The sequence below is a fragment of the Cyprinus carpio genome, chromosome A13 (genome assembly GCF_018340385.1).
Source record: "Cyprinus carpio isolate SPL01 chromosome A13, ASM1834038v1, whole genome shotgun sequence".
In the NCBI taxonomy this organism is placed as follows: domain Eukaryota; kingdom Metazoa; phylum Chordata; class Actinopteri; order Cypriniformes; family Cyprinidae; genus Cyprinus; species Cyprinus carpio.
In genome coordinates, this window is record NC_056584.1 from 20,549,348 (window position 1) to 20,663,846 (window position 114,499).

Below are 114,499 nucleotides of genomic sequence, written 5' to 3' on the forward strand. Positions count from 1 at the left end.
CGAGATAACCCTTCTGCTTTGGACAAAAGAACCCTCCCATAAAGGGAAAGGTCTCTTTGGAGCCAAAGATTAAAGATGTTTTTGGTTTTTTTTGACCCGAAAATAAAAATTTGACCAGCTGCCAAACTTCTAAATTTAAATAAAAACAAATAATACTACCATCGATTGAAGAATCATCACTTTTATAGAGCGTCATTATCTCACACTTGGACATATTCAGTTTCAATCCAGAAGCACATGAAAACTGCTCAATTACATTTACAGCCTTTGTTAATTGACTCTTATCTTTCAAAAAAAGAGTCGTGTCATCAGCCAACTGGGAGATTTTAATTTCTCTAAAAAAGATGGATATACCTTCCAAGCTTTTTTCATTGATAATACTTAATGATAAAAGTTCTGTAACTAAAATAAACAAAAAAGGGGAGATTGGACAGCCCTGTCTGACACCGCGGTTAATGAAAAATCTCTTAGAAGTATTAAAGTTAATTAAGACAGAGCTGCTAATATCTTTATAAAACATTTCAATAATATTAACAAAAAAGTCACCAAAACCAAAATGTAAAAAATCATAATACAAAAAAACTACAAAAATACCTATATTATTAAAAAAATGATTATCTGAAAAGAATTACAGCTTTAGAGTGTATAAAATCTGTATAGTCCAAAAGATCTAAAATAAGTCTTATATTGTTACAGATATGCCTATCTTTTAAAAAACCTGATTGTGTCTCTGCGATCAACTGATTAAGTTTTACCTTTAGTCTATTAGCAAAAACCAAGGCTAAAATTTTATAATCAATAGTTAGGAGTGTAATTGGACGCCAATTATCTATTAAAAGAGTGTCCTTGTCCGGTTTGGGAACAAGCTGAGACTCATTTTAACAATCAGGAGTCATGTAAACATGACGTCACGTGCGTCTTTTCTGGTCAGTCATCATGGAAACAAGGCGTTTGGACCAGAGTGAAAACAAACGACATATCACTGTACTGTATACCACCAGTATGTGTGAAATCACTAACTGTGGCTTTTTAAATGAATTGTTATTCATTCCTAGATTTATATCTGTTATTTTTCATTTGTGTCTGACTATCAAACTAGACAATAAAAGAAAGAGTTTCTTTTGCTGTATTTATTATATATTATGTAAGATGTTTTTTTTTAGTTTGTCACACATAGATTAACATAAAGGGGATAACGTTTTTAACCCTTAGTACAGGAGTCACAATAAGTGTTTTGTTTTGTTTTAGACATATAGTAAAGGTAATGGTTCAATTAAAGGACTGTTAAAAGTAAAGCTGTTAATTAACAAACTATTAATAAACCTACCATATGTTGTAGGCATAAAAGTTATAAATTAGGAGATTAGCTATCATTTTGACAAATGGCTTGAAACAATACACTGTATATTCACACAAAACCATACCCGCACTGCTGCTGTAGCCCACCTTTTGTCCTGTATTTTATAGTGACAGTTGGCAACCTTATATATATGCCTCAGGAGACTTCAATATGGCATTAATGGCAAAAAAGTGCTAGCTCCCCATTAATCAGAAGTAAAAAGGTTGGCAAAAAAAATGCATCTCAAAATTCATCAGACTGATGCTTTAAAATATGTAATTTTCAAAATGTTCTTACAGGGGAGCATGCCCCCGGACCCCCCTAGAGGGCTAATATCCTTCTCACCTTTTTTACCCCTGACCCGTTTTCATACCTGAAAGGTCTCCAAAAAAAGAAAAAAAAATCTGGATTCTGGAGTTAGTTGAACCAATGTTAAAATGATAAAGTTATTTTACAATAGACATATATTTTGTTTTTGTGTGAAAAAAGGGAGGGTGGTGGCAGCGGAGCTCATTGGGTGCTCAGCACCCCTAAAGCTCTGACCCTAGAATCGCCTCTGATTCATGAGGAATGGTTTAAGAAAAATTTTGGTATTTAAAACAACAATGCAATACAAATATTATGTAAAAGATTATTGTTTTATTACTCACAATAATCAAATATCTCAAGACTGGCAAAAGTGCAACAAATTTATTATTGCAATAAGAAATTTTTTTTTTTATTTAAATAACTTAAACTAAGGACACAGAAGCATTTTCTCAAAATACTGCATGACAGATGGCTGCATTATGGCAAGAAATGCTACTGAACTCTGAACAACCACCCACATGCAGCACTAACAGGTGTGGTTTATGCTGCATGATTTGGGGAAAATAATCTAATTGTGATTTTTCTGGTTAAAAATGCAATTTGTGATTTAAAAAGTGATTTTAAAAAAAAACAATATAATAACTAGATAAAAAAAATAATGATAATAACAATACTAATTTTATTTTACAGAAAATTATTTATTTTTCTTCACTGGAGAAAAACTATTATCATATGTTTACTTCAAATTTATTTAGAGAGAAGTATTATTTTTCCTATTTATGCCCAAAACAGGACTGAGTGCGCATTACCAAAGCCACTAGAAGGCAAGCCTGCAACCTTAAGCCTAAAGAGTGTACCGGCTAATGCTAACACTTCGGCAGTATGTGGGAAAGTCCAGAGACCAGAGGCCGTTTTGTTTGAATGGATGTCAATGGAGGAGAGACTTCACTATACTGAATAAACAGTTTTTTTTTGTTTTGTTTGAGGAAACAGCTCGGCTAATCTTCAACATGTTTTACACTTAACAATACTTTTGGATGAACTATTTTTAGAGTTTACACTAAAAAAAATGCAGTTTTATAAGAGAAGTCACTGAAATTTTATGACAGGTGGGATACAGCTTACAGCACATCCCATTTATTCCTATGGTATCCATAAACGGCGATTGAGTGTCGCACAACTCTGACTGAAAGTCAGTGACATCAAGTCCATAATTAAGTTAATCAAAACACACAATATCCAAATAGAAATTTAGTCTTTGCAACTTTACAGATCTTCTTTATGCACCAAGAGCTTGTAACACCCCACATCTCTGATCACTCCCTGCGTTCCACTCAAGCGGCAGCCTTCTGGTCTCTCTCATGAAACCAACACAGAAGTGACTTAAACTGCAATTCATCAACTGGCCGCTGGAGACTGCATGGTTTCAGCAACCAGTCACCTCACCTCAGCTCCACCCACACCCATTTTTATTATCCGAGAGTGACACACCCACTTTGGGCCTCAAAAATTAAGGGTGTATGGGGTCAAAAAAACTCTTTTTGTGTCATGTTAACAAGATGATGCAAAAAGAGGCATATGATCAAGGAGGTGTATGATCAAGGAGGCACCTTCATCACACATTTTGTAAGTTGGTACGTTGGTTAGAAGTTGTTCTAAATTATGCCATACAACTTATACGCCAAATATGCATAAATACGCCAAACAGCTTTCCTGTGCAAAGGATCATGGGGGCCTGAAGTGTCCATCATTTGTACCCTTCGAAATCCTTCATCCCGAAGGGCCCTTTGAAGTGGCCAGTTTTGAGCACTTTGGTTTGGAGCAACCTTCGGAGGGCGATATATCCCGTTTGGAACGCACCGACTGTTACCAAAGAGTATAGACCAATTTCGGTGTTTGCAAACAGTAATGAAGTTTTTTTGTGGGCGGAATCTATCTGGTGGCAGAAAATGATGGTTTGAAGCCATGGAATAAAAGAATAAAAAAGGTTATTTTGAGTTTATATTTCAAAATTCTGACTTTTGGAAGTATGTCTTCCAAAAAAAAAAAAAAAAAAAAAACATTATCCCCATCTTGGGGCATTTTGAGCCACTTGACCACCTTTGAATTTTGAGAAATCATATTTATTCACACATATGTCATGGATTGTCTTAATATATAATAATATCAGATAATATTACACAAGCGTTCACCTCTGTAACTATAAGAATAACTCAGTATTGGCTGGATAATACGAACTTTTTGTGAGGCTTCATAAAGATCACTTAAGGATAATCCTAATTCTCCTCTATGCCCCGCCTTTCTGAAACGCATCGATTTTTACAAAGCTCATTGGTTTGAAAAGCGAGGTGCACTGTGATTGGCCAACTATCCAGTGTGTTGTGATTGGCCGACAAATGTTACACCCCTCATCATCAGAACACCAGCTGTAGCAACTAGACATTAAAACCCATTATAAATGAGGCATTCGTTGCATCCAGGGGGACATATTTACTGATTATAATGACTTATTCTGTCTTTTTACGCGTTGCGTTGCATCGCGCCATGTAAATATAACACCATGTCTGCATTTGTGATTGGAGAAACGACAAACAACAAGCGCTACTCTACACTGCTCAAAACTGCCATTTGAATCATCAGTGGCAAATTCTTTAAATATAAAAACGTACTTACAGTCTGTGAGTCAGAACAGTCGGCATTGTAGTCTGCTCTTCCAGGATCAGGAAACAGTCCTCCATAAAATGTGTTACACATGTCTGAATATTTGGGTTGAACTGTTCTGGAAAAGTGTTGTAAATACAACTTAACCAATGATTTCTTGTCGCGTCCTCTTTTAGAAGACCAAACAAAGTAGTTTAGCGCAGGCCGGCTTGAGTGAGCGGCGGCGGGCTAGAGAGCAGCAACCGACCCCGGGCTGGACTCCGTCCTTATACACGGTGAAAGCCGATCCGGAGATCCACAGCACGAAGTTGATGTATTTCCTCAGCGACCAGCATGGATCAGCTCTAGGCATGACAAAGCGGATATCTATTGCTTCTATTGTTCTCATTTGTAAGTCGCTTTGGATAAAAGCGTCTGCTAAATGATTAAATGTAAATATCATCGTCTATTGGAAGACCAAATAAAGTAGTTCCGCTTTCACAATGAAACACAGCGCTTTCACGATATGGCGTTGCAGCAACAATAATACTACAGCGAGAATAAAAGTTATGCCTTCTTTCTCTGCGTGAACATTTGGGCGGCGTTATGCAAATCTTCCCACACAGTTCTACACTGTAAAATCTAATAAGTTGGGCTTACTTAAAAAAAGCATGCACTACACTGTAAAATCTAATAAGTTGGGCTTACTTAAAAAAAGCATGCAAACCGATTGCCTTGAAAAAACGAAAATAGGTGAAATAGGAATAGTATATTGTACTGACAAATGCTTAGTTAGTATAGTTAACTTACACAAGAGTTCTAGTAACTAAAAAAGAACTGTAGGGGGTACTTGAACCTTTCATTTAGGTTTACTCATGACTTCGTATAGCTACTCACTGACTCCCAGAATGCATTGCGCAGAATAAATTACTTTGTTTTAAAGTTGTTGTTTTTATTTGCCAATTTTATTTGCTGTCTTGTGTCAGTAGTAGCACCACAAAAAGAGCAAATAAAATGGCTATTGTTACAATTAATGAAAATAAGTTACATTTAATTGTTACCATCCTTGTGATTCACGTGATGAATGTTTAAGTCTGTGTGTGACTTCCAGCATAGTACCACACCCTATTATGGATTATATAAAAAGCATTTCAAGATATTTATGAAAAATAAAATCTCAAAAAGGTCATTATTAAACACACACAAAAAAAATGCTTTAATAAAAAATAGGTCATTTTATAAAAGCAACCTATTTATTACTTTTCATTGAAATCAAATAACTCTGATTTTCATGATGCATTTCTCCAGTAATAGAGAGAAAATTATAGTAACATAAATAAAGTTTCAAGTGCCCAACCAGAGGGAATGCTAATCACTATAATGGTGAGCTAAAAAAAAAGAAAAACGGCAATTAGCAACATATTAGTGCACTGCTGCCTCTCACTGGGTTTATTAATGTCATTGGTTCCTTTGTGACTACTTGAATATTTTAAGTGTCACTCAAAACAGTAAGTAAATGTTTTATTTGCCTTGAAAGTAGCTGAAACTTAATAAAACCTAGTAAGTATAACAAACACTTAAGTAAAGATAACTAATTAAATCTAAGTAAGGTAAACTGTTTGATTTTACAGTGTAAGAACCTCTCTTTGGATTTGACTTTACAGACTTTTAAACCTAGTAGTAACAACTAATAAAGTATTGGCAACTTTACAGATCTTCTTTATGCACCAACAGCTTATGTAACACCCAAAGAGAAAGAGAAATTCTATGACTAAATCGCATTATATGACCCCTTTAAAGGGGACGACCTCATGCCTCGCATTAGAAAAAATTACTTATTTTTTGAAAAACAAACTTCATGTATTCTGGTCCATCTGGAAAGTGTTCTATGACTTTTTGTAGAATCTAGATGGTAACTCTTTTGTGGAATTGATGGACATTGAGAGTACATAGACAAGTATGTTATTGTTGTATGTTTTATAAATTTATTTTTGTTTGCTTGTTTTTTATTTATTATTATTATTATTATTTTTGTTGTTGTTAAGGGTATTGAGTTATCTTTTATTAATTTATGTATTATTATTACTTTTTTCCTTTATTCAGTTATAATGAAAATTGGAACTATTGTTTTAACCGGTGTGACATTTGACAAATAAAAATTGTTGTTAAAAAAAAAGAAAAAAAATGTAATCGCTTGACAGCCCCATTTAAAACATAAAAAAATTAGTCACAATTCAATTTATTCAATTAATTAAATACCCTACAAGCCTGTTAAACGCTAATCCCACCCAGCAGCTGATTTCATTGGTCAGCTCAGTCACACAGTCACCAGTCCAGAAAAGTTCAGACTGTCACAAAGTCACAAACAGTAGGCCCTATTTTATATCAGATTGTTCTACCCATTATACCAGGCCTATATAGAAAATACTTTTTATTGTAACTTACTGTAAAATAGTATAGTCTTAAAATAGTCTTGACTTAGTATCTGACCTTTCGAATAGGCCCAGCCTTAGAAAAAAATATGACATGCACTATGTAAAAAGGCCATCTGTTATACTGGACCATAATTCATAACAGTGATACAGAAAAACGTCTAAATTGATTGATTTTAAATAACCATTATTCACAGGCACCTGACTGCTACTAGGTTTCATTGGCCTGGCTGTTGCCCCCACCTATGCACTAATAATAAATAATAATAAAGTATTTTATAGTGTGAACTATCCTGGGTGACACTTTATTGTCACAATCAATGCATAATTTAATTGGTGAGAACTGTGCAACCCAGTAAACCCCATAAACTAAGGTCTAAAACGTCTTCCTGTGGTACAAACAGTAGATGGTGCTCGTAATGCCAATCATTGGTTAAATTCTCAAGGAATGCATTAACTAATAATATACTGTATACCTTGCAGTACAAATCACTTCAGACAAAAATGAAAACACGTCCCCCTTTATTATGTCCTTCAGTTTCAGTGTTACTAATTATGTACATAAATGAATATCTTATCCCCATTTCCCAGGGTGGGGAAATAACATGGCAGGTGAATGGTAGGTCTACACTGGTCTAACTGTTGTTTGACGTCCATACTGTTAGCTGAATATGTAATGCATATGACAACCACATTTGCAATACTGACCTGGGTGTTAAAGATTAATCTACTACCATCCTGATATAACAGTTCTTAAGATCCATGTAATTGTAAAGCAGTCAGTGTTCTTTATTTTGAATTAAGTATAATGTTTATGTTGCAGCGTTTGATAAAAAAATCTTTCAAAAAAAAAACCTTCAGATCAACCAGATCAGAAGTCACCATGAAGCTACTTTAGTAACTTTGTTTTACACTTTTTACTTTCATCACATGATGAAACACAATGAATAAAGTTTTTAATATTTGTAGAGAATCTGTTTTGACACAATATGTAAATAAGACATTTCTCCTTAATAAGAGATTATAATCAGAGACAGAGATTGCTGAAATCAAAGGAACAATAAAAATGTAAGCATAGTGCATGAGAAAAATTTCATATATTAAAAACATTCATTTTCTTTTATTTGTCCAGTCTGTAGACTATAATGTACATGAACTGTGTAAATTAATGGAACTTGTGTAAAAATAAAAACAACTAAACCAAAAGTACTGATTACACGGAGATGAACTCTCTTGTTTATGCGGTTTCATGACTTCTGACCACCTTCTTGGCCCTACCTGCTCACTCACAATGTTGAGAAAACAGCTTTTGTTTCATTCATCAGCTCCATCCTTCTGTTTCATTTACACTTGCTCATATTCCTTCTCCACATTTCTATATATAGATACTTGGGGCGGGGAATGTCATTACCATCACCTTTACGGAGTTGGTGTTTTAGTAAAAACAGGCTTAGTTACACACTGCAAATGGAAAACATAATAGTCACAACCCCCACCCCAAAATCAGTGGACTATTCTCCCATCTGTTCTCCCTCCTTTTGTTTACCTTCTTTACATTCTTTATACTTACATTCTTTACCCTCATTTCCTTTCGTACTGCTCTCATATTCAGGCATTCATTGATAACTGTAAAAATCCACCATAGAGATTGATTGGTCAATTCTGTGTTTGATAAACTTACAAACTTCTCTTTTGGTGCATTCCTGCTATGTTTCCAGCATGGCTTCGGTTTAAGAGTGAGGACACATAAATAAAATAAGAACATTTATAATTTCCAAATACCAGTGACCTGCATTCCCATGATGAATGAGAATCAGTTACACTAAACCAGTGTACAAAAAGTGCAATATGCCTATCTGTACATAAAGACTTTTTTGGTATATTTCAAAATTGCTTAAGCAGTTTGGGCCTATGATCTAAAGCCTGGTTTATCTGCTAAATAAAGAAAAAACTCAAGGTTTATTAAATCATTTGTGCACATATTCATTAACTTCTTTTCTCAGAGTTCTCTGTACTTCCTGTCCGGCAGATTGTACAGTTTCTGTTTACACATGCTCAGTCTTTGCTACAGATTCGGCCTCTGCAGAGTTCTGAGCAACTCTCTCAACCTTAGTGTTGGGTTTCTTAGCAATAGGTGGAGGAACTTTGTTAGCCATCTTGTGCGAGTCATTAGACTTGGCTAAATCGGAGACAGATGCTAACTCTGCCACCAGAGTTTTCTTCAGGTCACCCTGAACCTCTAAGGATGACGGTGTCTCTATTACGACCTTCTTTGGGCTTTTGGAGAAGATGAAGCTGGCTGTAGATGCAGGGGAGTTTGGTACAGTGGTGCCACTAGTCATGACTGGGGGAGAGGAGCACAGACCAAAGCGCTTGGCTTGGTTGTCTTTTGAAGACATAGTGGCAGCCTTTAGACGAATGGCATCCTGGAGACGCATGGAGGGGTTAGCTGGTGAAGAGACTATGGGAGGTGTGGAAGAGATAATGGGCATTGCTGTTTGGGGTTTTGGCTGCTCATCTTCTAGTTTTGAGTGCATTTCAACGGTGCTTAATTGCTTCTCTGAATTATGTGGGGTCTTGTTGGGTTCTTGTGCCTGATGTTGAGCCTTTGGCTCACTGATTGAATGGTCCTTTGTTTCAGTTGTGCTTGGCAGGGTTGCTGGGTCAGGCACTAAAGGTTGAATTTGTTCCATGAGGCTTTGCGGTTTGAGTTCTATTTCAGCACAGCATTGTTTATTAGCTGCTTCATCAGCAGCATCATTATTACTACTTTCCTCCGTTGGACAACAAGCAGATGAATAATCTTTCTCATCAATTATTTTTTCTTTCTTTTTATTCAACAATGTTATTTGATTGAGTTTCTTGTTCAGATGATCCTTGCTGAGTACTTGATACAGTGGTTGTGTTTGTGTTGAGGGACAGAGCTTCAGTTTTTTGCTCTGTGTTGGAAAGAGCTTCCACATCAGGGGGCAGTGATGTCATAATCAAAGACCTTCTGATTGGCTTTGGAGGTGCCTCTTGATTGACACTTGATTTAGGTTTGGGTTGTGATGGTTTATCAGGATCTACAGCATGGCTCTTATTGGACTTAACTGACCTAAGACGAACCATCTGTAGGATAGACTGGGTGACCACAGGACCAGAGGTCTCCTCTTTGGCCGGAGAGGGACTGCTTGTCCGTTTCTCTGATTCTGTTGTCTCTAGTCTGTCCTCCATTTTTACATTACTAGGTAGTGGAGGAGGAGGAGGAACACTGACTTGTTGGGATCTTACATCAGTGAGCAGTGGAGGAGGTGGAGGAACGTTGATTTGTTGAGAAGTTTCAGATGATGTTACTAACACATTGTGTGTTGAAGGTTGGGATTCTTGTGAAGGGGATGGGATTTTCTGTGGTTCAGAAGATGGTCTTGGTGGAGGTGGAACTTCCTGAGGTGGTGGCAGTGGAATATCTGGAGGTAATTGAGGCATTGTCAGTAAAGACTGTGGCGAAAATGGTGGGGGTGGTGGAGGGAAGTCTGTATCATTTTGCACAGCGATAGGAGTTGCCAAAGCCGTACCTACTGGAGGCGCCGGAGGAGGAAACAGAGGAGGTGGAGGGATCCAAGTAGTTAAGTCCTTTATTGCTTTGACAGCTAGTGTAGGAGTTGAAGGAACAAAGTCTGGAGGGGGCGGAGGAGGTTTGGCTTGGCTGTTGTATGGTATTGGTGGGCAATGTTCTGGGGGAGGTGATGGAGATGGGGCAACATAAGCAAGTGGCGCTATGGATTCAATTTTCCCTTTTATCTCTACTGCCTGCAATAGAGATGTTGCATTTACTTTGTTAGCATTTGCCAAGGCTACATCTGGTTCATCTTCTATTTTAAGACCTCTCTTTTTGGCCCAGCGTGCATAGTTAATAGGTCCGGGTCCACACAGCAGTTCAAAAGTTTGCTGATTGTGAGCCCAGGTCTCAGGGGGAGGAGCTGGCGGAGCCAGTACTTTAGGATGGGTGGGAATCTCTAGCAGAGATCGGAGAGCCATTACAGCTGGGGAGGAACTGTTACTATTAATTAGACTTTTTGACAGAAGGGTGTTCTTAAGTTCAGCAAGCTTACTGGTGCCATTTGTGTATGAATGGGGTGCATCAATGGAAGACATTTGAAGGTTATTTCTGTCCTTTGATGTGATAGTTGTGGGTCCATTGGAGGGAGGTGTGCCTATCTTAGGGCTCAACTTGTGAGTGGAAGTCTTCGTTTTAGATACAGAAATTACAGCTGGGTATGGTGACTCATCTGGAGTGCTGACATCAGCAAAGTAAGTATTACTCTCAGATGTCTTCCAGGCCTGTTTCCCATTGTGTAAAGAGTATGACCTGCTGGGAGGAGCTGGAGGTTTGTTTCCCCGTTTAATCACCGATAGGTTACGTGTGAAAGCAGCAGCAGATCCTGTTTTTCTGCTATCCTCCTCCTCTGTAGAGCCCCCATTCACATGAGTAGTTTTAACATGGGAACCATCATTGTTCAGCTTGGCTGGTCTATCCGTGTTCTCAACCTGACTCCCTCTGCTGGCCACACGGGGAGTGCTACTGCTGGAGATGGTAGAAGAATCAGATACTAGCGTCTCTGACGATCCCGAGTGGCTCCACCCAGAGTAGTTTGAGCAGGTTGTGGAACAATGTGAAGAGGCTCTGGAGGAAGCACGTGTGGATGCTGGGCTGGCTGACACCAGACTGCTCTTGCTGACGGTTCGGACACTGCTGCGACTTTGGCTGCGACTAAGTTCCACAACATCCACAGATGATGGAAGAACAGCATTTGGAATGATTTTAGACATGTATGTGGCCTGAGGTGAGATGGACATCACCACACCGGCTGGGTTCTCTGTCCAAGGAACACCTAGAATGCCTGCTCCTGACTTTTCTGGATCTACAGAATGGTTCATGAGCCCTTGGAGAATGTCATCTTTGGGTTTTGTCAGTGCAGGCTGCTCTGCGTTGTTTTCCTTAACTGTGTACAGGTTCTGCACACCTTGTAGATGGGCTTGTACACTTTCTTGTTCAGAGCTGGAAGACACACCATCCACAGTGGAAATTATGGCGGGTATGATCATGTCTCCATTGGACAGCTGACCATCAAGAGGATTGGTGGTGATCCATGCTGCCCTGTCCAAACCTAGATATGAAATATGCAAAAATAAAATATACATAAACATAAGTTTTCCACTAAATGACTCCAGACATTCTCTGCAGTATAGAAGACTGCAGCAAAACATACCCAGTTCTCTCTGGATGTGTCGAGGAATTCCTACAACAGTTCTCACATGTCTCCTACGAGATTTTGTCTTCTCTGCAGTCTTATCTGGCTTCAGAGGTCTGAACGTTGAGGCTGGAGAAAGGAAACAGAAAACAATGTTGCTCTGACAATGCTTATGTGACATGAATGCTTAAATCACTTTATAGATGTATCTTTACTAGGCCAAGATGTTTTTTTGAAAAAATTATATGATACAATTATATGAATCAATTTATGTATAAAGTGTCACCTTGGCGTTTGAGTCCTGAGCGTGTTGATCGTGAGGAAATGGATGAGCGCATCGAAACAGAATCAGCAGCTGTGCTCTCAGACTCAAAGCCTCTCAGTTCACTGAAGGCCATGCTGTTTTCAGTCTGAGCTGTTACTGTTGACTAAAGCAAACAGCATGGTTAACCTTCCAAATTTATAATAATTTGTCCGCAATTTAAAAGTAGTCAGTGATATATTGCAGTTATAGAACTGCTTATGTGCACAATTTAAAAACCAGTCTGTCACTATGGTGGGAACAGAAGTAATCATTCATAACAGGAACTGAAGATTGATTGATGCATGGAGGAACACTTACAATCATACTTTGGTCATCAGGGTAATCAATCCCATTCCTATCATCTGGAAAATAAAACATCACCTCTTAACCAAATAAAATAAACTGCTGTATGTTGAAGAAATGCATGTGCTTGGTGCAGAGTAAAAGAAGAAGATTTGGAGTTTGACTTTTCTCACCCTCTTGCTGCTGCATTTTCAGGCCCTGCTGGGCCTCTGTGTGAAGGTCCAACAGATATTTAGGCCGATTACCCTCCACAAACACATTTTCTTTGAACTCCTGAACAGAAGTAGCACCCACAACTTCCTCTTTAGGGCCTGCAGAGATAATTACAAATAACTGCATTTAATATTTAATATATATTCAGTAACAACTATAGCTAATGCAAAATCATTTACCATGCTAAATATACAAAGACCATGCTCAAATTAACCATGTGTCCTGATTTCAACCAGCTGACTCACTCATTATTTTTCCAGTCATTTGGGTCTTCTGAAGCATTTTTTTAATGGTTTCATACTACAGTATTTCTATCCATAGCATCTCCTGATAAAAATGCTATGTTTGTGATTAACTGTACTACGATAACCACACAATTATTCACCAGGCAAAATACTGATAACAACCTTTGCAGAACAAACTTTTAAAAATGTTAAAAACAGAATACCTTTCACAAACCCATCATTCAGCCTTTACATGTACACGTGACTTTATATAACTGATAAAGATATATCAATGATAATTATCAATGATAATTGATTGACTTTTCAGTCAATTTATCCAAAATGTGACACCTAACAAAATCTGAACAGAAGAGAACAGTCATTTTGATTTAGCCAGAACACCATTTCTGCATTACAACAGGAGTGTAAAGTGATTACATCCTCCATGTGCTGGCACACTCTTTAGTAAAGACTAATTTAGAGTGAAAAGCTTCACTAACTAATAAACATTATTTAGAAAGCCTTAGCAAAGTTAACCAAGGGAATACAAAAGCTATATCAACAGTGTAACTGCAGAAAAAAGGTAATTATAGATTATGTACTGTTTATTAAGGTTCTAGGTTGTAGTAAACAGACTTTTCACTGAATATGAATATAAATATGAATCATGTGAATATGAAAGTAAAATGCTTGAAATAAAGTACCTCCATCATTTATGACACATTTACAGTGCTTTTGTCAAAGCACCACTAGATGGAGTAGGAGAACAAAGGAACGGTGAGGTCACAGGTATGCTTAAAGGGATAGTTCACCCAAAAATGAAAATGTGATGTTTATCTGCTTACCCCCAGGGCATCCAACATGTAGGTGACTTTGTATCTTCAATAGAACACAAACAAAGATTTTTAGCTCAAACCGTTGCAGTTTGTCAGTCATATAATGGAAGAGAATGGGAATCATGGCTTTGAGAGTCAGAAAACATACACAAACAAAACCAAATTAAACCGTGTGGCTCGTGACGATACACTGATGTGTAAAGACACAAAACAATCTGTCTGTGCAAGAAACTGAATTTATTTAATTTCTTTATATAATTTTTTACCTCTTATACACTGCAATGTCCAACATCCGGCATGTGACGCCTGTATGTGCTTAGATATACAAGTCGATTCCCACAGCCCTTAGAAACAGTCACTAATGAGGCATCTACTGTACGTATATATATATATACACACACACACGTCTACTATGCCAGAGCACGTACACGCATCACGTGCCGGATGTTGGACAATGCTGTGTATAAGAGGTAAAAAATGATATAAATACTGATTGTTTCGTGTCTTCACACATCAATGTATCGTCATGAGCCGCAGGGTTTAATTTGGTTTTATGTATGTTTTTTTTGACACTCAAAGCCGTGATTCCCATTCACTTCCATTATATGACTGACAGACTGCAACGGTTTGAGTTAAAAATCTTAATATGTGTTCTACTAAAGAAACAAAGTCACCCCTGGGGGTAAGCAGATAAACATCACATTTTCATTTTTGGGTGAACTATCCCTTTAAGGGGAAACTTGTTGCTAAACCTGGAGAACAAAAGACACATTTTCCTTTTCATAAACTGAGTAAAACAACAGGTAGCAATTATTTATCCTTGCAGAGAGTTGAGTAACAGTTCTACATTTGAGACATAGTCTGACACTTCACACTTTCCTATTTAATATTGCACTTAAATTATTAATTTCTTGTTGATCTCTGGTCAGCGAGGATTGCAGCAGGAATGCTAAAATCCAACCTCAGCCCATCTCAATCTCAATGCACCTCCAAACCAGGCCAGACATGCCCTACAGCACAGAAAGCCCCGCCCACTCATTTATCCCATGTGACTGGCCTTCCTCATCCAACTTCATTAATCACAGCAAGAGAAGACAACCAGTAAGAGCTACAATGATATTTACACGTTTTGCTCTTTACATTCACTACTTTTTTCAGATGGGAATTAATTCCTTCTAGAACTACAAAGTTAAAGAAGCAAAAAATGAAGAATGTACAAAACAAAAATGAAAGTGTGTTAGAAAGAGGATAGAACTTTTATCTGACCGTTGATATTTCTGAGCCTTGGTGGAGTACTTTGTTTGTCTCACTAGTGATATATGTGTGTTTTTAGATACAGACAGCCAAACCACAGATAAAATGTTCCTAGCAATGGTTTTAAACAATTAAAATAGTTGAACAACCACAGATGTCATCTTTTCAGCCCTGAGGAACATACCTAAAGCCAAGAGAGATGGGGTTCTCAAGCATGATGCAAATGCTTTATGTCCTCCTGCTTTTATAAAATGGCAGCAATACAATGAGATGAACGTTCAGTATTTATGACAGAAAACATATAAGCTCCAGTCCAGAAAGACAATTTTAAATCCACAGCAGTAAAAAAAAAAAAAAAAAAAAAAAATTATATATATAGACACCCAAAACATTTACATCACTGCCCATTTTTGCATGTCATTGCATTATTCATGCTGCAATAATATAGAATTGTGCAGTCTCGGATGTGCATTTATCAACATTTAAAATTTTTGAATATGGCTTATCAATTCAGAAATTAGAATGATTTGATTTATAAAACGCCATTAGTGAAACAAATCCTATTTAAAAGCTGTAATCTAATAGTAAATACTCCTTGTGGGTGTGCAAGTATGTATGTGTGCACAGTATTGTGCTGATGTCTAAAGGTTGTATAATCTGTACCATGACCTGATCATCTTTGAATGTATTCTCAGTAGTTCAGAGACTTTCTAAAAACTCTGATAACCTTCTGAGAAAGCCAAATAAAAGCAGCACAGAATGAAAGATTGGGCATGCCTGGACCTGCCGATGGCAGATGTCAGAACAGCTGCAAAGAGTCTCAAAAAGGGTAAAACTCACACAGACTCCCTGAGCAGCTTTACCTTTATCATCAAACTAAAACTAATGTTTTATGGTGGTTGTGGCTTTCTTTTGAAAGCAAAACCCCTTAAAAATAAAACAACAGAAAAACATCAGCTCATCTCAGATTAAAAAAAAAAAAAACTTGACTTTATCGCAACGAGAGACTTTATCCTGGCGCCTGATGCTGCTGTCCTTCAGAGTAGATTGAATAAAGGTTATAAAGTCGAATCAAAGGTAAAGAGACTAAGAAGCAAGAGAATGAAAGAGGAACACAATGTGCTAAAATGAATGCTAGAGATAAGCAATGTAAACACACAGCGTAGTTCTCATCACTGGCAGCCAGATCCCACAGGCAATGTGTGTCCTGCCAAGAGCTCAGGACTGCCCTGCCCTGACTGTGTTGAATTTGGGCAGTAGGCGGCAGCACACTGGGGTTGTTTTCATGTCATACAAAAAGATTGCTTTTGTTTTCATTGTATAAAGTCACCAGCTTTCTCACATCAATGTATGCATTGAGCTTTATATTTATAAATATAAATAAAAATATGCAAATGAAAGTGTTAAATATTCTATGATATCATGATTTTATGATTTAGCAAGAAAATGTAGCAATTTAATTATTATTAATTATTATATATTTATAAATTGTAGTTTAATTATAAATTATTATAATTATTATTTATTTTTTCATATTATTATATATAACATTATATACTATATATGATATATATTGTTTTAAATTACTATATTAATATTCATATTTGTTTTTATATTTTATTATGTTAACATTAATGCTTTATTATATATTTAGTGTGAAAATAATTATTTGGAAGAAATCTTCAGCAATTTAATAAAAAAAAAAATACGTATCTATATTGGCATCAATATCTTGTTCAATGTCTTTAAAAGTAAGAAAGGCTTAAAGAATTATTTAATAATTGTATTAATTTAATTCAGAAAAAGTGATTTCTGATTTACCACACTGAGTATTTTCTTTAATGAATGCTGTAAATTAAAAAAGGTTTCAGGAGTTGAAATCTAACATTCATTTACGTACATGAGATTGTTCAAAGACACAGAACTCAAACTTTAAAGACTATGAACTGCTTCAATAGGTTGTATTCATTCACTTACTTAACATCAATCCTGACAGACATCTTTTATCAAACAATGAGTGAGTGGTTACAGTATATTGCAAAAGACTGTGTTTATAAGTATGCTAAGTGCATTTTCTGCTGCGTTCAGTGTGACACCCAGCACAAACAGGCTCGGTGATGAAACTCTACTTGTAGAGCTGCTTCTGCTTAAAGGCATTATCCATCCACAATGCAAGTAAAGGTTAACTGAGGCAAACATCCCTCAGCTAAAGTCGATACAAAAGTCTTTGAAAAGTAAGTTGACTGATTACAGGTTTATTACACATGCACACAACCTGTGTTTTGATTGTGGATGATTTTCAGCAAGTGGTAAGGCCCCTGTCTGCCACACCTGTATCACATAACAGTAACGTAATATTTTCCATTTCATCAGTTAAACGCACCCAGAAGAGGTACAATCGCTGCATAAATCAATCAATAATAGATTACTGTCAGGACCATTCTGTTTGATTAAGATTACTGAAGAGGTCCTGAACATTATTTTGGTGGCAGGCTTTGCTCTAAAGCGTTCAGATTCTGAACTGTCCACAAGCAAACCTCACCGAGGCTTGAAACCCCCAAAGCCTAATGCAATTACCAGAATATTTTGTATGCAAGAGATGTAAAATTCCATTAAGAAGTGATACAGGTCTGTAAATTAGACTGGACAAGATTAGCTGATAGATGATTTCCGTGTACAAGACGCTCATGCTCAGATGCTCATGTCTGTATAAGGAGGAGTTGGGGATGGAGTAAGCATAAGTTTGTGCAACAGACTATGACGAGTGTGAAAACGGATTATGGAATTTATACATCTTATTTAATTGTAATGGGAGGAATTACAATCAGCTGACGCTGGCTGTCACGCTGTGTTCTGCCTGAACTATGTTTGAGCTCAATTCGTTACTCAAACTACATTTCAGTCAGGATCACACTTGTCTGTGTAACATACCAGCGCGTTTCTCTGCGACAGAACGAAAGCTGACAACGTGTTCTGTGCGACAGAACCAAAGGCTGATTTAGCGCATTTTCTATTCAATGAAACTGAAAGCTGATTTGACGTGTGACAGAACTCAAGCTGTTTTAGAACATTTCTGTGTGACAGAACTGATGCTGACTAAGCTCATACCTGTGCGACAGACTAAGGCAGGTGCAAGTAAGGATGAACTTGTTTATCTTATTTAATTACTGGGAAGAGTTTAAAATCAGCTGAGCATCAGCTGATGCTAGCTGTCACACCGTGTTCTGCCTGAACTACGTTTGAGCTCAATTCATCACTCGAGCTATATTTCTGGCTAACAAAGTTAAACATTTTGATAAAACTCCATCCTTCAGTTGGTATCATCGAAAACAAAGCCGCAGACATGCATTAGTCTACTGGGTGAGTTCTGTGTGCCCATGTATTCGATACTTTAATTTTGTGTAACTTTATTTATTTTTATTTTATGTTGGTTTTGCACAAACCTGGTTTTGATTGCTTAGTGCAAATTATAGTTTAATTCCCAATGGTCATAACTGCTGTGGGTCACTTGCACCATGCAAATTATTATTCTAATACTGAAATGTCTTTCTGAAAATTCACTTTTGCCTTAAATTAGGTTCTAACAAGTGCTAATGCAATGAAAACACACACAACTGAGGATAGATAACTGCTAGTCTATGATGCAATTATTACTGAAAAAAACTAATTGTAGACCAGTTTAAATTCAGACCAGGTGCAAAGGAAAAGGCAAGCTAAAAAAAACAACTTTGAAATCAACACTTTACAACCTACCGCTTGAAGGGGCTACACATGCATACCAAACTAAATATGGAAGGAATTGTTGAATATAAAAAAAACAATGAATTGTTTTTGGAAGAAAGAGAAATATTAAAAGTCACTCTGAATCAGTCTAGTTCTGGCACAGAGCTGGGTTCTGTTCACAAAAACAGAAAACTGAGAAACAGCCAAGCAGAGAACAAGTTTCCCAACTTTAAATCTGTTCATTGTGTCAGAATCTCCAGAGCAAAGCTCAGGAAGGTATGGAATTCTGCACAAACACGCCCACACCTAACAATAAACAAACGCACATATAAACTCTGTCTTCATGTCTCAAATGTTCACAGGGACAGTGTTCACAAAGGTGTTGAGGAATGACTGGCATTTCTCATGATGAGTTGAATAGGAAAGTCAGAAGAAAGGTCAGGATTGTGGGTAACCCTTGGCAAGCGCGTAACTTCCAACAGGAGATGTCAAAAAGCTGTGTGTGTGTGTGTGTGTGTGTGTGTGTGTGTCAATGGAACATTTTATAGGAAACGGGTTTAAGGTAACAGCTCTTTGTTCAGACTGAACTGGCAACATCCCACAGGAAGTTTTGACATTGCAAGGTCTGGGATACAGGATGCAAAACACAATATTACTGTATGTGTGTGTTCTCTGTAGCTGTGACGCTCTTATTAGTGGCAGTTGCTAAAGTAAGCATTACTATTCCAACTGCTCATATTTAAGGCACGGACAAGCCCCTAGCCCTAAAGAATAGGCTAAATGTTGCTGTAACTTGGGCTGGTTTTTGGGGCCCAAATGTTTTCAAAGCATAAAACATCCAAAGAAACACTTAAATACGATGTGTGGTTTCTTTCTTCAGGCACTAAAATGTAAAAATTATGCAGTTGTTAATTTAAGGAGCTACTGCTACCTGATCTGAACATTAAAATTACTTCTACTGTAGTCTGGTTGATTTAGTCAAATTTAATATATAATATTTAAACTTTGTGTATAACAGCCATTCAAGAGTATGGGGTCAGGAAGATAAAAAAAAAAAAATAAAAAAATAAATAGAAATTAATACTTTTATTCAGCAAGGACGGATTTAAAGATAAAATAAGTAAATACATTTATGATGTTACAAAAGGTTCTAAAACTTATTTTACATTTTATATAACTTTATATAAAATAAAATGTTATATGCTGAAAATTATGCTTTGCCATCACAGGATTAAATTACATATTCAAATATAATAAAACAGAAAACAGTTATTTAAACTTATATATTTCACAATATTACTGTTGTTACTTATTTTTAATCAAACAAATGCAGACTTTTTTCCAAAGACAAAAAAAGCACAGACTCCAAACTGTTGAAAAGTAGTGTATATTATAATAGTAATTATAAAATATTTATATTGCACGTTTTTATTATTGTAATCCAACAATTAACTAACTATTACTGAACGTAAAATCAAATACAGAATCATCCAGAATAAGACTGAACGTCAACTCCATTTCGGAAGGGAGCAGCATAGATAATCTTATCAAGTTTCAAAACACACTGTAAGATTTTGTGTTTTTAAAGTGACATTCTTAAAATCAACACAGAGGATCATTCACAAGAACCCAGACTGATCACATCACACACAAAAAAAAAAAGATAAAACACTACATAAACAGCATTTAAAAAAAAATCATAGATGCTCTAACACATGTAAAGCAAGCTCCAAAAGGTAAGAATATCGTCCCTACTTTTAGCAAAATTCTACAACAGCACTGCATGTGTCCTTTACGGAGAAGACAATCCCATTATCCCCAGCAATAAGCTCAGTAATGAAACGTATTTATAAATCTTTGAGTTATAAAAATACAAAGATAATCAGTTTTAGAGTATCATGCCATTAATTTAGCAACAGTCAACTGTGAGTCACATTCTCCAATGCATAATACTAATTGTGCCATGATGGTCTGCACACTGCCTATTTAATTTTAGCCTAATTTCAGGGTGAGTGTGAAGGGTTTAAATAATCCATCCTGCTGCTTTTTTGTACAGTCTTCGGCAGCACCACACCCTCAGTACAATCACATAAAAGCTGTTTATTTTTTGTGGTTATGCACCATATCGATCATTATTACATGGCTCTGTGGATTACTTGATTCTGATTGGTCAGTCGCGATATTCCGAGGTATGTTATCCCTTGGTAACAACCGGTAAAAACTAATACCACAGGCTCATCCGGGTAACTGCAGTCGGCGCTGTACTCTTGCTAGGAACATTTTCACTTCATGGAAGCTTAGTGTTTGGTTAGCTAATAAAAGATTAAAACGCAATTCAGTATATTATGTGTACAATTATTTAATTACGTCATCCTGGTTTCGCGGACTCACTTTCTCATTTCATACAAACGCAGCTGCTGCCATTTTGCAACGATTGTTTTGTACACTGTAATGGATTATAGGATAACTAACAAACTGGCAAGATTTTAAAACATTTTCATCTTAAATCAATATATTTTATCGCCTTAATTATTTATGGGGTGAAATGTTGTGTAATAAGTGGTTTGACGGCACCATTTCCCTTAAACGTCCATGTAAATCGAACTTGCTGCTTGCTCAGAACTGCTGTCTTCACGGAAGCTTTGTGTTCAAATATTTCAACTCAAATCAATATTTTGTGTCTAATTATTTACTTATGAGGCAAGCAGCCATGTAATAAACGGGATAATGTACATCCAGCCGGTTGTTATCCCAGAATAACCCCCTTCAGTGTGATACAAGACTGTATCAAGATCCTGATCACCCTGTAGGGGGTTATTCTGCGATAACAACAGGCTGGATGTACATTATCCCTTACTTAAAAGGATACTCCATCCCAAAATGACAATTTTGTCATTATTCACTTACCCCCATGTCGTTCCAAACCTATAAAATCTTTGTTCATCTTCAGAACATAATTTAAGATATTTTGGATGAAAACAGGGAGGCTTGAGACTGTCCCATAGACTGCCAAGAAAATAACATGAAAGTATGAAAAGCATCGTCAGAATAGTCCATCTGCCATCAGTGATTCAACCATAACGTTATGAAGCGACGAGAATACTTTTTGTACATGAAGAAAACAAAAATAACGACTTTATTCAACAATTCCTCTCCTCTGTGTCTCTCCAAATCAGAATCCAATCAATAAACACTTAAGACTCGTACACACAATGTGAGTACTTAAAGTGACCTCAAGCAGAGGCCAAATTTTATCTTTGTGGCGTGATGAAATTCCAGCCTGGAAAACTCATGACTTTGCAGCAAACATTTTCTAGACTTCTCTCAGTTCACATATACCAAATAATATACAGGTATTTGAGGGACATATCTCAAGAAGTTTAAGGGTCATTTGATATGTCAGCCTTTCCTTCTTGGGTCCAACAAACAAGGAATTAACAAAAATGAATAATTAGGAGTGAAATTAACTAGAAAAAATAATATTAAAAAAAAAATATTCTCAAAAAAAAATATAAAAAATATACTCATATATAATATTTAAAAATGCTCACTGCTGCGTTTAAAAAAAAACATTGCTGGAGAACGCTGAAAACCAGTTACCCAAACTAATGACTTCTTCTAGATTGTAAAGGGATTAATTTACTAATTACACTGTCTGAACTGAAATGACTGAATGTCTGTACACATTACCCACTACTGAAATAATTTCTAAACCATATACCCAATGTTTACTAGTTGGGCAATACAAAGACAGATAGCAAAATGTTAAATAACAAATACATTTTAAACACGAGTTAAATAAAACACTAACTGAATCTCCCACTTTCAGTACAGTAGTTAGGTTAGAGTTAGGTTAGATTGTATCAAACGCAACAAAATGGTTGAGAGATATTTTCCACCAGGGCATAACTTACATTTTACTGCAATATTCTTATTTGCAAATGTCAGAAATTCAAAGTAACAGAAGTATTTTCATATAGCATAACCGCTTGTCTTAACCACTACTGAGCATATCGATTAAAGCTAGCTAACCCAAAAAAAAAACAACTACTCAAACAAATGTTAAATGCAATGTAATTTGCTTTGGATAAAAGCATCTACTGAAAATGTATAGTTAGAATGCAATAAAAGTCACTCTGGATAAAAGAGTCTGTCAAATGCATAAATTTAAATGTTCATTTATAGATTCATGCTGATGTTGTTGCTTGCTTCCTACATTCATTTCCAACACACACCGGGCGCAGCATACCTTTCATTAGCCAAGCTGCACTGCCCCTTTCTTTCTTTAATTTCCCTGAGACTCATCTGCTTAAAGAACCAGTTTATGTTATATCTGATGTGAAACTAGTGGCTAACATAAAAACAAGTCTTTCAAGCAAGAAAAAAAGAGACACAGGCCCACCAGTAAACAAAAACCATTACATCAGTGAAGAACGATGGGACATCTGGAGTACATGTTATCAAAAGTATTACCTGTTGTAAGTGTAGATTTTGGTAGTTCTACAGGTGATCCAGCGGCGAGCAGGTCTCCACGAATCTCTGTAGTACGTCGGCGGGTTTTCCTGCGCTGGCTCTTCAACCACTTGAACGCACGGCTAAAGGATCCTGCCCTTCTCCTGCCCCGTTTGCCTCTGCCGCCCTGCCACTCCTCATTGAACACCTGCAGCATATCTGGGGGAATCAGATCCCCTACAGACTCACGGCCAGATGACATTGTGCAGCCTGCCACAAAAACAGAAATAATTCATATGAGTCATTGTTTTATAAAGCTTGTTTTTGTCAAGTTTGTAAATTCCCTAAATGGAATTGCTCACTAGTATTCATGCCCTTTAAAACAAATCAACGGTCATCTGTAGACGTCTTCACACATTTTTATAGATGTCATACGAAAGGCAATTATTTCATTCAGAAGCATGAACCGCTCAAATGCTGCATTTCTATGGGAAAAGCAAAAATTACAGAAAAGAAAAAAGGATAAGCTGATCTACAATTAAACAATCGACCTTTCTTCCAGTCTCGCAATGCTGGAAATTCAACTTTAGACCTCAGTAACGCAGAATGCAGTTCTGAGAAATTGACCTTTCGCTGGGAGTTTGATTGACAGGCTATCTGACCAATCATAACGCAAAATCTACCATTTTGACCAACAAACAAACCAGGCAGGAGAGTAGATTAACTTTGGTGGAAAATGGTGTGCACTGACATCATCTGTTGTTAAAACAAGAAACCTTATGATGTTCATTCATGTTTATTTCTTGTTATAACTAGTAAAGAGGAAGAGATAATTGGTTCACGTTGCCACTTGAACTGACGCGCTCGATCTGTCATGACACATTAAAGAGCCACAAAACAGTATTTATTGTTTGAATATCTTAAAAAATATGACGAAATTAGAAAGCTGAGACTTTGTTTCATACCAAAAGTAACCTGCTCTGTCTTGTCTGTCGGCACGTGGTAAGTTTCCTCTTTGTTCTGCGATGTATTTTTCACTGCGTGAGAACATGATGTGTGGTGTGAGAATGCCATTGCTTTTCGGACATAGCAACAGTAACTAAAGGGGGCGGGTCTTTGCGAAGGGTCAATTACCTGATCACTATTTTTCAGTTGGTTCAATCAAACTATCAACTTTTATTTTTATAAGAAAATTACAGATTGTTTTGTTAGATAAGACCCTTATTCCTCGGCTGGGATCGTGTTGAGCCCTTTGAAGCTGCATTGACAGAGTAATTTGGACCTTCAGCCCGTTGGCCACCATTAAAAGTCCATTATACGGAGAAAAATCCATGAATGTTTTCCTCAAAAACCTTAATTTCTTTGCAACTGAAGAAAGAAAGACGTGGACATCTTGGATGACATGGGGTTAAGTAAATTATCAGGAAATTTTTATTCTGGAAGTGAACTAACCCTTTAAAGAGGCAAGACAACATAACTGGAGCGCACTATAGTTACCTTAATAGATATCATTCTTTGTGTGAAAGGGCATTTAGTTTGGATTTAAATCCAGGGCCAATTAGTATAAAAAGGACATACTATAAGTCTTTTAAAAACTGTTTATTTTGAAAATGTCTTACTAAGGAAACTACTACATGGGCTACTTGTGTCCCATGTGACATCCTACTTTAAAGGGAAAATAGTCCTTGTTCTAAAGAGGTCTCAAACACAGAACAGAAGTGGAATTGTTACTGACATCATTGGTCCACATAGATCGGGGTATGACCCACATAATGCACATTGTACACCAAAATTACACTTGAGTCTCATTCCAGGACACCTAGTCATGGGCTCCACCCTTACACACACAGATACTAAAACACACCCTCACACAGCACACAGATTCATGGTGTGTAAAACATTTAAACACAAGGCATTATATAATCTTGAATATACACACCCAGCAGATGTATTTACCAAGGGAGGTCATTTTACTCAATTAACAAATGCACAAACATTCACAAAGAGCAGAACTTCACATGAATGCACAAAGCATAAAGTAAACAGCAACTTGAAAATTATGCTATTGAAAAACTTGAAAATGATGCTAACATAAACAGAGCTCCTTCGAAGCAGGACGCTAGAGAGAGAGAGGGATGTTGGCGAAAAGGAAAAGTAAGAAATGTACAGCGAAAAACTAACACAATGTTAAAATGAGGAAACTGGAGTGGATTTCACGTGTCAGAGTGAGACTGAGAGCAAGCCTTTCTCACGTGGCTGAAGAGCTCTGTTAAGCAGGTCAATGGACGAATCAGAGTGCAGCATTCTGACTCACTCCATCACCACGGAAATGTGCAAAAACAAACAGAGCAGAACCAGCATGCTACGGTGCCATAGACTTTATCCACTCTTCATTGTATTCATATTAGTTTGATCCAGGATCAGCATTATAAACATTGACTGGCATGTTCTTTGCAAGCTGCAGATGATTCATTTGCATTCAGTTACGTAACATTAGTTATTATAATATACATGTTAGGAACTCATTTGCATGACATCACAGGTCTGTTTTGTTTGGATGTTCTACCTCTGGTCTAATCCTCACATACACACGCACACTTGCAGACAATTACTGTACACACTCCTATACTGAAACTCTCACATCTCTGAGAAAAATGCATTGCTATCCCAACAGGCGTGTCGGTGCCATGCAATTCAACAGTTTTTAGGGTGGTTTCAAATGTTGTACTCAAAAACAAAACGTTTTTGTGGTATTCCCCAAAAACTGACTATTGCCTACTTTTAAAAAACATTATATGAAACTACATATTTAGCAGCGATAAACATTTCAAACACTAGTATGCTTGTGTGTTATTATCTAGGTCACATGACCTCATTAGATGCATGTTATCCTCATTTCAGATTGTATTTATTTTTTAGTTTTACCTTTTTTTTTTGCACTTTATACAATACTGATTGTGTCAAAGCAGCTTTACAGTGTCAAACAGGAAAAGAGTTGGTCAATAATGCAAGACGACGACAATAACAAAGTGTCATTTTTCCAGCTAAAGTCAGTTCATTGATGATTCAGTGATGTCATGACCCAGTTCCACTCTCTTCCAATAGTGTCTGTGCAATCAGTCAACCATCCCCAACTAAGTAAGCCAAAGGTAACAGTGGCAAGGAAGCAAAACTCCTTCTGTGACAGAAATGGAGAAAAAACCTTGGGAGAGACCAGGCTCAGTCGGAGGGCCTGTTTTCCTCTGGTCAGACAAAACCAGCATGGTGTGGATAAATTCAAAAATTAAAACGAAAAATTAGGAGATAAGTTCTTTCTGTTTGTTTATCACACTGGAGATGGAACATTGAGTGCACTGCATTATGGGATACAAAATTGCACTAGTATTTTAGCAGTGCTTTGTTATCATACTGCAGCAGTGTGCATACTGTGCACAGATGGCATACTACATTTGCCAAAATGTGAGATGCAATGTGATCGGACGGTTTTGCTTTCATTTCAAGTGTGATGATGAATCAGTAGTTATATCAGATTTAACATCTCTTTCTTTACTCAACAGTACATTTACAAGATAACCCTGATCTCTGAACAACAATTTAGCATGCAGCATGTGTCATGTGACAACAATATATCATACTAATGTTTGAAACGTGTGGAATTATGCCTATGGTTTCACTCAGTCTTTTGCATTTTGTAAATGCAAATTTTTGAATATGTAAAATTTAAAGAAGAGTCTTTTATGCTCACCAAGGCATTTATTTGACCAAAAATACAGTTAAAAATAGAAATATTGTGAAAAACCATTACAATTTAAACAAACCATTTTCTGTTTTAATATGTTTTAAAACATGATGTATTCCTGTGATGCCAAAGTAAAAAAAATTTAGCATCATTAGTCCAGTCTTCAGTGTCACATGATCCTTCAGAAATCATTCTAATATGCTGATTTGGTCCTTCATTTATTTATTATCATCGATGAGGAAAATAGCTGTGCTGTTTAATATTTCTGTGGAATTTTTATTCAGTGTTCTTTGATTAATAAAATGTTTAAAAAACAGCATTTATAATCTTTTTTTTAACATTATACTGTCAATTTTGATCAATTTAATGCATTCTTGCTAAATAAAAATCATAATTTCTTTTTTAAAAAATCTTATTGACCCCAAACCTAGATTAGCAGCAACACTCTCTAACAAAATGTGAGGTGTGTGTGCAAGAGATCTTGTGCAAGACACCTGGCTTATCATCTCTGCTGTAGTGTGTGCAGGTGTGCGAAGCAGGAGAGGGTGTGTGTTCATGTGGGTTACAGGAAATGGAGGTAAATCTGGAAGATAAAATGCCTGAGGTGTATTAACCAGGAAAGCTGTGGTCACATGAACAAACGCATTGAAGCATGCTTGCCTTATCTACAGTTTGATTCTACTATTTTCATGTCACGATGTTCACCAGGTGGATGGTACAGACTTACATTCTCTCTCTCTCTCTCTCTCTCTCTCTCTCTCTCTCACACACACACACACACACACACACACACACTCATGCACAGGGGTTTTCCAGTCAAAGAAATGAGACATTCACTCATGAGATGCACATCTTGAGATAGTTACACATAAGACATTACGTGCACAACTATGTGCAGCATCACAACTGTGCGAGACAGGAGCACTTCTGTCTCTCAAACGCAGACTGTTGTAAGAGCATTTAGGAAACGCCTTTCTTTCTAAGCCCCAAACCTAAGGAATTCAGGGTTAAGGAACTGAATTCCTCCCTAAGTGCTGAGGGTCATTGCAATGCTTCTGGGAAACAGTGAAGGAAAGTGCTGATAGCTGTCATGCTAACTGCACATTATATTCTGATGGGAGTGTCTGTCTTTCCTCACAGCTACCATTACAGTACATTAACACAATAACACACAACAACACATGAATCTGAGAAGTCCACCTGAGGTATGTTTTTATATCAGATATCTGTGTGACATGAAAGAAATCCAACGGACAGAAGTGTATTTCTTATGACGATGAAATACAATCACTATTTCATTTCCAAACTTCAGAGGTGTGTGCTGACATTCGTATCACATTTCAGTCTGATTTTATCTGCACAAAAACACTGACGTTTAGATGTGATCTGTTCTATTGTGCAGTGTTTTGTATGTGTGTGTGTGTTCTAGGGATTTGCAGCAGCTTGTTGAGAGCAGGAGTAACATTCCTAAACAACTGCTAATTGTATAATTCCTCTGGGTTCCTCCTCCAGCTCCGCCTCTCCTTCCATCATTGTATTTTTTTCTCTCATCCTGTTTTTTTCCTCAATGCTTCTTCCATTAGATTATTAATGTTTGGGTTTTAATGGAGCTGCTACAGTCTCAACACAAATGGTCCTGAACTGTCTCGCTGTATCATCTTAAAATCCAAAAGTGTCTCATGTACCATCTTCATAAAATCCAGAACAGTCCCCCTGTATCTTCTCCATAAACTATACAGAACTGTCTCACTGTATAATCTTCATAAAATCAAGAAAAATCTCAGGGCATCATCTTCTAACAATTCAGAACTCTTTTACCATATTATATTCAAAGAAATCTGAAATATCTCTCTGTATCATCTTCATAAAATCAAAAACTGTCTAACTGTATCTTCATCCTTAAATAAAAAAAACTGTCTAACTGTGACATCTTCAAACAATCTAGAACTGTCTCACTGTATCATCTTCATAAATCCAAAGAAATGTCTCACTGTAACATATTTATAAAATCAAAAACTGTCTCACTGTGACATATTCATAAAATCAAGAACCATCTCATGGTATCATTTTCTAACAATTCAGAACTGTTTGACCATATTATATTTAAAGACATCAGAAATTTCTCACTGTACCATCTTCATAAAACCAAGAACTGTCTCACTGTGACATATTCATAAAATTAAGAACTGTCTCACTGTGACATATTCATAAAATCAAGAAATGTCTCACTGTAACATATTCATAAAATCAAGAACCATCTCATGGTATCATTTTCTAACAATTCAGAACTGTTTGACCATATTATATTTAAAAGACATCAGAAATTTCTCACTGTATCATCTTCACAAAACCAAGAACTGTCTCACTGTGACATATTCATAAAATTAAGAACTGTCTCACTGTAACATATTTATAAAATCAAAAACTGTCTCACTGTGACATATTCATAAAATCAAGAACCATCTCATGGTATCATTTTCTAACAATTCAGAACTGTTTGACCATATTATATTTAAAAGACATCAGAAATTTCTCACTGTATCATCTTCACAAAACCAAGAACTGTCTCACTTTTTAAATTCAAAAAAATCTGAAATGTTTCACTGTATTATCTTCATAAATCAAGAACGGACTCACTGTGTCATGCTGATTGCTGATGTAATCCAAAACAATATCACTTTCATTATGTTTTGCTAAACCATTCACATACACTAATTAGGAGTGTCTCACGCTCAATTAGTCCCGCAGGTATCAAGGCTGATATGATTAAGCATCAGATAAGCCTGTTGTTTCATCAAGAGTTTTAGATTAAAACTGATCAAGCTCTGTACTAATATAATCTTCCACAAACACACACATCAAAGTGATAAAATCTCCCAGCTCTTGATGAAGCTATCACAGTGATCAATCAGCTGCAGGGTGGCAGCACACTGGCTCACGGTCTGTTGTGCCAGCTGAAGGTTTACTGAGGGTCACTTTATAACCCAGCATGCCCCGGGGCAAAACCAGACAATTGTCAGTCACTTTACCTCACATCAGCTGCCAAAGAAAACCAGTTTTGATTCCCCCTGAATAAAGCAACATTTGCTAGCGTGGGAAAATGATCATCAACACTGCCTAAAAGAGATTGCTCTCTCTCTCGCTCTCTCTCTATTTTGAATTGGAGGTACAGTTACAGTAACTGTTTTGCTGAATTCAACCACAAGCCTTCAAAACCAGACAGACAGAGTTTCTGATTGGAGCACTGACTTTTGCTTGACAGGTGCGATTTATTTTAGTGAAATACCTTTAAGAATTCAACTGGGACAGTATGGCATTAGTAATATCAAGTTGGGTTTGTATTAGCTTAAAGCGGTTTTCTGTCCTGTGGTGGCATATTTCCTACTGAAACAGGACTTGAGTGAGACATTTCGAAGGGCACATCCCTTTTAAAAAAATATATAATGAAGAGCCACTATAGGATTTAGTTAAAGTCATATTAAAATGATTTTCAAATATTTTCTCCCATATTGTGACATACTTACACGTGCAACAGATTGCCGGAAAAAGAAAAAAAAGAGGGCAGGGTGACATTTTGATTAAAAATTACAAGGTAATTTTTTTTTTTTTTTTTTAATTACACATATGCATGGATGAATTGTTCACAATAAGATTTATAACATTCATTCACAAAATAGATAAAATATAAAACACAAAATATAAAATAAAAACATTATGAGGTCTTTAATGGGCCTGCCAAACTAACATAAATATTCTTGACACAGTGACGTTTAGGTTTTACCCTCAGAGTACCACTGGCACACAATTCATAAACAACTCGTCTTCATGACAGCTGGCTCTGACCTCACCACGTGTTCAGATATGTGCATCTGATATACATCAAAACAGTGTGAGTAATGGATTCAGATCCAGATTTTGCAAAAGCAAATCAGCCATGAAAAACAGTCAGTAACTTTATTTCCTACAGTTGGGCAGTGGGGACACACACACACACACACACACACACACACACACAACACTCCTGCTTCTGCACACACTTGCGCAACTGATCTGGAATCTCTACAGAAACAAGCCCCAGCATGGCAGCCTGACGGGTACAGCGACACACCTAAAATCAACAATGCCTACAATCACCTTTCTTTCTCTCTCACTCTCCCGTAAGTCACCCATGATCAACAACATACTAACTAAGACCAGGAGTCCCTCTGTCTCACTCCACCTCCTCCAAACCCCTGCAGGTCTCTTATCTGTTTCAGGTTAATGTACAAACCTGCTCAAGGTGAAGCGTCTCTGATATACACACGTGTAAAGGAAACTCACAAACCACAGAAATATGCATCCCCAGAACTGTTACAGATTTATTTTTCCAAGAATTGAATGATTTACCGGAATTCTATAGGTCAACGACAGATAAGAATGTATGAGATGATACAAAAACGTAAAAAAAACAATTACAAATGGGATTTTTTTAAAAGCTGAAAGCAAAGAATCGTCAAGTATATGTAGGAACTGAATATTTTAATTCATGTTCATTTCATGTATTTTTAAAAAAAATGTTTTAACAATTGCATTTTCAGCAAAAATCATTATTTAAAAATAATAGAAATGTCATGTGGTGTAACCCACAAGTTAAAAGTAATTAAATTATTAACTTACAACGTGAACATACTTGAGTGTTAATCGTTATATTGTTTTAAAAGGTTTTCAAGGTAAAATCAAAACCAACAAGAAATAATATCAGTAAGTTGTCATAGAGTTACTTGATTTGACCTTAGCTAACCTTTGCCTTTTTGTCTAAAAAACAAAACAAAAAACAAACAAACAATACACCTTACTGATACAGTCATAAGGGTCTACAGTGGTCCCCTCTGTGAAATCATTTCCTGTTTATGGTTGTCACGACAACAAAATGGCTTTCTGCACACTGACTGCACCACACTGAACTTGATTTAGCATTCTACAAAATTAAACAACACTAAAAAAAACAAAAAAAAAAAATAAAAAAATAAAAATATATATATGTGTGTGTGTGTGTGATATATATACATACTAGGGCTGTCAAATGATTAATCACGATTAATCACATCCAAAATAAAAGTTTTGTTTTACATAATATATGTGTGTATACTGTGTATATTTATTATGTATATATAAATACACACACATGCATGTATATATTTAAGAAGAATATGTTATGTTTATATATTTAAATATATTTATATATAAAATATAAAAATATAAGAATATAAATATATAAATGTATATACATGTAAATATTTCTAAATATATAATTTATGTGTGTGTATTTATATATACATAATAAATATACCCTGTACACATACATATATTATGTAAACAAAACTTTTATTTTGGATGTGATTAATCGTGATTAATCATTTGACAGCCCTAATATATACACACACACACATATGATCATACCAAACTATTTATGCCAACATTTTTCAAGAATGTCAGAATTTTAATGCAATCTTTTTAATAAGACCTACCCTCCATTTTTTACAATCTCCCAATAATAATAATAATAATAATAATAATAATAATAATAATATATATATATATATATATATATATATATTATATATATATATATATATATATATATATATAATATATATATATATATATATATATATATATATATATATATATAGTGTGTAATTGTTATAATGCAATAATATTATAAAATATTATATTATTGGGAGATTGTAAAAAAATAAACTTGTAATTTTAGACATGTCCCACAAAAATATTAGAATTACATATAATTCAGAAAGTATGTTGTCTTGTGAATTTAATTTATGTGTATATTTTTTATATTTTTTTTTAATTCGATACTAAGAAATACGTCTGACTTTAAGAATTAGAAGTATTAGAAACTTGCAAAGTGAAAGAGAGACCAAGACACACACACACACACACACACACACTACTGAAAGTAAAACCTATTTACACCAATATATCAGGGAGAACCCATTTGAATGATTAAACCCAAAGAACAAACCAAACAGAATATAGTTTTTAGATACTTTAGTTCTGACTTTAGTTCTGACTTTGCATTATAATAATTACACAGGTTTAATGTCATGTTGGCAGACTGGGCAGGGCTGTTACCTGTAACTTTGGGATCCCTCCGTTTCCTTGTTCGGCGCTGTAAAATCCTTTACATCGGACGGTCCATGTTAATCTGGTCTGGAAAGTTTAGGTGAGGCATTTCCACGGTATTCCGGTTTTCTTAGGAAACTCTTGTTCCTTAGAGAGCAGCCAGCCTTGAACAGTCCTTGCAGACTGTGCTCTCATCTGGCATGAGATACTCCTCTCGGCTTAATCTTCAAGAGGCTCCAGGTGAGAATTAAAAGGGAGTTTCCAAACGCTGCCAGGTCCCGCTCAGTGGCGCCGTCCCGCGGCCGCACGATAAACAGACACTCACACTTCCCGTAGACGTGATTACTTAACACACTGATTAAAGGGCGTGAATGATTTATATGTCATTGTATTATGTATATGTAGATGTATTGTTATGGAGATGCTTAGTCATCCAGGACACAGTTTTATGAATTAAATATAATGTAAATTCAATTACAATCATTAAACAATTATTAGAAACGTTTTTTAATTAAATAATAAAAAATATAGGCCTATAACTTTATAAGCAATAAAATACATTATATACTGTTCAGAACATAGATTCAAAATACTATATATATATTATATTATATTATATATATTATATCTATTATATTTCTATATGTATCTTATACACAGGTCTAATTTCCAGCTACAATCTCCTGTTTTTAAGTGTCTGTGTATGTAGTAAATACAGATCTAGTCCAGGATCTCATCGCAGTTTTATCAATATCAGGCAGTCAGAGACTGGTGCCACAACATCATACATCAAAGAACATGTCGTCATTCCCACCACAATCATGTCCATGATTATGGAGCTGCATGTATGAACACAATCCCACCATGATGAACATTGTGATCTCGTGGAAACCGCCGTGAGTCAAGTTTCCTGGCTTGTGAAACGTGCTGCTTTTTTTGTGAGACTTTTTTTTTCTTTCTTTTTTTTTTTTTTTGTTTTTTTGTTTTTTTGGAGAATGTAAGGGTTGAATTATATCTTGTTGATTCTTGAATGATCACTTTCTGGTTTTTGATGGGCAGATCCACCCGCTACGTGCATTTCTCATATTTCTGTTGCATTGTGGAAAACTTGTAAGTTGCTACTATTTGTTCCTCTATGAAATATAAGCTATCATTCAAACCCATTATTCTAGATTTGGACAGAGAAAACTGCATAAATATGTAAGATAGATCAGTTAGATCTCCCGAGTGCACTGTCTGCTTGTTGAGAACATCTTATCTTGTTTGTTGAAGATTTGCTCAAATGGACCTCAAGACCTCAGCCACTTCACACCTGTCAAGCACACCTTCATCTGAACTAAGTTTCACATTTTCTCTCTCATCAGATGAGCTGTACAGTTTACAGGTAAAAATGTTACATGACAATTACATATAATACAGTATATCATTCTTATGTAATAGTTACCAGGTGAAGGAAACAAAGAAAAATCAAACAATGAGAACTAGATATTATGTAAGAAATTGCGGCCTTTCAGGCTAATTTGTAGGTTTATTTTCAGATAACATACACATTGTGCATAAGACCTGCTAAAATGTTTGCTTTATCAGTAAATGTTATGTTGCTCATGAGACTTCTGTCTAAACATCACAGCCCTACAGCAAAAAGAAGAAAATGAGAAACAGGAGAGAAAGCCATTTGAGGTGAGTTGAACAAAATGGCAGTCCCTTATAATGAAGAAAAAAAAAAAAGAAAAAAAACTGACATGCAGTAGAGTTTCCTTTCGGCAAACTTTTTGTAAAATAAACAAAATAAAAAAGATAAAATATTTAAATGAAATATATAATATATAAAATATATATATATATATATAATTTAATTAATAACATATTGAATTTAATAAATCAAATCTTTATTGGTAAATGTTCCCCACAACTAGTGAGCTTATTTATATTTTATTTAATTTTTATATCATATAGCAACAAAAATAAGTTCATTAGCTGTGGGGAACATTTGCAAATAAATACATATTATATATTATACATAAAATGTTTCATATTATTTATTTTATATGTTATTTATTTTAAAAAATATTTGTAAATAAGGATTTTATTTAAATAAAAAGTATAAAAACATATTATAATAATAATAATTATTTTAAATAAATACAATTAAAATTAATATAAAACATTTTATGAATAAAACAGTGGGTATAGAACAGAATCATCTCCTTTACAATAATCACGTTTTTTTGCTTTGCAGCCTAAAATGAAGACGGACAGAGTTTTTGTTTTATCCAGATGTATTTACTCAGTGCATCTTATAACATCCAAGTGAAAGATATAACACCAACATGTCAAAAAAAAAAAAAAAAAAAACCTTTTCAAAGAGTTGAAAAAAGGATCTTGTGTCAGTAGTTTGTTGAACCACGTTTTGCTTTAATTACAGCCTTTACTCTGTTGGGATATGTCTCTACTAACTTTGCACATCTAGACTTTTGCAATATTTTCCAACTCTTCTTCTACATTCACCTTTTTCTAGTTCAACCACTGTGTGGTCAGTTTTGTGTGCTTTGGGGAATGTTGTCATGTTGTCATGTTGGACTTTATTCCCATTGAAAACTCTCTGCTGCTCCCCGCCCCCTTTTCCAGCTGTGCCTTTACAGCTGTACCTCAAGATACTCTGATTAAAAAAACAAACAAAAAAAAAAACTCTGTTTGATTTTGATTATCATGTCTATCGTGCTGAAAATATGCGTTTTAAAGCAATGTTAGTTTGAACTTCTGTTATATATTGTTTTCTGAGCACACACATCCGAAGCACGCTCACAGAAAGCAGCTGTCATACGGAATCTGAGTACTAAACTAAGTTCTCTTTCATGTCTTATTGTAATTAAACTATCAAATACACAAAAGTTTGTTAAAAACACATGAGTTACAAAAACAGTCAGTTATGGCTGCGAAGGTAAACAGCTGGGAAAGAAATTGCATGCTTATATTAGATCTGTGTGGCAGGAGAGTAATATACAGTAAATAAATAAATAAATCCACTGCTCTCTTGTCTCCTCTGAGGCTGGGACTCTAATTAGTGTTCTGTGCTCGTCTCTGCAGCTAACAATAGAACAGTTAGCATGCTTTGCTCAAACTTTTGCCATGACGCTAGAACTGGTACCATTACACCATTGCTGCTTGCGAATTATGCAAAAACAGAATGGCGGCGCTGTGTGCCCCATCCATGTTTCCTTCTATCCTGACAAGTGCTCCAGTCCCTGCTGCAGAGAAACACCCCCATAACAGGACATTCTGTAGGAATGCTGTTATTTAGATGGTGAGTTGTATTGGATTTCTTCCAGACATATCATTTGGTGTTGAGGCCAAATAATTCAATTTAAGTCTCATCTGCCTCAGAAACTTCAAGGTGTGTTTTGGCAAACCTCAGTCGTGACTGCATGTGGCCTTTCTTGAAGAGTGGAGTTTTCCTTGCAACTATCCCATACAAGCCATGTTTGTGGAGAATTTGTGATATTGTTGTCACATACACACACAATGACCACTCTTTATCATAAATTCCTGCATCTGCTTTAGAGCTGCTGTAGGCCTCCTGGTAGCCTCTCTAACCAGCTTGGGGGCAGTCATGGTCTAATGGTTATAGAGTCAGACTTGTAACCCCAAGGTCACAGGTTCAAGTCTCGGTACCAGCAGGGACTGTAGATGGGAGGAGTGAATGGCCCTTGAGCAAGGAACCAAACAAACTGCTCCCCGGGCACCACACAATGGCTGCCCACTGCTCTGGGTGTGTATGTGCTCACTGCTTTGTGTGTGCACTTGGAAGGGTTAAATTCAGAGCACAAATTCTGAGTATGGGACACCATGCTTAGATACATGTCACATTACTTACACTATCCTGGGTCTTTCATCCAGTTTGGACTTCTTAATAATATACTTCACTGTGCTTCTATGCATTGATCAAGCCTATGAACTTTTTTTTTTTTTTTTGGATCCATCTCCTGACTTGTACCTGTCCACAGCTTTATCCCAGTGATCTTTTGAAAGTGCATTGCCTCCCATAGTTGATTGTTAGCTTCAGTTGCACATACAAGGACTGAAATGCTGAGCTGATCAAAATGAGCACAGCTGATTACAGCTGAAAGTCAAATGGCTTTGTGTACCAAGAAGGTGATTAGATATAATTGATTTGATTTTGCAAATCATTTTTAGGAGGCAGGTGATCCTTTTTCCAACTAAGATTTTTTTTATTTCCTGACATGTTGGTGTTGTATCTTTCACTTGGATGTTACAAGTTGCACTGAATAAATAAAGCTGGATTCAATTCAATTCAATTCAAGTTTTACAGAACTTCAACTTTACAGAAAATTAAGTTTCTACAATATTTAGTAGTAGCTTATCAGTGGTGACTGTCAGTTCATGTGCATATGGCAGAAATGTTCAGAAAAATCAATAAAAGACGTAAACAAACAGACGATTAACACTATTAACAGCATTTATGCAATCAAACTTATAGCAAAAGGTGGTAGTTCTGTATGTTGTCTCTGGGTTAACATCATCTGAGATCCTCTGAGGGGTTGGCATCATCTCTTCTCAGGTGTTCTGGATCCAGACTGGAGCTTGTGTAAATCCTAGTTACCACGGGATGTAAATAGAGATAGAAACAAATAGAGACATAATTAGCGTAGCTGCTGTTCCAGCCAAGTAAAATTAATTAGTTTAACCCAAGCTAAAGAATAATAATGCACATTTGATCAGATATAACTGCAGTCCAAAATTATGAGATGCATTATTTGAATGCTTGGCCAAAGAGGTGTGTTTTTAATCTAGATTTAAATAGAGGAAGTGTGTTTGAATCCCGAACATTATCAGGAAGGCTATTCCAGAGTTTGGGAGCCAAATGCAAAAAAGCTCTACCTCCTTTAGTGGACTTTGCTATCCTAGGTACTATCAAAAGTCCAGCGTTTTGTGACCTTAGGGAGTGTGATGGGTTGTAGCGTGGTAGAAGACTAGTTAGGTACGCAGGAGCTAAGCCATTAAGGGCCTTATAAGTAATAAAACTAAAATAAGTGGGTAAATAAGTGGATAAAACAAAAATTGTGTCCGTCTTCATTTCAGCCTGCAAACCAACAAAATTTATTATTGTAAAGGGGGTGATTCTTTTCTATACTCACTGTATATGTATTGCAAATATTCCCTACAACTAATGAGCTGAGTTTTGTTGCTATATAAGAAATTATATATATTTTTTTTATTTAATTTAATCTGATATAGCAACGAAAATAAGCTCATAGGTTGCTATATGGCATAAGAACCAATGCAATTAAAATTTCCAACAAGTAACATCTATTTATTTGTCAAAATGAAAAAACACATTCAACAAATTCACCACTCAATTCAGTTTTATTATGGCTTTTATAATCAATAATTCACTGCTTAACATTGATAGTAGTTCAGTGTATTGTTTCCCAAAGTGTTTAACCCATGTTGTCAGTGCAAAGTCACTTTCCTTACAGAGCTTAAACTCCAGCAAACACTCCTCAAACATTACACCTCCCTTTAGTTTAGTGGTTTGAGGCCTCAAATTATTCTAAACGGAGGGCACTTGACTTAATAGCACAGCCTGACACATCAACCATTACACTAAACACACCCGCTCATTAACTGCTCAAACTACAGCTGTTTTCGAGCAGTGATCTCAGTTATTTAAGACACTTCTTGTTATGTATGACCACTGACTTCAGATATTTAGGTTAGTTTGCATTTTAGTTTAATAGGTATACATTTAGTCAGTAACCAAAGAAAAGCTTTTATTTTACTACAGGAGAGAAATTGGGTATTGTCATGCTCTGTCAACAAGCAGATAAAAATAAAATAAAAAATAAAATAAAAAATCTTAGTGCAGCGTGTAGTTAAACATGTCTAGCTAGTGTTTGTTTTTCATTGTTTGAATGCACCTGTTCAACATCCTGTAAGATTGGACTTTATTCACTGATTGGGCATTTGAATACTTTGGTTTCCAAACCATCTTAAAAGATATAATTATGGTCACTAAATGAGGTGCAAAAAAATTGCCATTGTGTCATTCTAAAGCTGTACTGAAAAAATATCTGTTGAGGAGACATCTGAAGGAAAAAAAATAAAAAATACACACACCACACACACAGACAAAATATGAAAAAAAGTTAACGGCCCAAAGTGTTTGTCAGGGGTCACTGGGCGGCATCTTAAAGCACATTTCTTTCTTTAAAACAAAATAAAGATCAGTAAAACATCACATAAAAATTTCAGAAGTGCAAATCCTCATTAAAAGTAACATTTTCAAAAAAATCAGTCAAATTTGCCGAATGATACAGATTTTCCCATCAGTCTGATTCTTTTGTGCAAAGTGTAGTCCATGCAAAAGTCCTCAGTGGCTCACAAGTAAACGTTTCTGCTGTCTGAAGTAACACACATCATCCATGGCTGCTGTGATTCTGTGAAAATGGACAGATATGAGATTTAAATAACAGATAAAATGAGTTTCTCCATTCACATTCTACAATAAAACATAACTCACTATCACTGGCAGGGGGCGCTGTTTAAAATGGAATCATCCTTCACAGCTTTTATGGTTCATTGTTTACAAAGTTTAGACATCATTATCTAGAGAAAAGACATGGAAGTGGAGAGAGAGAAAAAAAATGTGTTTTTACCTCTGGGCCTGGTATCCTCCCTGACACAGGTTTACCAAAGCATACAGGTGTCTCAGAGCATATTCATACTGCAACAAGAGAGAAAAGATGTCACACACACTGCATAACACAACTTATCATGCAGATAAAAAGAGCACAAGGATGCCTGTTCAGGCTGACCGTTCATACCTCCTGCTGGTGCCAGTTGAAGCAGTGTTTCTTGTAGTGCTTGACAGCAGTTTTGTAACATTCATACTCTGTGAGTTCTTCACGTCCATCCAGGTAATCCTGCACTTCCTCACTCTCCAACACCACATGCTCCACGATCTTACGCATGGTGTTCCCAAGCAGCTCGCGCACCTACATACACACACAAAAAACAAACATAAAATCCATTATAATATGATCATCTTGATTGAAATCTCTATCACATACATCACTTGCAGTATATCACAAACACTAACATTTAAAAGTTTGGGATCAGTAAGATTAAAGTTTTTGAAAGAAGTATTTTATGCTTTCCAATGCTGTTTATTTGATCAAAAATACAGTAAAACCAGCAATAATTTCTGCAATACCAATGGAGAATTTTCAGCAGTCATTACTCCAGTCTTCAGTGTCACATGATCCTTCAGAAATTATTTTAAAAATAAAACGTTGACTTTTTTTTTCAGGATTTTTTGTTTAATAGAAAGTTCAAAAGAACATCACTTATTTTAAATAAAAAGTGACAAATTGATCAACTGAGAGTAAAGACATTTAATTAATCCTTGCTGAATAAAAATATTCATTTCATTAAGAAACTTTAATTACAACATACTTTTTAACGATAGTGTGAATTAACTTTTAACAATTAAGATAAATGAATAAATAATCATTTGTTTAAATTGATTGGTAAAAAGTAGTGCTTCAAACCTGTAGATGTTCATGGATTTCTTTCATGTAACCAACAACTGCATTAATGTCATTGGACTTCTGGAGTTTTCTCTTCATGATTGCAAGGGGCACATCAGGGCTGCTCATGAGGTCATGTTCAGTAATCACAGGCAACGACACAGGCTCAGGTGCCTTATCAAGACCTTTTGAATTACCCTGGAACACAATCACCTTCATGTGGGACAGCGTCTAAAACACAAACAAACCAAGAGAGTTACATTTGGCAAGTACAGACATGCAGACAGTACTCAGAACAGGATTTCTGCTTTTAATCAAACACTTCCTCGTCTATAAACTATACATGACTATGAACGGAAACTTTCTGAATTAGCCGAGAATGAGACAGATGCTAAACCTCAACTCATGAAGAACCTCACAGCAGATCAATATACATCATATTGTTAATAAACTATTTTTAGGATGCTGCTCACAGTTGCCACAATTTAGGGACCAGACTGATAAAATTTGATTATTTATTTATTTTTTTCCTTCTTCCAAAAACAGGGTCCATTTTACATTACATTTATGCATTTAGCAGACACTTTTATCCAAAGTGACTTACAGTGCATTCAGGATATACAATTTTTTTTTTTTTTTACCAGTATGTGTGTTCCCTGGGAATTGAACCCACAACCTTTTGCGCTGCTAACGCAATGCTACAACATATTTACGAAATGTATTTACATCTTAGTGTTTGTGAGTGCGTTACCTTGTTTCCATACTGCATTACATGGCTGGTGTTGGTTTTGGCCTTTACGATCTTGAACTGTTTGGCCAAAGTCTCTTTGTTCAGATCCTCCTAAAGAAACAAACACACAACCTTTTAAAACACCTTCCCACAGTCAGACTGCTCGGGCTGAATAAATGCTCTTTTCTATGTTCCGTCTCTTTGAAGATAGATTCTAAACAAGGTTTGCTGTTAGACGTGTACGAACCACGTCGGAGTCTTCCATCCAGTTGACACTGTACCAGTCTCCCAGGTAGGTGTCTCTGGCCTCATCATAATAACAGGCATATGAGGACTCATGAGGGTTGGCAGCGGTGGTAGCATAAACTGAGACACAGACAGAACATAGCCGATTATACGTAATGTTATTTACGCACCGCAGCATGTGTGATGTTAAAGAAAAACTCACCATTAATGTTAACTGGCAGAGGCTTCATCATAGAGCCAGATTCACAAGCTTCAATATACAACACCATCTGTGTGTGCGAGAAAGAATGTATTGAAAAAAAAAAAAGAAATGAAAAAAAAAGAAAAAAAAAAAGAAATTTGCAAACAGAAATTCTAGATTGTATCTTATTAATATTGATGAGCAAACACATGTAACAGTCACCTCCTTGTATTTGTTGTTTTGGTGCATGTACTTGATGGTTTCCATCAGGTCATCTACATGAAGCTAAAAACAGAGAAAAGAAGAGGTATGATTTACTGTACGTTTCTAGAGATGAAGCCATCTGTGTGACATTTACAACATTCCCATTAATTTATGGGTTTATGGATTAACTCATCATGCATAAGGAAGTGAAGCAATAACGCTCCCACCCAATGATTATACACAATTACCAGAAAAGTTGTCAGTGCAGCTAGTTTTCAATGCAACTCACATCTAAACCTCCTACGAGTTAAATGTGTTACTCATATGAAATCTTTCTGTCAGCTGACCTACTGCTTGAAAATTTTCAGTGGGGGGGGGGGGGGGGGGGGGGTCAAAAAATTGAGATAATCTGGGATTGTGTGTTAATTTTTTTTTTTTTTAAATAAACTAAATTACTTATGTTGATTATAAAATTTGTAATGAAATTATCAAATAGAAGCATTTACACTAGTAGTCTGAGACTTTGGAAAGAACTGTATACTGCGTGTAAAAAGGATCTGAAAGAATCGGACTCAGCTAAATGACCACAGGAAGCAGAAACTGCTTACATCATCATTAGGGAAGGCCAGCAGACCCGGTGCTCCATGATCAGTGAAATACACAAACACATGATCATTTGGACCACTGCCAGGAGAAAGAACAATAATAAAAAAATACACTGAGAAAGGAAAGTATATCACAAGACCGGTTTTTCAACTTATCTGCCTCAACATGCACAAACAGAGACAAAAGAGACAGAGATTTCACAGGGCAATAAGTTTAGTAAGACACTACAATCTATCAAAATGTACATTTCAAAACACACACTATCAACCCCCACCCCCCAAAGAAATAAAAAAAACATGCTAATGACCTCTAGCCCCTCTCTGCCACAGTTTTTATGGTAACTTGCCTTTTCAGCACTTTTCCGGAGCCTCCCTTCACACTAGCAGCATCACCTTTCAACACCGCCAGGAAGTTCTGAGGAGTCACGTCCTATATCACAAACACACACGATATTAATGAATGGACAGCAAACACACCATTTACCAACTCAAATCTCAGATTCAGAGGTGCACGTTGACTCACATCACCAGTGTAGTCCTTCAGCACTCCTTTGTAAACATCCGTTCCATTGGGTCTGTTTATGATCACTCCTGGAGTAGGGTTCCTGGACACAAATAAAAATACAGAGTCATAAGAACCTCTCCACTGAAAAGGCTTTTGGTTTTTAAGGAGCAAAACTGGTTAACTGATTATAAAAAGTATAACAATTATTAAAAAAAAATACTGCAAACAATAATAAAAAGACCTCTTTTTCCTCCTCTTATCAAACATACCGTAGGTTAAAATTTAACCACAAAACCATGTGACTAAGTCAACAATCACCTCATCTCTTTCTTTCATTGTTTAATTCAGCTGGAAGACCTGACCTACACATGAATTCATAAAAAAGCCACTAAAGCAACAAATGTCACAGCTGTCCAACTTCCAATAAAAATATAAAGATTAAAATTTGACCTCTTCCATTCTGAGAATATATATATATATATATATATATATATATATATATATATATATATATATAATTTTTTTTTTCTGTCATGTTACAATTCATCCATTTTTCCTGTTGTCACACCTAAATATTCTGGTGGTTAAATTAGATACTCGTGACTTCTGAAAGGTAACTGACTCAAAGCTTTGTTTCGGTGTGCGTGTGTGTGTGTGTGTGTGCACCAATGCATGCGGTAGAGCTTTTCATTTCTGCCTTTTGAAGTCACCACTTTAACAAAACAATTTAGGGGAAGCGCTCATTTCGGTGTTGGTGAGAAATTACCCAGAGATTTTTTTTGTATATCTGAAACAGCTAACAGCACATTTTCTACAATCTGAGGCCATATGGGGTAAAGTGCTTGTTCTTCTCTTAATCCAATATCTCTTGGGTTACCTGTCCAGATCTCACTATACCAGTGGTTCTCAACCAGGGGGCCCCCAATAAGTCTTTTTTTAATTAACATAAAAAAAAAAAAAAAAAAAAATATATATATATATTATATATATATATTACATTTTATATAGATATATATATATATATATATGATATATATATATAATATATATCTATATATATATATATATATATATATATATATATATATATAAATATTAATTTAATACTAAATCTAAACTCTTTTAATTAACATACTAAAAAATGATTAAAGAGACATCATTTTTTTTTAGTTTATTAATTGTAATTAAAACTAAAGTAACAGAGTAAATATAAGCTTAGATAGGAGAGACTTTGAATATTGTTTTGGACATAGGAGGGCCTTGGAGTCAAAAAGGTTGAGAACCACTACATTACACTACCACCAATTTGTTTAAATCGTACAAGTCATACTCACTCAGGGTTCTGAGCAAGATCATCATACATCATCACCACAATCTGCTCATCGGGAATACCATTCCTATGGACAATCTGATATGCATGGCACACATCGGCCTATACACACACACACAAATAAAACACAATAAAAATCTAAAAAGACTTCAGATATGACAACTGACTAAAAGTTCGGAAAAACCCATGTACTTTTTCCACCTCAAAGATCCAGTTCCACCCTCACCTGGTGTCTGTAATTGTACCAGCCATTCGATCCGGCCACAATGAGGACCCAGTGCTTCCCGGTTTCTGGCTGCTCGGCAGGAAAACCACTCACTACCAGCCCCAGGCTCAGGGCAAGACCTAAAACCGCTACTATCTGGGGACTCATCTCTGCGATCTACCTGAAACAGAGATGAAAAATAATCCACTTGCTTGCAACATAATACTTGCTATTATAAGTTTAAAGATTGTAAATTCCTTTAAAAGGCATTTGTATTTTTCAAACTACAAAAAGTACTTAATGACTTTCATTTCGCTTATAATATAATATACTTGTATATTATAATACAGGCATATTCTAAATACCCAACACACTTTCATTTTCACTAAGCCTTTATAGATACAAAAAAAAAGCTGTTTTTTCAAAACACACCCCACAAAATATCTTCTTACAACAAAAACCCAGATAAAAAGAATAAGTGTGAAATTTTAGAATCTGTGATCTTTTGAGTTAATTTATTAGAAGTTTCGCACTATGCTGAACATTTCATATTTACAAAAATCAACCATAGTTAATTAATACAGTTATTGTTACTACTATAAAACCATAATAAATCTCCTTCAAACAGAATATGACCTATTATTTGGTTAAATGTCTTATATGATAATGGTAGAAAATACTAATTGTGGAAATAAAAGACTGTAACTTTAAAAATGACTGTTTACTAAGGTATATTTTAGAAAGTGATCTCGTAATCATCATATAAACATACAAGGACATCAGGCTACAATAATAACACAGGCCAGAGGGGGATTTAAACTGTACTCGTGTTAGCTAAATGTGGTATTTAACCTGGAGCTGATTAATTATACAAACTTCAACCAAACAAAACGAGTATAATTAATTTAATTTAGAATTAAATATAAATAATCGTAGTTTCAGTGCTCTTACCCGTTCAGTACGCGCTGCCCGAGCTGCCCGCACTGGAGCTACGCGACGCTTTAGACTGTGCTACGACGCATGCGAAGCAGCCAATCAGCGAAAACGGAGTCCACGAGCCATCCAATCAGCGACACAAGGCTCCGCGCAGCATCCAATCACATTTGACTCCTGGGCGGAGCCTCAACTGACCGCGTGACTAGCCAGTCATGTGCAACGAGTTTGACTGAAACAAAACAAGAAAAGAGGAAGCTTTTCGAAAGTAGTGCGCTTAAGTGGTCTACCATTTGACAAGGAGAGTGGTTATGTTCGTTCAGGGGGAAAGCCTCTGCTGTTTTAGGGGATTTAATAATTGGTTAGAAAAAAAGGTTATTCATCATCTTTACTGAGAAGCCTTAACATATATACCTGGCCTTCTTTTTTTATTATCTGGGCAGAAAATAATCGAGCACATGATCAGGTCACCCGTTTGTCACATGACTGCTATTTCACTACACCACGCATATTTTTATAGCTAGGTTGATCTCACCTGTTGTGCTGTTTTTACAGGTGTCGTTCTAGTAACCAGGAACAGACCATTTACATGCAATGCTTATACTAAATAGACCTGATACTCACTGTTGTTTCAGATCAGGCTATAATAATCTGTACTGTTTCTCACTGGTAAATCCCTTCTGCAGATTCTTAAGTAATTTACCGATACTGATTCTCAAGCTTAAGGCAAATTTATTGAGACAGTGGTTTTATTATGAATTACACCTGTAAGACTCTAAATTATCATTCATAATTCTAGATTTAACTTAGTGAAACCTTTGACACCTAATGTGCTTTTTTATCTTAGCAATAATTTATTACACCAGTATTAAAGTCTCTTCACTGGGTGTCTAGGATTCACTGTAAATTCTTCTGCTGGTGTACACACCACAAACAAGCTTCCTCAAAAAGTCCCCTCAATATTTTAATAGATTTTCAGATATGATCTCTGGTAACTATTATCAGAGACCCCATGATAGTCTAAGCTATTTTAACAAGAACATGAGAAAAGTTTCATATATATAATGTAGCATATTTTGCTGAAGAAAAGCTATATGGCTGGATTACTCAAAAAACAAAAAAACAAACAAAAAAAACAACAACTAATAATTGGAACATTAACAATTTATAATAACGTTTTCACTTTTTCAGAACTCTGCACTAACAAAGTTTGTCACACACAAACACACTTTTTTGTCACATAAACACTTATCAAAAGTTTCAAGACATTCATAACTATTTGAATGTCCATTAACTAATGATTTTTATATTATGTCGACCGAAATTAAGAATTATAATGTGATATAAATTTTGGCCATATTGTCCAGCCCTTTTATATATAATGTGTTTTACCAATATCTGATAAATATAAATATCAAAAAGAAAACTCTTCTTCACAATCAGGAGTGAGGAAATTAATTTTTTTCCTTCTGTCACTGTTTCTTAACACAAATTGATAAGAATACTTAAGTGTAATAGGACACCAGTTTAGCACACTCTGAAATTTAACATTTTCCCAAAAGGTCTTTATTTTTTTCTATTTTGAGATATCGGCTTTATATACTAACTGCTTTTCTTTATCCTAAAGACACGATACTGATATACAGATTATGCCAGTGATCACAGCCAAAGCAATGAATCACTGCACTTTATAAGCATAAAAAACATTAGTGATCAGCAAATGGAGCCATTTCTTTGTTAACTACTCTCATGGTTTGTGTCTTCTCATGACTATTTTTAAGGGCTGTGTCCCCAAATCACATGAATATGAGTTCATGCCCCAGATGCACCTCAATTCATCCTTCTCATAAAAGAATGACATCAATCACTTGGGAGCAGGACTTAATAATATTTATGCATTGTCTTTATTTGTCCTGTAAATGAAAAACAATATAACAAAATGTAAATACAATAATAAATATTCAAAGCCAAATCTTTATACAGACACATTTATATATTCATACATAACTACACGTGGTTAAAAAACCACTTCTGTTCTCAAGCTAAAGAAATAACTGTCAAAATGGCAGAAAAGAATGTGTTGATAATTTCGCATTTTGCATTCCAAAGGCATCGGTAACCATGGTGATTCAAATGTAGAGGAATAAATAACTTGTAATCGTAGAAAGTAGTGCACAGCTGCAAATCAAAAACAAAACAAATCATAGTGCAAGTTAAAGTTTCTCATAACAAATCTCTGTTGTCAAATGGATCCTCAAAAAAAAAAAAAAAAAACACAAGGATGAAGAATAAGAATGACATAAGAGAGCTCTGTATCAGAAGCACCTGCTTCTGTTTTATCATCATCCTCAACGTGATCATCTGTCTGTCTTGGCAGCTAGTAAAAAACAGTCTGTCACATGATTCACTGCATGTCCAGGGCAGCACTGTGCACCCGACTTAATTTGGCAGAAATACAAAATAAAACTTAATTATAGCTGTAATAAAAAAACTCTTCTCTGCGTGTACATCAAGCTCGTTTGTAGTGTTCCCTGTGAGTGTGTTTACAGACAGCTGATGAGATGCATAGAACCTAAAAAAGCAGAATGAGACCGCAGCTGCTCGTAAAGGAGAGAAAAAGAGAGAGAAGAGTTTACAGAAGCTGATCTCTCATGCAGCATATCTGAGGAACACAAAGCAAGGCAGCTTTCTGTCCAGATTTGAGCAAGTGTGCTTCTTGCAGCGTGTGTGAGTGTGTATGTTCTCCATTTGCACGATTCCCTGGCTTCCTGCGCCCTGATCAGCAGCTGGAAGTGAGCGTGGCCTCATTCTTCCTCTGGCCTGACATTACACGAGTGTGTCCTCACACTTCTGCCCCCAGTTCAATCACTCCCGTCTCTATAATGGGAACCAGTTTATCATCCACCTGGACCAGCAGGATGGTCTTATCAATGTGAGACCGACTAACCGGATCACGACTGCAAGGCACCCAACGATGAACCACCTATGGAGAGAGAGGGAGTAGTGGGAAATTAGGAAAGAAGGGTGAATCCGGGGGGGTAAGGTTTAACTGTCCAAAAAGTCCAATAATATGGTCCTAAAACATGCTTTAATTCTTAAAAAATAATCTCTATTTTTTTTTTCGACGTGAAATGTGACTTAGACAGTGGACATATTGTTTGGCAGGATTTTTCTGACTCACCCAATAAAAAATAATTAAAATGTTTTTTTTTTTTGTTTTTTTTTATGGTTTTATTTTGCATTAAGTTAATGGGAATTTAGGAAAATGTACTTTATTATAGTTTTAAAATATGCAAAGAGTCAATATGTATTTTATTTTTTTTTCCTTTTGATTTTGGGGTGAAATATGACCTGGACAGTGGATATGTTCTTTGACAGGATTTGTCTGACTCACCAAATAATGATCAAAATGGAACCAGATTCTTCAATTATCATGCATTTTGGAAATCACCTGTGCCGTGGATCTCCAACTAAGATGGGCTCAGGAAAACTACAGACACATCTAATGACATCCTAAATCACTCCAGGGAAGGATACAGCCAAAAGTGTGTGTGACCCACACAGAAATGTAATATATGACATATATTGCCCTATATCAAGAGTGATATTGCCAAATATGTTACCTATAAGGCCATAAATAATGTTTACATAAGTACAGTCTCTGGGTAGATGAAGGTATGAAGTTTATCTGTAAAATCATATACTAATATCTATATGATGATTTTTATATGGTATTATGTAGTAACCATATAAATCAATAATATATATTTTATTTATATATGCAACTTTATTAAAAGAACATACAGTATATATACAAAAATATGTTTATATATGTTTTGTAATAAATGCATTTAAAACATTTATTTAAAAAACATATGTTTTTTTTTTCAATAAAGTTGTATATATAAATAAAAATATATTATAAGACATATATAGTCGCTACTTATAATACCAGCGAGACCCCACTCTGACATGGAGCGCAGTTGTGCTTCAGATGACCCAATTTCAAATCCCGACTCCCGGGACTTTCCCAATCCCATAAATATTTTATTTATTTATTGCCTTTTATATTACTTAATACACATACATAAATATACATACTTGCATGGGCTAGATATACATATTAATATATGAAAATGTTCCAATTTATTTTTACTTCATATGACAATATATTTCAAATATGGATATGTAAAACATGTAAATATAAAACATTTGCATATATAATTTTTTAATATATATATATATATATATATATATATTTTTTTTTTAGCTTTAATTTATTTTTATTTCTGTGTTAGTTTTAGTAATTTTAGTATTTAGTATTATTTTAAGACCAATTTTAATATTAGTTTATTTATTATATTTTATTTTATTATATTTAAGTTTTTCACTTTATTTATATAGTATATTTATATTTTATTTCAATTACAATAATTTTCTTTCATTTCAATTTCAAAAATGATTTAAAAAAATTTCAGTTAACAATAACAACACTGGTGTGTGATGTACTCACATGACCCTCCATGCCTTCTAGGGGACTCCAGTCCCTCCAGAAGTTGCGTCCAGATCTTAGTCTCATACTCTCATCTGGCCACACCAGCTCCTTCCTCTTGGGATGATTCATTACATCCAACACCTGACTCACATCCACAATCTACACACAAAAAAATGTGTATGCTTCATTATAACATCAAATTTCACAGTTAAAGGGCCAAATACGAGAAGGCCAGATGCTCACCTGCACCCTGTAGGAGATGTCATCCCTTCTCAGACAGGACAGCGAGGGATTGTGATGATGATGGTGGATGTAGTGAAGATGATGGTGGGGGTGAGGATGGTTGTCTGTCCCCAGCACTAAGGCTTCGTTTCCCAGCAGGCTGGCGAGTGTGTGGGTGTGTCGTTTGCAGGGCGGGATGGAGTGGGCAGAGAGGGAGCTGGAGGGCCCGGGCGGGTCGGGGATGGCGACTGAGGCATTGGTGCCCAGCCGGAGTTGGAGGGAGGTTGGCAGCGTGCGGAGAGAAAGCTGGCTGCTGGAGGAACGTCTGCAGGGCTCCAGACCCGTCACAGACGTGCGGAGTGAAGACTGGCGGCTGCTGCTGTGACGATATGAGGATGACTGACTGACGACAGACGCACGAGCAGGAGACTGACGAACCAAACCAGACTGCACTGACTGAGAACTCTGACTCGTACCTGAAGAGAGAGAGAGACTGTAGGTTACTTTCTTTCTTATCTATCTATCTATCTATCTTTGCATTTTTATCTTTTCATCCTTCCATCAATCTATCCATCAGTCCATCCATCCATTTATCTATCTTGTCATCTATCTATCTATCTATCTATCTATCTATCTATCTATCTATCTATCTATCTATCCATACGTTTATTTATCTTTTTATCTATCTACCATGCATCCATCTATATATCAGTCTATCTATCCATCCATTTAGACATCAATCCACTTATCTATCCATCAGTCAATCGATCCATCAGTTTATCTTTCTTTTTATCCATCCATCCATCAGTCTATCCATTAATCTATTTATCTATCTATCAGTCCATCCATCTGCTTATCTATCTTTTTATCCATCATCCATCCATATATTTATCTTTTCATCTATCCATACATCTGATTATCTACCTTTTTATCTATCCATCCATCAATCTGTTTTTTAAAAAAAACTTTTTACACATCCATCCACCCATCAGTCTATCCATCCATCCATTTATCTAAATGTATGTCTGACAAGATTTAAATTAGGCCTAAATAAAACTTCACAATCTTTCAACTTTTTAGAACGCTTTGTCACGCCAACATGCAATTAGGGCTGGGTATCAATACAAATGTCCCGATTCGTTTCGATTTCGATTCAAGGGCTATCGATTCGATTCGATTCTCGTTTTTTATTTTAAATTTTTTTTTTATTACATTCAGTAAATATATATTTAATACAAATGCTATTGATATTTCTAAAAAATGAACAGTAAACATCAGTTTACAAATGGTGAATTTATAAATAGAAATTAAGATCCACAGGCCTGTATTTTAAACCTTTTCTACTTTTTGTATAGGGTCCTTTTTTAAACAATAATAGTGCCATATAAAATGTTCTTCTTAATTTTTCTGGTAATCAGATGAAGGCATAAAACAATTTAATTTATCCTAAACAAATGAAAAACCCCTTTATTTTTTGGCAAACAAAGTGCTGCACAACAGAGGTTTACTGTTAAAATGTTAAAGAAAACAAATGTGATTATTCCTTTAAAAATATAGATTTATTAATATTTATTAGTAGTAGTAGTTGTAGCTTTGTTGTTACATTGAGTCTAAAGACTGCTATATAGTAATATATTTTTGACAGTTTCTTCACGTTAAACTAAACTTTTATTTTGACGGGTTGCCGTGAGGAACTTGCAGCTGCTGTATATCTGATATGAAGGTAGTTTTGTCAAATTAAACGGTAAAATGCTAATGAAGTGACTCTCAGAGCAGCTGGGGATGAAATTTGTGTATTCATATCATCATAGTGAGACGACAGAGGCTGAAAACACAGCGAGTGTCGTCCACGCTTGTGTAAACAAAACAGTGCGTTGCACCATCCACCATTCATTCATTCATTGCGGAAATTATGGCACCTTTACGCGTGATGTCAAATGCTACCGCAGATTTGTAGTATTACTATAAAATTTTATCTGAGCATTGCAAATCGCACATATTGCTTTGTTCTTGGTTCTTGTCAACAGAATCTCCGCCATGATAAGCACTGAATGAGTGACAGGCTTTCTGTTGTAACATTGTGCAAGGTAAATAAGAGGGTGACATATAGTGGAGAAGACTAATGAAAGGATTCACATTAATCAGATCTTCTTTCAAATGTTTGCGGAAATAAATACTGAAAAAGATCGATTCATGGCTTTTGAGAATCGATATCGAATCGACGTCATTTAAAAAACGATTAATTGAATATCGTTTTTTTGCCCAGCCCTACACGCAATGCTTGTTTTGATGCACTTTTCTAGATACTTCGGCAATAAAACACATATTATACCAATAAAGTATCATGTTAAACCTAAAAACTGATATAGTATCTGAAAATATTAACCAGGTAAGGCCTAAGTCATTACAATACAAAATATATCATAATTACAGTGGGTACAGAAAAGAATCATCTCCTTTAAAATAATCACATTTTGTTGCTTTGCAGCCTGAAATGAAGACGGACACAGTTTTTGTTTTATCCAGCTGTATTTACTCTTAAAACATCTAAGTGAAAGATATAACAACATGTCAGAAAAAAAACAAAAAAAAAGGCTGTAATTGAAGCAAAAGGTGGTGATAATTTTGTTATATGTTGGTGTTATATCTTTCACTTAGATGTTATAAGTTGCACTGAGTAAATAAAGCTGGATAAAAAAAGTGTCCATCTTCAGGCTGCAAAGCAACAAAATGTAATTATTTTAAAAGGGGTGATGCAAATTACACAGTAAACGTGCGTGTGTACAACCAGCAGGTGACTGTGTTTACCTAGAGAATGAGGTGTGTAAGCGTGCAGTGCTGTGGGTCCTGAGCTGTGCTGGGAATCACTCGCTGCTGTCCCAGAATTCCCAGAATTCCCACTGCCACATGACAAGCCACCCGCATCACAATCTTCAACATTCCCGCCACTGTTACAGCCAGCGCCGCAACCCTTACGCAGTCTGCAGTGAGAAAGATGAGCGTCATTATTATTACAATCAAAACATGTCAATTCTCATTTACTCAGCCACACACACAAACCTGTGCCACGTGTTGACGATAAAGTTTCGTATGTTGGCAATGCTGATTGGTCCTCCCATAATGCGTCTTAGCTGTGGGTGTGTATTACAGTAAGATGTTGTCAGAGGCGACACATAGATGGGATATCCGATTGGCTGGTCACATGAAGAGTTTATCATGTTGCGTAGTGCTTGCTTGGCATTCTGGATGCTTCCACGCTCTGGGTTTCGGTTCCGCAAAAACACCAATTCCTGCTGCTGTCCCGCCCACAGGCCGCGTACACACTCCTTATTCACCTAAGAACATGCAGACATGGAAAATCATTTAGATGCTAATAAAATAAGTTGTCTTTTTCCTGTCAGTGCACTTTCTTCAATTTTATCCTGTCTTTTTTGTTGCTCACTTTTATGACCCTGAAGCTGAGGTAGCGTCTGTTAAGCATGATGATCTTATATTCGTTGGTCCCTTCGTCCAACACATGTCTAAGGGCGAGCAGAGAGGGAGAGTTGGACAGGACAGCGCTGCGCCAGGCCGGGTCACCCTCGTGAGCGATCACCAGTGTCTGCTCGTGTGAAGAGATCGCCTCAAACAACACAGAAGATTCCTCGTATTCATCAGGGGAGGTGAAGTGATCCTGCAAACAGAGTTTAACTCTGGTTAAAATCAGAACCAAAAGTATAAAATAATAAGTCGTATTTAATGTGACACAGAGAACAGATGACCTTAATACTTGTTTCACACACAAATGTCTCACCTGGTGCAGTTTAAGTGACATGCGAATTCCAGGGACAACCACCTTTCTCAGCAGTTCCATGTCAGTAAAGATCCATTCATCTCTTATAGATGAGATCCGGAAATCTCCCTTAAACAAGGCATGCAGCCCATACAGGAAAGACTCCAGATTACTGTAAAAACACAAATACACACCATTAGAACAAACAAACCGCAAACAATGTCTTCATAATAAACTTTTTGGAAAAACTCCAGCACAGTAAAGGATTTTTGCTGCCCCACCTGGACATATGGTGAGATGCAGTTCCCAGAGCTCTCCTTCCCAGGACACACAGGCCATAACACAACAAAACCAATGGAGAGTCTTTCTCACTGTCCAGTGGCTGAAAGAAATAGAGAGACAGCAGTAAGGTAAAAAGTTTGTTTACTAACATTACAGTTCAAAAGTTTGGGGTCAGTACAATTTGTTTTATTTCATTTTTTTTCTGAACGAATTAATCATTTATACAGCAAGGATGCAGTAAATGTAAAAAAAAATATATATATATATTTTTTTAAAATGCTGTTTTTCTTTATATTCTAATGATATATGGGTCCTTAAAACATGTCACGGTTTCCTTATAATAGTAATAAATGTTTCTTGAGCAGCAAATGAGCATATTAGAATGATTTCTGAAGGATCGTGTGACACTGGGACTCTAGTAATGATGCTAAAAAAACAGCTTTGTAGTCACAGGAATAAATTACATTTTAAAATATATTAAAACAGATAACAGGTATTTTAAAAATGCAATAATATTTAACAGTATTACTGTTTTTTTGTTGTTGTTATTGATCAGTTAAACTGAGTCTTGGTGAGCATCAGACTCACAAACTTACAAAAAACCTTACAAACACCAAACTTTTAAAAGGTAGTGTAGAGTACTTTTCACTCATCAGCTATTAACATATTCATCAGACATGTTGTGTGGCTGAACGTTTACCTTCTCTCTCCGTGAGTTGCAGTACTGGATCCAGCTGAGGTAGACAGAGCAGAAACTGTCTCTGGAGATTCCAGCCAGTCTGTGGTCATAGTCTTCATCAATATTGGGGTTAAAAGTTGGATCCAAGTCAACATAGTTTCGCTCTCTGCAGCTCTTCAAGCCCTCAAGAAGGGCTTTGTTTGCCAGCCACTCCTCCAGTTTAGGAGATGCAATGACATAATAAATGATGCCCTACAAACAAACAAACACACATAAATAATAAACAAATGATTTTCAACAATATCAGGACATTATTTTTTTAAACTTGCCTAGCCAATTATCAATAGAGCAGTTTGGTACAGGATGAGAAGGTTGTCTGCTGACCTTAACATAGTAGGTGGTGAGGATTCGCCGCAGATCAAACACCTGCAGCATTGACGCGGCACTGTTATCGGTGATGCTGTAGCCCTCCAGGGCGTATTTAGTGACCAGAACCTCCCAGGCCAGCCAGCGCTGTCCGAATGCAGCATTGAAGGACAGCAGATGGGGGAGATGACCGGGCTCACAGCAACAACAGCTTTCATCTTCTTCAACTCCCTCTGTTATCGCCTCCACCTCCCTCTGCTGGCAATACGTCCCTGAGATAGAGAGAGGAAAAGAAATCTTTTAACTAGGCTCATATAATCCTTTCAAAATTAATAACTCATGTAAAATTTTATAAATGGTCTGTTTTGCTACACTCTCTTATGATTGGTTACCTCCTGATATCAGTAACCACACCCCCACCAAGTTGCTGATTACTAAACAGGCGTTGTAAATCTGGGCAGTTATGTTAATGTGCTCATGGTTGTAATGTTGCTTACTGATTTCTGAATGACCTGTTTTTGTGGCTTAATATTTACAAATGGTTTGGGTGGATTGGGGAGAGAGCTTTAATTTCTAAATTTAGAAAACAGTGAGCCATTTCATTTAAAAAAAGAAATTTTTTTTTTTTTTTTTGACTGAAATACAGTAAAAACAGTAATTCTGTGAAATATTTTTTACATTTTAAAACGATTGTTTTGTATTTGAATATACTTAAAAAATGTAGTTTATTACTGTGATAGCAAAGCTGAATTTTCAGCATTAATACTCCAGTCTTCAGTCACATGATCCTTCAGAAATAATTCTAATATGCCAATTTCATGCTCAAGAAACATTTTTCTTATTTTGTTATTATGTTGAAAACTGCTTAATATTTGTGTGGAAATCATGATACATTTTTTTCAGGATTCTTTGATGAATTTGAATTTGTTTGAAATATTAACATTACAATTTTTTTAAATTATAAATATCTCTATATTCATTTTTGATCAATTTAATGCATCTGTAATGAATGAAAGTTTTAATTTCTTAAAAAATAAAATAAAATAAAAATTCCAAAAACTCAAAAATTTTAAATGGTTTAGTTTGTTTCTCTTTCAATTGCTCATTTAGTCTCTCTCTCCTTAACTTTTTCTCTCCTCACCTCTAAACTCAAGTCCTCTGAGCTGGAAGGTGATGAGGCCATTGCCAATCTCAACAAGGTGAACGAGAGCATTGAGGTAATCAGATGCCAGGATGAAGCAGTCTCCGATGCTGTAGTTTCCCCAGCGGCCCAGCTGCAGGTCTCCACACAGAGAATGCTGCAGGGAACGCGTCAAATGCTCATAGAAAATGGAGTTCAAGTTATTATCATCTGAACCTGACAACATGAGAGATCAGAAGAGATTCCAAAGTCAAGCCACATGTCACACAAATCTAGAACAGCACAGGCAAGAAACTAAATTAAGAATGATTTTATATTTACAACAGACAGTGTATGTAGTTGTACCTGGGTTTCTGTCAAGCTGGGAAGCAAGTCTAGTGTTGGAGTGATCAACTCGCTTAGTACTAAAACACAAAAATTACATTTGAATCTTATAAATGTTTTGTGGGCTAGGCTAAAAAGGCAAAAGGAAACAGGAGATACTGATATTCAAGAGTGTCTTACTTGTATTCCCTCTCCCAAAAGCGCACAGGTCGTACGTACGAGCTGATGAAGATGGCACTGCCAAGAAAAGGGTTTAATGGAGTGGAGAAAACCGCAGACACAATGGCCTGTACAAACAACATGGCAGAGTCTGGAGGGGACCAAGTCAAGGAAGAAGAGCAAGAAACAACAAGACAGACACCTGAATTTGACAAAGCCTGTAAACTATGTTAAATCCGAAGCAGGTTTGTGTGTTCAGGATACGTGGCACTGCAAACGGCTGGGCGAAGGCATGGAAGGCAGAGCCCCAGGTAATCTGCCAGGGCGCGATGTAGGTATAAACAAACTTCAACTTATAAAAGAGCTCCCATAACTACAAAACACAACACATCACACAGTTACACAACAGAACTTCTGAAAGAGTAAAAAGATGCTATAGGAATTAGGGCTGACCTTGCTGAAAACGATGGACATAACGAAAAGGTCCAGCAGCAATGTCTCAGAAAACTGCCGGTAATCAAATGTGAAGAACAGGACCGTGAAGAGGACAGTGACGTACTGATATGTTGGACTACTGAAGGAAGAACGCAGCAGCTTCAGCCCAGCGATGGTTATCACTAGAGCCCCGACCCTAAATGAGAAAAAGAAAGATTTGAATGCTTGTAAATGATAACGCACAACAATGTTGAGCTTATACACAATGATCTGGTGCGGACAGTCAATCAGTTAGTCGATAAAACATTGTAACACTGAATGTAAGGAAATAAGACAGGAGGTCAGATTGAAGAGGTAATCCTCACTCTGTGTTGAGTTTCTTGGGGCTGGCAAGCTCCTGTGCGCTGCCACTCAGCTCATTAAGCACAATGAGTGGATAGAGGATATTTTTCTCCACAAACAGCAGCCACACATGTGTACGCTCAAACCACATGACGTGGGCGGCACCTGCACACAGAAAACACACGCTTCAGTACTGTTCATGCTAACCAAGTCCCAGCAGAACAAAGAGTGTTATCTTTACATAACTTAAATTTGCAAAATCTGTAGGGTGACTTACCCCGGATCTCAAACTGATAGTACTCCCTGGTTTTGAGCAGCGGGTGTGAGAAGCAGTACCAAGGTAACTGTTTCCTCATCTGGGGCAACAGGTAGTGAGTTAACAGCCCTACTGCCCCAACCAGACCGTACAGAACGTAGCTCAAAAAAGGCTAAAAAAGAGGAAAGAGAGACAAGAACTGTCAAGACCTGCCTTTTTATTATCCTCTGGATATTTCACTACAGTTTTTTTCGGACAGTTATTAAATGGTTTTCCATTTTAATTGTAATTTATTTCTGTGATGGCAAAGTTGAATTTTCAACAGTCATTACTCCAGCCTTCAGTGTCACATGATTTCTCAATATAACCAATGTTGCAAACATTGTTTTTGTGCTGCTTAATATTGTTGTGAAAACCGTGATATATTTGTTAAAGGCTTCTATGATGAAAACAAAAAAAAAATCTATTGAATGGTATTGTATTGCCAATATTGGATTTTTTTTAATGGAATATTTAATGGAAGATTTTATTGTGCAAGCTTATTAAATTAATAAAAAAAAAAAAAAAAAAAAAAAAAAAAAAAAAAAAAAATATATATATATATATATAATATATATTTTTTTTTTACCCACCCAAATATATTCACCCAAATATATTGTTTGCCGTAATCTAACACCCCCAGTTAATATTTAAAAACATTAATGATTTAATAACATTGTTAAATGTAATTTTTAGCTAATCTCAAAATGGATATTAATTTTTAATAGTCTACATTGCAATGCTGTGATGCCTAATTTCTCTTGTAATGACTGATTTTTTTTTTTAGTTTTTTTAGTGTTTTTTATTTTATTGTAATTATTTAAACAAAATAATGTAGAACATATTTTAATATGGCCATGTATCGGTTATCAGCCACACAAAGTATAATTATCAGCATATCAGTATCGGACAAAGTTTTAACATTGCTGCATCACTAATCATAGTGTTTTACCTGTAAGGCAATGAAGACAGTGCTGACATGAATAGCGAAATACAGGACAGCAATGACAACACACACAATCACATCTGACTGTAGTCTGTCATTCTGTAGCCAAAGAGAAAGAGAGACACGGATGCATTATTCAAAACAGAAGAGAGCAATTGTGTCTATTTACGTCTGTTTGTACCTATGTTTGAGAGATTTATGTGTATATTACTCACCACAGAGCTGCGGAGTTTCTCTGGTAAAGGATCCTGAACTTCAGAAAGGGGATCCTCTGGATTTTTCTCTTTGACGTTAGGGAAGACCTTTGATTGCACTAACGAACTATACAAACACAGGCTAATATTAATATTCAGAAAATTCAAACTAACCACTGTGCAGTCAAACAATAAAAGGTCCGTAAACATCAAATCAAGAGGCACTGAATCATGAGACAGTACATATTCAAAGAACCTAAAGTACTTAAAGCTGGAAAAATGCAAGAATTATTTATCAAAAACACAAACCCACAAACTCACAGTTAAGACTTACATGAGAACAGAGGGGTCACTGCTTTGGCGGCTGAGATGGTATGAAACAGCAACCAACAGCCCACAAAACACTGAGAAAAGCACAGGAATGTGCTGAGGATCCCACGAGTCCTGAAACAAACATTATATTCAGAGGAATATTTAATGTGCTCAACACAGAACAATCCAGCATCCATACAAATACAACCAAAATCCAGAAAGAATTCAAAAGTAATGTAGAGTGATTCATCACCTTTAGGGCACCATAGCAGAACCCATAGAGCATCGCTATGGTGATGATGCTGCGCACAACACTATAGAGAGATGAGAGCAGACTGGTGCATGCTGGGAGTGAAGACAGACATAACAATGAGTCTCTAAAACACAATACAGTTTTGTAGTTTATGAAATTAAATGTATGTAAATAAAAATAAATAGTAGAAACATTGGTAACTTTACAATTCTATTACAGTTCTATTTGTTCACATTAATTAACTAGATTTTTAGAACACAAACTAACAATAAAAATTAGTTCATGTTCATTTCAACATTTATTAATACATTATTAAAATCAAAAGTTATATACAAATAATAATTTGTTAGACTTAAAAGGAATTGTTTCAGAAACAATCCCAATGCATATGCTTATTTTTATCAGTCCTAATTTAAAAGTGTGTATATGTTTCACCGTTTCCTCCGAAGACATGAATGTCAAGTTGCTCAAGCAGGTACATGACGAAAGTGTTAATCTGAGGGAGCAGCCCAATGAAGAAGATGATGGGAAAGCACAAAGTGAAAACTGGGCAGGATATACACAGAACTCAGAAAAATAGAGTACTTAAGTCTCATCACATCAGCAGGATTTTCTCTGTACTCAGCTCTGGAATGTCTTTCCTCTTTCATAGGAATGCTGAGAAAAATCGTACTGCATGCAGATTTCGATAAAAGAGCAAAACAATAACTGCTGTGAATTTATTTCCTCATGTGTATCAGTGCTCACCAATGAGGAGATCCCGCGCCTGAGACAGCAGGACGGAGCTGGTGAGAGCGACTCCATACAGAGACACTGCAGTGGAGCTGCTGTTTACACTCCCATAGTGCAACAGCCAGATCAGCCCACAGCACAGACAGAAATACACAGGCCTGCTGTAAGCGATGATTCGATTATGACCCTAAACAAACATGCACAGAGGGGTGAGAAAAACATCACATGTCTGAAGTTAGACCGCCAATCTGTCATTTAACTTAACTTTTTTATATTCAACAAAAAGTAATGCATTGTCTGTAATTAAATGCAATTTATCATGCTAGGTGCTATTAATTAAATAACATATGATAGGTAAACATTGATAGCCTGAACTCATTGTAAGTCGCTTTGGATAAAACCTTTTGCTAAATGCATAAATTTATTTTATTTATTTATATAATCATGAATATACACTAAAGGGTTGAAGGCAATATGAATTAAATGTTTTTGAAAAAAGTCTATTTTCCTCACCAAGACTGCATTTATTTGATCAACAATACAGTAAAAAACAGTAACACTGTGAAATTTTACTACAATTTAAAATGTAACTTTTTTAATATGAATTTTGGGTGATGGCAAAGCCACATTTTTTAGCAGCCATTACTCCAGTCTTCAGAGTCACATGATCCTTCAGAAATCATTCTTATATGATGATATGTTGCTCAAGAGACATTCTTTTCATTTTCAATGTTGAAAACGTGTGCAGCTCAATATTTTTTTTAACTGTTTGGTTACCAATATTATACAATCTTCTTTTGTGTTCAGCATAAGAAAGAAATTTATACAGCTTTGAAACAAATTTAGGGTGATTAAATGGTGACAGAACTTTAATTTTTGTGTAAACCATCCCTTTAATCACCGAAATTATCCCATTAATTTTTCCACCACTAATTTACTTGCTTTTAGCTCATTGTAATGTAGTGTGTTATTGTATTTGAATGTGTGTGTTACTCACATGTCGGGGTGATGAAGAGTCGGGTTGAACACTCTAATTGAAGAACAGAAAGACAAATTTTCATTAAAAATTATTCATTAAATTGGTATGTTTTTGAAAAGTGTGTGATTCTCACCTTCAGCAATGAGTACTGGCAACTGGCAATAACGAGGCAGAACTGAAAGACCCAAATGTCTGTGAAGAACCCATTAACTAGCAGCACAGAACCCAGGAAGGCCACGAGAACCGCCAGAGCCACTGAGAGCACATTCTCCAGAACCTCTCGGTTCCTGACAAACACATGCAGCATCATCGGGATATGAGCTGATACTGACACATCAGTAATACACATTAATGTGTGTGTTTGTGTGTACCTGTCGAAGAGGGCAAGTAATGTGAGTCTATCAAAGTGCAGCCTGACCCACAGGTACGGCAGCAGCCAGAGGCGGTAGTACTGCTTGGTTTTGTGTGGGTGCATGTGTGAGTGTGTGTGATTATGCGTGGAGTCCTGCGTGCAGTGTGACGCCTCCTGCAAGTCAGGACTCCCGTCCACATCGTGCTGTTCCAACAGCTCTGGGTCCATGGACAGCAAACGATTCAGACGCATCTGAGGAAAGGAGAACTAAGCCAGGGTGAGTTTACACAAACACACACACTGAGCTCATTGTCTCAACTGTGCTGCTTGTCATACAAGCGCGATTGTGCGCAATGCATAATCTTGCACTGTATGTCACATGTTTTTTCTCACAGTCTGTGGCTGAATTATATCTCAGAGTGTCTGCATAAAGAAAACCTTCGGTCTGTGTTTGTGTGTATTTGGTAGCACTCACCAGATCATGAGGGTAGAAACGAACTGAGGTAGAACTGGAGAGGTGAGAGTCTGTTTCCCTGCAGAGAGAAATACCTAGCTATTTCATATACAACAAACAAATCATTACTTAATTAAATACAACTAAAAAAAACAAAAAAAAAATAACTAATATGTATATATACACACACACACACACACATATATATATATATATATATATATATATATATATATATATATATATATATATATATATATATATACACACACACACACACACCCCTATGCAATATGTTATAATATATATATATATTATATATATATATATATATATATAATATATATTGCATAGGGGTGTGTGTATGTGTGTGTGTGTGTATATTATATATATATATATATATATGTATGTGTGTGTGTGTGTGTGTGTGTGTGTGTGTGACATGATGTGCGAAAATAATTAAAAACATTTATACATCTTAAACTAAAAAAGTAATAATGTAAAAAAAAAAAATTAAATATTAAAACTAATTATAATAGTATCTCAACACTAGCTGTGACTCAAATATTAAAACTAATTATAATAGTATCTCAACACTAGCTGTGACTCACCAGAGGTTGTTGGACGCTCGTCTGGTTGCGGGCTCAAAGTTCACCAGGGACATGTCACATCCTCCGACCTCATAGAGAGGCGGGGTCAGCTTCCCTGAATCACACAAACACACAGGGGGTCAGGGGTCATAGCAGACATCACGAAGGGTCACATTAGTGTGGCACTTAAGCCTTTTGCCACATACAGGTCACTGACCCCCAATGCCTGCTGGTTTTCAGAACAACAAGACCTCAATCTTGCAAGGCAGATGACAACAAAACTAGATCACTCTCATTGTAATCAGGAAAGCTGTGAATGCTGCATTGCACAGTGGCTCTAAGAGCTTTATTTTTCCTGTCTGTTTATAATAAAGCCTTTTTATTTATACATTACGTGTGGCAGTTGATTACTATCAACTTAATTTATTTCATGATTTAGTTTAATGACAATAACTAAATCATGTCTCTTATTCTCACCAGGGCTGCATTCATTTGATTAAAAATACTGTAAAAACAGAAAAATTGTTTTAAAAACAAAATATGTAAAATAACAGCATTTATTTGAAACTTAAATATTTTTAAATATGATAAATGTCTTTAATGTAATTTTTGATCAATTTAATACATCCTTGGTAAACAAAAGTTATTTTTGAAAGAAATTTAAATGGTAGTTTTTGTCCAATGTATCAGGCAATGGTACAAAGACAGTAAATAAAACGGCTAAGAATGTTAAAATGTTCTTAAAATTAGGAATATGATATGAAATCTCATTTGGAAGGGGTAAGAGAGAACCACTGAGAATTCTACACTACACCATGAGAAATTCTTAATATAATACAGTTGCAAGAATAAAATTCTAGAGGAAATTAAAAAAACTAACACTTGACAGCCTGTAACAACATTAATTGTTATGGTTTCCATTAAGTGATCTGATCACAAGTGGACAGCCAATAACACATTCAGACAAAATCAGAAATGCATGTTTAAAATTTAAGCCAAACAATTGGACAGCCAATAAAGTTCATGAAACATCTTCAATGCGACCAAAGTTAATACCAGGTGCACACAAGACCAAAACAATCCTTTCTCTAGATGCATTTTTTTATGACTGTATGAGCCTCATACACTCATAAAAACCCACTATACTGTGATTTTGTTGCATTTGTCTATTCAAAAACAAGAGATATTTATAGGCATATAGATGCATTATTGATCACGGGAGGAAATAAGCAAGCATGTTCCTTGACCGGAAGCAAACCTTAACCGCAGCAGTGGGAGCACATCAATACCCCTAGACCACCAGGGAAAAGTTTGACTGACCAAAGAAAGACCATGTCACATATACATGCATGCAAAATCTGATATAAGATCATGATGTTAGTGGTGTAATCAGTGTGATCCCAAACACACAAATACATGCAGAAAAATCAGTAAACTGATAAATAACGATTAAGTTCCACAGCCAATACAACCTGATGAAAACCTACAGATGAACACTGACTGAATATTGATACCAGAAAATGACATGCAAATGGATATAATAAGAAACAGCTTGCAGGCATGACAAATAGTGAGAAAGACAGCATGCAAATGTGAGACACACAGGACGCAAATATAACAGGAAGGTATGACGATAACAAGATGATGTGACAGACAGCAGGCAATTTTACAGTGCATACCAAAGTCATCCTGCAGGCTGGCCACGCCCACAGTGGACGCCTTATCCAGACAGCCCTCCAGCTGCGCACTTCCATTCCTGACCAGCAGGGAGGCACTAGTGCTCAATACCGTCACCTGAGACGGCGTGCGGGATGGCTGACCTCTGACCTGTGACCCTGAAGCTTGAGATACCTGACTCAGAGCTTCCTGCAGACTGGAGGAGCAGAAATATGCATGATTCAGAATGAGTAACAGACTTCAGATGTGGGACACAGGGATGGGCATTTTGGTCATGTTGTCAACTTTAGTAATCGACAAAGAAGTCAAATGAGTACTCAGCAAGTACCCTTTGATGATAATGTTGCACCTGTGTTGTTATTGTTAACTACAATTAAGACTGTTAAAAAATTTTTTTTAGCTATTTGATAATAGAACAAAACAAATTTTAGATGGAAAAACTTAAAATACTAATTTAAAATACTAATGAATACTATAATAGTATATAAAAATACTAAAACAACACTGATTGCATCATAAGCTTCACGCTCATATTTTGTGTCAACTCAAAAATAGTTCAAATTTCAAAATGCTAATAAATACCATAATAGTATATACGATATATGTACATATACTGATGCTAACATAACACTGTCATAAGAGTCACATTAAGATTGTGACTTCCTGAAATTAATGCCAAAGTTAGTTGTTTCTGATTTTTGTTCAGTGAAATGTTTTGGAAGGTGAAAAAGAACTGAATTTTTAGGTACTTGTGCCCACCCATAAAGTAAGATTGAGTGTGTGTGTATATAAAGGAGGACAAAAATAGAACAAGATGCTAGAAGGAAGTGCAAGGTCAAATTTAAAGAGAAAAACAGACAAACGGATGTGATAGAGGAATGGGGGTTCTGGAGGTGTCATGAGAGCTGACAGGAAGTGTAAAATGAGAGGGGAGCTGAACGGAAAGAGAAGAGAATGATATTTTGATTTCACCGCTAGAAAAAGCACAAGCGATTTTGAGGTTTGTGTGTGTGTGCAAACAGAACATCACCAGGTAGAAACAGAGTGAAGGAAAATAGATGGCTTTGTTCACAATGCACAAAAATCTTGCAAAAGACAAAGCTGGGCTTCCCTGTTTATTTGTTGTTGATTAAAGGGGTCATATGATGTTGCTAAAAAGAACATTATTTTGTGTATTTGGTGTAATGCAATGTGTTTATGTGGTTTAAGGTTAAAAAAAAAAACATTATTTTGTTGCTCCGCTATGCCCCGCCTTTCTGAAACGCGTCAATTATTACAAAGCTCATCGTTCTGAAAAGCGAGGTGTATGCTGATTGGCCAGCTATCCAGTGTGTTGTGATTGGCCAAATTGTCCTCCGTGAAATGCGCTGCACACATCTGAATATTTGGTTTGAACTGCTCCGGAACAGTGTTGTAAAAACAACTTAACCACTGATTTCCTGTTGTGTCCTCTTTTGGAAGGCCAAACAAAGTAGCTTTCACAACGAAACACACAGCGTCTCCACAACATGATAATAAAAGTTACGCCTTCTTTCTTTGCATGAACATTTGGATGGCATTATGCAAATCTTCCCACATCGTGACGTAGACATGCAAGGGCGTGTTAGAATGAGCCATTTTAGGGGGGTGTGGTTGACTCTTAACTTTTATAAAGAATATCTCTTCGGATTTGAGACTTTAGTCTTTGCAACTTTACGGATTTTCTTTATGCACCAAGAGCTTGTAACACTCCAAAGAGAAAGGAAAATTTTTAAATCATATCACATGACCCCTTTAATTGACTGGTTAGTCAGGCAACCAATCGACTAGTCAGTTTTGAACATTTTGTTTGCCACATTCCTAATATTTACATTAGCTGTCATAGTAATGACATAATCATTAACAAAACAAGTGTAATAAGATAGCTGACTACCATCATTTAAAGAAAAGACATAAAAATAGGAAAAATAGAAAACTGCCGAACTCATCAGTGCAACATAAGCATTTATAGGCATCACTGTGTTTACACATTCATTTGGATGGTGTGCTTAATGCACACTTGCTTGCTCATTCAAAAAATAAATCCTAAACTTTTGAACTGTGGATTTGTTTTGGATCAGGTTTTTAAAAATAAATCTCCATGTGGATTTTGCTCTTTGGCCTAAAAAACAACTAAGCAAATTAAGTTGACTGAACAAAGCCTGTGAGTGATTTCAGAGAACTTGACTGGAGAAACTGAAAGTTTGTTTACTGAAAGCATCATGATACTTCAAGAGAGAAAGACATGCCCCAGGCCTGATGATGAAACAAAGCACTCAAACACTCTCTCTTCATCTAAAGCTGTCTATGGTGGCAAGGATGATTGTGTCTGGGGGTTATGGAAAGATTTAGTATATAAGAGAAGGACGCAGTGACTGTAACTCTAAGGGATACAGTAGTAAAGACTCCAGAAGCAGCATGTGTAAGTGTGTGACAGTGAGGGTGAAGTAAGACACCATGTGACGTGGTTCATCAGAACAGGATAAAATAAGTGAAAGCACATGAATAGATACTGGGAAAAAATAAACAGAAGTATCGAAACAACTCATGCAAAAACAAAATAAGACTTGAATTGCATTGAAAGAAGGCATAGAAGGCAACATGCAAGAACGCTGGCTTCCTGTACCAGCACAATGTTCAGAAAGAGATCAGCTTGGGCTTCTCTAATGACAGGTTTTAAGTCCTTACAGTATTAAGAAGAGGGTAGCAAGCAAATTAAGGATTAAATTTCATGTGATGCCCCAGAGAAGTGTCGAAATGGCAGTTAAAGGTGTGTTAGCAAAAGAGGAAGGAGGTGAAACATGCTGATAAGAATCATGATGTGGGCATCAGCAGAGGTGAGTTAAAGCTGGTGTTCTGCAACCGTTCAATCCCTCCCCGGGTGAGTCGTACCTGAGTGGGGATCCGATGATAGAGGCTGGGGGTGTGGAGTTACTTCCTGCGTTGTGCCGTCTACGCACCGCTTGCCGACGAAACGTACTACGCTCTCTGCGAAACGTGACTGTGTCGTCATTCCCAGGGGCTGCCGTAAGAAGACAAAGACAGGAGGGCCACCAAAAATGAGCTTTTATTGAACTAGCAACATGCAATGCTGCATGCAAGACCAATGTAGACACAAGAATCATCAAACACACAGATTAAACACAAATGCAAAGTGCCTAATGATGTATTGCCATATGGTATCAAAAAAATTTCAATCTAAAGCCTTGTGCACACTGGGACGATTATCGCCAACGTTTTTCAAGATGTTTTTCGATGTGTCTTTGTGTTCATACCCAAGCGATTTTTGCTGGCGATGAGCAGAGTAAATGTGCAAATTCACTCCCGTGACATTAGATGGCGCTTAATGAAAAACAGAAATACACCGATACACACCGAATTCTATTTGATCTGCAATTCCTCTTCATAACAGCTCCCTCTCTGTCACGTTTGTCATAAAGTCTCTGTCACTTTTTGTCATAAAGCTCTTTGTGTTCAGACACCAATGAGACCAGCAGCTCTACATACATCTTGCCTCTATGCTTCTTCTTCGTCTACATACTTCCTCTTTGTCGTTAAGTATCAATGTGTGCTCGGCAAGACCGTTTTGTGCTTGAGCGGCACCAAGTCGTGGCCAGTAAAAACTCATCGCCAGCGAAGATTGCTTGGGTATGAACACACAAGACGCCTCGAAAAACATCTCTTAAAACGCTGGTGATAAGGTGTGCACAAAGGCTCAAGAAGTATAGTTTATATACACTACCAGTCAAATAATTGGGATCAGTAAGACTTGTAATGTTTTTTAAATAAGTCATCAATGCTGCATTTATTTAATCAAAAATACATAAAAAACTGTAATCTTGCAAAATGTTACTACAATATGAAATAATGGTTTCTATTTTAACATCCTTTAAAATATAATTTATTTCTCTGATGCAAAGCTGAATTTCCATCAGCCATTACTCCAGTATAAAGAGTCACATGGTCCTTAAGAAATCTCAGGATTCTTTGATGAATAAAAAGTTAAAACGAACAGCAATTTATTCCGTGCTTCCAATTATTTTTTTGGAAACTGCAATACTTTTTTTCAGGATTCTTTGATGAATAAAAAGTTAAAACGAACAGCAATTTATTCCAAATATAAATATTTTCTAACAATATACATTTTTGCTATCACTTCTTAACAATTTAACACATCCTTGCTGAATAAAATTTTTAATTTCTTTCCAAAAAAAATAAAAAATGTACTGACCCCAAACTTTTGAACTGTAGAACTTATTTTAAATTTTTAAAAAATGCTCTTCTTTTTAACTTTTTATTCATCAAAGAATCCTGAAAAAAAGTATCACAGGTTCCTAAAAAACATTAAGCAGCACAACAGTTTCCAGCACTGATAATAATTCAGCATATTAGAATGATTTCTGAAGGATCATGTGACACTGATCATACTCAAGACTGAAGTAATGATGCTGAAAATTCAGCTTTGCATCACAGGAATAAATTACATTTTAATGTATATTAAAATAGAAAAATGTTATTTTACATCATAATAATATTTCACAATATTATATTTTTTTTCCTGTGTTTTTGATCAAATAAATGCAGCCTTGATGAGCATAAGAAACTCCTGATATATAATGTTTAATTATTAAAAAAAATGAATAGGTTATATTAAAATATATATGTATACAGTATTTATACATATTTATTTTTTAAATATTTATATTTATTTACACACACATACATTAGGGGTGGAACGATTCAACTTACTCACGGTTCGGTTTGTATCATGGTTTGAGAGTCACAGTTTCGGTATGGTTCGGTACATGCTATGTTTAGGGAAAAACTATACTGTCAAATAAAAATAAAGAAAATAAGAATAATCTAACTACAAGCAACAGCACAAATAAATACAATAGAGTAAAGATACAAATAAAATAAACTGACAGTGATTTTCATGGGGGGGGGGGGGGGGGGGGGGGGGGGGGGGGTTGGGGGTATGTCTAACATTAGTTACAGAAATTTAATAAAGTAATGAAATGTAAAACAGCATTGCATATTTGACTATAATTTAAAGATGTATCTTTATTAAAGTTACAAAAGCTATTCAGTCAAGAGCAGTGAGTGATTTATTTTTTGTTGCTGTTTGATTAATATTAAGAAAGTGCTGTCACATTAAACTGGTCCTATTACTCTCTTTTACAAAGTCTTGATTTTGTTTTGGGGGTGTACTAGAACAGGCTCTTATACTACGTTGTGCGAGAAACACATTATTTTTCACATATTACAACACCTCTCTCTCCAGTCTGGTATGAATGGCTTAAATAGTTCCTGTATCAAATGAAGGCCCGTCTTCTGAAATACATAATGTGCTGTGATTGGTTAGCTGGGCCAGTGTGTGTTGTGACCGGCTTCACTCGGCGCCTGGTCGGGAAATGTCATACCCCTTACCATAGCCGCCTGCAAGCTTCAGTCTAAATATTGTGTCAAAATCAAATCAATTAGAGCGCGATTTAAACCCGAATGATTGTAACCACTCAAAGCTTGTCTGCCTTGAGAAAGCTAGCGTGTTGCCTTCTCTAGTGCAGCTCAACCAGGTCTCGTCCCATTTGTCTGTATTTGTGAAATCACAAATCCCAGAAAATATGCGTTGTAGTCCAAACGAGTTGTGTACTGTAGTTTTTTGAAAAAAGTGATTTCTGTTAAATAAAATATCGCCTTTTGAAGTGGACTTTAAACTTTGTAACTTTGTAGAGCATTTTTATGCTCAAACAGCAACATTACAGACTAACTAAAGCTGAAAAAGTGAAAAAGCATAATAGACCAGACCTTGCAGAGACCAGAGATCCAGTACGTTTAGCCTATATCTGCTATAGGATACTTACGAAGACGGGCATTTTGTCATAATTTTGTGTGAACTAACACAATTAAACACAAATATCCAAATATATCTTAATATCCTTTCACGCCCTTTTGCACGCTTCAGAACACTTCACATGACAAATCACCCAAAAATCTTCCCAACACGAGCGCACACGAGCTCATGTCCTCTGGTTCTTAAATGTTTAAACTGGCAAAGCTTACATGAGTATAGTTTAAACAGATATCAACGTGTGCTGTTCAGGTCTCACCTGTGCACGCGAGCTATCAGCACCTGGGTGATAATGGCATAAATGACTGCTCAAATTCCAGCATATGGCATTCGCATTGAACAAGAGTGAATAGTTGGTCCAAGTGTTTTTTTTTTTTTAAATCGCTGTGAAAAGCCAGAATTTGCATCCATCAACAGAAACATACTGCAGATGATATTTTGCTTTATATTACTCAACCACAGGTGAGCCTTCCTGTTATACTCAAGACCATCAATACCTTTGGGAAATTTTCTGGCTTTAAAGTTAACTTTGAAAAAAGTGAACTCATGCCCATTGGTTTGAAGGATTTGTCCGTAATACATTCTTCCCCATTTAAAGTTTCCCAAGGAAAAAAAGGAAAATAGTATACTTGGGGAATTGTGGTTACTTATAAATATTCTCTGCTCTTCAAATCTTATTTCAAACCCCTTGCTGTCTAAGTTACAAAAAAATGTATACACTACTGGAGGACTCTCCCAATCTCCCTAATGGGCAGAATAAATGTGATAAAAAATGATATTTCTTCCTCAAATATTATATTATTTTTCGTAATATTCCAATACTATTGCCCAAGTCCTTCTTTAAAAACACCTAGATTTTTGATTATTCTTCCCTTTCTATCCAAAAGAGTCACACAAACAAACAAAATCCATCTAAACAAAAACAAAAATGAGGTTTGTTCCCCCCCACAATATTCCCGCCTTCATTACTGGGCCACTCATTTACAAGTTTTTTGCACAATGGTTGGAACAGTCTGCTGCTGCCCCAGATTGGGGATTCCAGATAGAGCGGGATTACTGCAATCCTTATGATCTTGGTAGCAGTGCTACTCTCCCCAGTGATATTAGACCAAGCAGCAGTTAATAGTATTGTCATAAAGAGTCAGTTACGCATTTGGAAACAGATGAGAGAATATCTTAAGATAAAATCACTCTCTCTCTTAATTCCAATTGCAAATAACCCATCATTCCCCGCTTCAAGGTTGGATACAACCTTTACTCAATGGAAGGAATTGGGTATATGCACAGTCAAGGACCTTTATCTTGATGGGGCTTTAGCTTCCTTTATGCAATTACAACAGAAATATAACCTCCCAAAAAAACATTTTTTCAGATTTTTACAAATAAGGAATTACTTGCGTACATACAAAGTTTCCCTAGAGGAGGTCCCACCCTCAGTCACTGATGATTGTCTAATACAGTTCAGGGGAAACAAATGTCAGCTATCTTTTATTTATGGAAGGTTACTAGCAGCTACTTCCCCTTCTACAAAGTTGATCAGAGAGGAATGGGAGCGAGAGATTGGAGTTGGAATCTCTGAGTAGGTTTGGCAGAGTGGCTTGGAGGATATTGATAAACCATTCAGTCAACACTAGACTATCCCTCAGTCAATTTAAGGTTCTACATAGATTAGACTTCCCTAAAAAGAAGTTGCATAGGATTTTCCCCAATGCCTCTCCTATTTGTGACAAATGTAAATCAGAGGATGCTGATTTAGCTCATAGTTTTATTTTCGGTCATAAAATACAGGGATTCTGGTGTGAAGTATTTAAAGTGCTTTCAGATATTCTTAATGTAAACTTGGCTCCAGACCCTGTGCTCATTATATTAGGACGTTCTAATTATACATGTTCATTGAACAGTGCTCAACAGAACTTTCTTACGTATTGTTTGATAACAGCCAAGTTATTACTGTTCTGGAAAAAGGTTAATCCTCCCGCTGTCAAACTATGGCTTGAGGAACTGATATCTACTCTGCACTTGGAACGAACCAGATATCTTTAAAAAGGCAACATTTTCACAAGATTTGGGACCCTTTCTTCTGTTACCTCAAAAGTAATTATATTCCTTAATTCAATGTATTGTAACTTAAAAGTCATTTTGAATGTCACTGTATTTTATATTAACAGGCTGGGGATGGGGTGTCACATTTAAGTTTTTTTTGTGTGTGTGTGTGTGTGTGTGTGTGTGTGTGTGTGTGTGTGTGTGTGTGTGTGTGTGTGTGTGTGTGTGTGTGTGTGTGTGTGCATAAAAGAAAATTAATCCTGGATCATGTGATTATTGTAAGGTTATTCGATAACTGAATAAAAATGTATTTGGAAAAACAGAAACATACATTAGCCGAACCCTGTTTGTTTTACGTGTTACTTATAACAAAACATTTCACAGACACATTGTCAGATTTAAGTTGAACCGCGGTCCTAGCACGTGCCAAACAATGTGTGGAGAACCGTACGGTTACATTTTTTTCCGCAAACCGTTCCATCCCTGACACACACACACACACACACATACATGTATATATATTTCATATTTACATTTGAAATATAATATCAAAATAATTATATGTCCTCAAAGTCCCGCAAAGTTTTGCTGAACATGGCACAGTTAAAGAAGAACTTGCATACAACATATTGTGATTAAAATAAAAAAGTAAAATTCAAGGTAATGTGGTTCCAACTTCCTGTAATAAATGCATATTATAAACTAAATCTGTTTTGTCATCTTCCTACATGGTTAAACGCATCGCCTTTGCAAGCAGTTTTAAACATGAACTGTAACTGCAGCACTCCCACTGCGGATGAACTTTGACCTTATCTGATGACTTATCACTGAAAGTAAAATGTTATTACTACAATAAAACAATCTCATGCTGGACCAAAAGGGGTGTTAATCAAGACAGAATGGTTTACTCTAGAACAATGCTTTTGCAATGTTTTTGACCATTTAATTTGTGAGCAATAAGCCTTAAGAAAAGACATCAGAAGCATGACAAAGAACATTAGACATTGCTCCCTCAAACATGATCCAGTTAATGGCGCTGTGGAATAAACATCACACAGAAATGCACAGAGCTTAAATTTCAAACTCTCTAAACATTAGCACAAACACACAAGAAAAGATATCATACAAATAAACACGCATCTAAACATCACACACAATACCACATACCACACTCCCAAACACAAAACAAAAATTGAAAATATGATTAGAGAAACAATAAAATCTGAAATTAAGATCCGTTTTCAAACATTTGATCACACGTGATTAGCAGTCGGTAAAGTTTTAAATAGGTGCCAAATTGTTTTATGATTACTGAATCCACATTCACACTGCAATTCACAAGCAAATGTTACACAAAGACTGCATGATCACTGTGGAGCAGAGGAAAGAACAAACCCTGCAGATCTCCTATATATAGATTCAACAGGCTGTCAGAGTAAGACTTCAGTAATTCTGCAGGGGTTTGTAGGTCGCAGCTGCACTGGCAAAACACACTGCATGTACATCTACAAGCTTCTGGGCAAAGCTTGTTTATCTGATCGGCTACATTCTGCTGAAAAACATCCATCTGTGCTCTGACCCGCTGCAGAACTCAGATGTCTAGCACTTCGGAATGATCTCAGAATGAGATCACGACTTACAGTGATAGTCACCCAATAATTAAAATTTTGTCATCATTTACTCACCCTCATTTGATTCTAAATGTTTTTCACTCTGGGCAGAATGTTGTTTGTTCTTTACAATTCATTGAAAGTGAAAGGTGACCAATGTCTTTCAAGACAAATATCTGTGAGGAATAGTCTTTCTTTACTGAAAATTTCATTTGTGTGATTCAAATGTGGGCATATTCCGAATTGGTTCACCAATCACAATCAGTTACAAATAGTGATGTACTATTCACTGCCTGCATTACTGATGTCAAACCTGCCATGCCATGTCTTGTCATGCCATATTTTAATATATGCAAACATAAATGAGATTTGAAAGTGAATAATGACCTGGCGGCATGAAATTATCCATGAAATGTGTTTCATTTTTTCACCTTGTAATTTTTAATCAAAATGCCATAATTCAATCTTCCATTAAAACATCTCTGGACTCTCTGATGACATATAACAGACTTCTCTCATCATTCAGTCTGGTTAAACCCTGACCCTTCTTACAACCCAACTGCAAGCTTGCATTCAGATCTGCCGCCATCCATTCAACAACCAGTGGACTTTACTTCTGTTACATTGCATCTTTAAATTTAAGTATGTTCCTGACACAAAGCTGTATGGCTTGGGTGTTTTATAGTTTTATCATTTTTGAACCTTGGACAGCCCCAGGTCACCATCCTCTTCCAATGTATGGCAAAGAGCCGCATGAACATTCTGATAAACTTCTCCTTTTTGCAGTTCATGGAACCAAATATACAGTTTGGGATGACATGAGGGTGAGTAAATGACAACTTTTATTTCTAGGTGAACTACCATTTTAATCATCTCCCAGACCTTAGCGAATAAGTGCATATACAAACTCGCATTACTGTGTGCTCACCTCGAGATCCTGTTGTTGCGTCTTGCGTGTGACTAAGGGAAATAGGGCAGGGCAGACTGTTTCTCGACCGGGTCACTGACTCAAGCTGAGAGGCCCTTCCCAGTAGGGATGCCGCATCCAACACCTCCCCCTCTTTTGCCTCCAGGTCCGACTTGGAGGTGGTAAGGGGTCTGGAACTTGCTGGTGCCCCCAAATGGTGGGGGTCATTAAGGCAAGCAGTAGTGCTGCTGTCCAGGCTCAAGACCCGGGCATGAGTTTTGGCACTGCCTGTGCTTGGAGTGCGTCGTGAAGCTTTGCGTTTGCCCTTCTCCTTGTCTTTCTCCCGTTCCTTTTCCTTGTACTTCTGACCATGGGTTTGCACACCATTCATTTTTGCCCGTAGCGAGGGGCCACGGCGATCCTCGGGAGAGGGGCAGGAGTGGAGTGTGCTGGATGAGGAGTCTGCTAAAATCTTGTGTGTAGAGTATACTCTAGACACAAAAAAAATCTCTCTCATAACACTAGACTCCCCCTCCCCTCACAAAAACACCACAGAGAGACTCTTCCACACCACACCCCCAAAAATATACCCGCCCGGTGTCTGCTGGCGTCAAAACTGCTTGCGCGCTGCTTACCATTGCGCCGCCGGCCACTATGGCTGGCAGCAGATGAGGAGGCAGCCCGGTGAACAAGATTGGCTGTTTTGGGATGCACTTTGTCTGGTTCTGCCTCCTGGTGCTGGTGGGTGACACCAGCAGAGACATCTGCGCTAGTCCTTGATGCCACCTCCACAGTTCCTTCCCCCTGTTGGCCCTCTGAGTTTGTGGGTTTGGGAGCATCGCCGACGGGCATTTTGGTAGCAAGTTCATTGGCATGGGGGTTTTTATTCGCCTCCCCCGAGGCCACATTAGAGTTACGTGGGTCGGTATGTCCTGCATTTACCTTCTCATCACCAGATAATGACAGTAGACTCTCTACGTGCGTGGAGCTGGTCTGCTCACTGTGCAGGCTGCTCAGAGTACTGTTGGTATCCCGGTCCGTCCCACTGCAGTAGCTCTCAGTGGAGCCACTACTGCGTGTGCTTAAACTCCGCAAACTTTCGGCACTCTGTCCACCTTTTCTTTCCCGACCACCCTGTACACCCTCTGACTGGTACAACCCAGACCCCCCTTCCCCAGCACACTCTCCTTCCCCTGTCTCTCGGGAAACAGACCGTGATATCCTGAGGTGCTCCTTCGGATGATATCTGTGACATTCCGTTCCTGAAGTGCTGGGAGTTCTAAAATCTGGCTGCTCAGAGCTCTCTGTCACCCTCTGTGACCTGGAGGCCTCCATTTCACAGACAGGATCCAGTCCTCCACGACGGGGTGGAGGGTACAGGCTGAACTCGGGCAGAGAAGGATCTGGAAAAGCAGATCCCGCAGAACTTGAGGTCCGAGGCAATCCACGAGGTCGAGATGACTCTTTCCGGAAAGACTGTGAGTGGGTGGAAAGATGGGCAGTAATTTCTGTGTCACAAGAGGACAGGGACTGACTAAAAGGGTGAGGGGTGGAGCCATAAAGGTCCTGAGCCAATGAGGTTGATGGCTGCATGGAGGCAAAAGAGTCATTGGAGATGAGGCAGAACATCTTTGGGTCTGACATCAAATCTATAGGGAAAGAGATAAAAATAAAAAAATAAAAAGTGTATGAAAATTACATTGACTTGGAGTCAAGATTGAGCCTGTGTGAATAATAGACAATCCAGGTCTTACTGCAAATGATTTATTGGTGTGTTATGTTATAAAAATGTAATGACTTGCTCTTCCTGTGACTTTCCTGTTTTCACTGAAGTCAGTTATGATGCGTTTACATTGGCAAAGAGCAAGAGGAGGGGAGTGGGCGCTCTCAATTCATTCCTATGGGAGTCAAGCAACAAGCTTGTTCAATTGATTGTGGGATTGACAGCAGATAAGAGAAAGTGTTGAAAGGGTCGAAAATTTCAGAATCGTCAACTTTATACAGATATCAAGCGAAAATTGCAGTTAAGGTGCAGGTAGAGACATTTGTCATGAGCATTTAAAAATGTGCAGATTGTGCAGGAGTTTCTAGTGTGTAAATCATATTGTTTACATATTGCACGCTTTCCAGCTGTTACATATAAGTTAAATATTCATTGTGAATGAAGACTTGCAGACCTGGGTTAACAAAATATTAAACTGATACTGTATCTTTACTTTGGGCATTCGGAAGCAAAGCTTGCATCTTTCCAAATTTAATTGAGTGGATATATAACTGATTATACTAGTGTTGTACTGAGAAAAACTACTCATTACACAACCCAAAGTGGCAGTGTTGTAGTGTTTTGAATGGTACTGAGCTAAGTTTTTTCCGCTGCAATGTTCATGCATTGTTAGGCAGTGAAGGTTTTACGATAAAGTTAATCAACAACCAAACAGCCACTTTTCAATCACTTTATCAATGATGATCCAGCATTACAGTCCAAAATTTGAAAACAAGCCTGAGACACCGTTCTGCTCCATTTAGCAGTTTTTGAATTCAAAAACATGTTTAAATTTTTATCAGGATCAAGTCAAAATGTAGTCATGTACATCACTAATAAACACAGTTTGCCGAGCACTAATGCAGTGGTAAGAACCAATACAGTCATCTGCCAAAATCATTTGACCTACATAACCAAGAATCCATTCAGCACACTATCCAAACACCACACTGTCCATAAGGTCTTTTGATTATGTGCTTTAGAAAGGCTGAAGCCAGTGTGCAGTGCTGACATTACCTCTACGTGTCATCTCATTATTCACAAAAAAGCTTTATACTGATCACAAACTTTTGGTTTGGAGAGACAGACATCCATTTTCATGTTAGAGAAATGAAATCACTTTACAGTTGAATAAAACTGTGGTCAGTAAGAATACGAGCCTAACCGACCAATTCTCAGTTCTGCTAAGGACATGAAGACACGTTTTATTGCATGTGTAACTCTGAGAAACTTTCCCAAACCACCAAAGCACCTTGTGAGCCAGTTTAAAAAAAATAAATTGGCACAAATTGCCCATTTTCATTGCCATTAGAAAGTAAATGGAAAAACTGATTCCTCATGGTAATATCTTTTAAATCTATCCTAAAAGAAAAGATTTGACATGCATCGGTGTCTGTCTAGATCCCCCTTCCTCAAATCTTTCCCTGGAGGTACAATGCGCTGCAGAGTTTAGTTTCAACCCTGATCAAAGTCACCTGCATGTGATTTTGTAATGATCCCAAAGACATTGATTGGTAAGTGGATCTCAAGGTCCAGATTTGAGGATCCCTGGTCTAGATGTTACATAAAAAAATAAACAAAAAAACTTCCAACAGATTTAGAATGACATGAGGTTGAGTAAATAATTTTATTTTTGTGTGAACTTTGTTAAAGAGAGATCAGTAGTGAACTTTTAGAGTTTTTAGAGGCTAATTTGCTTTGCATTATATTATAGCTGATGGTAATTTAGATTCACACCTTGGTCCTGACTGCAAGTCAAACTGATATCATCGGTAGCCTTTCCAACACCTGCCCCTGCAAACAGAGAGAGAGAAACAGAAGGTCAAGTTTTATAACTTATTCATTAACCAAACACATCCGCCCTCTCTCTAACTCTCTCTCTCCTGCTCACCTTTGCAACTTTATTCAAACACATCCCTGACCTGGCTCTTGTCCGCAGTACTGCAGGTCTTCTGACATATCGCTACTGTCTGCAGAAAAACTCCTAGATCCTTAACACTTCTATTTATAGCTACAGTAAACCTGGTTCAACAACACAGTGTCCTCTGAGTTTTTTAACAACTCAAAAAAAGTCATACAACTTCTAGTGAACACTAGAGAACACCCTGTAATGTTCCTGCTGCGGTTATTTGACTCATCTTGTATATACACACAATTAATCAAGAGTGATCAACAAACAGAAGATTCTTGAGATGAGTATTTTGTCTAAATGCAGGTGAATAAATAATGACAGAATTTTCCTTTCTTAACTATTCCTTCTTTTTGTTACCAAATATGAAGATTACAAACAAAATCTATGTCTCACGTTTGGTTGTGACTGAGCCTCCATGGGATGTTATCTGTAGGGAAAGAGAGACAGACAAGATCAATGAAACAAGCTCCGATGAGTCATTTACATGAGATCATGACGTATCTAACTTCCCATCAATGTTACTATTCTAGCAGACTTGCACAAAAACACATCACAGTCATTTAATCACATGACATAAGCAACTGACATGACTTTCAACTTATGGTTTCATGATTCAACCAACAGTTTCTGACCCAACACGCACAGACCGCCAGGACAAGCAGTACTATAAGCCAGAACATAACACCCCTGAGGTTTCACCAATTAAACTTCAGAGAAAGACAGAGATTCTGACTGAAGGGTTGCCCTCAAACAAAGACTCTAAACCAGGACAGCTTTATTTAGCTAATAACACCAATAGCTAATAACAATAATATTCACAAATGTTACCACATAATCAGTGCAGTATATGCAAAAAAGTAAATAATAATAGGTATGTGAAATATATTTAAATATATATACATATATATATATATATATATATATATATACATAATATACACACACACACACATATATACATAATATATATATATATATATATATATATATATATATATATATATATATATATATAAAATAGTTGAATATTTATAAACATTGTATAATTATAATATTTATAAAAAAATATTATTTATTAGGGATGCACCGATCATGATTTTTCATGGCGATTCCGATATATTTTTTACAAGCAAAACTGGCCGATTCCCATACCGATTTCCGATTTTTTTTTTTCATCTTTAAGCAACAAACAAGGAAAGAAGGAAAAATATACATAAACAAAGAACATAATTTGGTATTTAATAGGTCAAACTGGCTTTAGGCTATTGAAAACAATAACCGTAACCATCTGAAATTAACGGCAGTGACTGCACAGTAAGTAGCCTACATTCAATTCAAACATAGATGGTACAGACATCAGCATTTAGCTTTTGTTTTTGAATTGGGTTGAAACTACATAGAACTGGCCTTAAATGAAAAGATTACTGTAACCATGTGAAATTAAAGGCAAACAACACAAATCAACTCACATTCAAGAAGATTTTTCTTAATCAGCATTCAGTATTTGTTTTAGTTTTTAAATTTGGTTTTAAATAAAAAAGGTCTTTACCAGTGAGACTAAATAAAAGTATGCTATATAAATAAATTATTTCAAAATGTTAAAATCATAAAACTAAGATGCAAAGTGTTTCATTCGTCCAATTAAATAAAAAATAAATAAATAAATAAATAAATAGGGTAATGATTCACAACTGTATTTTTTTACTGGAGTCAATGAAAAATAAATAACTATTTAAGTTAAAAAAAAATAGAGTGTGAATCATTACCCTAAAAAAAATTTTAATTGGATTGAATGAAACACTTTTTTTCAGTGTGCTACAGCAGGTGAATTTTAAATCAGATTAAGTCAATGTAATTTTAAGGTTTCATCTTATACAGAACTGACGTTTACTTCTGGCTCTTCAAACGTGTATGCAAGTTCTACTTCACAAAAAAAAAAAAAAAAACGCATTTCAGTTTTGTCACATTTAGTCCGTTTCGTTTCTCACCCAACACGCGAGAAGTTGAGCTGAACATCCCTTCACGGTCTACACTTGTGTAGGGCGCGTACAGGTACAGTACGCTTGTGTAGGGCGCGTACAGGTACAGTACGCTCGCGCAGCTTCAGCTCGCACAGGAAAGGGGCTCTTATTTGTGCGCCAGTACACCAGCGGCTGTTCACTTCCTGCTATCTGTGCCTCAGACATGAAGCTCTGCACTTCCAGTGCTGGATTACATCCAAAAAAAATTCGCACAAAAAACAAAAAAAAACCACACAAACCAAATTATAGCCAATCAACACATGCAACCCTATTAACTCGGGCGCACTTCCGGAAAAATCGACCGAAAAAAGAACAAAAACCGGCTGATTGCCGATCGCGTATTTTAAGCAAAAACCGTCCGGTTCCGATTTATGGCCGTCAACCGGTGCATCCCTATTATTTATATTCATTATCATACTAAAATGATATTAAATTTAATGTTACAATCAGTGTTGGGTAAGTTACTCTAACAAAGTAATTAATTGCTAGCTACTAATTACAACAGTGTAATTAGATTACTGTATTAATTACTCTCTCTCTTAAAAAGTATCGCAAATACTAATTTCTAAATCTCATATCAGCCTCGACTAGTTTAACAGTACAAGGATTGACATTAAATGTTTCTTTTAATGCTTTCAAATAAATTATATAAAATTGCATTAATTATTCTTGAACTGTCCGATATATTTAAAGGGAGATTACATCAAAAACATACATTTTAACATTAGATGTTAAATTCTGATGTTACATTTACATCAGAAGTAACTGCAATAAAATTACTTTTACTTAATTACTTTTCTTTTTCAAGAGAAAAGCAATTACAGTAATTCATTACTTAGTAATACATTATCCCAACTCTGGTTAAAATTAACACAATGCAATTTATAATAAATGTTCTCATTAGTCATTTCATATGTTCTAGAAAATAAGATTTTTTACATTCAAGGTAACTATCTCTGGGACTTTAATTATTTTTCATAATCACAAAACAATTATTTCAGTCTTGTCTAATTGTGAAGAAAAGAAGTATTAGTTTTACATTAGAATTTATGGTACCATTTGTAGCTAGTCTCTCATCTATTTCTGTGAACTATACCTCATTTTAGGAAAAAATTGGTTAATTAATCAAATCAGGTTATAAAGTGCCTCAAGTTAAAAAACAATGCACAATGCACACAAAAAAAAAGCAAACACACACAAACACACCTGATGGTTGGAGTCCATTCCTACGTAAGAGTTCCGTGAACTGCAGTCGACCGGTGGGGTCTCCTCCCGGGCAAAATCAGACATCTCTATTCCACCCCCTGGATCCCTGCACACACACACACACAAAAAAAAGATTAGTTACCTAGCAACACTAACAGAGGAACAGCCCAGAGGGTTCAAGAGTGTTAACAATGTCATTTATGATCAAACTTGCACAGCAGCTCAGGCGCCGACAGAGAGATCATTTCTAGCGTCTCTCTATCTAATGTCTGCCACCCATTAGACAGAGATCCACCCCTCCTCCCTTCACTTTTTGGGAGATTATACCATTTTGCTTGGCCCCAAAAGGATAAAATGTTGTGGTGAATGGTAATCCCACAGCTAGATGGTTCATTTATTTCATTCAGGATGTACAGTACGAGCGTGTCTCTGGAACAATTAGGAACACATGAGCTCTTCATATCAAGGGTCTGAAGCAGAAATATCATATATTTCCATAATTAATGCTGACTGTGTACAGACCTGGACAACCAGGAATGCCCCTCCAGATGTGAGTACATTTAAGAGACTCTCCATTTCTCTTTAACATATAGATAAGAATGCAAGAAAATAAGCCATGTGTTCTTTTCTAATAAATGAAAAGTTGGTGATGTCTGTAAAAAAAACTTTGCTAAAATGCTTGATTCATGATTTGAGTTACAGTGTTTAATGTGCTCTGACTCTGTCAGCAATGCTTGCTCTCGTAGAAAATGTGCAACCTAGCAATTATCTCACCTCTGAAAGTTTGCAGACTGTTTCTGACTCCTCTGCGTGAATGAACAAAAGCATCAGCCTGTGTATGTTGGTTTGTGAGGCTCTATTTCAGTTCTCCTGATTAACTCACCCATTTCCCTCCTCCCTTTTTCTGTCTCAGTGGGTGATGAACAGATCCAGCATGACAGCAGATTAGTTCTCAGAAACATCCCTACCGCTGAGCAACAACACTGTCCCTTTAATCAGAACTTTATTGAGCTGAACCAGAACCTTTCTGAGCAGAATCAGATTCTTTCCTGTGAAGATTCAAAACATGAGATGATTTAAAAAGCTCTTTTTGAACTAAATCATTACCTTCCTGAGACAAATCGGAACGTTTCCTGAGAAGACTTAAACTCTGAGATGATTCAGAATATGAGACGATTCAAACCTGTGTCTGAGCATAATCAGTGCATTCCTAAGCTAAATCAAATCTGTTTATACAAAATAAAAAATATTACCTGTGCAGTGACTCTACATTTTGTTATGGCTTATAAGAGAAAACCATGATTCTTACCCAGGCCTGCTTGAGTCTTCCTGCCGGGTGCCGGTACCCTCACGTTGGCACTCTGCCCCCTGGTCCCGTCCCTCGCTCCCTTTAGCCTGCAGCTCCACCACCTCCCCTTCATCCAGCGCAGTGTGCAGGCGATAATTCACTGCCTTCAGCAGCGCAAACATTCCTGCTATCACCCCGCAGTAGATACCCACAATCACCATTGTGGGGGGCAAGGCCTAGAGAAAAAGATAGACACAGCAAGAGATTTAAAATGAGTTGAAAAAAAAACAATTTTGTGATTTTGAACAAATATGTATTATTTATGTTTAAAGAAAATAACACTTTTATTCAGCAAAGAACGCATTAAATTGATAGTAATGACATTAAAGACATTTCAAGATATTTCAAATAAACACTGTTTTTTTTTACTTTGTATCCATCAAATAACCCTAAAAAAAAGAAAATACATCACGGCTTCCACAACAATATTAATCAGCGTAACACTTTTCAGCATTAATGATAATAAGAATAAATTCTTCAGCACCAAATCCGCAAATCAGAATGATTTTTGAGGGATCATATGACACTGAAGACTAGAGTAACCGCTGCTGAAAATTCAGCTTTCCCCTTACAGAAATGAATTAGATTTTTTAAATATATTAAAACAGAAAGCAGTTATTTAAACTTGTAAAAACAAAATTCTCTATATTATGGTTTTCACTGTATAAAATGCAGCATTGGTGACCAGAAAGCCTTCTTTAAAAAACATGACAAACCTTACCGACCACAGATTCTAAACATTTGTGTCAAATATTTTCAAATATTTTCCATCAAAGAATTAAAAAAAAAAAAAAAAAAAAACCTGCTGCATTTCAAATATTAACATTAAAGCAAACCAAAGCATTGGGGTATGATATGCTCACATATTCCAGCCTATTAACATCCTTCTGTTGTATAAATATCATACACAAATATAGGACCCTGTTATACAGAGTTACAGGGTTATGAAAAGAGGCAACAATATTTCAGTCGCAACCAGAAGACAGAAGCTAAAAACAGCCTGACACTGAATGGACATCTGTCTCTAGCAAAGCCACCCAACACCATACTGCCCTAAACACCTTTCCACACACCCAGACCCACATTCATCAATATTCATTCACAGAAAACACATACATCACCTCAGTGATACAGTGATTGCAGACCTACTGTGTGTCTTTACATGATATTGTTTAGCTGTGGTTGAAAGATAACTGAGTACTCAAGCAGAACCTAGATGGATGGATCTGTGCAGGAAGTTAAATATGAACATAGACCTGCTCTGACACCTCACCCGCAGAACGAGCATGGCTTTAAAATTAATACACTGTATTGTCTATTACAAGTATATTCTTAAAAATAGACTGCAAACAGGAGTATATTGTTACATGGTGAAGGATTTCACCATGATGAAGGATAGCACAAGAGCTGCTGTGATAAAGATGGAATCCGTACAGTTTTTCCAGCATTTTTTGTAATGGTTTTGGAATAAAATATGTTGAATTATTATAAATATGGTAAATTGTTCCAAACTTGAGAGTACTAACACTTTGGTGGCTGAAAGCATAATAAAAATGAGCTGATATGTGTTATAAACAAAGCCACAGTGGGATGGTGGGAAGTGTTTTTATTATTATTGGCAACTATGGTTCCATGAAAAACCTTTAACATTTGGAAGGAAACAGCAAGAGATTTTAAATTAGTAGAAAACAAGCCATTTTGGCAAGTTTGGGGTCCGTACGATTCTTTTTAAACAATTAATGTTTTATTGAGCAAAAACACATTAAACTTGACCAAAAGTGACAGTAAAGGCATTTATAATGTAAAAATATATATTTTCAAATAAATGCTGCTCTTCAAACTTTATGTCCAACACAGAATCCTTAACAAAAATATATCCTGGTTTCCACATCCTACAATCAGCAGATTGTCAGCAGATCTATTTTCAACACTGATAATAATAAGAACTAAATCAGCATATTAGAATGATTTCTGAAGGATCGTGTGACACTGAAGACTGGAGTAATGATGCTGAAAATTCAGCTAAACAATTATGGAACTATGCCACCTTTATATTAAAATAAAGGTTCTTTGTAGTGGAAACTGTTTTTTTTTTTTCAGAGTATTAAAATTGTGTTTTATGAACTATTCATTAAAAGGTTCTTTTGTAAAGCCAAAATGTGTCTTCTAAGGCAGTGTGTTAATGTATGTTAAAGTGTCTTTCTCCTGTGTATTTTTTTCTAAACAAGGGAAGTCAAACAGTTTGGCTCATTAACGTTCTTTAAAATATCTTCTTTTGTGTTCCACAAATTATTCCATAAATTATAACAGATTATTCATATTTGGCTGAACTATCCTTTTAAAGCAGACAGAGACTAAACACAGACCAAACCGCATGACAGCAAGTCTGAAATACCCAGCTCTGCTCAAAAACCAAGTCAAAACCACAACAAATACTCATCGAGCCAGAACAGAACCAATACAGCATTTTGAACAAATAGAGCCCAGAGCTGTGAAGGATTCCACACCTTTTGAAAAACACATTTCCACGACTTTTCCAATTGTTTGCGAACACTGGAAAATCTATTTTAAAAATGCTACATTTACAGAAATTTCATTCACGTAAAACAATGGATGAGCAATGAAATATCACAGAGCTGAGCATAACCAGAAAACACACACGTCATACAAATTTCCTTGACCTTCTCAGATCTGGAAATCCCAATTCTAAAATTCCCTGATATTTCTAGGTTTTCCACGACCACGAAACATGAGATGAAGAGAAATACAGCCTGTGTGTAACGTTACTGGAAACAGAGAGAGGAGCTAGAGAGGAAAAGAGGGGGATGGAGAGACAGATGAAGAATGAGGAAAGAACAGACAGATAGAGATAGAGATAGAGAGGCTGATAACGACTGAAGGATGGAGAGAAGAAAACCCGCCGGCTGCATCTCTCACCATGTAGAGCGTGAACGGGAGGCAGAGCAGCAGCAGCCACAGGTAAAGGTGAAGCGCGTTCACGAAGGTGTTCTGGTGGGGGTCGTAGTACCATCCTCCCGTTACCGACGCCCACACGCCCTGCCGCAGGATCTGGAGGGTCTGCGACCCCATATTTGCCCCCTATCCCCTCTCTAGCCGTCTCGGCGCAGGAGATACTGCGCTGGCCCGTCGAGCCCCGTCGCAGCCATCTTCTTCTCTGTGGTCCTCCAGCGCTGCGCTTCCCGTCCCATCGTGCTCTGCGCGCCCTCGACAGCTCGCGTACAGCTTGTGCAGAGAGTGGCGCTGCGCGTGCTAGAGATGCGAGTTATTTTGCAGCGCCCCGCGCGGCGCACGCGAGCATCGACGAACAAAAACATCTGGGGCGATACTGTGATTTTTTTTTTTGCAACCTGTTTACCCAAATACATTATTTAATAAATAAACCAATGCCTCCCGAGATTATCTAAGTCAGTTTGATTGTACACGAATAAATATTGTGGAAATGTTCAAAAAGATATGAATATATCGTACCGTTATATATTTTACTGTAAGCATGATTACTTTGCGCATCCAGTTGGAATAAACTAGTTCAGGACTGGCAGTATTTGGGTTGAGCTAATTGCCACTGTTATATGAAAAAAAAACGAAATTGCTGGCTATGAATCTGTTTTAGTGCACTAAATACAGTTCACATTCATGCAGCAGCGCAAAAGATGCGCGTACCCATATGAACACAAGAGGGCGTTGCATCTCATCTTTATCGGAAAACTATCATACGCAATCAAATCTACGTTATTACGTAGTTACTGAATCACTCACGAAGGATATACATGAACATTTTAATCAGAAAAAAAACGCTACAGGTTTTGAAAAATTGTATTTTTACTTTGAGTGACAGAATTGCATAATACTACAACTCAGTAACACTGAAATATAGAAAATGACATGATGAAAAACAGACACATTTCTGTTCCCTTATTACAAAAAGTATTAAATTATAAAGAAAAAGCATTTATGTACAATAACCGTAACAGTTCACCCTTGGTTAGCTGGTGCAGAGAACTGTCCACATAAGTCCTGCAACAGTACAGTTGTCTGTGGCTGACCAGTGTGTGTGTCACTGGAGGCGTGCACGTTTCTCAGGCGGTGGTTTGTTGGGTGTAGGTTGTGGGGCTGGCCGAGCAGGGCCAGGAGGGACCGGAGGCTTTGTTTCTCGCTCTTCTGGAGGCTTCACTGTCTCAACTGGCACTTCAGGTTCTTTCTTTACCTCCACTATGGACAGAGAGTGAGAGCTTATGTTTATATTTATATTTATATATATATATATATATATATATATATATATATATATATATATATATATATATATATATATATATATATATATATATATATACACACATATAGAAAAATCACTTCTCGTAAGCACTGAGTGCAGGATATTTCTAATGCCAACAAAGCTTTAGCTTTCTTTGCTTCTATATTAGTGATGAAAGCATTTATTCTGCTAAATTTTCCAATGGATAGTCAGTCTTCAATCAAACCACATGTAAACAGTACTATATTTTGCTGCTTTTTCAAATAGACGAATTACACATGTAATTACATTCAATTATTTTTTAAACGCAAGTATGATTTAAAGACATGTATGTACACAAATGCATTGTCCATTGTGCATAATCCATACCATCTACAGTAAATCTGACAAATTTCATAGGTTTTTTTTTTCCTGAGTTTTGCCTATATACAGACGAGTTTAATCATTTACAAATTATTATTTACAAATTTTAAGCTATAGCATGTGATGAGACGGAGTTAAGTATTTGCATACCTGGGACAGGCTTCTCTCCTGGTTTGGGCTGAAACAGACATAAAATGAGAATTTAAATGTTGCTCTAATAAGAACAACATTCAGAAACCAGTTTAAAATGTTTCATGTGTATATTAGTCATACCTGATAGAAAGTTGGGGGAAATTTATTGCGCAGGTCCAGTAGCAGCGTGTCAACTCTCTGCCTTTGGAACAAAGAACTCGGCTCCTCTTTCCGCTTAGATTTAGGCTTTACCCTTTCTATAAATAACAAAAACAAAACAATTTTAGATGGGTACAGTTGTACTTGTTGAGAGATGCTTCCTGCTGCTGTGTGTGTGTTCTCACCTCTCTCCTCCTGGTCTTTAAAGTGCCACCAGTACCCTTTGGACGGGTGGTACCTGCAGAAGGACATTGCCTCATCAAACGCAGACTGAATCCCATGAACCGCTGAGAGCTAGGACAAATCAAAACAAACCAAATATTAATGCTCATACTGATAGAGGTAGGAGTAAGAGAGATTGCTCTAGGGTTAGAACGCACCAATCTAGAACTGATGACTGATCCCAGGTCAGGCGCTTGATACACCACTCCAGCTATGATATAGTAGTCAGCAAGAGGGATAACTGCAGGAAAAGTACAGCAAGGGAAACAGACATATTTTGTTTTTCTGCAAAGAAATTTAATGGCAGCATACTGAATGTAAAGGCAACAAAAAGGATCCCATTTATTGTGATAAAGAACATTCCTGGTCTTTCAGAACTCAAAAAAATAATATTGTAATAATAATAATAACAATAATAACGGTACTACGTAATACTAAATGTAATCATTCCTGAAACAACAACTTGTCACCTAAAATTCTCTTGCAGTTCAGTCTCTCAAAGATGTAAAAGTATAAGCAAAAACAGCCACAGACATCAACTTGACGTATTAGTGATAAAAGCATTTGATCTATTAAATTTTCAAATTCATAGTCAGTCTTCAAGCAAACCTCGTATAGAAAGTTTGCAAATATACTACAACAACATTCTGTTTAAAATGTTTTGAAATTGCATCATTGTCCTTTTTGTCATTCTGGTTCACTTTGAGAGCAAAATTAAGAGCTTGAACCTTTTCAGTGTCCAACTTAAACAGAATAATAAAAAATCTACATATTGACTTGAACCTGTACTTTACAGGGGACTCAAAATTCTTTAGTGTTAGTGAGTGTCTCATTCCACATTACATTCCCACAAGTGTTTTAGGAAGCTAAACAATTTGAATATAAAACATTTATTATTATTACTATCCCTAACAATCAAACTATCCCTTTGAAACTGTATCAGACAGCATAAATGGCTGCCCACTGCTCCAGGTGTGTGTTCACGGTGTGTGTGTGTTCACTGCTGTGTGTGTGCACTTTGGATGGGTTAAAATGCAGAGCACAAATTCTGAGTATGGGTCACCATACTTGGCTGTATGTCACGTCACTTCACTTGACTTCGTTAAAACTGTACTGGACCTGGATTGCAAGTCAACCTTGCAACTAATACAAAAAAAGCATAATCTGAAAATACAATACAGACACCAAACCAAAAACATCCTTATATTACAATATTAAAAGCAAATACATCAACACAGGCAGCAGAAACCGAACAGCAGTGCAAAAACTCACCTTGTGTTGGTGACTGTCTCTGCTGTTTTCTGATGATGTACAGAATCGGCTCCTGTGCGTGAAGCAAAATATATTCCACACCCACCATCTGACTATACACACAGAAAACACACTTAGACACAAACAACACAGCTCTATCTATTTTAATCGAAAAGGAAATCAATCAGTAGTGACAGTAAAATAAACACACATGCATGCATTATACATGCATATCAAAAACATAACCGACATGACTATAAAGTATACATCTGATGTATGTATAACACAGTTTTAATGGCATATTGCAGTTCTTACTTGAGGTGATCCAGGGTTAATCTCTGCATTTTCACCACCTCGTTGTTGCAGGTTCGGTCATAGAAGGGGTTGCTCCTCTCGGAGAAATACTCCAGCACGTTGCTGGGGTTCAGGATGGGCACCCAGCCACTGTCCACCCACGAGATGCCCAGCAAATTATCTGACCAACACAAAACACAAAATCATATTCAAATGAGAACATTTACGTCAGGGATTGAAATAATAAATTAAAATAAAAACACTGTAGAAATGCAGATAATACTGCTCGCCTACTTCTACAAACTATAGCGACAATGCTAAAGAGCAATGGGATTACGTTGGCCTGCCAAAGCCAACATTCTGATAGGATGTTTTACATTTCCTTTAAAGCATTTCAATATGATGACGAAAGGAATTTAACAGAAATAAAGCTGAGAAAAAATAAAACTATTTGTAAAATAATTCGCGAAATCTCTGAAACTACCTCTTAAATCCACCGACGCCATCTTCGCACTCGGGCGCAGGCTGATGACACAATAATCGTCGACGCTCTATGACGCTTTTCTTTCAATTACTCCATGTAGCAGGCTACATTAACAAAACAAACTCAGTTCAAAATTATGGAGAAAAAAAATCCATTCTATTTTATTTTATACTTAAAATTCAGGATTTAAAAATTCCTATACTGAGGAACATCCATATCTTTTTGTGTGGTTCTTTTTAAATGGAAAAAGACTTGCTGATAGTCTACTTTCCTCACTTTCTTTTGAATATACAAAACATAATCCTTTTTTCTTTCTTTTGATTTTTTAAAAATGTATCAATTAATGCTTGTTTGATTTGCTGCTATAACCTAGTTTGCCTGAAGCATTGAAGCAAATCCTATTTAATAAGTTTTATTAGGCTATTATATCTGCATTGTGCAGAGAATTGTGTGAGTGTTAATATGACATTTTCTAAACTCAATCCTGTAATTGCAAGTCTTTAATTCAGTTAAATAAAATCATAGATTAGTTAAGTTGAATCTGAAAAATAAGAATGATTACCCCTTGGTTAACGGCTAGTTACCTAATTCTTATGACACAGTCTTAACATAGGCCTAGAGGCTATGCATGTAGCCCCCATTAATATTTTAAAGGAGTGCAGTTAAGACAAAAATAATTATATTTTTTAAAAGGCATAGTCAACATGACCATGAAAGCAGTTTTTAGAATTGCTTTTGGACATAATTAAAAAATGCATTGGAACATCATCACTACAGAAGAATTCATCAGATGGGACAAATGCCCAATAGACTCCCCGCAGGCACAATTCTGTAAGAATATCCTAAGAGTGCAGTGCAGCGGAAAACACCACATAATGCCTGCAGAGAAAAAACTGGATTATACCCATAAAAACCTAGAAAAGGACCATTACATTCCACATCTACATGAGCCACACTCAAACTCTACAACCCCAACACCTGTCAAGCTCAAATGCCATAAATCCTTAACCTACCAAGAGATGGCAATATACTGTTCCCTAAGCAAGCTGGTTTTAGTCATGTCGTGTAATGTTTTCATTACAAACCACATGTAAGCAAGACAACAAAATATAGCTGCTTCTAAATAAATACACACATACATAAGAAAAAACAACACCAACACTTGATCTGACTAACATTTTCTAGTTGAAATTTAAAAAATAAATAAAAAATAGAGAGAAAATTATATCTGTGCCAAAACTGAATTTCCAATTATGTGACCGTGACCAACAAAAATTAGTCTAGTCCTGACTGTATGTACAAACTCAGCATGCTTTTCCATAAAGACAGGCAGAACAAGCTGCGCCCTGTGCTCTAATCTAGCCTAGGAGCAATTATAACATTTTCCTTCAGCAGTCACAAACTATCCCTACTTGCCATCTTTTGGCAACATATATGTAACATATATTCCCCAAAGTAATAATAAAAATATACACATAGACATTGAGAAAGACTGCATTTTATTAAAACATATTGATCAGCAAGTGTACTGTAGAACAGGCTTCTTCCAGTTGCATACTTGTTTTAAACGATTTTTGAAAATCGTTTTTAATACCTTTAATTATAAAATATAATTTACATATTATTTACATGTATTTTATATATATATATATATATATATATATATATATATATATAGATATATATATATATATATATATATATATATATATATAAAGTTTATTATTGGATATTAATATAAATATCTAAATGATATCAACCACCACCCTGCAGTCATAATTCTGTAGACGTTGAGTTACAGAAATAGCATCTGACATTCCAGCAAACTTTCAATCAGTTGTGATAAATCAGAAAGAAAGAAAAAACTTTAAAACTTAAGACAGTAGAGGAAAAGTACTGGACAATAAAATAAAGAAAGAAACTAACGCCCTTGTTTTTTTTTTTTTTTCTCAGACTGATCGAATCCTAATATGTGCATGAAATGCACGTGTTTGTGAGTAAGAAAATAACAGACTGAGCAAAGCAGAGCTCCCCACCCAGCACGATTTACCGCAATCACGACACACCCAGACACAACCTCTTACAACACACACACAGACAGACACACTCACACACACCTGTGGGACAAACATGACGTTTATTACATGAAGCAGATATTCAAAATTACTTCTTAAATAAATAAATGTGGGTGACAATAACTTTGTTGTGAGCATAATGAAAGAGAGAAGGCCAGGTCTTCTGAATCAAGGCAAGATCAAGAGAAAGAGGACTGAACTGTATTTAAACAGCTCTTTTCAGTGTCCAGCAGCAGCTGTTTTTTCTGTTCTGTGTTCTGGGGACAGAAATCACGGCACACGAAAATCGTTTGAGCAAGTGAATATGCGTTTGTTAACGGCTGAGTTGCGCTCAGCTGGATTTCAGTGGAAACGGGACCTCGCGCAGGGGGGCTGACAGACCAGTTAACGCGCAACATCCATGATGACCGCATTTCTTAAGGGCAGCGCGAGCTGTGGCTTCATGCGCACGCTCACTCCCTTTTGAATCATTTGGTGAGAACAGGACGTACCGATCTCTGTCCGTTCCGCCAGACTGCTGAAAAAGACAGAGGAGGCGAAAAAGAGAAAAAAAATCACAGTATTGTGTGTGTGAATCATCCGGGAATCCATCTTTAAAACAGAACCTTGTAGACGTGGTCGTCACGCGGGCATGTAAACGCGCAAAGAGGCAACGAAGGAAGCTCGGAAACGTGAGTTCTAGAGAATTATCAAATCGGTGGGATGAGCGTGGAGCAGGGCAGATTTGAAGGAATGATACGTAAGGGAAACGGCACGATGAGCGTCATGAGCGGCAGCGCGAACTCCACCGTTGTGCAGCTTCCCGGTGGCCGGAGCCGCGGAGACGCGCGCTACCCGCAGCACGCACCCCATCAGAGCGGTTCGATGGTGAAACCCCAAAACGAGCCCGCGGACCTGGTGAAACGAGCACTGGACTTCAAGACGCAAGGCACGCAGTGCTACAAGGATAAAAAATACCGCGAGGCCATCGGCAAGTACCACCGCGCGCTGCTGGAAATGAAGGGTCTGTGTCGCGTGCTGGGGGATCCGGACACCAGTAAGTCCCCGTCTGCCGTCCTGACCAGCATCAGCAAGTCCAGCCTGACGGACGAGCAGAAAGGCGCGGTGGAGAACGCGGAGCTGGAGTGCTACAACAGCCTGGCAGGTGGGAACGCACATCATGTTTCATCACTTTGACCCGAGTATTTTCAATGCACTTAGGTCTGTTTTCTATGTATTCCACCTGTTAAGACCGAATGCAGACCATAATATTCAAATTAGCGCTGGGTTCCAATGGCAAACTGCTAGATTTGTCCATCTAATCCTGAATTTGCCTTGAAAGAAAGTGATCTGTGAGAGAACGTCTTCAATTCTGCATGCAGAATGACGTCATGGTTTGTCTAGATTACAGGTCATATACCTACATTTGATTATTAAACTGTAAAAACATGATTAAGTCATGTAAAAAACATGATATCACAAACTCAAATTGTCAAATTTGCATTGGCACAATTTGTTTTGTCTGTGTTTGTATGTAGCCTGTCTGTTGCAGATGGAGCTAGTGAATTATGAACGAGTGAAAGAGTACTGTCTGAAGGTTTTGAGAAAGGAGGGTGAGAATTTTAAAGCCCTGTATCGCTCTGGTGTGGCGTATTATCATCTGGGAGACTTCAACAAAGCCCTGCACTACCTAAAAGAGTCACACAAACAGCAGCCCACAGGTCAGTCAGATCAAACTCTCACACACCACATCAGCATTTCTCAAACTGGGGTTCACGGACCTCCGGAAGTCTGTCTCAAATCGTCAAATCTCACTACAAAACCACAGAAAGCCATTAGAGTGCAACACCAAACGCTGACTTTTCCAGTGGCCTAAAAATATTAGCCTTGGAACTAAACCAATAAGCTCTGAAACTAACCAGAACAATGGAACATTTTATTTAAAACATAGAAAAGAATCTAAAAAAAAAAAAAAAAAAAAAAAAATATAGGTCCTTGTTTAAAAAATATAGGCAAATCTTCCACTTAAAAATCACATACCAAATGCAATTCTGCATTTCTGCTATCATCACAAAACTGTGTAAAATACAAGAATGAAAGAATATGAAAAATTTCTGAATCTGAATGTCATAAAAATTCTGAGCAAGTAATTAGTAATTATGTTACATTTGCAGTAAAGTGGACCCATGAGGTCATATTACTATAAAATAAACATCTCAGAATTACATTATACTGTTAAGTGAAAAAGAGAGAATGTATTTAGAAAATGCCAGTTTAGTCTGATTCACTTGCTGAAATAATGATAATAATATGTCTAAATCATCTAGAATTTTGTATTCTATGACAGACATTCACAAAACACCATATGTCAGCGTTTCAGGGCATCAGTCGAGCTCTTACATGTCTTACAAGTCTAATGTGTTCAGGTTCAAGTACACATTTCACAGAAGCACCCAAAACACCTACTTTCCAGGACAGCAGTAATTGTGCTGATAAATTAATAATAAATCATCACTAACCGAAATGATTTATGTTTCACTACACTTCCTGCACACATTTTCTCAGTTAAATCAGCTGTTTCCTCTTTGTCTATGCATGTGGAAAAGACACAAATGTCATCCGCTACATCCAACTCACGGAAATGAAGATTCGACGAAATGCCCAGAGAGAGAAATCAGAAGTGTCGTAAAAACAGCTCCCGCTCGAAAAGCTTTCCACTGCGGACACCCCACACTTCCCTCATCGCAATCTCTGTGGACGAGGTTCTGCATTTCATGGAAGACTTTGTTCCAGTGCGGGTCAACACACCTGTCTCAGTCCTGTCAGAAACAGTCTCTGGCTCAGACTGAAGAGCTGAATCAGGTGTGCTGTGCCCTGCAGTAGACTGCGGAGACCAGAGATGGAGGCCACCAGGGATCTCAATGGCATTTGGTATGCTTTTTGAAGTAAAGTAGTGCTGTCAAAATGTTTGCTTTTATTCCTCAATTAAAAACCGATGTAGGTCTCTCAAGGTGGTTGTGGTCTGAAGTTGTTCTCAACAGAACACCCTCAGATCATTTTGTGGCTGGTGAAATACATATACTGTACATATTCCTGCAGCATTTTCTTTCGCATATTGTTTGCAGATCATGACAAAGATGTTTTATTAGACATTCTGGCTGAGTTTTGCTAGAAACACCTGAAGCTTCTTCATTTGAAGTGCAGTTAAGTGTCACTACCAGTGAAAACGATGCCAATCATATACAACCTACTCTTCACTTAACACCCACATTCAAAACGCAGTGGGAAAGATCTCACATGCACAGAGTGGGCGTAAGTGTACAAACACACACATACACACATACACACAAACACAGTGGACATGAGTGTAAGCATGTGAATAAAGCACAGTCTGACACGCATATACAAAAGCATGTAGGAGTACAATAAACTTCATTAATTTTTATATTTAGGAGTGTGTGTTTTTTGTTCATACTGGGTGATTTATCTCTGATTCTTACTGAGAGTGAGAACAGAGAAGGGACTTTTTCTATATTTCCACTGTACTCAACTGTTTATTATGGGTTTTACTTGCAGCTAAACAGCAGGTACACAAAACAGTCCAATTCAGTGCTCCATTCTTGTTGCTATGGTGAGGTTGCATAGAAATCATTCTTGGAGACAGATAGGGATGGTGTCCTAGACATGCTCGCTTAGACAGTTCTGTGTAAAACAGAAGAATGAAATATTAAACTGTTGAACTTCTAAATTACATTAAATTGCTGATGAAGTAGTTTTAGTATTTCTTAAATTTGCAGTAATGAGAACCAATGAGGCTGTATTATTACAGCGCAATAATCTCACACTAAATAAATCCCACATAATTATTATATTTACATTTAAATAATATTTTTTTAAAATTATATTCAAATAAAAAAAACAAAAGTTGATTATTTACAGTACATTGAGACAGCTGTTTTGTATTATAAGTTTTCTTTAAAAAGGGAAAAAATGGGAAAGATTGGTGTATGTAAGTGAAAAAGTATTGATTTCTGCCTCGGTGCAGGAGAAAAAAAAATGTTTTGAAAAAACCTTTTAAAATACAAAATTGTAATCTACAAATTAAAACAGATAAAGTAATTTTAAAAAAAACATTTAAATGTGTATTTTGGATGTTTTCCATTTACTAGTTTTAATCAAGACATGTTTTGATAGAAAAATAGCCGCAAATCACAAAATTGACCAGCACATGAAAAAATAATTGGGTTGTCATGTCTTAATGTTTATGTTAAGTGAAACAGAGAATGCATTTAGTCTAGTCCCATTTTCCTGCTGTGATGATGATAATAATCTGTGTAAATCATCCTCTAGTACTCTATCCTAAGACAGACAGTCACAAAACAACACATCTCAGCATTTCAGGGCTTTAATTCAGCTCTTACACAAGTCTAATGTGCTCAGGTGCAAGTACAAGTTTCATAGCAGCAGCGTCTGTACCCAAAACACCTGCTCTTCAGGACAACAGTGATTGTGCTGATAGATGACAGCAGATGTTCTTGATGATGGCTACACATTCCTTTAAGCCAGAAAAAATACACCCAGTTCCACATCCAGATGTAATGCAGTGAAAGTTCATCAGCCAAATTTCCTTGCCAGGGCTCTGCATTATACTGCTACTTTATTTTGTTATATGCATGAAAAATTATGTTCAAAATCTGGTTTCAGGTGAAAGAAATGGGAAGACAGACACAAGCACTTCTGTGTTTTGGCTCAAAATGTTGTTTTGTCTCTAGAGGACAGTTTTGCCAGTGTAGAGTTAAAAGATTGGATTGAAAGACGGAGGACAACACTGCTGTAAACATGAGCAAAAGAAAGTTCACCTTGCATGTCTGAATATGTGCAGAAATTCAAACAGAAATGTTTCTTAGCAATTTGTCAAAAATAAAAAATAATCATTTAAATTAATAAATATGTGTAAACTTACATTAACAAATATTGCACAAAAAGCCTACTAAAAATGTCAAACTAATTCAATATGCTTTCTCAAAAATGTTCAACAAAATTCAATGCATATACACCTTGGAATCCACCAGTTACATTGAATTGCATGCATAAAAGCACACATACACACTCACACTACACATACTGCACATGCACAACACCGGAAGACTGCAATAATGTACCTGATTACTGTATAGCTGCAAATTTAGAGCCAACAAATTCTAACTTTCCTCTTAAAGATGTTTCCCCATGTTTAATTCTGGTGGTTTGGATAGTGAAGAGGTCACTAAACACGCTTATTATTTGTGAAAGACTATGTGTTTCATGCTACAGTGAAAACCACAGAACAATCTGTGATCTCGAATGGTTAAATATGAGGAGTATGACAGAACTATACATTCATGAGACTGGAAAAAGCACTTCTAAAGGTGTACAATCTGATTCATGTATGACAAATAAAACCTGAAAACTCCTAAGAGTACCAGAAATAAACTGTCCAATGTTCCACAGCTAATTCAGTGCTGTGTTCAGAGAGCTAAATCTATTATAAACATGCAGACGTGTGTACAGTACATACAGAGAGGAAGTCAATACAGTGCAGCAGAACAGTTGAGATAATACACTCTCAATATGATTAAAAAAATAAGTTTGCAAATAAAAAAAGTGTCCTGATAAATATCTTTCAAGATCTCAGCTGCAGACCCTGTACTTTTCTAAAGCACTCAGAAATCAGTCCCGCCATTAAATAAACATTTGGATTGTATTTTTATACGATAGCTTATTATGCCTGGTGGTGAAAAGAAGAGTTTCCTCAAGATGAGCGTATCAAAAAAAACTGTTAGACACCACACTGCAAAAAAACTATATTCTTTCTCAGTATATTTGTCTTGTTTCCCAGTATAAATATCTAAACATTCTTAAATAAAGATAAAAAAAAATTTAGAAGCAAAAAGACAAAATGTATTGAATTTATGCTTAAACCAAGAAAAAATGGCATGCCATAAGAGTAAGAACATTAACTTGTTTTCCCTTTAAAGCAACTGTAGTTATGTTTTTTTTTTACTTTGAAATATCAGTTTCAAAATCATTCTGGAGGTACACTGACTTCTAGTCATGGCCTAATGGTTAGAGAGTTTGACTGCTAACCCTAAGGTTGTGGGTTTGAGTCTTGGGCCAGCAATACCATGACTGAGGTGCCCTTGAGCAAGGCACTGAACCCCCAACTGCTCCCCGGGTGCCATTGCTTAAATGGCTGCCCACTGCTCCGGGTGTGTGTTCACTGCTGTGTGTGTGCACTTGGATGGGTTAAATGCAGAGCACAAATTCTGAGTATGGGTCACCATACTTGGCTGTATGTCACGTCACTAATTAGGCAAATGGCTACTGTTTCTTTCCCACGCTCCCCCCAAATGTTTGTTTTAAGTTTAGTGAGAGGGTATGAAATTCCGTGAAAAGGACGGATTGCTATAAGGCAACAACAAATTCACAAGTACAGCTATTATATTTACGACAGTGAACTCTATTTACTAAACTGTAGGGGGCTCAAAAATAAACAAAGCTAAATACAGTCACTTTAAATTATTATTTTTCTTAATCCATTGGCACATTAGGCAGATTTTTTTCTTGTTTTAAGCATAAAGTCACAGAATTCTGATTAATTTTTCCATTTTTTACTCTTTTAAAAGAGAACTTAAAATCTTAAGTCCTTTTTGATTTCCAATAAATGTATCTTGATTTAAGAATGTTTAGATATTTGAACTGGAAAACGAGACAAAAATACAGAGGAAGAAAATGAGGAGTGTATATGTGTGTTGAAAACCTGTAATATTGAACTGAATATTGAATAGTTTAGACCAGAACAGCATCTGGATTATGCAAAACCAACCACCTTTGGTTAATGCAGGGTAATTAATCAGTATCACTAAGATCAGTTCTTAACATAATGAATAGTTATATACCCTTCTGAAAAAGCAAAACAAAAAAAACATTTCAAACCAGGCCAAGTTGGTTTGCTGGTCTCAGCTGGTCTTCTAGTCCACTCAAGTTGGTCTGTTGGCTGGTTTAAGAGGGGTTTTGGGCACTTGGGCAACCAGCTGACCACCCAGCTAGCTTGAGACTGTCTTAAACCAGCTAAGACCAGCTTAAATCTTAACTTTGCTAAGGTAAACAAACCATCTTAGTCTGGTTTAAGCAGGGTTTTTTTTTCTCCAGGGTATCCAGAATTCCCCTTTGCATTGACTTGATAGTCTAAGTGCTACATCTGAAACCAAGTAGGTTTAAATTTATGAGTGAGGGGTGAAATCAGGAGCAAAACCCTGGTTGGACTCTGCAAGGGGAGTCTCTGGGATCTGACGAGAGAGGCTGTGTCCCATTGCTGTATTGTCCTTTATCCTGTTGGTCCAAAAGGCTGTTGTTCACCCAAAGGGAACAGGGGGTTGGTGGTTCCACTGGTGTAGGCAGGACAGCCACACCACCTCCGGTTTCGGTGCTAGACATGTGGGTGGGAGATTCACCCCACAGGAATCCACAGCGAGCTCGAGGACAGGGGCGGGGCCTAGCCAGGATGTCCAGAGTCTTGGGACGCTCAGGTTGGAAGCGCCAACGTGGTGTAGGTGGGAAGATGAAATTTGGATCAGGAAGTCTGGGCACCTCTGAGGGGTCCTCACTTGAGTTCCACAGAGTCACTGCACAAATAATATTTAAGACTGTTTATTAAATTTAACACTGCATTACAAACGGCACAAAATAAAAACAAATTATAGCTATGAACTGAATCAATTTCTGTAAAAGGAATTCAAACCAATGGTTGTTGTGTTATTTAATGGGTTGTTGTGTTCATTTAAAGGGGACATCGGATGCAAAATTCACTTTTACATGTTGTTTGCATACAAATGTGTCTTATCAGTGTTTGTACACAACCACCCTACAATGATAAAAATCCATTCACTTCTCTTTTTTTAATCCCCAAAAAACCTAAACAGTCTCAATTATCAAGCCATCCGTCATACCGTCTTACTGCTCAGGCCCCACCCAGGACTGCTAACGATCCCGTATTTGTATATTTCCGCCCATCAGTCAGTTGTACGCTATCCGCCATTTTCTCCATGCTCGAGCAGCTGTAGCAACAATAAAGGTCTCGTAAGCAATGCAGGAGTTTTGTAGTTGAATGTAAGTATGAACATAAGAGTCTTAATTTTCTCCCGACATCAGAGCCACTGAGGATGTAGTGGATTAGTTTTGTTTTTGATGGTAATGCTCAAGGATGGATCAGTACCCACTGTTCGTGATCCAGCTGCACCTCCAAAAGAAGTAAGTCTCACACTTTATATTTTTTATGATTATTTGCAAATCGCCATTCCTCTTCCATGGAAGAGAGGGGTGGGGTGAGAAGTAGCTCATTATCATTTAAAGAGACATGCACCGAAACGGGTCGCTGTGAACAGAGCTGTTTTTTACAAGGTAAAAACTGTGGTATTTTTACACGATCATTTAGGAATTTTAAACAAAGTATGTTGCAGACATTTCATGAAGACCCTAAACAATCATACGAATTTGTGGAAAACGGGCATCCGATGTCCCCTTTAAAGGGAAGGGAATATCTAGTTTAAAACACAAGTTATCTCTAAATGTACTCTTTGTAGTCATGTTGGTTTTTACGTGGTTTTACAAAACTTTTATACAATTTTTAAGAAACGTTTCAATTTAAGGACACAATGTAGTTTACATATGAAATTAAAAGTATTATTTTTTACCTATTTACACATTATATATATATATATTATATATATATATATATATATATATATATATATATATATACACACCAATTTTAATAATATTATTATACATATTATTTATACTTTATTTTATTATTTATAACTGAAATTATTTACACCAAATTATATTCATATATTACATTTTTATTTTTTTATAATATATGAAAATTAATGAATCTAATTTTAAAAGACTTGTGATTTTGAAACAGTCAAAGTTCTCTCTAAAATATAATTATTTGTTTTCTGTATGTTTGGTATGTTGGTTACCGTTGCACCACACGATTTTGACAAATATTTGAAAAAAAAAAAAAACGTGACCAATATTATTTTTAAAATATTAATTTAAGAATATTTTAATATGAATAAACAATAAAGTTGCATTATAATTTTTTTCTGAATAAATATTAATAAAAGATGATGCCAGACTACCTAATAAGATTTTTTTTTTAAGAATGGCATTCTTTTATTGAGGCTTTTTCTTTATTATATCAGAACAATACTACCCCTATTTTTAAATAAATATCCGGGCAAAAACATAAGCATCCTGTCATTGACCCAGAGGTTTGCATTCATTTCTCACCTGTTGTTTTGGAGGGTGTGGTAGAGGTGGGATTGTGGTTGTTATGGAGAGTCTTTATTGCGCCATCTGAAGGTGTACGATGAAGCCTGCAGGCCGCACTGGGCACAGAGGGCAAGTGTGTGGGTGTCAGAGACTGCCGAGGGTGGCGTTTAAAGCTCTCCAGATGGGTGTTGACCAGTGGGTTCAGTGGAGGTGGTGTCTGTCCATGGAGCAGAGCAGTGGGCATAGGTGGATGTAGCACAAGCAGCTCTTTACTGTTGGAGCGCAGGAGAGAACGTGTTGAGTTACAATCAGACACAGATGAATGAGACAGGAGAGTGAGGGACATGGGGAGAGGTGGAGGGCGACGAGGGCTTTCCCGTTTGAACAGTTTGTGTGTGGGTGGGCTAGCGCCACGACTTTGACCCCCAGTACGGTGAAACAGCCCTTCCCATCGCGGACGTACACTCTCTTCCACACGCACCAGGTCCAACAGATTTTGACCTAAACTGACAGCAGCCAGAGCCGCCCCGCAGCTCAGCAACACCAGTTCTGATCTACGGCTTCCACTGGGGCTCCGCCGTGTATAACTGGGGGAAACATCAGGAGCTATTCTAGTTATGCCACACTCCATGTCATAACTGTTCACAGTGGATCCATCCCTGTGGAACGGGATGCAGAGGTATGATTGGCCAGGGGAGTCAGCTGACTCTGATGAGAAGCAGCAGTCCTCATTTTCTACAGAGATGGGTGGGGGAGAAAGATTTCACAAAGTTGCACCATAACCAGCCTTCACATCTTGTCAGTTACATGATGAAGTTTTTTGATTTATGTCTCCTTTGTTGTTAATATTATAATGTAAAAATATGTGACATTTCTGTGACATTTCAACCTAGTTAGATGAGCTTAAACTGGTCTATTATTAGTGAGATGACAGAAATGTCAAAATAATGAAAACATTTCATCAGCATGATGCAATGATGCCAACATAATGTCAGCATCACAAATTTTCAATGTTACGTGATTGAAAGTATCCACTTAGGAGTCCATGGCGGTGTGACACACAGTTGGGCAACAATTGGAATTTGCCCTTGATCCACAGGTTGCAGAATCGGAATTTGAACTGGAATTACTTCAAGAGGAATTTACTGAATTGCAATAAATAAGTATTTAAAGAGTCAGATAGATAGATAGAATTTATATTTTCAGTTAATAAGTCCTAGTTTAGTACCATCACACAGTAATCAAAACAGATTTTATTTTTGCCATGCAGCATCACAAAATGTCTCCCCATTGTTTTTAAAGAACTTTATAAAACTAAATAAAGACATCATTATAGTTAATGAAAGAATAGTATTTTTCTGGAAATAACCCCATATGTTCTGCGCATAATAACATATTTATGGATAAAAATTTAATACTAAAGTATTACTAAAATTACTATTACCTACAATTACAGCAGGTATTGAATTTCTTTAACTTTCATTCCATTTAATTCTACTTCCTTAAATTCAAATTCTGCATCCTGGTGGCTACCTCAATTTAAATTTAGGAAATTAACTGTGATGTATATTGTAATGTAGATCCGAGAGATATGGATTATCAAAAATGAAAAATATGTAGGGCAGCTTTATCCATAGGTTGTAGATTGGATGATTTAAATGTGAGTTTGTTATTGATTGTAAGAAAGGGAGTTTAAGCAGACTAAATGATTGGAGATGTCCAGCATACATCACCAAAGAGAAGTCTGCTGTATTACCACAAGTTCCAGTTATGGCATTTTGGTTAAAAATTATGAGCTCACAAAAACTGTTAAAGACGTAACATATTTATGGATGAATCTTTAACAATAAGATCAATAAGATGCATTTAAAAAATTGACAGTGAATTTCCATTTCATGTCGACTTTTTAAAAATCGCAGTCAATTCAGTTCTCTCTCTATGTTTAGTCCAGTGCATCAGTATTATTGTGACTGCAAGGATGTAGTATAGGCAAAAATTCCAAATGGAGATTCCGAATGAAAAATCAAGTGTAATGTGATTGTTACCAGTCTCTGCCAGGCTGCACACGCCAGGAACAGCAGGACTGTGTCTGGGGGAACGTCGCAGGTTTGGAGCACTGCAGGAACGTTGCCGACTGCCCTCTTTAGGAGTGCTCAGACTGAGTGAGGAATACATGCTGTGATTGTATAAACATTTGGTGAAGGTTTATGCTTTGTTTAGAAACACACATAAAAGCACACCTCTCATCAGCGCTGTGTTCCCTTTGCGTTCTCCCTTTCTTGCGTGAAGTCTTCCTCTCCTCTTCTTCGTCATATTGGAATGCAGCATTATGACCCCAGGCTTGACCGCCCACCCCAGGGGTCACTGTCAGCATGAAGGATGTTCTATATTAGGAACCTGACCATATACAGACCCAAATATTCACAATAATATACACAAAATCAATCAGATGTATGAACACACTTACACTTAATTGCTCGGAGGCGTGGCAAAACAGAGGGGCTGTTTGGAGGAGTGGAGTTACTGCCCAGGAGACTCCACCTTCTGTCCAAAGAAGGAGAAGCTTGGACTGTAATCTTATGCTGGAAATCTGAACCATATACATACCATTATGTACACAAACATTCAAGATTACATAAACTTGCTTATAGGCAATCCCACAATGCACTGTGAAAATTTCAAAGATAACAAAGTGTGATAAATGCTTAAATGACTGTAATTTATTAAAGAGCAGCAAGGAGTATCAATAAAATAGTTCATTCTAATCAAAAATTTTACTATTTTACCAAATGTGAATCTAATAAAATCAAATGTGAGCTGAATCTTGTGTGCTTCACATGAGTAGTGCTATTTGTATGAATTCTTCATTTAATACTATTAAATACTTACCGGAAGGCAGGCTGATGCGGTTCCCATCAAGCAGTTTGAGTCGACTGCGCCGGAACTTTCCGTGACGGTTTTGAACTCGAGGTTTCTCTTGGTACAGCTGGTGAATGATGACATTGAGCTCTCGCTCCAGAATGTGAATTTCTCTCTCCGCCAGTTCCTGTTCCCGCCGCTGTAAAGCCTCTTCCTGGTTCTTCTGCTGTACAGCTGCACGACTCAGTTCTTCCTCCCAGGATCTCAACTCCTACAGCAAGAAAGAGAACTTGAGAGATCCATCTTACTCATCATTGTGCTCTATGTAGTGTGTATAATCTGGTAAATTCATCTGGCACACATCCATTTAGGAGTTTAAATATAATAAAACAGAAAACTATTGGTTTAAACTGTAAAAATATTTCCCAACATTTGTGCTTTTACTGTATTTGTGATCAAATAAAAAGCAAACCTTTTCAACCGCAAACTTTTGTTAAGTATATGTATTTTCATTTTTAAAATACAAAAGGTTTTCTTTGAGGCTTTGAGGCAAAGTGTTTGAATCAGTCAGTAGTACAATGTGTTTTTATAGCTTTATATATATATATATATAAAATTATATGGTATGTCCTTATTTAGACAGCTTTTGAGAACATGTAAACCTTCTCTTTGGCTCTGAGAAGGTCAAACATCTCCTGAACCTCCAGCTTCCAGTCATCCTGCAGGGATTGGAAGGATTCTGCCGGCATTTCAAAGAAGCCCGACTCCTCAATAGCCGTCAACTGGTCTAGAATACTGGTGAAGGGGGGTCGTGCATGAGGGTCCACATTCCAACAGTCTACAGCAGGCGAGAGAAACAAACACCACAGATAGACAGTCAGCTGAAAATAATGCCAGCTGAGCACTCAGAGGGACAATGAGCCTTCTATAGATTGTCTTCAAACTCATTCAATTAAAAAGAAAGTTCAAACAAAAAAGGAAATTCTGTCATCATTTACTATATGAATTTTCCCCCTCATAACACAAAATGGAGAATGCTCTGATTTATCACATTGCTTTCTATTTTACCACCTGTATTATTATGGAGGTTATCAGTAGATTTTATGGTAAAAAAACAGATATTGGCAGGTATAGGAATGTTAACAGTATTTTACATAACATAAATTGTAAAATATAAAGGCATACTGCAATACCAGAAACATCACAGTATTTTTATGTTAACCTTAAGAGCTAAATTACTTCTATTCAGTATTACTAAAGTATTTTAAAATATAATGTATATATATTTCATATAGTATTTTATGTTGTTTTATTTATTTTAAATTGTAAAATATACAGGCATCCCAATACTACAAACAATGTCACAGTACTTCTTATGGTGAATTTCTGGCAACCACAGCTGCCAGTGTTTGATACTTTTTATGTTATGATTTGTCATCTTTGGGGGGTGAGTAAATGATGGCATTATTTTAATTAAGCTACACACAGTTCTTAAGTTAAGAAATTACAGTTGAACTGTTGTATATGAGATTTTCGTGCCTTCCATCAGCCGGGCAAATGGCTGAGGACAGGTGGAGGGGATCGGCAGGGACAGTTTGTTCATGGCCACACCATAAGCTACCGCCAGACCATCAATGCCACGAAATGGCACCTCTCCTGTCAGCAGCTCCCACAGCAAAACTCCATAACTGAGAGAAAGAGACAGACAGACAGAGAGTTTGAAGTTTAAACAAGACTACTAACGTAACAAGCTGTCACCAACATTTTTTGTGCAAGGACTAGCAGAATCCTACAAAACTGCAACACTATAAAATGGATGACAGGTACTGTTCCAAAGTAAACAGAAAACCTTGTATTAAAATGTCAAAGTGTGTCTTTGTAGTGTCATATTCTTTCAAATGTATAATATGTGCTTCAGTGGCCAACTGGGCAAAAAAAAATTGCCTTGTTGACAGTCTGAAAGAATCCTGATAGAAAAGACAAAAAGACATGAGCAACTGTTTGGTACAAAAAACAAAACAACAAGTTTGGTACAGGCTAGCTATAAATGAACACTGAAAACACTATAAATGATAAATATTACTGTAGATTTCAAGTTACAGTAACAGTAAATCAAATGGAGTACAACCAGCTGTTTCTGCAGCCACACAGACACAACAAACACATCACACCTTGTTAATGTAGGTAGAGAACAAAGTATCCAAAGAACCACAGTGCTTTGACACGTATCGAGAAGTTTTCTATTTATATCTCTTTACTATCTATCCCTCCCCTTCTGTACTCTGTAATCAGGACTTGTGATGAGAAGCAAAATTCAGACACTAATAGCTAAGCACAGAACAGCACCAAAAAAACACAGACCAGCCTCAAAACTGGGCTAATGACACCATTTGTTTGTTACCATGGTAACCAAAACCTTCATTGAACACTGCCATCTGAGCCCTATAGTTTGACCAACAAAACTGTACTATGGCTGTACAATTTGTGCTACAACTGGTATGATTTTCTCCCATTATATATATATATATTTTTTTTCATATAGTATTTGTTTTTTTTTACAATTTGTATGTGTATGTATACACACACACACACACACACACACAGAGTTTACCTTAATATTACCTTATTAGAAAAGCATTTAGTATTTAGTAGTAGTACATATACATATATAATTATTTTTTATATATTTCTATTTAGCTTTAATTTTAGCACTCAAACCTGTTTTATTTCAGATAGTCATCAATGCAAAAAATTTAACTTTCATTTTTTTAGTTATTTTCAAGTTTTTAAAATATATCAAATATTTATTTACATTTAGTCATTTAGCTGATGCTTTTATCAAAAGCGACTTACAAATGAGGACAATGGAAGCAATCAAAATCAACAAAAGAGCAATGATATGCAAGTGCGTATCATTATATATAATAAATATATAAATATATAAATATATATATGTGTGTATATAGAAATATTTATATTTTATTTTATTTCAGCACTATTTTAATTAGCAAAAAAAAACAATCATAGTTTTAGTTAACTATAACAACATTTCTATTATTCTTAGATTAAGCAAATTATAGTAACTACAGACTAATCAAAAACGAAGCCTAATTTCATAATATGGATATTTCATAAACAATATAAGTTTTTGAAGTTTCCTGAATGGGCTAAAAGTTTATTTTAACCTGTTTTACTGCATTTCTGGATAATTTTCTCAACATAATTGTTTTTTTATTTGTTTGTTTGTTTATAAGGTTACACAGGGACAGTATGAGATGCTGAAGACTTGCCAAGATGGCTGCCATGTGGAATGACTTGCCTTTGGTGTAGCTAGGTCACAAACACACACACTCACACACATTTCTTGGTGCCCACCTCCAAACATCACTGCCCTTGGAGAAGGTCGAGGAGCGGATGACCTCAGGGGCCATCCAGGCGTACGTCCCCGCCGCGCTCATCTTGGTGGTCCGATGCCACTCCCGAGCCAAACCGAAATCTGTCACCTTCAGAGTCTTGTTGCACAGATCATCATTCTCCACACACTCCAGAATCAGAACTGTGGGGCAGAGTTAATGTCAATAATGAGGATTAAGTACATGACATAGAGATTACTATGGCTACAGCAAAAAATAAAAAAGTCATTGGTATTTGACAGACAGCTTTGTATAGGAGCTGTCCACCAGAGTGGTGCTGAATTGGTCAAAAGCCATCACTGTAACAACTTCACCAACTCTAAACCTCATTAGATACAGTATTGCATGAATGGACAAGTTCATGAATCAAATCCATTGATGGTTGGTTGAGTAGTTTAATATTAGATTTGCAGTTCAAATGCTTCTTTATGTACATCACAGCTTGGCTGTGACATTCTGTGTGTTTTTGTCTAAGTTTGCGTCGTTAAAATTAGCTGACTTTGTTTTTCCAGAATTCAACCAATGAAAAGCTTAGAGACTTATCTTTGAACTACAGCATCCAATTGTCAGCAAGGTCCTATTCTAAACATGTCCAAATGGCCTATGAGAGCCCAGGACATGCTTTGAGAGGCCAATCAAATGGCAGGGAGTGAAGGTGAGTGCAAATCCTCTGTAATACGCTTTGGGTTTATAGGATCCAATCAGACAAGTCAACTGCCAAACACAGGATTACAAACCACTTACACACTCAGAGAGCCAATACACCAGCCAAGCCCTCCAGCTACAAAAACACACACCAACACACACTGCTTCCATTCACAATACTTTACAATCCCCTGACACAAACAACCACATACATATGAAAAAAGCAGACAATAAAACTGCTCCATATTCCATGGGCTTTCAAATCGGGGGCAGCAAAGGGGTGATGGGGGAAAATTTGAGAAAAAAAAAAAAAGGATAATTGCAAAAATTATTTAAAAAAAAAGTTTTTAAAGTTATCATGTCAACTTAAGATATTAAATATATTATAAAATGTATTATTATATATTATATATTATATTTATTTATTATTATTTTATTAAATGTTTTTAAGGTTGTCAAAATTACCATGTTAACTTCAGATATTAATTATCTGAATATCTCAGAATTAAATGTTAAAAAAAATATTAATAATAATGAATTTGAGATTTTTTCTGTTTCATTCATTTTCCTTTTTAAACACTTATTGAAAGAGGGGCCCTAGAAAGGGGATTATAATAATTTGGGGCCCTTGGCATCAAAACTTTCAAAAACGCCTAGCATAAGGTCTAATAATGTCTTACTGTTGCAGGACTTGAGGTCTCTGTGGATGACTGGTACAATAGCCTGGCAATGCAGGTACAGCATGGCACGTGCGATCTGTACCGCCCAGTCCACCAGTGTGTGAGGAGGGATGCGTTTCCCAGCCAAGGCCCGGTTGAGTGGCCCACCACGGGCGTATTCCATCACTAGGCAGAGGTTGGGCTCCTGCAGACACACTCCCAGAAGGCCCATGATGTTGGGGTGTCTCAGCATGGCGAAGAGCTTGGCCTCCTGACGGACGCTCTCCAGTGTCTGCGACACATCCTCATCGGGGTCCCGTCGAGCGGCTTTCACCGCCACCTCCTTCCCTTTCCAAATGGCACGGTACACTTTTCCAAAACCTCCAACGCCGATCATTTCCTCCACCGCCAGCTCACTGAAATCTATCTGAAGAACTGAAGAGAAAGAGAGGATATAGGTTTAAAATACTGCCACAGATGTGTCCTGTTTACTTTAAATAATTACACTACCAGTTGAAAGTTTGGAATAGTTAATGTTTTTGAAAATTTTAATGCACATCAAGGCTAACAGTATTGTAAAAACAGTAATATTGTGAAATATTATTACAACTTCAAATAACTGTTTTCTATATTATATATTATAAAATGTAATTTATTCCATTACTCTAGTCTTCAGTGTCACATGATCTTACAGAATTCATTCAAATATGCTGATTTAGTGCTCATTTATTATTGAAGCTCAATTATTGATAATGGTTCTTACTATTATTAATAAGATTACTGTGGGTAAGAATGTTTATTTGAGAGGTTGAATTAAAAAGGGGCTGAGCATGAAAACAAACAGGAACTTATTATAATTTACGTGCCATTCATATGAATAACAGCTAACATGCCTGTTAAATTCAGGCAGAAAGAGACTGACATAAATCTGCAAAAGGCAGCTTCACATGGTGGGATATGTGCTTTAAAAATGATGGCTGACATGGGAAAATATGGAAAGCAGAAAACAAAGATGTGCGTGCGATCATCTCTCCTCAGCCACTGCGATGACGGTGTGTCTGGGCCACTGTGTCTCTTATTAATGTTGCAGTTGGCAAGAACCACATGATAAAAAGTAGGCCAGCATCCATTCAGGAAAAGCAGACGACCATCAGCAACACATGACATGCGACTGACAACACAAGGGCACTCAGATGATAACAGGCATGGTTTTCATTCAGAAAGGTAAGTCATTCAGGTTTGGAGTAAATAAGGGTAAGTGTAAAAGAATAAATGATGACAAAAATTACATTTTTAGGTGAACTTTTTCTTTAAGATTGTAGCTGTCTCTTGGAACATGACAGCTGTTATCTGGTAAACAATCACTGACTAACTATCAGCTGGTTTTTGGAAAACAAGTGCTGGTAAACCAGCTAAAGACCATCTTGGAACAGCCTGAAACCATGTCTGAGCTCGTTAGCTGGTCTTCGTTAGTCTCCTAGACTGGTCAGTTGACTGGATTTAGAGGGTTTTTGGGGACTGCTTAACTAGTAAGGTGGGAGACCATAGACATGCTGGAAGATCAGTAAACTATCTTAGATTGGTTAAGGTTTTTTTCCCTCAGTAACGTTAGATGGAGAACATGTGCAGCACGAGCTGTGTTAATGGGGTTATCGATTAGTGTGGGGCAAAACAACTAAACATAATACATAAAGCATGCTATGAAGGCTAATGTATATATGTTTATGTAGTACATAAATATAAGGTTACTCACAGTGTAACTGAGGCACCGAATAATCGCAACAGTCCTCCGGCGTGTCCCGAATCTTCTCCGAAATGCCGTTACTCACGTAGTTACTAGGGAAAATACCGACCTGGTCCTCGATCATACCTGTCCACCACCCCTCATCCCCGGACACCAGCGAGTCCTTGGACAACACCTCCACCCGATCCCCCTTCCGCAGACTGAGCTCATCCTCGGCGGTAGCTTCGTAATCGAACACGGCGGTCCAGTATCCGGCTCCGGACGGGGTCGCCGCCGCCGCAGGGCCAACCCCGAGGAGACGAGCTCCTGGCCAGGGCTCTGCGGATTCATCGCCGACTTTGCTGTCCGGGCTGCCGCTGCTGTTAAAGGGAATACTGAAAGCATCCATGCTGCCGATCCATAAGGGCGACCCGGCCCGGTTCAGCTCCTCACCTGACGCAGAACTCGAGACCGGGCGCAAAGCTGCAGCATAAGTAGCAATTAATCCGAGCAACCTCTCGCCTCAACGAGCTCTAGACCTGCACCCGCCTCATAAGGGACCGCTCCGGCTCGTTAAATGATCTTTCGGTCCAGAACATAAGGCACTTTTTGCTGTAATTGGCTACAACATTGTCCCGCACCCCTCATCCGCTCCTGAGCCAGCACTCTACCCTTCCCAGTCCCAGCACATGATTCCAGTGTTCACGTGTTTAACTGATTGCTGCGCTTTGATTGACGCAGTGGCGCATCAATCACTTCTCGCCTTTATATAAGACCCGCCCACTAAATCTCTATCACAGCAAATGCGGGAGAATCATTTCAGCACCACGGGGCTGGACAGCGCGCGGCCGCACTACAGTAGAAAAAGGTTGTGTTGAGCAGAAAGATCAATACATTTCTATTTAACATAGCAAATAGTCCAAAATACCGTAAGTAGCTTGTTTTAACACATTTTCTTTAAAAGGGACAAGGAGATCATCTTAAAAAACTAGATTGGGGTTAACTGTCACACATTTACACCAGTGAACAGCTTTCTGCATATAGCTCATTTGTATAGGCAAGACTGACCTTTTAGAGGCTTTAGGTATGTTTAAACAGGAAAATAATTTTGAAAAAAAAAATGTATTTTTTTTAAAGAAATAGCAACAAGAGTAAACCATGCAACAACAAAAAAATAAAAATAAAGAGAGAAAATAAAAATCACTTTTATCACACAAACATCAATTTATCATAAATTTATGATATTATAACAACTTTCCCCACCCTTGACTTATGAAAAATACAGTTTTTGCTAAGAAAGCTAAAGTCTGTGGTTAAAATTTACTTAATTATATATTAATTTACCTCAATTGTTACCCTACTAATATAGCAAGAATATGATTTTATGATCAAATAAGATACATTTGTAACTGTTGGTGACCATGTGGCACAATCTGATGAAAATACTTCAACCAGAAAAAATTTATCACAACTGATACTTTTTCAAATACATTTTTTTTTATTTTTCTGTTGACCAAAATAATTCAAAATAAATAAATCAGCGGACATAAATTAAGGTAAATTTCATGCATAATTCCCTGAAAATAAAACTTTTTTTTTTTTTTTTTTTTTTTGGTAAGAGAAGAGTAAAAAACTAAACAAAAAGAAAAACAACAATAGATGAATATAACCACCATCTGCTTCATCACCAGGCTGAAGAGGAGTGTGTTTGTGTGTGAGAGAGAGAGACTCAGACCCCTGATACATTTATAAGACTTGTGTGACTTCAAGGTTATAAGTGAAATCATCTGAAATCTCTTTTAAACCAGTTTACCTGCATCTAAACAACTGGAAATGTTAGCTGGCAGTAGAAAAGTTCAAAGCTGGTAGCTGCAGCTGACTTTCATGCTCAACCATCCTACTACATGAAGGCCCATCCCCATATTCATAATAACCCTCCCCAGTCATCAGTAGTGTTTCGTTAACTCAAGTGTGCATGTGTGAGTGCATAGATGTGTGTGATCTGATCCAGGCTGAGACAAAGTCCTAAACACTCTCAAGTTTGAGCCCAACTCTGAGCGTCACCATATGCCAAGTCAGCCAAAACTGGAAAAGAAGGTTTATAAGACTGCTACTTTTACCACAAACCATCTCAAAAATATACATGCACACATGTGCACAGATGTGGTGAAGATCTGCTGTGATCTACTTTAGCTGCCCACTGACTCACACCAGACACATTCAGCAACACATGCTGGCAGAAAACAAGTGGCACGCTCAAAGTCACAGAGCATTCAAGCTGAATACTGTGTAAATTATATTTTTCTTCATTTACATTTTTTTTTTATCATGCCTAATACTGGTGCACAGAACAGCTTATGAGGTGTGTGAGTGGCTGTGTGTTCCAAAACCTTGTGAGCTGCCTTGCTGTCTACTGCCTACACAGGGAACATCAAAAGTGACTGATCTGGAACACTACAATGGCAGCAAATCATGTAAACTGTGCTTCTTGGTAGTCTCGACTCACAAATGATTCAAAGGAAGTTTACTGATCATGTTGCTAAGCTAACAATGTGATCGCATAAAAATACAGAGCATTTGTTTGGTCAAAAATGCAGTTAACACAGTAATATTTTGAAATGATTACAATTTAAATTAAATGTTCCATTTTAATATAATTCAAAATGTAATTTATTCCTGTGATGATAAAGCTGAATTTTAAGCAGCCATTACACCAGTCTTCAATGTCACATGATCTTTCAGAAATCATTCTAATATGCTGATTTGGTGCTCAACAAAAATGTCTTATTACCAATGTCACAATATTTCTGCGTAAAGCATTATACTTTTTTTCCAGGATTCTTTGATGATTAGAAATTTTAAACAGCATTTATTTGTAACATTAATGGTCTTTACTGTCACTTTTGACCAATTTATATAAATAATATATTTGTGAATAAATTAGTGTTAATTTATTTCAAAAACCAATAAACAAAAAATCTTACTGACTTGTCTTTTTGCTGCCTAAAATTAGTCCAAAACAAAGCATCTTAGAAAGCTGGGGGGGGGGGGGGGGGCATTTTAAGTTAGACTATTAAACTAAATTAGTCCAAAACAAAGCATCTTAGAAAGCTGCATTATTAGTTGCATATATTTTGCTGCCTAAAATTAGTCCAAAACAAAGCATCTTAGAAAGCTGCATTATTAGTTGCATATATTAGATGTATATGATGCTGTCTATGTAGGCAGTACATGCTCACAAAGTCAATGTGTGTGGATAAAGAAAGTGTCTATTGTGTAGCTAAGCTAACACACACTCCTGCCTTTCTGCACAAAACACTAAAAACTCATGAACATGACCCTGTATGAGTCATA

At 36.7% G+C, this 114,499-nt stretch overlaps 6 protein-coding genes across 8 annotated transcripts; 1 reads left to right on the forward strand and 5 right to left on the reverse strand.

Moving 5' to 3' along the window:
- Positions 1 to 8,687: 8,687 nt before the first annotated feature.
- On the reverse strand, positions 8,688 to 33,410 carry LOC109097830 (uncharacterized protein KIAA1522-like). The gene is given in 8 exon segments (XM_042769605.1): positions 8,688 to 9,527; positions 9,562 to 11,870; positions 11,973 to 12,083; positions 12,241 to 12,382; positions 12,577 to 12,620; positions 12,735 to 12,872; positions 23,285 to 23,533; positions 33,135 to 33,410. Coding segments are annotated over 7 exon segments (3,825 nt in total). The 5' UTR covers positions 23,526 to 23,533; positions 33,135 to 33,410.
- A 5,081-nt stretch (positions 33,411 to 38,491) lies between these two features.
- LOC109100486 (legumain-like) lies at positions 38,492 to 45,779 on the reverse strand. Of its 2 annotated transcripts, none has more exons than XM_042769279.1 (14): positions 45,633 to 45,779; positions 44,703 to 44,862; positions 44,481 to 44,578; positions 43,165 to 43,246; positions 42,989 to 43,071; positions 42,645 to 42,720; positions 42,055 to 42,117; positions 41,854 to 41,920; positions 41,653 to 41,771; positions 41,427 to 41,516; positions 40,697 to 40,906; positions 39,971 to 40,141; positions 39,803 to 39,870; positions 38,492 to 39,583 (listed from the first exon to the last, which is right to left on the reverse strand). In XM_042769279.1, the coding sequence occupies exons 2-14, from the start codon at positions 44,847 to 44,849 to the stop codon at positions 39,517 to 39,519; spliced, it is 1,341 nt and encodes a 446-aa protein (XP_042625213.1). In that variant the 5' UTR covers positions 44,850 to 44,862; positions 45,633 to 45,779; the 3' UTR covers positions 38,492 to 39,516. The 2 variants fall into 2 exon arrangements, with proteins under 2 accessions (XP_042625213.1, XP_042625214.1); XM_042769280.1 differs by having other exon boundaries at positions 44,703 to 44,858; positions 45,633 to 45,763.
- Positions 45,780 to 47,495: 1,716 nt separating this feature from the next.
- LOC109083712 (pecanex-like protein 1) lies at positions 47,496 to 86,884 on the reverse strand. The gene is given in 37 exon segments (XM_042769281.1): positions 47,496 to 48,597; positions 50,128 to 50,268; positions 50,353 to 50,807; positions 53,140 to 53,312; positions 53,392 to 53,666; positions 53,774 to 54,004; positions 54,125 to 54,275; positions 54,385 to 54,485; positions 55,086 to 55,316; positions 55,449 to 55,702; positions 56,572 to 56,787; positions 56,917 to 56,975; positions 57,076 to 57,205; positions 57,319 to 57,427; positions 57,508 to 57,685; positions 57,855 to 57,996; positions 58,109 to 58,259; positions 59,079 to 59,171; positions 59,288 to 59,393; positions 59,601 to 59,710; positions 59,832 to 59,923; positions 60,267 to 60,377; positions 60,579 to 60,750; positions 61,561 to 61,593; positions 61,676 to 61,829; positions 61,914 to 62,146; positions 62,370 to 62,427; positions 62,960 to 63,053; positions 64,618 to 64,811; positions 67,526 to 67,655; positions 75,066 to 75,629; positions 75,632 to 76,693; positions 78,544 to 78,600; positions 79,112 to 79,145; positions 81,946 to 82,051; positions 83,255 to 83,469; positions 86,231 to 86,884. Coding segments are annotated over 37 exon segments (6,909 nt in total). The 5' UTR covers positions 86,384 to 86,884; the 3' UTR covers positions 47,496 to 48,456.
- A 231-nt stretch (positions 86,885 to 87,115) lies between these two features.
- LOC109056385 (mediator of RNA polymerase II transcription subunit 6-like) lies at positions 87,116 to 90,581 on the reverse strand. The gene is made up of 8 exons (XM_019073594.2): positions 90,475 to 90,581; positions 90,012 to 90,171; positions 89,718 to 89,809; positions 88,604 to 88,686; positions 88,409 to 88,517; positions 88,206 to 88,321; positions 88,083 to 88,110; positions 87,116 to 87,523 (listed from the first exon to the last, which is right to left on the reverse strand). The coding sequence occupies exons 1-8, from the start codon at positions 90,494 to 90,496 to the stop codon at positions 87,369 to 87,371; spliced, it is 765 nt and encodes a 254-aa protein (XP_018929139.1). The 5' UTR covers positions 90,497 to 90,581; the 3' UTR covers positions 87,116 to 87,368.
- Positions 90,582 to 92,781: 2,200 nt separating this feature from the next.
- On the forward strand, positions 92,782 to 95,973 carry LOC109056384 (tetratricopeptide repeat protein 9A-like). Its single transcript, XM_042769282.1, has 3 exons — positions 92,782 to 93,693; positions 94,067 to 94,249; positions 95,135 to 95,973. The coding sequence occupies exons 1-3, from the start codon at positions 93,252 to 93,254 to the stop codon at positions 95,215 to 95,217; spliced, it is 708 nt and encodes a 235-aa protein (XP_042625216.1). The 5' UTR covers positions 92,782 to 93,251; the 3' UTR covers positions 95,218 to 95,973.
- A 2,856-nt stretch (positions 95,974 to 98,829) lies between these two features.
- On the reverse strand, positions 98,830 to 111,884 carry LOC109056386 (mitogen-activated protein kinase kinase kinase 9-like). Of its 2 annotated transcripts, XR_006161543.1 has the most exons (12): positions 111,176 to 111,884; positions 109,444 to 109,857; positions 108,081 to 108,261; positions 106,245 to 106,393; positions 105,368 to 105,543; positions 104,736 to 104,976; positions 104,314 to 104,436; positions 104,087 to 104,210; positions 103,892 to 104,004; positions 101,865 to 102,581; positions 100,517 to 100,624; positions 100,050 to 100,192 (listed from the first exon to the last, which is right to left on the reverse strand). XR_006161543.1 is itself a non-coding variant. In XM_042769284.1 (11 exons), the coding sequence occupies exons 1-11, from the start codon at positions 111,552 to 111,554 to the stop codon at positions 99,810 to 99,812; spliced, it is 3,000 nt and encodes a 999-aa protein (XP_042625218.1). In that variant the 5' UTR covers positions 111,555 to 111,879; the 3' UTR covers positions 98,830 to 99,809. The 2 variants fall into 2 exon arrangements, 1 of the variants encoding a protein (XP_042625218.1); XM_042769284.1 differs by lacking the exon at positions 100,517 to 100,624 and having other exon boundaries at positions 98,830 to 100,192; positions 111,176 to 111,879.
- Positions 111,885 to 114,499: the final 2,615 nt, after the last annotated feature.

Excerpts from the sequence above, each read along its gene's own strand:
- LOC109100486 (XM_042769279.1), bottom strand. The coding sequence starts at position 44,849 with ATGAGTCCCCAGATAGTAGCGGTTTTAGGTCTTGCCCTGAGCCTGGGG. Across the intron at positions 44,579-44,702 it reads GGTACAATTACAGACACCAG|GCCGATGTGTGCCATGCATA; the intron begins GTGAGGGTGGAA and ends GTGTGTGTATAG. Across the intron at positions 39,871-39,970 it reads TCAACTGGCACCAGCAGGAG|TATGAATATGCTCTGAGACA; the intron begins GTATGAACGGTC and ends CTCTTGTTGCAG.
- LOC109056385 (XM_019073594.2), bottom strand. The coding sequence starts at position 90,496 with ATGGCGTCGGTGGATTTAAGAG. Across the intron at positions 89,810-90,011 it reads TTAACCCTGGATCACCTCAA|TCAGATGGTGGGTGTGGAAT; the intron begins GTAAGAACTGCA and ends CTGTGTGTATAG. Across the intron at positions 88,111-88,205 it reads TTCCCCCAACTTTCTATCAG|CCCAAACCAGGAGAGAAGCC; the intron begins GTATGACTAATA and ends TGTCTGTTTCAG.
- LOC109056384 (XM_042769282.1), top strand. The coding sequence starts at position 93,252 with ATGAGCGTGGAGCAGGGCAGATTTGAAGGAATGATACGTAAGGGAAAC. Across the intron at positions 93,694-94,066 it reads GTGCTACAACAGCCTGGCAG|CCTGTCTGTTGCAGATGGAG; the intron begins GTGGGAACGCAC and ends GTTTGTATGTAG. Across the intron at positions 94,250-95,134 it reads ACACAAACAGCAGCCCACAG|ACACAAATGTCATCCGCTAC; the intron begins GTCAGTCAGATC and ends CATGTGGAAAAG.
- LOC109056386 (XM_042769284.1), bottom strand. The coding sequence starts at position 111,554 with ATGGATGCTTTCAGTATTCCCTTTAACAGCAGCGGCAGCCCGGACAGC. Across the intron at positions 106,394-108,080 it reads AAGGGCAGTGATGTTTGGAG|TTATGGAGTTTTGCTGTGGG; the intron begins GTGGGCACCAAG and ends TCTTTCTCTCAG. Across the intron at positions 104,437-104,735 it reads CCGCATCAGCCTGCCTTCCG|ATTTCCAGCATAAGATTACA; the intron begins GTAAGTATTTAA and ends TATATGGTTCAG.